Consider the following 129,882-nt stretch of genomic DNA (forward strand, 5'->3'; position numbering starts at 1 on the left):
TCACTGCCTGCCCCACTGCCTGCCCCATTGCCTGCCCCACACAGCACGGGGCTCACTGCCCGCCCCACTGCCTGCCCCACTGCCTGCCCCACTGCCTGCCCCACACAGCACGGGGCTCACTGCCTGCCCCACTGCCTGCCCCATTGCCTGCCCCACACAGCACGGGGCTCACTGCCTGCCCCACTGCCTGCCCCATTGCCTGCCCCACACAGCACGGGGCTCACTGCCTGCCCCACTGCCTGCCCCACACAGCACGGGGCTCACTGCCCGCCCCACTGCCTGCCCCATTGCCTGCCCCACACAGCACGGGGCTCACTGCCTGCCCCACTGCCTGCCCCATTGCCTGCCCCACTGCCTGCCCCACACAGCACGGGGCTCACTGCCCGCCCCACTGCCTGCCCCATTGCCTGCCCCACTGCCCGCCCCACTGCCTGCCCCACTGCCTGCCCCACTGCCTGCCCCACACAGCACGGGGCTCACTGCCCGCCCCACTGCCTGCCCCATTGCCTGCCCCACTGCCTGCCCCACACAGCACGGGGCTCACTGCCCGCCCCACTGCCTGCCCCATTGCCTGCCCCACACAGCACGGGGCTCACTGCCTGCCCCACTGCCTGCCCCACTGCCTGCCCCATTGCCTGCCCCACACAGCACGGGGCTCACTGCCCGCCCCACTGCCTGCCCCATTGCCTGCCCCACACAGCACGGGGCTCACTGCCTGCCCCATTGCCTGCCCCACTGCCTGCCCCACACAGCACGGGGCTCACTGCCCGCCCCACTGCCTGCCCCATTGCCTGCCCCACACAGCACGGGGCTCACTGCCTGCCCCACTGCCTGGCCCGTTGCCTGCCCCACACCGCACGGGGCTCACTGCCCGCCCCACTGCCTGCCCCATTGCCTGCCCCACTGCCTGCCCCACACAGCACGGGGCTCACTGCCCGCCCCACTGCCCGCCCCACACAGCACGGGGCTCACTGCCTGCCCCACTGCCTGCCCCACTGCCCGTCCCACACAGCACGGGGCTCACTGCCTGCCCCATTGCCTGCCCCACTGCCTGCCCCACACAGCATGGGGCTCACTGCCCGCCCCACTGCCTGCCCCATTGCCTGCCCCACACAGCACGGGGCTCACTGCCTGCCCCACACAGCACAGGGCTCACTGCCTGCCCCATTGCCCCACTGCCTGCCCCATTGCCCATCTCATTGCCTGCCCCACTGCCTCATTGCCCACCCCACTGCCTCATTGCCCATCCCATTGCCTGCTCCATTGCCTCACTGCCCATCCTGCTGCCTGCCCCACTGCCTGCCCCATTGCCTGCTCCATTGCCCCACTGGGCACCTGGCTCCACCACAGTCATCCTGAGCCCCCCAGCCCTAGGACATGGAGGGGAAGGAGCAGAGGCCACAAGCAGGACCCCTGTGTCAATGGGGCACATGCAGCAGTATGCACCGCATCAATGGGGCACGCACAGCAGGACCTGCTGCATCAATGGGGCACGCACAGCAGGACCTGCTGCATCAATGGGGCACGCACAGCAGGACCTGCTGCATCAATGGGGCACAATCAGCAGGACCCACTGCATCAATGGGGCACTCGCAGCAGGATGCCGTTTGTCAATGGGGCACAAGCAGCAGGCCTCAATCCATCAATGGGGCACACACAGCAGGACGTGCTCCATCAATGGGGCACACACAGCAGGACGTGCTCCATCAATGGAGCACACACAGCAGGCCCCACTCCATCAATGGGGCACACACACCAGGCCCCACAGCATCCATGGGGCACACACAGCAGGACCTGCTCCATCAATGGGGCACACACAGCAGGACCTGCTCCATCAATGGAGCACACACAGCAGGACCCACTGCGTCAATGGGGCACACACAGCAGGACCTGCTCCATCAATGGGGCACACACAGCAGGACCCACTGCGTCAACGGGGCACACACAGCAGGATGTGCTCCATCCACTGGGCATAGGCAGCTGCCCCACGGCACCCATGGGGCACACACAGCGAAACGTGCTCCATCCACCATCCATGGGCACACAAACAGCAGGGCCCCACGGCACCCATGGGGCACACAGAGCAGGACCTGCTCCATCCATGGGGCACACACAGCAGGCCCCACGGCACCCATGGGGCACACAGAGCAGGACCTGCTCCATCCATGGGGCACACACAGCAGGCCCCACGGCACCCATGGGGCACACAGAGCAGGACCTGCTCCATCCATGGGGCACACACAGCAGGCCCCACGGCACCCATGGGGCACACAGAGCAGGACCTGCTCCATCCATGGGGCACACACAGCAGGCCCCACGGCACCCATGGGGCACCGGGCAGCACCCACCTGCGCAGCCGCCCCTCGATGATCCACTTGTTCTTCCTGTAGCCGGCCATGCTCTCCAGGCTCTTGTCGATCTCACTGCAGGGGGAGACGCCGGTGGGGCCGGGGCCATGGGGCCGGGGCTCAGCTCTGCCCCACTGACACCCACCTGATGATGAGGGCGCTGCCGTTGAGCTCGTCCACCAGGAAGGCCAGGATGGAGGCTTGGGTGGCCGGGGGCAGCGCCTGGAAGGGTTTGGTCCTGAGCCCCCCGCAGAGCTCCTCGCCCGCCCCACGCGCAGTCAGGAAGCAGCGCAGGACCTCGGACACGGTCTCGCGGCTCAGGCTGATCTCGGCCACCTTCTCCCCCAGGATCTTCAGGGACTGGGAGCAGCAAAGGGAGGGCTCAGGCCCCGTCCGAGCACCCCAAGGGATGGGGGGGGAATGGGGCTGGGAATGGGGCGAGGGATCAGGGGTTGGAAATGGGGTCAGGATTAGGGCCGGGATTGGGGTCAGGGCTGGGGCCAAGAAAGGGATTAGGGGCAGGATCGGGGTCAGGAATGGGGCAGGGAATGGGGCACGGATTAGGGCTGGGCTGGAATGCGAGCAGGAAGTGGGGCTGGGGCAGGACTTGTAGCCGGGATCAGGGCCAGGACTAAGGCAGGAAATGGGGACCGGGTTCAGGATGGGGCAGGGAATGGCGCTGGGATGGGACCACATCTGCCCTCACCTGGCAGTAAAGGGGCAGGGATGGGATCAGGGCAGGGGTGGGATGGGGATGGGATGGGATCAGGACCACATCTCCCCTCACCTGGCAGTATGGGGGCAGGGATGGGATGGGATGGGATGGGATGGGATGGGATGGGATGGGATGGGATGAAGGCAGGGATGGGATGGGGATGGGATGGGGCAGGGATGGGATGGGATGGGGGAGGGATGGGATGGGGCAGGGATGGGATGGGGCCCCCATCTCCCCACCTGGCAATAGTGGGGCAGGGATGGGGATGGGATGGGGATGGGCAGGGATGGGGATGGAGCAGAGATGGGGATGGAATGGGGATGGGATGGGGATGGGATGGGGATGGGATGGGGATGGGATGGGGCAGGGATGGGATGGGGATGGGATGGGGCAGGGATGGGGATGGGATGGGGCAGGGATGGGGCAGGGATGGGGCCCCCATCTCCCCACCTGGCAGTAGTGGGGCAGGCCGGGGTCGCCGAGCGCGGCGCGCAGCAGCCTCACGAGCAGGTCCTGCAGCCGCCCCGCGCTGTCGCCCAGCCCCAGCAGCCCCTCCTGCAGCGCGCTCAGGCTCGGCACGTCCCGGCCGGGCTCCAGCCCCAGCACGCGCCCGTAGCTCTGCAGGAACTCCACCACCGCCAGGCACCGCGAGAAGGCAGCGCCCGGCAGCACCAGCCCGGGATGCGCGACAGCGCCGGCAGCGGCTGCGGGACGGACACCGGTGCTTGCGGTCGGCGGCACCGGGGCACGGCGACGGCAGCACCGGTGTCCCGGTGACCCCCCCCCATCGCAGGTACCTGGTGGTCCCCCAGGCACATGTCCTCCGTCGGCTTCTTCATCTCCTCCAGGAGCTGCTGCTGCCGCCGCCGCTGCTCCAGGCGCCGCTGCGCCGCCAGCCCCTTGTCCGCCCTGCGAGCGCCTTTGCCCTTCCTCTCCTTGGCTCGGGCTTTTGTCTTTGCCCTTCTCCGCTTTGCCCTTCTTCTCCTTGGCCTAAAGGAGGAGTTGGGGGGGCGGAGAGGAGGGGATGCGTGGGGACGCACCCACCCCTTCCGTCTCCCTGCCCCACGCATCCCCATGCGCTCACCTTGCACTTCTTCTTGGCCTCCTTCGCTCTGGGGGCTTTGGCTTCTTGCTTCTGCTTGTTCTTCGCCTGGAAGGGACCGAGCCCACGCTCAAGGACCCAACGGGACCCCCAGCACCCCCCCCCCCCCCACCGCGTCCCCTCCTCGCACCTTCCTCCTCATCTTCTTCTTGATCTTGCTCATCTTGAGCTTGTCCTCGTCGCTCAGCACCTCTATGGGGGCAGAGAGGGATGGAGCCCCGGGACCCACGGCCGGGGTCCCCCCCCCAGCCCCACGGGGGCCGTACCTTGGGCCTCCAGCCTCTTGAGCAGCCGCGCATCCGTCTTGCTCAGCAGCTCCAGCATCCGGGCCTTGGGGGGGCGGCCCCGGCCCCGCTTGGCCGCCGGCGCCTCCTTGGCCTTGGGCTTCTCGGCGTTGCGGGGCCGCCCGCGCTTGCCCGTGATGGCCTGGATGCGGGACGGGATCTCCTCGGGGCTCAGCTGCACCCACTGCGGGCCCTGCGCCACGACACGGGGTCACCGCTCTGAGGGGTCAGCGCGTGGGGGGGGACGTGGGGGGGACGTGGGGGACATGGGGGGGGATGTGGGGGGGACGTGGGGGGGACGTGGGGGGATGTGGGGGGGAAGTGGGGGGAACATGGAGTTGACATGCGGGGGACCTGGGGGGGGACCTGGGGGGGACATGGGGGGGGATGTGGGGGGGGACGTGGGGGGGGCGTGGGGGGGGAATATGGGGGGGACGTGGGGGGGACATCGGGGGGGACGTGGGGGGGGATGTGGGGGGGACGTGGGGGGGGTGGGGGGAATATGGGAGGGACGTGGGGGGGACATCGGGGGGGACGTGGGGGGGATGTGGGGGGAACATGGAGGGGACATGGGGGGGGCACGTGGGGGGGACATGTGAGGGGACGGGGGGGGACGTGGGGGACGTGGGGGGGATGGGGGGGGGACGTGGGGGGGGACGTGGGGGGAACATGGAGGGGACATGGGGGGGGACGTGGGGGGACATTGGGGGGACATGGGGGGGGACGTGGGGGGAACATGGAGGGGACATGGGGGGGGACATGGGGGGGACATCGGGGGGGACGTGGGGGGGACATGGAGTTGACATGCGGGGGACCTGGGGGGGGACATGGGGGGGACATGGGGGGGGACGTGGGGGGGATGTGGGGGGGATGCTGGGGGGGATGTGGGGGGAACACGGAGGGGACATGCTGGGGACCTGGGGGGGGACATGGGGGGGACATGGGGGGGATGTGGGGGGGACGTGGGGGAGACGTGGGGGGGATATGGAGGGGACATGCAGGGGACCTGGGGGGGAGACATGGGGGGGGCATGGGGGGGATGTGGGGGGACATCGTGGGGGGACGTCGGGGGGGGACGTGGGGGGAACATGGAGGGGACATGCAGGGAACATGGGGGGGGACGTGGGGGGGACGTGGGGGGGACATGTGAGGGGACGGGGGGGGACATTGGGGGGACATGGGGGGGGACGTGGGGGGGTGGCCCCGGACCCACCTCCGGCGTCTCCCGCTCCTCATAGAAGTCCCCCACGGGCATCCGGGGGCTGAAGCTGAAGTGCTCGCGGCGCACGTCCTGCACCACGTTCCTGCTCAGGTACTGCCGAGGAGGAGGAGGAGGAGGAGGAGGAGGGAGATGAAGGCGGCCATGGGGGGGGGGGTCAGGGGTTGGGGGCTCGGGGCTGTCCCCGTACCTTGATCACCTCGGGGAACTGCTTCATCCTCTTCCCGCAGGGGCCGTAGTACCACGTCTCCCCCTGCCACCGGTGGTTCCCTTCTTGATCCGCACCTCGCGCCTCCACCTGCGCGCAGGCAGCGTCAGCCCCGTGCTATGGGGCAGCCGTGGGGCGAGGCATGGGGCGGGGGGGACACGGGGCGGATGGACACGTACCCGCGCTGCAGCGGGAAGCGCACCTCCTCCGGCGTGGCGATGCGGCGGCGAGGGGCATCCCCTGTGGGGCAGGGGACGGGCGCTGGGCTCGGTGCTGCTGATGGGGGGCTCACAGAGGGGTTCAATGGGGGGGGGGGGGGTCCGGACCTACCTGATGCTGAGGAGCTCAGCGCCGCCGCCCCCGGCGCGGAGGGAGCCTCGGGGCTGCTGTCGGCGGCTTCCTCCTCCTCCTCCTCCTCCTCTTCCTCCTCCTCCTCTTCCTCCTCCTCGGATGGGGCCGGGGACTCCGGGGTCCCCACCGTGGGGTCCAGCTCCAGGGACCCCGACTCCTCCAGCCCCACGTGGCTGCTGCTGTTCAGGTCCACGCTGCTCTCTATGGGGCCAAGGGCGGGGGCGTCACCATAGCATGGGGAGGGGGCGGGCTGGTACCCAGAGCGCATCCCTATGGGCTCCCCATAGCCCCGCTGTGGGGCACGCACCGTGCAGCGCGGGGGAGCCGGGCCCGGCGAGCAGCGGGGGAGCCAGGAGGCTGAAGGGGCCATCGTGATCGTGCAGGTCGGGGGGGTCCCCAAGGGGGGATTTGTCCCCCACGAGCTGCGCAGCATCCATGGCATAGAGATCCCCGGCGCCGGCATCTGCGGGGGAAGCATCAGGGATGGAGGGGGGGGGGGGGGGACACGGGCACAGACCCACATCTGCCCCCCCCCCCGGCCCCAAAGCGGTGACCAGGGACCGGCACCGGAGGGGTTAAAGGGGTTTGGGAGCCCCCGGCCCCGCCTCCGGGAAGCGGAGCCCAAAATGGCCGAGGTGGATGCGGAGCCGCGGAAGTTGGGCGCTGAGCGCCCGCCCCACGGCCCCGTAGCCCCGGCCCTACCTGCGCCCAGCGCCCCGAAGGGCTCCAGGGGGTCCTCGCTGAGGATGGGGGCATCGTCCAGGCGGGGGGCGAGGGGAGACGCGGCCCCAAGCCCCGGCCCCACCGCGCCGGGGGCAGCCCCGTTGTAGCCGCACATCTTGAGCTCTAAAAGGGAACCACGGAGACGTCGCGCACCCCACAGCGACCGGGAGTGGGGGGGGGGGGTTGAACCCGGCCCCACAGCGCCCGCCAGCACCGGGACCTACCCGGCTGCGCCTCCTCCAGCTCCATGCTGCCCACGAGCCCGCCGCCGTTCGCGGCCAGAGCCGCCGGGATGCCCTTGCCCGCCGCATCGCCGCCTCCATCGCCGGTACCCGGCTCCTCCGCGAAGGGCTGAGCGGCCCCATAGAACCCGGCGGCCCCGTTGGGCATCAGCTCGTGGAAGGAGCCGTAGAGCTCCTGCGAGTCGAAGCTGAGCCCCATGGCCCCCGGCGCCGCCGTTGCCCCACGGCTCCGGTGCGGGCGAGCGGAGGTCGGGGCCGTGCCCCGGGAGGAGCAGCGGCGGCGGCGGCGGCGGCGGCGGCGGGGACGAGCGCGGGTCCTTGAGGCCGGCGCAGGGGGAGAAGTCCCAGAGGCAGTCGAAGGAGCGCAGGGGCTGCGCGCCCGCGGGGGGGGAGCTGGGGGTCAGCGGCCCCCCGGCACCGGGCGGCGGCAGCGCGGGGAAGCCGTTGGGGCTCGAGCCCCCGTTGAGGCCTGCGGGGGGAGAGCCCGAGGTGAGGAGCGAGGGGCCGGGGGTTAAGGGGATGCCTGGGAGCGGATGGGGCGAGGGGGGGGGGAAGGCACCAGCGGCCGGCCCTATGGGGACATCGTGGTCCTATGGGGACATCGTGGCCCTATGGGGACATCGTGGTCCTATGGGGATATCGTGGCACCTATGGGGACATTGTGGCCCTATGGGGACATCGTGGTCCTATGGGGACATTGTGGCCCTATGGGGACATCATGGCCCTATGGGGACTCCATGGCACCTATGGGGACATCGTGGTCCTATGGGGACATCATGGCCCTATGGGGACTCCATGGCACCTATGGGGACATCGTGGCACCTATGGGGACATCGTGGTCCTATGGGGACATCGTGGTCCTATGGGGATATCGTGGCACCTATGGGGACATTGTGGCCCTATGGGGACATCGTGGTCCTATGGGGACATTGTGGCCCTATGGGGACATCATGGCCCTATGGGGACTCCATGGCACCTATGGGGACATCGTGGCACCTATGGGGACATCGTGGTCCTATGGGGACATCGTGGTCCTATGGGGACTCCATGGCACCTATGGGGACATTGTGGCCCTATGGGGACATCGTGGTCCTATGGGGACATTGTGGCAGCTATGGGGACATTGTGGTCCTATGGGGACATCATGGTCCTATGGGGACTCCATGGCACCTATGGGGACATTGTGGTCCTATGGGGACATTGTGGCCCTATGGGGACATCGTGGTCCTATGGGGACATTGTGGCCCTATGGGGACATCATGGCACCTATGGGGATATCGTGGTCCTATGGGGACTCCATGGCACCTATGGGGACATCGTGGTCCTATGGGGACATCGTGGCACCTATGGGGACATTGTGGCAGCTATGGGGGACATCGTGGTCCTATGGGGACATCGTGGCCCTATGGGGACTCCATGGCACCTATGGGGACATCGTGGTCCTATGGGGACATTGTGGCCCTATGGGGACATCGTGGTCCTATGGGGACATCGTGGTCCTATGGGGACTCCATGGCACCTATGGGGACATCGTGGTCCTATGGGGACATCGTGGTCCTATGGGGACATCGTGGCACCTATGGGGACATCATGGTCCTATGGGGATATTGTGGTCCTATGGGGACTCCATGGCACCTATGGGGACATCGTGGTCCTATGGGGACATCATGGCCCTATGGGGACTCCATGGCACCTATGGGGACATTGTGGTCCTATGGGGACATCGTCATCCTATGGGGACATCATGGCACCTATGGGGACTCCACAGCACCTATGGGGACTCCACAGCACCTATGGGGACATTGTGGTCCTATGGGGACATCATGGCAGCTATGGGGACATTGTGGTCCTATGGGGACATCAGGGCCCTATGGGGACATCATGGCCCTATGGGGACTCCATGGCACCTATGGGGACATCACGGCCCTATGGGGACTCCATGGCACCTATGGGGACATCATGGCACTTATGGGGACATCATGGTCCTATGGGGACATCATGGCACCTATGGGGACTCCATGGCACCTATGGGGACATCGTGGCCCCTATGGGGACACCACGGGCCCAATGGGGACACCATGGCCCTATGGGGACATCATGGCCCCCATGGGGACACCATGACCCTATGGGGACACCACGGCCCCCATGAGGACACCATGACCCCCATGGGGACACCATAACCCCTATGGGGCCACCACTGCCCTATGGGGACACCATGGCCCTATGGAGCCACCATGGCCCCTATGGGGACACCATGGCCCTATGGAGCCACTATGACCCCCATGGGGACACCATAACCCCTATGGGGACACCACAGCCCTATGGGGCCACCACAGCCCTATGGGGCCACCATGACCCCTATGGGGCCACCATGACCCTATGGGGCCACCATGACCCTATGGGGCCACCACAGCCCTATGGGGCCACTATGACCCCTATGGGGCCACCATGGCCCTACGCCCACACTTACTTTTCCCTTGTGGGGAGAAGCCGAGTGCGGAGCCGGGGGCGAAGGGGCTGTCCCCTGCGGCAGGGCCCGGTTTGGCTCCCGCGGCAGCGGGCGCGGAGCTGAAGCCCAAGGGGGAGTTCGCTTCCATGGCTGCAGAGGGGACGAGAGGCGCTGAGGGGCCCGGTGCAGGATGAGCCCCATGGCCAGGCCCCGGGAGCCGCTGCCCCCCCCCCATAACCCCGGGCTCTGCCCCCCACGGGTGCCAGCGCCGCAGCCGGATCCTCGGTGACCTTCACCGGTGGGGAGCAGCTTTGACCCCCCCCAAGCACCGAGCGATGGGGACAGCACCCACTTGTGCCCCCCCCCTTCCCCAAGTGGGTGCCGGTGGAGGAGATGGGAGCCCCGGTGATTGACCCCTATGGGTGCTACTGGGGTGGCACCGGTGGGTTGGGGGGGGGGAAGGGATGTGATGGATGCAGAGGGGAGAACCGGGATATGGGGGGGGGGGGGGGGGGGGGGGAGCCCCGGCAGCGGCACGTGACCGGGAACGGAGCCGCCAAGGGGGCCCCGGTTCGGAACCGGAGCCGGGGCACGGAGCGGGGTCCCCGCGGAGCCCGGTAACGGCGGCGCCGGGCGCAGGACGAGCCCCGGTTCCAAAGGACGCTCCCGGCCCCTGCAGCCGCAGTCACCGGAGCCACGAACCGGGCGCTTCCTGCGGGGGGGGGGGGGGGCACCGGGAACCCCCCTCCCCTCCCCCCCCATAACCGGGTCCCGTTGGGATGGAGGAGCCCCCTCCCCCCCCCCCCTCCGCAAAGGGGGGGTCCAAGGAGGCGGAACCGGACTGGGGGAGGGGGAGGGGCACAAAGATGGGGGGAGGGGCACGGGGACTCCCTTTACGTGCGGGATGGTGGGGGGGGGGGGGGGAGGTCACCGAGTGCCGGTAACGGAGGTGGGGGGAGGGCACGGGGGTGTTTTACCGGACACCGCAGCGGGGGGGATCCCTCCCCGCACCCCTCCCCCCGCAACCGCTTCCCCTCCCCCCTCCCCCGTTAACAGCCGCGGCCCCGCGTTACCGGTGCCGTTCCCGTTCCCGTTCCCGTCCCGCCCCGGGCCCGGCTCAGGCGGTGCGGGCCGGGACGCGGCTCCGCGGGGCTCGGTCCCTCCGCGAGGACCGGACCGGGCCGGGCCCGGGCGGCGGCGGCGGCGGCGGCGCAGGGCAGGAAGCGGCGGCCCCAGCTCCGCCCCCCCCCCCCCCCCCCCCCCCAACGTCACCGCCGCCGCGATCGCGTCACCGGGAGCGGCGCGCGCGTCACCGGGAAGGGGGAGGGGGGGATGGGATGGGATGGGGGGGGCGGAGCCAAGCGCCCACGTGGGGGAGGGGGGGGGATTCCCCCCGCTCTGACCCCCCCCACCCCCAACCCAACCCCCCCCCAACCCCCAAACGCAGCCGGACCCCCGGAATCCCCGGTGACGTCACGCGGTGCGCAGGGCCCCGGTACCGGTTGTGGAGGGGGGGTCCCGGTGCGGTCCCAAAGGGAACGGGGGGGGGGGAGGGGGGGATACGGGGATATCTCGGCCCCGTGCGCGACACCGGGGGGGGGGGGGGGAGGGGGGGGCCGTGGTGCTGAGTCCGTTCACCGAGACGTGGGTCCCGGTACAGCCCCGGGGGGGGGGGGGGGGGGGGCTCCGTGTCCGGCCCAGGGCGGACCCATGGGGGGGGGGCAGCGCCCCGGTACCTACTTATGGGGTGCGGGGGAGGGGGGCAGCCCCGATGTGCATCGATGGGGGGGGACCCCCGGTACGTACCTATGGAGGGGTGCGGGGGGGGGGAGCCCCGGTGCCCGCCCGGCGCGCTCCCGGTGCCGGTCCCGGTGTCGCGCAGGTGCTCCCGGCCCCGCGTGATGTCAGCGGCCGCCACCGCCCCCTCCGCCGCGGGGACGCGCCGCCATTTAAAGGGACCGCGGCCCCGTTTGGGTTCAGGGTGTTCCCCCCCCCCCCAAACCCCAACCCCGCTTTAACCCGGGGGTGCAGCGCTTGTGGGGACCCCTCCCCATTGCGAACCCCCCCCCCCCCCGGTGCTCCCGGTACCGCGGCCCCCCCCCCCCCCGGGGTGAAGCTGCAGCAGCCGTGCCCATAGGGCTTTGTGCTGTAAAATGGTGGAGCCCCATGGGGGGGGACGCACTGGGACCAGGCCCCCCCATAACAACCGGCTTGGGGGTGCGTTTGTGTGACCCCCATCTCCTGCCCCCTCCCTCCCCCCCCACTTGAGCCCATTGCCCCCCCATAGCTCACACGAGGCCCCCGGGAGTGTTTTCAACTGATGTTTTATTGGAAATGTTAAATATTGGGGAGGGGGAGGCCCCGGTTTTGGGGGGGGGGGGGGGCGGGTCCGGTGTTGTTGGGGGGGGGGGGGGGGCACGTTCAGGCGTGTTCTTCAGCCAACTTCTCCGCCTTGGCCACCGCCTCCTCGATGGGCCCCACCATGTAGAAAGCTTGCTCGGGGAGATGGTCGTATTCACCTGTGGGGAGATGGGGGGTGAAGAGGAGGAGAAAGGGGGGGATGACACCCCCAAAACATCCGTGTGTCCCCATCCCCATCCCGGTTCTCTGTGTACCCGCCAGGATCTGCTTGAAGCCCTTGATGGTCTCCTGCAGCGGCACCAGTTTGCCCATGTGGCCGGTGAAGACCTCGGCCACTTGGAAGGGTTGGGATAAGAAGCGTTGGATCTTGCGGCCCGCGCCACCGTCAGCTTGTCCTCCTCGGAGAGCTCGTCCATGCCCAGGATGGCGATGATGTCCTGCAGGGACTTATAGTCCTGCAAAGAGCAGAAAACAGGGGGGGGGCGAGGGTGAGCGGCTCCACGTGCACCCCCCTAGCTTCCTACGGGGGGCAGCCCTGGATCCCTCACCTGCAGGATCTTCTGCACCCCTCGAGCCACGTCGTAGTGCTCGGGCCCCACGATGTTGGGGTCCATGATGCGGGACGTGGAGTCCAAGGGGTCCACGGCGGGGTAGATGCCCAGCTCGGCGATGGCGCGGGACAGCACCGTCGTGGCGTCCAAGTGGGCGAAGGTGGTGGCAGGGGCAGGGTCGGTCAAGTCATCGGCTGGCACGTAGATGGCCTGGGGATGGAAGGACGATGGGATGGAGGGACGATGGGATGGAGGGGATGATGGGGATAGGAAGGGACGATGGGGATGGAGGGACGATGGGATGGAGAGGATGATGGGGATGGAGGGGATGATGGAGGGACGATGGGGATGGAGGGGATGATGGAGGGACGATGGGGATGGAGGGACGATGGGGATGGAGGGACGATGGGGATGGAGGGACGATGGGGATGGAGGAACGATGGGGATGGAGGGACGATGGGGATGGAGGGACGATGGGATGGAGGGGATGATGGGGATGGAGGGGACGATGGGGATGGAGGAGATGATGGGGATGGAGGGGACAATGGGATGGAGGGACAATGGGATGGAGGGGACGATGGGGAGAAGGGACAAAGGGGATGGAGGGGACGATGGGGATAGGAAGGGACAATGAGGATGGAGGGGACAGTGGGGACAGGATGGGATGATGGGGACAGGAAGGGACAATGGGGATAGGAAGGGACAATTGCGTATAGGAGGTGACCATGAGGACAGGAAGGGACAATGGGGATGGAGGCGATGATGGGGACAGGAAGGGACGACGGGGATAGGAGGGGATGATGAGGATAAGAAGGGACAATGGGGATGCTGGGGACAGGAGGGGACGATGACACAGCATCCTTAGGGTGCACAATGCAGTCGTAGCCTCACCTGCACCGAAGTGATGGATCCCTTGCGCGTGGTGGTGATCCTCTCCTGCATGGTGCCCATATCAGTGGCCAGGGTGGGCTGGTAGCCCACGGCAGAGGGGATCCTGCCCAGCAGAGCTGACACCTTGGAGGGGGGTAGGGGTACAGAGGCTCTGAGGGGCTGCACAAGTGGATGGAGGGGGGGTCACAGCGGGGCTGGTGCTGAGCACCCACCTCAGAGCCAGCCTGGGTGAAGCGGAAGATGTTGTCGATGAAGAGCAGCACGTCCTGGCCCTCCTGGTCCCTGAAGTATTCGGCCACCGTGAGCCCGGTCAGGGCCACCCTGGCGCGGGCACCGGGGGGCTCGTTCATCTGCCCATAGACCAGAGCGACCTGCGGGCGAGGACGGGGGGTGGGCACGGTGCTACCGGTACCCCCCCCCCCTCAGGAGACCCCCTTCTCTATACCTTGGATGTGGCATCTTTGAGGTTGATGACCCCGGACTCGATCATCTCATGGTACAAGTCATTGCCCTCGCGGGTCCTCTCCCCGACGCCGGCGAACACCGAGTAGCCGCCGTGGGCTTTGGCCACGTTGTTGATGAGCTCCATGATCAGCACCGTTTTACCCACGCCGGCACCTCCGAACAAACCTGGCACCGGGGGAATCCTGCTCGATGCCCGGCCCATCCCGGCCGCTCCCCCACCTCCCTGCTCCCCTTTTCCTCCTCAGATCAATCCAAGTGGCTTCAGCCAGCTCAGAAGAACGAAAGTCAAACGGTTCCTCATCAGCGAAGGAATCTCCCGTCCCCGTCCCCCCCCATGCCCATAGGGAGCACGCACCGATCTTGCCCCCCTTGGCGTAGGGCGCCAGCAGATCCACCACCTTGATCCCTGTCACCAGGATCTCCTGCTCCACGCTCATCTCCACGAACTCGGGGGCTTCGGCGTGGATGGCAGCAAACCTGCGGGGAGGAACGGGGCTCAGGAGCTCCAACCGGGCCCCGGGGCTGAGCGCGGAGCCTGCTCACGGCGCAGCGCGGGTCGGGGTCGGCCTCGCTCACTGCTTGGTGGTGATGGGGCCCCGCTCGTCGATGGGCTCCCCGATGACATTCATGATCCGGCCCAAGGTCTCGGGGCCCACGGGGATGCGGATGGGAGCTCCGGAGTCCAGCACCTTCTGGCCCCTCACCAGCCCCTCGGTGCCGTCCATGGCGATGGTGCGCACCGTGTTCTCCCCTGCCAAAGGCCAAGGGCAGCGTCGCAGCAGCGCCCAAGGGCTGGCCCCGGGGAGCCGCCGGTGCCTTCCCCCGGGCACGGAAGCCGCAGACCGCGATCTCCCGACGGGAAACGCGGTCCTGAGGCCTCGCATTGAGATGCACGGCGGAGGCACCGGGAGCGCACGGCCGCGGCCGCAGCGGGCACTCACCGAGGTGCTGAGCCACCTCCAGCACCAGCCGCGTGTCCCGGCCCTGCACCTCCAGGGCGTTCAGGATGGGGGGCAGCCCCTCATCGAACTGCACATCCACCACGGCGCCGATAACGGCCACGATGCGCCCGGTGCTGGAGCCCGCCTTGGCCGCGGGGGCCGCCTGGGCCGCATAGTCCCGGCCTGCAGCGGGGTTGGGGGGGGGGAGACAACGGGGACGAGTCAAGGTCGGGGGCGGTTGGGGTGGGGGGGAAACGGCAGCTCCGGGCACCCGTGTGGGGCCGGGGCAAGGCCCGGAACCCCCGGGACCCCCCTCCCGGTGCTCCCGCTCCATCCCCGCTGCAGGCCCCGGCCCCGGCCCCTCACCCGCGTAGGCCCCAAGGTGACCCCGCGGGCGCGGCCCCGCACTCACGCGGCTCGGCGGCGGGCGCGGCCCCGCGGCTCAGCAGCAACGGAGGAGGCGGCGGCCGGGCCCGGCCTCGCGGCGCAGCAGCGGCCGCACAACGGCGGCGGCGGCGGCCCCCGAGCACCGACCCGCCAGCCCCAACATGGCGCCGCCGACTGAGCCCCGCGCCCCGCCCGCGCCTGCACGGCCCTCGGCGGGGCGGGACCGCGGCGCCACGTCGCGCGCCCCATTGGATACGGCGCCGACGCGCGCTCGCTCTGCGATTGGCCACGCTCTCCGCTCGCCGCGACGCCATTGGGAGGATTAGCCATCCGTCAAGGAGAGAGAGGAGGTGATTGGGAGAGCTTGGAGGGAAGGGGCGGGGACAAGCGCAGAGCGGCGGAAGCGGCGGCGCACGTGTCCGCGGTTGTCCTTGGACCGGGCGCGGTGACCGCGGCACCGGGGCCGCTTCCGTCCCGTCCCCCCCCCAGTCCCATTGCGGCCAATGGAGCCGCCGCTGCCCCCGTCCCGTCCCATCCCGTATCCCCCCCAATGCAGCCACCAGGGCCGTCAGCATCGCCTCCCCCCGGTCCCCCACCGTCCCCGTTCCCGGTGCGGAGCAGGAGGCGAGGCCCGGGAGTCTTCAACAGTTTATTAGAAAGAATGCAGACATTAAAAAAATCCCAGCTGCTCGGAACACAAATTGAGGTTTTTCAGCCCGGTTGGGAGGTGCCCCGGGGGGGCGGCGGAATTCCTGGTACCCGGTGCCCCCGGTGCCTCCCCACCCTTTCTCGCTTCCACAGCCACAGTGCAAATAGGATTTGGTCTAAAGGAACAGCTCAACAAGCAACAATGTACAGGCATCGCCCCGGAGGAGGAGGAGGAGGGTGTAAAGCTTTAGAGCCAAACGGTACCAAGGGACAGGCTCCAGCCACCGGTACCCGGTGACTCGGGATGGAACAACCCCACGGAGGAGAACTGGTGTTGCCTTTTCAATACAAAGTTTAATGGAAGGGCCCCACCGTGAGCCAACAGCCCCAGTTCTTGTTCCCGGTCCAAACATCCAATTTCAGGCCACAGGGACTGGGTAAAAGAAGGCGGGGGGGGGGGGAGAGGGAGAAATGCTCAATTCTATCAACTTGGTGTCAACTCAGGGTTGTCCCATGGGAATTATATCTGCTACGAGGCAAGGAGGCTCTGTAAACTTTATTGCAACTGTTCTGTCTCGATGGCCTACACCTCAACTGGGGGGGGGTTTGTTGGGGGTTGGTTGTTGGAAGGCTGGAAAACTGGTTCATGCATAAAGTTATTGCCTCTCGTGGCTTTCAGGCCGCCCCGTGCCATGGTACACACCTACCACCAGTGAAGCCATTGAAAATGGACTGAAAATGGGTTAAAGGATGCAGGAGCTCCCGTTAGGGCTATCATCAACTCAGGAATTCTTATCTCGGTTATGAAATGTTGTGATGAAGTTCTTTCCCCAAACCCTGAAGACGACGCTTTTTCCTTACTCCAGATCTGGCATTTCTAGAGAGGAAAGAGAAGAGGGAAGAGCGTTAGTGGGGTTGGGGTTGGTTTCAGCCTTGTTTCATCACCCTCAGCATCAGCCATGGGGCAGCTGAAGGCCTCTGGGTCTGGTTCTTCATAAGGAAGAGCCATGAACAGGCACTGGAACCACTCCATGAGAAGCCGCCTCCATGGGCAGGGCTGCTCTGAAAGCCAAAGCCTCCCCAGGCCTGCGCTGAGGAGGCCAAACTGGGATTTCAGGCTGCTGTGGAAAGGCTTCCATTGGATTACAGCCCTCGGCCAGGCCTGGCATTAGCTCAGAGGCAGGGTTCAGTGAGCGACCCCTCATGGAATCACGCTGGGACAGGACTTACTTTCATCATCACTGTCTGGTGAGTCCTGGGAAGAAGAAGAGACAACGTTAACTGGAGCAGAGCGGGCTTGAAGGAGCCTTTTTCCTTCACCACCACCCCTCCCACCAGCAGCAAAGGAGCTGCTGTTCCTGCAGTGAACCCTGTGCTGCTGCACAGCACGAGCTCAGTCTGGCCTCACTGGCACCAGGAGCTATGGATCCATCAGTGTGCTCTGGAGCCAGGCTGAGAGAAGGCTCCTTAAGGGGAGACCTGAGAGCAGCTCCAGTGCCTAAAAAGGGGTACAGGAAACCTGGAGAGGGGCTTTGGAGCTATTGAAGAGCCTGACCTCGGCACAGAGCAAGGGTGTATTTGCTACAGAGCACTTACATCATCTGCCCCATCTACTTCTGGCAAGTCTACGTCGTCATCTCCACCCATGTTGTTCATCATCTGCTCCAGAGAGATAAAAGCACGTTAGAGGGTGAAGCAGCACCGCAAGCGCCACTGGGAGGAGGAGGAAGGCTCTGCCCAGAGGGAATCCCAGGGAAGGAACCCCCAAATTCCAGGGATTCGTGCTCCCCTACCTCGGAAAAGCGATCGAAATTGGACATGTCTTCATCTGAGTCATCTTCCCAGTCTTTCCAGTTGTTGAAGTCCACACTGAGCCAGTTGAGCTGCGCAGCAACACAAGGGTGTTAGTGCAGGACAAGCAAGTACCGAGCTGGTACCGTAGGAAGGTAAAGCAGAAGCGCTGCTCTGAGGTGACCCACGAGCCACTGCATCACTTCCCCATCACCCAAATAGGAAACCCCACTGGAAAGCAGGCAGACAAGAGGAGCTGAACCCACCTTTGCCCTCTCTTTCGTTAACCTGGGCCATGCCTGACCGGACTCTCCTTTTCGTAAACAACACAAGATAGATCTGTCTGTTCTTTTATGCTTTGACTCCTGAAAGGGAGGAAAATCCCTGTTAACATCATCCCCCAAAGCTGCTTTTGTCACTTAGCTTCAGCTATCAACTTCATCCTTGCTCTAAAGGACACCATCTAGAGATGCTTTCGAGGCCGGAAGCGCCGCCAGCATCCCGAAGGAGCCGCTGTTCCCCAGGACGCAGCCCTAGGAAGCCAGGAGGATACTCACATTTGGATCAATATTGTTAAAAAGGTCGATTTCGTTTAAATGTTTGAAGTTATCGCTTCCTCCAAGACAACTGCGGAGAGAAAAGAAGACGTGGTTGGTCCACACCAGCCCCTGCACAGACATCTGCACGTCAGCACACGCATCACCCAGCCTGCTTCTTGTCTCTCTCCCTGCCCTTCTACCCGTTATCACGGTGGGGCACAAGAGCCCCATGGGATGCTCCAGGCTTGGGGAAGCTCCTCACGGGGAAGGACCAGCACGGATGGAGCTGAACAGGAAGCCCCGGGCAGGGCAGCGGAGCTGGAGCAGGGCCTGGAGCTCAAGCGGGATGGGGAAGGGCTGAGGGAAGCCCTGGCCCCGCACCTGAAGGTGAGTTTGGACTTCTCGAAGTTCACGTTCACGTCCTTGCTGTCCTCCACGCAGAACTCGATGAAGACGTAGTCTCGGCGGTCGTACCACTTGGCGGAGGCGGGCTGCCTGTGGAGGGGGGGGGACAGCGAGGTCAGCTCCCAGAGAGACAACGAAGCCAAGGAGAGACCCCCCCAGAGAGCTCCTTGGGGGAGCCCAGACCCACAGCAACGCAAAATGATGCCAAGCTTTAGGATGAGGGGGGCGGCTGCAGCTCCCCGATGCTTTTTGTCACCCAAGGAACAGGCCCCAAACCCCACTGAGGCTCTGGTTCACGTTCCTGGGGGGGTCCTTTGGCTTCTTCCAAGCACCACGAGCAGCGACACCCAGAAACCACCCCAGGGCTCTCGGGCTGGGCTGATGATCAGTGCTCTGAGCGAGCCAGATGGGCGCTCACCACGGTGCTTATTGCAGCTATAGGGCCTGTGGGGAGCTGAAGCACAACCCCAGCCCTGGATGTGACGCTTCCTGCGCTGAGGAGCGGGTGCTGGGTGCTGGTATCGCTCCCCAGGCGTTTCACCACCACCAACCTGGCTCTAGAGGCATTCCCTTCTCCAGCATTCCAAGGTGCTGGGCTTCCCACTGCAGCCTTGAGGGTGCTGCCCACAGGGTGCAAAGGCAGCAGCAACCCTCAGAGCAGCGTTGCAGGACAAGGCATCACTTCCACACGGGGTGAAAGAGAATGATTTCCTCCAGCACAGTTCCCATTCCCAACCTTTTATCCGGGTTTTCCAAGCTCAAATTCTTCCTTTAAGAGGGTGAAAGCTTTCTCTTGGCCGTGACCATTCAGCACCGCTAACACAGGATACCTGGAGCTGCAAACCCAACTCTGGGATGAGATGGATGCCGACATCCCAAGGAGACTCCACACACAGGGAAGCTGCTGGTGGAGCCTTCACGTGCTCCGAGTGCGTCAGGAGATGCTCCTGCATCCCCAGGGCATTTGCTGGTTCCTTAGAGATGCTCCAAAAGGAGCCCAATGCTTCCTCCTTCCTCAGCCAACTTCATCCCAGGAGCCCAAGGCTTTGGCTGGGACCATTCCCACGTCCTCAAGGGGTTTTAGGCCTCTCTGAAGCACATGGGTTCATTTAAACACTGCCTTACCCCATGCACCAACACAGCCCAGGGAACATCTCCTGTGCTCCACGGAAGGGGTTGGAAGGGACCTTAAAACTCATCCAGTCCCAACCCCTGCCACGGGCAGGGGCACCTTCCACTGGAGCAGGGGGCTCCAACCTGGCCTTGAGCACTGCCAGCGATGGAGCATTCAAACCTTCTCCATTCAACCCATTCCAGGGTCCCAGCACCCTCACACTACGGAGCTTCTGCCTTGTATCCAACCTGAACTCCCCCTGTTCCACTCTGAACCCATCACCCCCTGTCCCATCGCTCCAGTCCCTGATGCAGGTCCCTCTCCAGCATCCTTGTACCCCCCTCCAGGCACTGGAAGCTGCTCTGAGCTCCCCACGCAGCTTCTCTGCTCCAGCCCCAGTGCTCTCAGCCTGGCTCCTATGGGAGCTGCTCCAGCCCCTGAGCATCCTCGGGGCCTCCTCTTGCTCCAACAGCTCCATGCCCTCATGTTGGGGCACCAGGGCTGCTCCCTGCAATTCCCATCTCTTCCAGTCACCCATTGAGAAGACAATCCCAGGATTGCAGAAGAGCTTCCAGGAGCTCCGGAGCCACGCTCAGGTGCAGCTTTGCCCATGACACCTCAATGGAACCCACCTCCAGCTTAGCCACAGAGCTCAATTACTGCTTGGGGCCATCCAACCCCCTCCTTGGGTGTCCTGTGCACTCCGGATCCCGGGTTCATTTCCTGGGACGCATCCTGACCATTCCTAGAGCTTGAGGATGCTGCAGGATGAGCTTTTCACCCCCAGCCAACCGGGAACAGACCCGGCTTACGGAATCAGCTTTGCCTTTGCTTCCAATCGGGCTTTTTGAGTTAAACCCCTCTCATTTCACTCTAAACAACGCAAATTGAGCCGAGCTGATGCTTTCTAGAGGGGAAAACAACCGAGTTCCTCCCATTCCAATGCACCGGCCCCATCCTTCGGGGCTCCAAAGCACCACACCCCCCCTCGGTAAGCGCCGCTGCCCCGTTCCCCTCCATCCCTCCCCGCAAAGCCCAGCGCTACCGGACACCGGCCCCATGACCCGGCCCCGCATCCGCTTTAAACCCACCGCGGGAGCTGCGGAGGCCGCGAGCTCCGGTTTCCGGCTGCTCCGCGCGCACAGCCCCGGCACACGCGGGTCTGCGAGCGGCGCCTTCCGCGGGACCCACCGGGCGCTTCGCTTCGCCCCGGTTCAACCGCGACCATCCCCGTCCACACCCCCCGATCCCGCCCCATTCATCCCCACACGGGAACGGACCAGCCCGGGGGGGGGGCGGGGGGTGTGACCCCAAACCCCATCCCGGACCCCCCCCCCCCGGTACCGAACACCCCCCCCCAAGGTCACTACATGAGGCCTGCACCCCGCGGCCGCGCCTGCCGAGGCCTAAGGCCCGGCGGGGCCGCTCCTCCCCGCCCCGTTCTCCCGTTTCCCCCCCCCCCCCGCAGGGTCTCACATGGCTCCGGCGCGGTCCCGGGCGGGCTCCGGTGCGTGCAGGGCGCGGCGGGGGGGGGACAGGGCCGTGGCTCCGGGGCGGCGGCGGCGCTCGGTGGTGGCGGTGGCGGCGGGCTCGGGGCTGCGGCCTCGCTCCCACAATGCCCCGCGCGCTCGGAGCGCTGGTGACGCAGCAAAATCCCCCCCCCCAACCACCTCCCAGGGCCCCTCTGCGCATGCGCGGAGCGGCCCCCCCCCACGCCGCCCTTCTAGCAGCTTCTGGGCGCGCGCACGCGGGGCGGAGGGAGGGGGGACGGAGACGGCGGTTGCTATGGAGACGGGGCAGCGCTACCCCGGGTCCTAGCGCCCGCCCAGCTCCACGCGTCGGGGGTGGAATCGCGTCGCTGCTCCCTAAAAACCCCGTCGTTCCCACCGGGAATCCCGGCGGTTTTCCCAGAGAATCCCGGCGGTTTTCCCAGAGAATCCCGTCGCTTACCCCCCCCCCCCCAAGGAACCCTGCTGCTGCTCCATCGTTTACCCTAATGAAACCTGTCAACAGTGGGGTAACGGGGGCCTCCCAGCAGCACCCATCACCCCTTATTCCCTCCACAGCTTCCATGAGCTATTCCCAAACACAGGTTAATGGAATAGGGCTGGGAAAGCAGCGGGAAGGTGCCACTGTTGCAGATCCAGGCTCTCGGAGCAGTGGCTGGTAGGAGGCAAAGAGCCCCCCCCCCTTCAGGGCTTCCCACCAGCACATCCCTTTGGATCCAGCTGGAAGATGCCAGAATCCATCCCCATCCCGCTGTGAAGGGAAGCCCTGGGGTGCTGAAGGACGTGACACCCTGCACTGGAGTCATCCAGGCTGGAAGCGGGTGTCCTTTGGGACAGGAAGGAAAGGAGGGAAGAGGCTCCTGGGACAGGGTATCGGGCTGCGATCTTCCCGGGAGGAAGGTTCCACCCTGGGCCCTCGGCACCGGGAGCACCGGGTGTTTTCACCAACAATAAGCCACAACTTTTATTCCCGGATAGAAATAGTACAAATTTTAAACGCAGTCGCATTTGAACTCTTCTCTGAAACACCAAAAAAGGCTCCTCCATCCCACAGCTACATCGTCAACTCCTGTGGAGAGAAGGGAATGTGGGGATCCACGCCGCGGCAGCGGGAGACCCCCGTGGTGCCGGTCCCCATCCCAGCAGGAGCCCTCGCCGGGGCTGGCACTCACCATGATGGCATTTACAATGTCGTTACTGTTGTTCTTGAGGGCACGCACGGCCTTTGCTCGGGACACGTTCGCCTGCGACATCACCAGCTCAATGTCTTTCACCTCGACGCCGGTTTCGTCAACCTAAAGGAGCAGGGAATGAGGGAAGGAACCAGGTTGGGAAAGAGCCATGCCACCCAGAGCCTCATCTACATGGCTTGGGAACACCTCCAGGCATGCTTACTCAACCCCTGACAAACAGGATTGGCTTTGGACTTGTGCAAGGTGTTTGTCCCTGTCCCCCATGTCCCTCATCATTAAACACATGGATGTGAGGGATGGGCAACCCAGGGGATAAGGAATAGGCTGGATGGCTGCAGTGGATGCTGGAGAGCGACCCTGGTCAGGAACTGGAGAGAGAGGATAAGGGATGATGGTTTCAGACTGGAACAGGGGAGTTCAGGTTGAATCTAAGGCAGAAGTTCTTTAGTGTGAGGGTGTCGGACACTGGGATGGGTTGAATGGAACAAGTTTGGATGCCCCATCCCTGGCAGTGTTCAAAGCCAGGCTGGATGGGGCTCGGAGCAAGCTGCTCTAGTGGCAGGTGTCCCTGCCCCGTGGCAGGGGTTGGATGAGCTTTAAGCTCCTTTCCAGTCCAAACCATTCCATGATTTTATGAGTGTCCTGATGGTGGCAGCTCCCCCACGCTCCCAGGCCACAAAGAGAGGAGCTGGGAGGGAAGCCAGGGCAATGGGGACCTGCTCCTGCCCCTGCCCCATCCCTTTGCCATGGAAAACACAACAGAAGGAAAGCAAAGCAGGGGAATGCCCAGTGCTGGGCTCTGTCATTCCGAGCTCACCTCTTCCTCCTCACTCTCCTCCTGCACCGTGGGGGTCTGTGTGTTTTCCTGGATGTTTGAAACGGCTTCTCCCTGCACTTTGAACTTCTCAGCAGCTGCCAACTGGGCCTGTTGGGACAGGTCTTCGATCTGGCAGAGGGAAGAAGAAGTGAGACAGAGCAGGACACAGAGATCCGCATTCCCCACACTCCCCAGTGCATCCAGCTCTGCTCATAGGACCCCCAGGATCCATGTGGCAAGGCGGAACCCCCATGAGGGGGCCACCAGCGGGGTCACGTCACCTTTGCTTCGCCAAAGACTATGTAGGTGTCTGAAGCAGGGCTCTTGTACACGTCTGGCTTTGTGATGACAAAGAGGATGTTCTTGGATTTGCGGATGGTGACTCTGGTTACTCCTGTCACCTGGCGAAGGCCCAGCTTGGACATTGCCTGAAGAACCAGGAGAGAAAGGGAAGGGGGCAAAGGAGTGACTGAGACAGAGCAGCCTGAGGAACGTGTCCATAGAGTCATGGAATGGATTGGGTTGGATGGGACCTTGAAGCTCATCCAGTTCCAACCTCTACCACAGGGCAGGGACACCTTCCACTAGAGCAGCTTGCTCCAAGCCCTGGCCAACCTGGTTTGAACACTGCCAGGGACGGAGCATCCAAACCCTTCTCCATTCAACCCATTCCAGGCTCCCCTACAGGGAAGAGCCTCCTTAGATCCAACGTTCTCAGCCTGGCTCCATACGGGAGCTGCTCCAGCCCCTGCTCCTCTGCTCTCCAGAGACCTGTGCCCACGGATTAGGGCCTCACCCAGTGTGGCTTTCCTGCTGCAGAGCAGCATTCCCAGGCTTTTAGCCAGGAGCTTGGGAGGGAATTCACTTCCCAGCCCAACCCTCAGCCCCCAGCCACGAGGAGTTTGCATCCCTCTGCCCGAGGGCCAGACAGGGGACCCAGAGCCAGCACGGGGCGATGCTGTGCCATCCATCCCTGAATCCCTCCTCACCTTCCGTGCTTTCTTTTCACTCCGGCTCTGTTTCGCTTTGCTGACGGGTTCTTCATCTATCTCAGCTGCTGCTGCAAGCTGCAAGGACAGAGAACAGGAGGGATCACGGCAATCCTGGTGGATCCCACCACCACCCCTGCCACCCTCCCTACCTGTGCCTGCTGTGTCGTGGCCTGTGTGGAGTCTTGCTCTTCGAGCTCTGGTACGGATTCATCGCTGTCAGACTCTGTTCCGGACCCTACGGACCAAACTCAAGTCACTTCCTGCACCTCAGCTCAGGGCTGCACCAAGAGCCGGGAGCCACATGCCAAGGTTTCCACTCAGCGCGGTGAATCTGGTGTCAAACCGGTTCAGGCAGCACCTGGAGCTCAGCTACACAGCGCAGGGACGGAAGCCAACTCCTGCTGCCCCGTTCCACAGCTTCCCTACGAGGAGTGACCCTGCAGGAGCATCTCTGGATGCTCGCCTTGGCTCCTGCTCGGGGAGCACAAGCCGTGTCTGAGCACAGAGCTGGGTGTCTCCGGGTGACCACAACGCCCTCTCATGCACCATTACCTCCATTCGGTCCCGTGTCCTCCTCCACAAAGCTCCACACAGGAGCCCTCGGGGATCCCAAGAGCTCGAGCAGGCAAAGGAGCCTCCCCGGAGCCTGGTTTGGCCCCACATCCTCCTGGCTGACGGGCACAAGGCCATGGACCAGGCCCGTGAAGCCAGCTCCGGCTGAGCCATGCCACAAGCCACACCGTGCCCTGAGCACACGCTGTTAGTGCCCCTGGGCCCTGATCCCATGGGATACATCCCCTCCCTGTCCCCCAGCTCTGGCACGGCTCAGACCTGCCCCCCCCCCCCCTTCCCTGGAGAGCCCAACACACCAAGTGCCATGGGGGGGGCGGGTTAGTATCCAGGCAGTGCCACTCCATGCACACAGCAATCCGTGGGGACAAATACCCTTGTCATTCCTGAGGCCGGGCTGCTTGGCCGGAGCAGGAGCCTCGGGGGGGGCCACGGCTGCTCGGGGGCACAGATCCACCAGGATGGGCTGCACCGGCGGCTCGGCAGCGGGAGGCTCGGGGGGGATCAGGGGGGCAGCTCCTCGTCGTCGTTGTCATTGGGGATGGAGGGGGGGGCTTTGGTGCCGGGTTTGGACGGGGACGGGCGCTTGGAGGCCTTGCCGGGGCTCTGCTTCTTCACGGGGGGAGTGGGAGGGGGGGCAGAGCCACCCGTGGCCTTCTGGGGAGCAGCGGCATCAGGAGGTGGCTTCTGGGGGGCACCAGGAACCCCCGGGGCTGGGGGTGCGGATGGGGCTCCTGGAGCTGCACCGGGGCTCTTGGGAACTGCTTTGGCTGCAGGAGCTGATGGAGCTGCCTTGGCTGGGGCTGATGGAGCAGCGCCCGGGCTCACAGGAGCTGCCTTGGCTGCAGGACCTGATGGAGCAGTGCCTGGGCTCACAGGAGCTGCCTTGGCTGCAGAAGGTGATGGAGCTGCCTTGGCTGGGGCTGATGGAGCAGTGCCCGGGCTCACAGGAGCTGCCTTGGCTGCAGAAGGTGATGGAGCTGCCTTGGCTGGGGCTGATGGAGCAGTGCCGGGGCTCACAGGAGCTGCCTTGGCTGCAGGGGGGGCTGCAGGAGCTGATGGAGCGGTGCCCGGGCTCACAGGAGCTGCCTTGGCTGCAGGAGGGGTGGCTGGAGCTGGGGTGGCTGCATCGGGGCTCTTTGGAGGTGCTTTGGCAGCAGCAGGAGCTGCTGTGGCTGGGGCTGATGGAGCAGTGCCTGGGCTCACAGGAGCTGCCTTGGCTGGGGCTGATGGAGCAGTGCCTGGGCTCACAGGAGCTGCCTTGGCTGCAGGAGGTGATGGAGCTGCCTTGGCTGGGGCTGATGGAGCAGTGCCCGGGCTCACAGGAGCTGCCTTGGCTGCAGGGGGGGCAGCAGGAGCTGATGGAGCAGTGCCTGGGCTCACAGGAGCTGCCTTGGCTGCAGGGGGGCAGCAGGAGCTGATGGAGCAGTGCCTGGGCTCACAGGAGCTGCCTTGGCTGCAGGGGGGGCAGCAGGAGCTGGGGTGGCTGCACCGGGACTCTTTGGTGGTGCTTTAGCCACAGGGGGGGCAGCAGGAGCCGCTGCAGCCGCTGGCACTGGAGCAGCAGCAGTGGAGCTGCTCTTGGGAGGCTTTTTGGCTGCAGGGGGGGCAGGAGCTGGGGGAGCTGCAGTGGCAGGGGCAGAGGGAGCAGGGATCGGGCTCACAGGAGCCCCTTTGGCTGCAGGAGGGGCTGAGGGAGCAGGGACTGGGCTCGTGGGACCTGCTTTGGCTGCAGGAGGGGCTGAGGGAGCAGGGCCAGGGCTCACAGGAGCCCCTTTGCCCGCAGGGGGGGCAGCAGGAGCTGCTGTGGCAGGGGCTGAGGGAGCAGGAACCGGGCTCCCAGGGGCTGGTGGAGCTGGGGGCACAGGCGGGGAGGGGGCAGCAGCAGGGCCCACAGGGGCTGCAGTGGCAGCAGCAGGAGCAGCAGGGGCAGGGCTCACAGGAGCTGGTTTGGCTGCAGGAGGGGCAGGAGCTGCAGTGGCAGCAGCAGGAGGGGCAGGGACAGGGCTCACAGGAGCCGGTTTGGCTGCAGGAGGGGCAGGAGCTGCTGTGGCAGCAGCTTGAGGAGCAGGAGGGGCAGAGACAGGGCTCACGGGGGCTGCTTTAGCTGCAGGAGAGGCAGGAGCTGCTGTGGCAGCAGCAGGAGGAGCAGGAAGGGCAGAGACAGGGGTCACAGGAGCCGGTTTGGCTGCAGGAGCTGCAGTGGCAGCAGCAGGAGGAGCAGCAGGGGCAAGGGTCACAGGAGCAGGTTTGGCTGCAGGAGCTGCAGTGGCAGCAGCAGGGGCAGGGACAGGGGTCACAGGAGCAGGTTTGGCTGCAGGAGCTGCAGTGGCAGCAGCAGGAGGAGCAGCAGGGGCAGGGACAGGGCTCATGGGGGCTGCTTTGGCTGCAGGAGGGGCAGGAGCTGCCATCGCTGGTGGGACAGGCGGGGAGGTGGCAGTGCCAGGGCCCACAGGAGCTGCTTTGGCTGCAGGAGGGGCAGCAGCAGGAACAGGGACAGGGCCCTCAGGGGCTGCTTTGGCTGCAGGAGGAGCAGGGACAGGAACAGGGCCCACAGGAGCTGCTTTGGCTGCAGGAGGAGCAGGGACAGGGGCTTGAGGAGCTGCTTTGGCTGCAGGAGGAGCAGGGACAGGGACGGGGCCCTCAGGAGCTGCTTTGGCTGCAGGAGGGGCAGCAGCAGGGACAGGAACAGGGCCCTGAGGAGCTGCTTTGGCTGCAGGAGGAGCAGGGACAGGGACAGGAACAGGGCCCTGAGGAGCTGCTTTGGCTGCAGGAGGAGCAGGGACAGGGACAGGAACAGGGCCCTGAGGAGCTGCTTTGGCTGCAGGAGGAGCAGCAGCAGGAGGAGCAGGGACCGGGCTCCCAGGAGCTGCTTTAGGCGCAGCTGCCACTGTGGGTGTGACAGGGGCCGGGGGCACAGTGGGTGCCACTGGGGACATGGGACTCAGTGAAGCTGCTGGGGGTGGCCCTGGGGGAGATGGGGCAGCTGCCAGAGAGGGCACGGGCAGGGCAGGGCCCAGGGGACAGGTACTGGCAGGAGCAGGAGCCCCAGGGGCCGCGGTGGCAGCAGGACCCCCCGGTGACATCCCTGGGGGTGACAGTGGGGCCCTGGGGGCAGCCAGGAAGGCGGGAGGGGGGGGCGGGCTCTGGGGACAAGCTGCAGCCTTGGGGGGCACAGTGGGAGCAGGCAGGAAAGGGGGGGACACCGGGGGGGGCGGTGACACAAGGGGAAGGGAAGGGGGAGGTGGGAGAGGGGTGGCAGGGGAGGAGAGCGCTGCGGGGGGAGCACCAGGGCTGATGGGGGGGGGCACCGTCACAGCAGCAGCAGGAGCAGGGGCCACTGGAGACACTGGGTTAACTGGGGCAGGCCCTGGAGAGCCTGGGGCTGGAGGGGGGGCAATGGTAACCGGGACCTGCAGAGCTGGGGCAGGGAGCTGCGGGGGGGCAGAGAACACGGGGATGGCCGCAGCTGGGACCACAGGGGGGGAAATGGGGGCCGGGGGGCCCGGGGGGAGCAGCAGAGCAGTGGTGGGACTGGGCAGCTCTGCTGGGAGAGCCTGGGCTGGGGTCAGGGCTGGGGAGGGAGCAGCGAGAGGAACAGCTACAGGAGAGAAAGAGAGTGAACCCATGAGAGAAGGGAGCAGGGGGGACACACGGCCCTGCCCCCCCCCCCCACCCCAGCAGAAGAGCATCACCCAATGCACCAGCACAGACAGGACCTTCATCCCCTCCTAGGAACCAGCACAAGGCCCTGGGCTCCCCCAATCTAACCTTGGCATTTGGGAATGCCGGGCTCTGCCCTTGGCTCTTCCCTCCCAGAGGGGTTGTCCCAAGCTCCACAGAGGCCTGGCCAGACCCCAGGGCTGGGAAGCCCCATCCTGGGCTGCACTGGGATGAGGATCCACTGAGGGTTCGAATCCAACTCTGGCAGAGCCCCCTCCGGCCTTGTGGGACACGGGATGCTGAGTCCTGGCTCCATGCAGTGACCTGCCCCTCCCCGTGCAGGCTGTTAAGGGTTAATGTAACTGCACCCCCTGTCCCTCCCCCAGAACAACAAACTCTGGTTACGGTGCCACACGAGGGGTTAAAGTGGGTCCCCAGTACCTGGCGCTGGGACAGGAGCAGTGCCAGGGGCTGCGGGGTGAGAACAACGCGTTAAGACAAGTGATGGGAGCATCCCAACACCATTCCCAACACCAGCTGGTGATCAAAGGGAAGCGCTCAGGGGAGAGGCTGTCAGAGCAGCCAGTCTGACCAGTGGAACCAGCACCCGTGCTGGCTGGGAGAGTGGAACCTGCCCAGCCCCACGCAGGGCATCACCCAGAGCCCGGAGGCAGCGACCCAACACCCTCAGCTCGCTGCTCCCCGGAGCAGCACCACGTGTGGAGGCCTCAGAGCCTCCTCTGCGGTCTGAGTTGGAAGGGACCTTAAAGATCATCCAGGTCCAACCCCTGCCACGGGCAGGGGCACCTTCCACTGGAGCAGGGGGCTCCAATCTGGCCCTGAGCACTGCCAGCGATGGAGCATCCAAACCTTCTCCATTCAACCCATGCCAGGGTCCCAGCACCTTCACACTACGGAGCTTCTGCCTTGTATCCAACCTGAACTCCCCCTGTTCCACTCTGAACCCATCACCCCCTGTCCCATCGCCCCAGTCCCTGATGCAGGTCCCTCTCCAGCATCCCTCTGAGCTCCCCACGCAGCTTCTCTGCTCCAGCCCCAATGCTCTCAGCCTGGCTCCTATGGGAGCTGCTCCAGCCCCTGCTCATCCTCGTGGCCTCGCTCCAACAGCTCCATGTCCTCATGTCATTACGTCTTAGTCACTTCCCAAGCCTATCCCAGTGGGAGGAGATGGGAACCCACCGGAGCCAACAGGCACCAGGCCACGTCCTGCCCCAGAGAAGGAACGTGCTCCAGGCAGGAGCAACAACCCCTGGCGAGAGCTGCGCTGCTCCCGAGCCCCGCACACACACAGCGGCCCCCTCCGGGCAGCCCCTTCCCCCCCACCGGCTCCCTTTGAGGCTGCTCCCAGCTGGGAATGGGGAGGACGCTGGGAAGCGGCCCCAGCGCAGGAATCCCAGCGATTCCTGGAGGGAGCCCAACGGCTCCGGATGCTCGGCACTGCAGCTGCCACAGCAAGAGCCGTCACTCAGCCCCACATTCCCTCCTGATCCCCACATCCACAGACCCCGCTCGCAGGGAAAGCCACGGAATGAGCCAGGCTGGGGAAGAGCAGGGGCCCTGCTGCCACGCTGCTGCTGAGCTCCCGTTCAGCTCCAGCAGCGCAGCTCCTTTCCCGGGAGCAGCTTCCCCAAGCCTGCAGCATTCCATGGGCTATTCCTGGGATGCACCAAAGCCAGGCAGCCCCAGGGCACGGGGACCCCTCCGATGGAGCCAGGCAGAGCCTGAGCCCTGCTCCCCAACCCCAACCCATCCCCAACCTCAACCGGCTCCAGCGCTTGGAGGCCTCCTGACCCCCCCCCCCCGGCCCATCCCCATCGCTCCAATGACACCCGAGGGAGCTGCGACACGGGGGGGGGGGGGGTGTCCCTCCAATGCAATGACTGCAACAGCCGGGTTTGGGACGGGGGAGAACAACCGAACACAGCAGCAACGAGCAATCCCCCCCCCGGGGGTCAAGCTCCCCCCGTTAACACCGACCGGCTGCGGGGCCCGGTGTGTGTCCGGCCTCACCTGTCTCAGCCTGCGGCTGCGGCAGCTCCTGCTCGGTGGCCGGGACGGTTTCTGTCGCTTCGCCGGGCATTTCTGCGGAGAGGGAGAACGCACCATGGCCGGGGGCCGCCCGCCGCCACCGGCTACCGGACACCCCGCTACAGGCCGCGTTCTACCGGCCCTCCCGGCCCCAGCGGCCTGGCTCCCGCTGCCCTCCCGCCCGCCCTCCCTCCCTCCTTCCAGCCCGCCCGGGGGCGGCCCGTAAGGGGCTATCGGCCCCCGCCGAGGCGCCGGAGCGGCGGATGACGGCGGATGGCGACGGATGGCGGCGGATGGACTCACTGTGCGGGGAGCAGGGTCCAAGATGGCGGCGGAAAGAGAGCGAGCGGCTGGATGCGGGACTTCCGGGAGGATGAGCACATCCGGGGCACGGGGCCCCGCTCCGGCCACCGCGCTCCTGCGTTCCGGGTTCTTTCCGTTCCGCCCCCCCCCTTCCCTCCTTGTGGGGCTGGGACCACCGGTGTGGGGCCGAACCCCCGCTATAGGGCAGGGTATGGGGAGCAGCAGCCCCACAAGCCCAAGACAGAGGCAGGTGCCGGGCGCAGACAGGCGGTGAATGGGGACATTTAATGATGTTTGCGTAGAAAAGGGACAAAACCAGAGAAGGGTCCGTGTGGGGCAGGGGGAGTGGGGCAGGGATCGGGATGTGGCTCCGGGCACCGGAGGGGAGGATGGCAGAGGCCTCAGAAGTCTCCTTGCAGGTCTGTAATGAGGAGAGACAGGGAGGTTTGTAGCCAAGAGCTCCCATTTGGGTCCCATTCAGCTCCCATTGGGGTTCCCATTCGGGTTCCCATTCAGCTCCCATTAGGGCTCTCATTCAGCTCCCCATTCGGGTCCCATTTGGGTTCACATTCAGGTCCCATTGGGGTTCCCATTCAGCTCCCCATTCTGGTCCCATTCAGCTCCCATTGGGGCTCTCATTCAGGTCCCATTCAGCTCCCATTGTGGCTCTCATTCTGCTCTCATTCAGGTCCCATTGGGGCTCCCATTCTGGTCCCGTTCAGGCTCCCATTTGGGTCCCATTCAGGTCCCATTGGGGCTCCCATTCTGCTCCCATTCAGGTCCCACTGGGGCTCCCATTCTGCTCCCATTCAGGTCCCACTGGGGCTCCCATTCTGCTCCCATTCCGGTCCCATTCTGCTCCCATTCAGGTTCCTATTGGGGCTCCCATTCAGGTCCCATTGGGGCTCCCATTTTGCTCCCATTCAGGTCCCATTGGGGCTCTCATTCTGCTCCCATTCAGGTCCCATTCAGCTCCCATCCTGCTCCCATTCAGGTCCCATTCTGCTCCCATCCTGCTCCGGTGCAGCACAGCCCCTCGCTGGCACCCACCGCTCCTCCTCCGCATCTCCCCCCTCCGCGCTCGCTCCATGTCCTCCACGAAGTGCTCGAAGAGCCGCACGTAAGGCGCCAGGCTCGTCCTCTTGTAGTCTGCAGGAGGTGGGGCTGAGCAGGAGCCATGGGGGGAGCCCCCCATTGCCCCCCCAGGTCACACTCACCCCGCGCGCGCCGCTTGGGCTCTGTCTCCGCTCCATCCTCCTGCTCCCCGTCGGCACCGGCCGCATCCAGCTCGTGGCACAGGGAGCTGCGGGCAAGGCCATGATGGGCTGTGAGGTCTTCTCCAACCCGGTTCATTCGGTGATGGGACCTGGGGGGGGGCCCTGGGGGCAGAGCCGGGCCCCACTGCTCATCACGTACCTGATGGTGGGGACGGTGAAGGGGTCGAACTGGTCGAGCTTCTGCAGGTCCAGGGGTACCGAAATGCGACCTGAAGGAGAGAAGTCATGGGGCTGCTGGCCCTATGGGATGCTATCCCTATGGGATGCTATTCCTATGGGATGCAATTCCTATTAGGATGCTATTGCTATGGAATACTATCCCTATGGGATGCTATCCCTATTGGGACGCTCTCCCTATGGGATGCTATCCCCATTGGGATGCTCTCCCTATGGGATGCTATTCCTATTGGGATGCTCTCCCTATGGGATGCTATCCCCATTGGGATGCTCTCCCTATGGGATGCTATTCCTATTGGGACGCTCTCCCTATGGGATGCTATCCCTATTGGGATGCTCTCCTTATGGAATGCTATCCCTATTGGGACGCTCTCCCTATGGGATGCTATCCCCATTGGGATGCTATCCCTATTGGGATGCTATCCCCATTGGGATGCTCTCCTTATGGAATGCTATCCCTATTGGGACGCTCTCCCTATGGGATGCTATCCCCATTGGGATGCTATCCCTATTGGGATGCTATCCCCATTGGGATGCTATCCCTGCACGGTGCCATCCCCACCCCAGACCAACCTGTTTTGGGGTGGACGCTGAAGGGGCTCTTCAGGAGGTGCCCGACCCCTTTGCTGACGTTGATGTCGAGGCGGGGGAAGCAGAACTGCAGCATCACCTCCCAGTCCGCGAAGCACGAGGTGCCCTTCCCGGCCGCTGCCTGCTTCTGTGGGGCACACGTGTGGGGCAGGGCCAGTGGGGTGGGCGCTGGTGCCCGGGCCCTGGTCCCTGGATGGGGTCACACTCACCCGTGTCCGCTCCATGTGGCCCTTGAGCAGCTCCCAGCGCTGCACCGAGTCCCGCTTCTTGGGGAACTCAGCCCGCAGCGCCTCGCGGTGCTGTGGGCAGGGTCAAGGCTGCTCACGGACAATGGGAGACCCACGGCATTGGGGTGGGAGGGAGGGACCTTAAAGCTCATCCAGCTCCACGGGCAGGGACACCTTCCACCGGAGCAGGGTGCTCCAAGCCTGGCCTTGAGCACCGCCAGGGATGGTGACTCCATCATCCCCTGGGTACCCTGTTCCAGGGCCTGAGCATCCTCTGGGGTGACCCCGTTCCCCCCTTCGGACCCTCCATCCAGCACCGAGCGCTGCGGCATGCCCCCCACAGGAAGGATATCCTCCGGGATGAGGGCCAGCACCTTGTCCCAGCTCTCCGGGCTGCCCAGGATATCCTGCCCCACCAGTGCGTAGCTCTCAAAGTACTTCTCCACCACAGCGACCGAGCGCCTGTGGAGCAGGGAAGAGGCTCAGCACCACTCAGCATCATTCAGCACCACTCAGCACCAGGGAAGGGGGTCCCCAGCCGACCTGATGAAGGGGTGGATGGGCTCGGACAGATTCACCTTCTTCACGGTCTCTGCTCCACCCTGGGGGGGACAGCGATGCTCAGCGGGTTGGGGGGCCGTAAGGGGGTGCCCGGCTCCCCATGCACCCACCTTCACCAGGGTCAGGTACTCCACAGTGGCCGCCCGCAGCGCTGGGGACCACTTGCGCACGGCATCATCGCACACCCAGCAGTGGACACCCCTCCGGCCCGAGTACACCCACAGGCGATGCTTCAGCCCCAGGTCCTCTACGGAGGGGACAGCGGGAGCGTGTTGGGATGCGGCATTCCCAACCCAACCCCATCGGACACCACCACATCCACGGGTGCATGAGGGGTCCCCAGGACCCTCACCCACGAGTGCACGGTCGATGATGCGGACGGCGATGGTCATCAGGGTCCAGCACTTGGAGCAGATATCGGCGGAGCTGTGGGCAGAGAGCAATGGGTCAGGCTGCACCCCCTGCCCCTGCAACCCCCCCTTTTATCCCTTTCCAGCTCTCCCGGCTCCTGTGGGGAACCTGCAGCACGTCCGGACGTCGTCGTAGTCCGTCATGTCGATATCAAAGACCAGCTCCTTCTCCTGCGGCTGGAAGGCTCCCAGGTGCACCGTGTTGTGCTGGTTGGGCTGCAGGATGGGACGGGAATGGGCTCAGTGCCACCGGGGCCCGGTCCCCCTTGGGGTGCCCGGATCAAGGACTCACCCGGTGGGAGTAAACGGCGCCGATGTCGATCTTGTAGGGGTTGGTTTTCTGCAGCTCCCGCTCCAGCTCCTGGGGGCTGCCGAAGGACTGGAAGCGCACGTAGACATCGTCCCGCAGCGTGAAGGAGAACTCCCGCAGCTGGAAGTAGTTCTTCACCACTGCAGGGGGGTGGGAGGAGGGTTGCAGGGTACCCCCGGCTGGTACCACAGCCCCCCCCGGGACCTGGTATTGGAGCCTCCAACCCGGTACCACAGCCCCAGCCTGGTCACACAGCCCTGACCCGGTCCCGCAGCCCCTGGGACCGCAATCCCCAGTACCCGGTACCGCATCCCCAGCCCGGTACCACAGCCCCAACCTCGTACTGAAGCTCCCAGGACCCGGTCCCACATCCCCAACCCGGTCCTGCATCCCCGACCTGGTCCTGCATCCCCAGCCTGGTACCGCAGCCCCAGTCCAGTACCAAAGCACCCGGGACCCAGGACCGCAGTCCTGGCCCAGTATCACAGCCCCAGTCTGGTCCCGCAGCCCCGACCCGGTACAGAAACACCTGGGACCCGGGACCGCAGTCCCGACCCGGTCCCGCAGCCCCGACCGGGTACGGGGGACCGCAGTCCCGACCCAGTATCACAGCCCCAGCACGGAACCACAGGCCCGACCTGCTTCTGCATCCCCAACCCGGTTCCGCATCCCCAACCCGGTTCCGCATCCCCAGCCCAATTCCGCAGCCCCGACCCGGTCCCGCAGCCCCCGGGACCGCAGTCCCGACCCAGTATCAGAGCCCCAGCCGGGTCCCGCATCCCCGCCCCGCTCCCGCATCCCCGTCCCTGTACCCCAGCCCCGCTCCGGTCCCTGATCCCCGCCCCGCTCCCGCACCCCGCTCACCGCCGCCGTAGCCGAGCCAGCGGCCGTAGGCTCCGTGCGGGAAGAGGCGCCGGTAGAAGACCGGGAGCAGCTCGGGCAGCGCCGCGGGTTCGAACCGCGCCATGGCGGGCGGGAAGCGGCGGGAAGCGGAGCGCGGGGACCGCCGGGAGGTGTAGTCCGGCCCCGGAGGGGGGGGGGGGGGGCAGCGGCTCGAGTCACGTCGGGGGAAGACCCGGGGGGTCCCGGGATGCTCGGGGGGGGTCCCGGGATGCTCGGGGGGGTCCCGGGGCGGCAGCGCATGGGGGGGGGGGGGTGCGGGAAGCCCCGGGGCTGCCCCGCTCCGCGTTAACGATTACCCCGACGGCCGCACGGAGCGGGGCTGAGCCCGCAAGGCCGGGGCGGGGATGGGCAGGAGCGGGGCGGGGCGGGGCGGGGGAGCGGCCGTTTAAGGAGCCGGTATCGCTGGAGCGGGTCCCGAGGGGTTTTTTTGATCGCTGAGAACGGAGCCCGGTCCCGGTTGCGCTGCGGGTGCCGGTGCGGGGATGTGGGCGTACGTGGTGGCAGCGCTGGCGGCGCTGTTCCTGCTGCGGCGCTGGTACCGGGAGCGCCAGACGGTGCCGGGGCTCCCGGAGAAGTTCGTGTTCATCACGGGCTGCGACAGCGGCTTCGGGAACCTCCTGGCGCGGCAGTTGGATGCGCGGGGGCTGCGGGTGCTCGCTGCGTGCCGGAGCGAGGACGGGGCCGAGCGGCTGCGGGCGGCTACGTCCCCCCGGCTGCAGACCCTGCTCCTGGACGTCACCTCCAGCCCCAGCATCGCTGCTGCCGCCGCATGGGTCAAGGAGCGAGTGGGTGACCGAGGTAGGATGGGGCAGCGCCGCTGAAGGGACCCCTCCTGTATGGGGATACCCATAGGTAGGGCCCGGCTCACCCCGTCCCCTCTCCTCCGCAGGGCTCTGGGGGCTGGTGAACAACGCGGGCGTCGGCGCCCCCAGCGCCCCCAACGAGTGGCTGAGCAAGGACGACTTCCTCAAGGTGATCAACGTCAACCTCATCGGCCTCATCGAGGTGACGCTCAGCGTCCTGCCCCTCGTGCGGCGGGCGCGGGGCCGCGTGGTCAACGTGGCCAGCGTGATGGGCCGCGTCTCCTTCTTCGGTGGGGGGTACTGCATCTCCAAGTTCGGCGTGGAAGCCTTCTCCGACAGCCTCCGGTGAGCATTGCCCCGGTGTCCCCATTCGCCTCTGTGGGCGCTTTGTCTGGTAGGGGCACCCACCTGCCAAACCTCTTCCTGGCGCAGCCAGGGCGAGCTTGCGCCATAGCTACAGGGCTTGGGGCCCATGGGAGGGATCTCTCACCCTTTCCCTGCCTCTGGCAGCCTCTGCTCTGCCGTCAGCCAAGCGCACGCAGAGGCAGCCCCAAGTAAGAGAAAGCAAAAGGACTTGGCAGCGCTTTGACCTCATTCCCGCAGCGTAGGAGGCTGCGGCCGCGCCGGCCGGCACTGCCTGCCCCGGCACTGAGCCCCACGCCGTGGACCTTGCCCCCATCCCGTATCCAGGGGGGATGGCAAAGGCGTTTGCTTTGGCTTCGGTCCATCCAGCCTCGTGCTGGGTCCATCGGGGTGCTCGGGCTCTGCTTAGGATCCCCGGGTGCTGCCATGGGGCTTTGATCCCTTGCAGGCTTGACATGCGTAACTTCGGGGTGAAGGTGAGCATCATCGAGCCCGGGTACTTCCAGACGAACATCACCAACGGGGAGAACGTACAGAAGCATTTTATGGCTGCCTGGGAGAAGCTCCCGGAGGAAACCAAAGCGGATTATGGGGAGGTTTACTTGAAGCACTGTGAGTACCTCACCTAAAGCTTTAAGGGATGCTCAAGAGAGCGCTCCCATCACCCCAGTGCTCGAGGCGCTGAGCCTGAGCGCCCGCCTCCTGCTCCCGCAGTTGTGAAATCCTTCGGGAACATGAAGAACCTGTGCAGCCCCAACCTGTCGCTGGTGACGGACTGCATGGAGCACGCGCTGACCAGCCGCTACCCACGCACCCGCTACACCGCGGGCTGGGACGCCAAACTGCTCTACATCCCCCTCAGCTACGCGCCCAGCGCCCTCTCCGACCGCGTGTTTGCCAAGTACCAGCCCCCGCCTGCCCGCAAAGCCTGAGGCAGGGATGTGGTAAAGGCGAGGAGAGAGCCGGCAGCACCAGCTCCTTCCTGGGCTCCCGATTCAATGCACGTCTGGGAAACAGCTGAATAAAGGCAGCTCCTGCTCCTGGGTTTGGGTTTGCGTTCGGTCTTGGATGGGGACACATGGAGGTTGTGTCCCTGCTCATCCTCCAGCAGCACCAGCGCTCTGGCCGTTATCCCAAGCAGGGTCCAGCCTGTGTCGTCATGGGAAGCCCTTCAAGCCCATCACATCCAACCCTTACCCCAAGGGCGCCGCTAACCCCGCAACCAGCAGCTCCCACTGCTCCCCTGTGCATGCAGCAGGCACGTACCCACGTGCCGGGTGCCTCTGCCCCACATTCCCCACCCCACACATGGCACCCAGTTACATCCTGTTACAAGGTGGGCGCTTGTGCAACACCAACACGGTCACCTGCAGCTTGGACAATGCAGCAAGGGTTGTGTAATCAGAGAGATGGGTGTGAGAAAGCCTTGAGCATGGAGATGGAGTCAAAGGCTCCTCCTCGCCCCACAGGGCATCACCTCCTGGGGTGATGGGTGCTCCCTGGCCAGCTGCAAGGTCATGGAATGGTCTGGGTTGGAAAGGAGCTTAAAGCTCATCCAGGTCCACGGGCAGGGGCACCTTCCCCTGGAGCAGGGTGCTCCGACCTAGTCCTGAGCACTGCCAGCGATGGAGCATCCAAACCTTCTCCATTCAACCCATCCCAGCGCCCCAGCACCCTCGCAGGGAAGAACTTCCTCATCTCCAACCTGAACTCCCCCTGTTCCACTCTGAACCCATCACCCCCTGTCCCATCGCTCCAGTCCCTGATGCAGGTCCCTCTCCAGCATCCCTGTACCCCCCCCTTCAGGCACTGGAAGCTGCTCTGAGCTCCCCACGCAGCTTCTCTGCTCCAGCCCCAGTGTTCTCAGCCTGGCTCCTATGGGAGCTGCTCCAGCCCCTGCTCACCCTCAGGGCCCTCCTGCTGCGCACGGTGCCTCCTGCATCCTCCATACCCATCATTAAGGGCTGCGCAGTGATCAGAGCTGGGGATTAGGTCCCTGAGGCTGGAGCAGGGTCAGCAGCACCCTCACTCCCACACGTGCTGAGCCCATGTGAGACCAGGCCACCCCTTTGGGTGGTGCAGCTGGACAAGACACGGGGCCCTTGTGCAAGCTGCAATACCCAGGCCAGAAAGCTTCCCTGAGCACCCTGCAGGGCTTAGGAAAGCAAACGGACCTCCCCCGCAGTCCCCAATGACATTAAATGCTCTGTATTGAGCCAAAACGCTCCCTGTTGAGCCAGAACGCTTCCCAGTGAGCCAAAACGCTCCCTGTTGGGCCAAAATGCTCCCTACTGAGTTGAAATGCTCTCCATTGAACCAAAACGCTCCCTGTTGGGCCAAAACGCTCCCTATTGAGCTGAAACCCTCTCCATCGAGCCAAAACACTCTCCATTGAGCCAAAACGTTCCCCAATGAGCCAAAACGCTCCCTGTTGGGCCAAAACGCTCCCTATTGAGATGAAACCCTCCCCATTGAGCCAAAACACTCTCCATTGAGCCAAAACATTCCCCAATGAGCTAAAACGCTCCCCATTGAGCTGAAACCCACCCCATTGAGCCAAAACATTCCCCAGTGAGCCAAAACGCTCCCCATTGAGCCAAAACGTTCTCCAATGAGCCAAAACGCACCCTATTGAGCTGTAAACCCTCCCCATCGAGCCAAAACACTCTCCATTGAGCCAAAACGCTCCCCAATGAGCCAAAATGCTCCCTGTCGGGCCAAAATGCTCCCTATTGAGCCGAAACCCTCCCCATCGAGCCAAAACCCTCTCCATTGAGCCGAAACGTTCCCCAATGAGCCAAAACATTCCCCAATGAGCCAAACCGCTCCCCATTGAGTCAGAGCTCTCCGGGTGAGCCCAGGGCTCCCGTCTGCCCCCCGGGGCCGGGTGCCCGCCTGCGGGCTCAGGGGCTCGGCCCCGTCGCCTCGGGCCGCGCCGTTATCAGAGCCCCGGCGCTTCCTTCCGAGCCGCTTGCCCAGCACAAACCTCGCGGGGCCGTTTCCTGCCATTGTTCCACCCCGCCGCGGCTCGGAGCTGGATCCGCCGCTATCGGAGCCCCCCCCCTGCCTCAGCGCCGGGGCACGGCTCGAGCCCCCTCCCTTCCCCTGCCAAAGCAGCCGTCAAGCAGCCATCAATCACTGCTCCGGACTCGGCGCGGGGCCGCTCCTGTGGCCATTGGTATCTATCTGCTGCCGGGGGTTCCGCTTCCAGCCCTTTCCACCCCCCCTCCGCCCCATAAGAACCTCGGGTTCGCCCCAGCACCGTGGGAGCACGAGGGATGCTGATGCCTTAACCCACCCTTGGGACTGCCCGAGCCGCGGGAGGAGCCGGCTCCATCCCAAGGGATGCGTTTCCCCTCCTATCCACAGCGGGACGAGGGCAGGATCGATCCCCTGGGAGCGGAGCGATGATGGAGGGGAGCTGTTGGGGCACCTGCGGCTTCCACATGGACACCATTCCCAGCAGCGAGATCAAACGGGAGCGGGGCGCCGGCGCTGGGAATGGAGTCAAGTGTCACGGGCGCTGAGCTGCCGCAGGATGTGGGACCGCGATGGTCATTTCCTGCTGGGAAGCGGCCAAAAAGCCCACCCCGAGCTCCGCACCCGCGGCTCCACTGCCCCAGAGGCGCCCGAGCAGCGGAGCAGAGAGGAGCCCGGAGCCGCATCCGCATCCAGCAGCATCCGACTGCGCCGGCACCTCTCCCAGGACCTGCCGCAAGGTGAGGAGCAATGGGAACGGGGGGCTCCAGAGCTCAGCTCTGTGGGCTGGGGCTCGGGCGGGTGACGGAGGGTTGATGATGAGTGGGGGATTCCTGCTTCCAAGCTCGGCACGCTCCCGCTTTCCCAGGGGAGCGGTTGGGTTTGTGAGGCTGGATGGGGTCCGCGGCATCTTCGCTGCACGGATGCAGCTTGAAGCAGTTAAAGGATGCTCGGGTCAATTGCGTTTCCCTTCGGCTTATGGGTTGTTCACCTACTTGGAAGACCCAGGGGATCCCAATAGGAGCATCCACACAGCAGGGCTTGGAGGGGAGCTGCTGTCCGGGGTCGTCAGCTCTGCTTCTGCAGTGATTGATGCTGCGGAGCCTCAGGGCTGTTGGGTGCTGCCACCAGGCTTCATCCCTCTGCTCCATCATCCCCATCACAGCTGAGCTTTCCCTTGCCTTGCAGCTACCAGGATGGCCGAGGTGACCACTGCCCCCACTGAGACCCACACGCTCCTCAACGAGTACAGGGACTACCACAACTGGTCCGAGCTGTTCCACCTCCTCAACTACACCTACAGCTTCTGCGAGTTCAGCCTGGACGAGAACGTCAAGCGGGTGATCCTCTTCATCCTCTACCTCATCATCTTCGTGGTGGGCTTGGTGGAGAACCTCCTCGTCATCTGGGTCAACTGGCAGAGCCGCGGCAACAAGAGCTTGGTCAACCTCTACATCCTCAACATGGCCATCGCTGACCTGGGAGTGCTGCTCTCGCTGCCCATCTGGATGCTGGAGGTGATGCTGGATTACACGTGGCTCTGGGGCAGCTTCCTCTGCCGCTTCACGCACTACTTCTACTTCGCCAACATGTACGCCAGCATCTTCTTCCTCACCTGCCTGAGCGTGGACCGCTACGTGTCCCTGACCAGCTCCTCCCTCTTCTGGCGCAAGCACCAGCACCGCGCGCGCCGCATCGTCTGCGCCTGCACTTGGCTCTTGGCGGCAGCGATCCCGGTGCTGGAGGTCACGCACATGCAGCTGGTCAACACCGGGGAGCCCATCTGCATCTTCATGGCCCCCTTCGAGACCTACGACGAGTGGGCGCTGGCCGTCAGCTTGGCCACCACCGCCGTTGGGTTCCTCATCCCCTTCCCCATCATCACCGTTTTCAACGTCCTCACGGCCAGGTTCATCAAGCGCTCCAAGCCGGAGAGCAGGAAGCACTGCCTGCTCATCTACGCCTACATCCTCGTCTTCCTCGTCAGCTGGCTGCCCTTCCACATCATGCTCACGCTGCTCACCCTCGACGGCAACCACATCGTCCTCCACTGCACCTTCGCCCACCTCCTCTACTTCTTCTACGACATCATCGACTGCTTCACGCTGCTCCATTGCGTCGTCAACCCCATCCTCTACAACTTCCTCAGCAAGAGCTTCCGCAGCAAGCTCGTCTCGGCCGTCGTCAAGTACATCCCAAAGGAGCAGGGCAAGCAGAAGGGCGCAGACAACTCCTCCTCCACCACGCAGCACTCCATTGTCATCGCCAAGGACAACAGCCCCCCCAACTAACGGGGATCAGGCCCCGGGGCCGGTGAGGTTGGGTTGCCCTTGGTGATAAGGAGGTTCTTTGCTCTTCAACGCTTCTTGGCTGGTCACCTCCTGTGCTAAGGAGCAGGGCTGGGTACCAAACACGGACTGGGGGATGCAGAGATCTTGCTGCAGCCCCTGACCGTCATGGAATCAGAGTCATAATCGTGCAATCATGGAATCATAGAGTCAAAATCATGGAATCAGACTCGTAATCATAGAACCATAGCATCAACTGGGTTGGGAAGACCTCCAGATCAAGTCCAACCATTCCCCACACACAAAGCCTGGATGCTGCCCCTTTTGCCGTGACGCCAACCCCAGCAGGACAGAAGGAACCCTCTGGAACCCTTTGGAACACCCAGCAGAGGCCTCGAAGCCTGACTGCACAGAGCTGAAGGCGGCGCGGCGCCGAGGGGCTGAGCTTCAAGCAGGGCAGGAAGGACTCGGGATCAGCAGCTTGCCGAGGGCAAGGCCAGCAGTAAAGCAGTGCTGGGTGAAGCTGGGTTTGCCTGGGCACAGCCACAGAGGATGGGGGAGCCCCACTCCGTGCTCCGCATCCAACCTGGGCAGGTTTAAGGCCACCGCTTGCGTTCCGAAGCATCCCACCAGGCTCCGGTGGCGCCGGCTCCGTGCTGCCCGGGGAACGCAGCGTTGCTGAGAGCCGGAACGCGGGGTTTGGCCGTGGAAGAAACCCGGAGCATCCGGAGAAAGTTCATCATTATCCGGGCTCCGCCGTCACGTGCCGCGGGTCAGGCCCCGGGCAGGGAGGGTGAAGGAGCGGGTCCATAAATCTCCCAAAGGCCTTGAGCTGCTCCAGAAACAGCGCCTTTAAAAGAGCCAAGCGTAAGCAAATCCCGGGACAGGATGTGGGGCTGCAGGGCGGGGAGCAGGATATCCCGGGGTATGCGGGAGAAGCCCGCGGCCAGGGGTTAAGGCGGGCGCTCCGTTATCACCGGGAGCAGCTCTGCCCTTGGCAGCGTAAATCAGTGCCTGCCGCAGGGCTCCGCTTGCTGCTGGGCTGAGGGTGGAAGCCGAATGCACCTCAGAGAGAGGTGCTGCGGCTGGGGGTGAGGCCGGCGCCCTCGGATATGGGATCGTGGAATGGTTTGGGGTGGGAAGGAGCTTCAGGTCATCCCGTTGCCAGCCCCTGCTATGGGCAGGGCTGCCTCACGTTGGACCAGGCTGCTCCGAGCCCCATCCCTTGAACACTGCCAGCGATGGAGCGTTCACCACTTCTCCAGCCAATCCATGCCAGCGCCTCAGCACCCTCACAGGGAAGGGCTTCCTCCTTATCTCCAAGCTGAACTTCCCTGTTTCAGTTTAAACCCATCACCCCTTGTCCTGTCGCTCCAGTCCCTGTTCCCATCCCAGTGTCCAGCTCAGGGAAGCCGCTCGCGCTGTTCCTCTTCCTTCCCTTCCTTACCCCCAGTTTCACAGCCTGGCCCTGGGGACCTGCGCTGTCCCAGCTCCTTCATCCCCATCACCTGGGCACAAGGCAAAGCCCCGACACCGGTGAACGGGAAGCAGCTTCGCACAGACACGACCCCCAGCTCTGATCCTGAGCCTTCCCTTCTGCCAATGCCAATCCCAATGGAAGACAAGTAACCGGGACAATATATTCAAGTCTAAACCTGTAAAATCTGGGGTTTCACCTAATAAACTTCCTTCTTTTGATAAGAAAAACCCTCTCCTCATGTACCTGCAGCTTGGCTCCCAGAGCCCAGGGCCAGGCTGGCATCAAATAAACCTTCCTAAAGCCCCACAGAGGGAGCTGGGCTTGGAGCCCAGCAAGTCCTTTAGCTGGGTCCCTCCGTATCCCTTTAAAGCCTCCACCACCCCTTAGGGTAATCCTGCCATGGGCTCCTTTAGGGGACCCCTGCACCAGCAGCCCAGGGCTGCTCCAGGAATCATAGAGCCATGGAACGGTTTGGGTTGGAAGGGAGCTTAAATCTCCCCCAGTTCCAATCCCTGCCGTGGGCAGGGACACCTTCCCCTGGAGCAGCTTGCTCCAAGCCCCATCCAACCTGAATGGAGCATCCAAACCTTCTCCATTCAACCCATCCCAGCGCCCCAGCACCCTCACAGGGAAGAACTTCCTCATCTCCAACCTGAACTCCCCCTGTTCCCCTCTGAACCCATCACCCCCTGTCCCATCGCTCCAGTCCCTGCTGCAGGTCCCTCCCCAGCATCCTTGTCCCCCCCTTCAGGCACTGGAAGCTGCTCTCCTCCAGCCCCTGTGTTCCCAGCCTGGCGCGCTCCGGCTCCCGCTGACACCCACCACTGCCTGCAGGGAAAGGGCTCACCAAGGCACCCAAACCCCCAGCGGTTCCCCCATGGCTTTCAGGAGGCTTCAGCTTCCACCCTGCTGAGGAAGCAGCCACGGGAACGGGGGGCTCTGCTCCCCCTGCCACCCTGGGACCCCCACGGGGCTGCCGCGAAGAAGCCGGGCGCCAGAGGTGACCGTTTTCCATTTTATTATGCTAAATAAAGACCACACTTTGTGCTGAGCGATCGAGGGAGTAGAAAAGAACCCGATGCGGAACCGCTGCGGACGTCTACGGGGGGGGGGGGGGTTTACAAAATATACAAAACTTTACAGCAAATAGATAGGAAACACTTAAATATCGGGAGGTCAGGACCTACGAGTCACTTAACAGAGAGGGGAGACTGCAACTCCGCTCTTATCCTTCGTCTGCGTCAGGAAGAGCCCTGGATCTGTCGGGGAAGGGGAGAATCCAAGGGATTGTGGGGGAGAAACCAGAGGAAAACCCCTCTTGAAGCCTTCTGGAGGTGGGGGGGGATTTGTGCTGGGGTTTCCTGGGTGCTCTCTGCACAGCCAAGCATCGCCCTCTGCGATTCCCTCTTGGAGCCTGAGGATCCCAAAGCACCTCCAGGCGAGGTAGGTAAGTGTCATCCCGCAGGAGCACTGGAGCTCCCAGTCTGGAGCTGGGTCTGGGGACCTGTTGGGGTTTAAACCCAGTCTGCTACTGCTGAACCCAGGACAGGACCCCACTGGGGTCCGCAGCTGGTCCCCACATCCCCTCCGTCGATGGGGCTCACCGACACCTGGGATGCTCCCCATGGGACAGGAAGGAATCCAAGCCGCAAGCGCCAGGGCTCCGAGCGCTCTCCCTGGCCCCAGCACCAAACCCAGCCCCTGCTTCCCCGGCTCTGTGTGCAGAGCCCGGCCTTGCTTCGCCCCACAGTGGTTCAGTGTCAAAGCTTCTATTTGGTTTATGTGCACAAAAGGCTTTTGCTTCACAGCTTTGTCAGCTCCGGGAGACGCCTTCACCCATCCCAAAGCTCATCCCAGCCTCCGGGATGCGCTCAGAGGAGCCCAAGGCTTTCAGGACCTGGCTCCCCCCGAGCCTCGTGGTGTGTGTCCCCCCCCATCCTTCATAGCAACCATCACATCCGTTCCTGTCTGCACCAGGACAAGGAAAGACCCCTCAAGAGGGGCTTCCATTGGCTCCTACCCCTTCCTAGCGCACCCCATGGCCTCCAAACGCCTTCAGACCCGCCCCGTCTTCACACCACAGAGCTGAAGGTGCCTCCTCAGCCCATGGAGACGTCACAGCCCGCAGCACAGCACCACGAGACCGGCCTTTGGCAACCGAAGCTCTGGGTTTGGCAACAGCTTCAGTGCCTGCCCTCCGGACACAGGCTCCGGGGGCAGGATGAATCCATCCCTAACCCAGCACCCTCCAACTCTCTCTTGAACGCCTCCCATGGGATGCGCCCTGCGTCCCACTACTTGTATTGCTCCAGAGCTGGTTTCACAGGCAGGGATGTGGCTAAAGGGGAGTTTGCTTTCCATGGGGAAGGCTGCAACAGCAGGAAAACAACCCGGGCGAACTGGTCCAGGACAGGGAAGGATGGGAAGAATGGGATGGATGGGAAGGATGGGATGGATGGGATGGATGGGAAGGATGGGAAGGATGGGATGGATGGGAAGGATGGGATGGATGGGAAGGATGGGAAGGATGGGATGGATGGGATGGATGGGAAGGATGGAGGCTGCCGCTGCCCAAGGACAAGCATCATCCCTCGCTCACTACGTGCGGGTAGGAGCAGCCTCCACCACGCTCCCCGGAGGTAGGTCGGGACCACAAGTGTCACCACCCTCATTTTACAGATGAGGAAACTGAGGCAAAGAGGTGAAGGGGCTCGGCCAAGGCCACAGCTGGGCTGGGGGGGGGGGACACAATTCCAAGCTCTAACCACGCATCCAGCCCTTGTGCCTTCCAAGGGGAAAAGGGGGGGGATGAGCTTCCAGGGCCTGCGATCAGCAGCTCTGTTTGGAACAGCGTCTGCAGGAGCACGGGAGCCAGGTTTGCTCTGGCTGGGGCTTGAGAGCCCGGAGTGCTTCCTGTGTGTGAGGTAGAATGAGGGAGCGAAGGGCAGGCAGAGCCTGGCTTCCCTCCACCGGGATCACGCAGGGAAAGAGGCAGCTCCAGCCCTTCCCGGTGGATGGAGCCAGCTCGGGGGTCCTGCTGCGCTTGGAGCTGCTCCGCTGCCCGGAGGCACCGGGACCACGGGGCACGGCCGGGACCCACGGCAGCGGAGAGACAAATCCTCAAGGGTACCTGCCTGCGGGTTAAGGCAACAGCTTCATCACAGCCTCGTCCGACGGGATCCGTGCTGCCGCTGCCCGGAGCTGCCAGCGCCGGGACGCGCGGGGCTGAGGGGGCACCGGCGCCTTCTGCGGGGTGGTGGAAGTCAGAGGGGACCAAGTTCAGGGTGGAGACAAGGAGGAAGCGCTTCCCTCTGGGACACTGGGGATGGGATGCGCAGAGCAGAGGAGCTGCGGCTGCCCCATGGCTGGCAGGGCTCAAGGGCAGGTTGGAGCAAGCTGCTCCAGTGGAAGCGGTCCCTGCCCGCGGCAGGGGATGGAGCTGGAGGAGCTTTGAGGTCCCTTCCAACCCAAAGCATTCCATGGTTCTTTGACGTCGCACCTGGATCCCACAGCCCCAGCCTGCTCCCTCCCCTGCAGCGCTCCCTCTGCTGCTGCTGCCGCCTCCTTCCTTCCACCCAGGGCTTCAGAGGGGGGCAGTCCCCCCTCCAGGGACGGGGTGCTCACCACGGTCACCATCCCGGGGGGCTTCCCACCAGGAACCCCTCCTCTTGGCGCGCGCCCGCTCGCTCCGGACCCCCGTGATGCTGCGACGTGGACGCTGCTCCTCTCCTCTCCTCGCCGCAGCAGCAGAACCCCAGGGATGCCCAGCACGAGTCTATTTCCGCTTCTTTCTTCGCCTCCTCTCGGAGCCCAGCACCATCCTGCTCGGGCTCTGTCCCTCTCTCGCTTGAGGTCAAGGTGTGAAAAGTCTTAGCAGCATCGGTTTGTGGACGAGCTCGAGGGGAGGGTGAAGCCTAGCCGAGAGGGCTACGAGGTTTCCGAAGGAAAGCATCTAGAGTCCCAAACCTAGTGAGTAAACGCTAAAAACACAGGACTCGAGGGCCTCTACGGGACCAGAGGTAAGTAACCACGAGGGACTGCTCGGCCCGGGCCCGCGGCTCCCGGGCTGCTCACTCGGACAACGCCAGCACTCGCTACAAAGGCCCAAAACCAAGAGAACAAAGAAAAAGAGCGAAAGAAAAAGGAGGCTCCTGAGCACGGAACAAACTCAGCGCCAGTCTCTCCCAGCCGCTTCGCTGGCCCGGCCCTGCCTCGCGCCATCAGCTCTCGGCGTTCTTCTCGGCCTCTTTGGAATGGATGATGTACATGAAAGTCTGCTCGATGGTGAAGTCCGGGGGGAGGCTGCCCTTGTGCACCCCTATGTGCTTGCTCATGAGGTTGAGCGTGGAGCTGTAGTGCCCGCACACCGTGCAGCGGTACATGAGGGCCCCCGAGTGCGTCCGCAGGTGGCACTTGATGGTGGAGCGCCCGCGGAAGAACTTGTGGCACACTTTGCACTGGTAGGGCTTCTCGCCGGTGTGGATGCGCCGGTGGTAGTTGAACTCGCTGGTGTGGGCAAACCTCTTCCCGCACACCTTGCAGCTGTACTTGCTGTTGCCCGGCTGGCTGCGCAGCACCAGCTCTTCGCTCAGGAACTCCTCCGGCACCTTCCTCTTCGGCAGGCTCTGGTGCTGGAGGCGCTCGCCGAAGCCCGGGCGCAGGTCCGGGCTGCTCCCGCACTTGTGCTGGCTGACGTGGTAGCGATAGGCGGCTTCCAGCTTGAAGCTCTGCCCGCAGAAGTGGCAGCGGAACAGAGCCTCCTCCGCGCCCTGGTGCACGACCAAGTGCTTCTCCAGGAGGTGCCGGTCCACGAAGCTGCTGGCGCAGACAGAGCACGAGAAGACCAAGATGCCCAAGTGGGCCAGGCCGTGCCACAGGAGGCTGCAGAGGCTGAGGTGCCTCTGGTCGCACACGCCGCACGTTTGGCTCCTCAAGTTCACGTGCTCCAGGATGTGGTTGCGGACGGAGTGGAAATCCTTGGCCAAAGGCTTCCCGCACGCAGCGCACGAGAGCTCCGAGCCCGCGGCGGCCCCGAACACGGGGCCCTTCACGGGGAGCGGGTCGCTGGGGTGGACGACGACGTTGTTGTCGAAGACCCCCTCCCGTCGGTGCAGGGTCAGCTGCCACTGCGTGAAGAACTTGGTCTCGCACATGTCGCAGGAGAAGAGGAAGATGCCGATGTGGGACAGGACGTGCGTGACCCTGGAGTTGCGGTCCTTGAAGTGGGTCTCGCAGACCTTGCAGTTGCCCGTGAGGAGGTCGACGTGGTCTCGGGCGTGCTGGCGGATGAGCTGGATGTTGGGCTCCAGGACCTTCTTGCACACCTGGCAGGGCATGGCCTTGCTGTCCCTGCTGTCGCTCTCGAAGGCCAGCTCCTCCTCGCTGTCGTCGCTCAGCTCAATGATCTCCGACGGGGCCAGCTCTTCGCTGGCATCCTCGAAATGCAGCTCGTCCTCGGCCAAGTCCTCCAGCTGCAGCTCATCCATCTGCCCAAAGCCCTGCTCCTTGGAGTGGTCGCTGTTGCTGGGACACGAGTTGCTCCCCGTGGACACGTCCAGGGAAGGATCAGCAGTGAAGAAGCTGTCCTTGCTGTAGTCCCCGTTGCTCTGGATCTTATACTGCTGGCAGGAGCTGGCGGTCCTCTGCACCACCATGCTCCCGGGCTGGGGCACCATGCTCGTGGCAAGAGCAAACTGCCCTTGCTCCGGTTCCTGTCCCACCCTGGGAGGCTGCTGCGGGTGCATTAGGGGAAGAGTCTGGCTTCTTTCACTCGCCGTTGTCCTCTCATCCTCTTTGTAGCCGCCGGCCGCTTCCCCGTGCAAGACGTAATTCCTTTCCGGGCCGAAATGCTCCCCACTGCTCCGGATGTCAGCCAAGGAATGGCTCTGCTCCGAGGAGGTGCTGCTCAGGGGCCCCGACCGCCCTGCGCTCACGGACAGCGAGGGCTGCTTCGTGATGGCTGAGCTCTCCAGGTCGGGGAAGGTGGAGTGACAAGCCTTGAGCAGGTCCTCCATGCCCAGCCTCTCTGCCACCTCGTAGATGACGCCCACATTGATGAGGTCCGTGAAGAGCTCGGAGGTGTACACGAAGCTGAGGATCTTCTCGAAGTTGGCCGGGGTGATGAAGTCCACCACGTAGGTCCTGGTGGCATCCAGCCCCGTGTTCAGGAAGAGGTTCTGGAAGTAACCTGCAGCGCAAGCCAGGACGGCTTTATGGGCAGCGAAGGAGCGGGTGCCCACCAGGATGGTAACGTCGCACATGGTCTCGGAGAGCCTGCACTTGTTGAGTTCCTTCAGCAGGTTGTTGGGGTGATTGGTGCTGTGCAGCTTGATCCTCATGCCCATCTTAGCTGCTTAAGAGCCCTTCTCCTGGCTCAGCTTCTTCTTCACGCATTCAGCAGCTGCGTGAGCAGGAGGTGCTCGGCACCCAGAGACTGGCAGGGCAAGGGGCTCTGGAGAAAGGGAGACACAGAATGGGAACTAAAGAACATCACCGCCGTCAGGCCTCGGATCTCCCACCTTCCCCAGGAGCAACGGAAGCAGCAGTGGAGCCGCTTAGAGGGAGATAGACCAAAACCCATCGTGGGACCTCAAAAGCCAGCTCTGGGAGCGAAGGGACAAAGCAAACCGCCACCGGCTGTGCCAGCAACAGCCTCAGGTTCCCACCTGTACCTGGGCATGGACAGAGGACCCCAGCCCCAGGTGGTGCCTGTTCCATGCATTCCCCCCCTGCCCGAGCCAGGGTAACACATCCAGGCTCTGCTCGCTGGCTGGCTTCACCCCCAGCCCCTTCATCCCTTTGCTCCGCATCACTCCCGGACCCCCGCAGCAGGCTTCCAGGTGGGAATCCCCCCCTCCACACCAGCTCCCCTGCGTGGCCCCTCTCTCGGTGCAGCACCCCCCGGCTGCCTGCCCCACGGCACCGGCAATCCCCACCCGAGCTCCTCCTTCCAGCTTTGTCCCCAGCGCACACAGCGGGCCCCAGGCCCTGCATCCCCAACCCCGCACCTTTCCCTCCCTGCGACCCCAGAAGTGGGGCTTTGGGGTCTGGGCTTTATCCTGCGCTCAGGAAGAGGCAAAGAGGAGCCGAGGCCGGGCCGGGCCCCCCCCCCCCCCCGGAGCACGAGGGATGGAGGCAAAGGAGGACGAGGATGGCCGAGGAAGGCTCCGCAGAGGAAACGCTGCACTTGGGCAGCGTGGGGGCATCCCCGGGTCGGGATGGAGACGGGAACAGGGTGGGGGGGGAAGCCGGGAGCGGGCAGAGAAGCTCCGCTGCCCGCGGGGGGGTCCGGATAACGCGGCGAGAACGGGAGCGACGCGGAGGGAACCGGGGACCGCGGGAGGGGGGGAACGGGGGACCCCGGGGATGCGGTGCCCCACGAGGATGGGGAGGGGGGGGGCAGCAGAAGGGCCCCGAGGGGGGGGTAACGGGAGGCCCGAGGTGGGGGGGGCGTCGCGGCGGGGGCCGGCGGGGTCCTTACCCGGCCGCTGCCCCGCACCATCCCGGCTCGGCTCACACAAAGGCGCCGACCCGCCCCGGGCCGCCGCCGGAGCCGCTTCCGTCCGCCCTGCGTGCGGCGGGGACACAGCTCCCCTGTGCGGCTCGGAGGACGCTGCGCGGGGCGGGCACCGCTCCGGTTACCGGGGGTCGCGGACGGCTCCCGCCGCCCCATCCCCGTGGGTTCGTTCATCACCATCCCCCCCCCCCCCCGCCCCTGCCCCACCACCACCCCCGTGGGTCCCAGCGCGGCGCAGCCAAGACACAGAGACCGCCCCGCACGGGCACGGGTGTTTGTTCGAGGGCTCCGGACACCGGGGGTGCTCGCTCGTACACGGGTGCGTGGCCCGACGGCTCCGTGAGCGGCGGCGCGACCGGTGCCGGTGCCCGCACCGGGACACAGCGCAGGGCCCCGTCCAGGCTCCCCCCCCCCGCCATCCCCGGCTCTGCCCGCGGTCACGCCGGGGAGCACCGTGGGCACCGGCCGCCGCTGTCCCCCCCCCGCGCCGGCCGCCCGGGCTCCGCCGCCCGCTTGCCCATGAGCCCCACGAAGAAGTCGTGCATGTCCCCTGCGGAGAGAGCCGCCATCAGCGCCGCGGGGCCCGGCTGCGGCGCCGCCACCGGCACCGGCACCGGCCGGGACTTACGCTTCTGCAGAGCCGCGGCCGCGGGGGGACCTGCAAGAGACCGAGGCGGGTGAGAGAGGCCGGGAAGGACCGGAGGGACCGACCCCCGACCTCCCTCCCCTCCGGCGCTCACCGGCGTCCTCCTCCCGCAGCAGCTGCAGCAGGGCGGCATAGACGGGCCCGGTGCTCCCGCGGGCTCTCCGGGGCACCGGATCCGGGTCGGGCATCCCCTGCGGGAAGCGAAGCGGGTGAGCGGGGGGGAAATGGGTTAAAGCGGAGTGCGGGAAACCGGGGCTCCCCCTGGCGCTTTTTCCCCCCGACGGCGCTACCTGTGCGGGGCCCGGCGGGGCGGCGGCGGGGGGGCGGCGGGCGAGGGCAAGCGGCAGCGCCAGGACGAGCAGCGCCGTCAGCACCGGGCGGGTCCTCATCGTCCGGGGGGGCCCTGGGGGGGGCGGTCAGCGGCGGAGCGGAGGGGCCCGGGGTCCCCCCCGAGCCAGAGCCCCCTCTGCGGGGCGGCCCGGGGCGAGTCCGGGACCGGGATAAGCGCTGGGAAACGGGGGGGGGAATCGCGCCCTCGGGAGGGGCTGCCCCGGGGGGGCCTCTCAGGGGTGTGGAGCACGTTATGGGGGTGCATCACGGAGGGACACGGGGGGGTCCCGTGCCCGTGGTGCCCCCTTCGTGCACTCCCACAGCAGCCGGACCGTGCAAACACCAGCTCAGGCTCAGTCCTGCACATCCACCTGGAGGAGTGCACACACGCGTGTCCCCTGGCACACATTGGCACACATTGGCACACACATTGGCACACACTGGCACACACACTGGGATACACTGGCACACACTGGTACACACATTGGCACACATTGGCACACACATTGGGATACACTGACACACATTGGCACACACACTGGCACACACACTGACACACATTGGCACACACACTGGGATACACTGGCACACACTGGTACACACATTGGCACACATTGGCACACACATTGGGATACACTGACACACATTGGCACACACACTGACACACATTGGCACACACATTGGCACACACATTGGCACACATTGGCACACACATTGGGATACACTGACACACATTGGCACACACACTGGCACACACACTGGCACACACACTGACACACATTGGCCACACATTGGCACACATTGGCACACACATTGGGATACACTGACACACATTAGCACACACATTGGCACACACACTGGCACACACACTGGCACACACACTGACACACATTGGCACACACATTGGCACATACATTAGCACACACATTAGCACACACATTAGCACACACACTGGTATACACTGACACACATTGGCACACACGTTGGCACACACACTGGCACACGCATCCTTGCCAACCCAGCCCTCCCCAAGCCTAATTCAAGCAGCATCTTCACCCCCTATCTCCTCCCCGGTGCCTTCACCACCACCCTCCTCCTCCCAGCGGGGTGAGGATGGGGCGCTGCAGCCCCCCAGGACCCCCGGGTGCCGCAGGGCACAGACCTGCTGAGCCCTCGGGTGCGGAGCCGGGGGCTGAGCAACCCTCGGTGCTTGCTGCTGCCGGGAGGTGAAGAACCGGGGTGCGGGCTGCGGTGCGGGGCTAAATAGGGGGCTCTGCCCATGGCACGTCACGGGTGGGCGAGAGGAGAGCTGCCAATGGGGGCCGGGAGGGGGGTGGCACCCCCCAGCCTGCAGCTCCTCGCCCACACGGTGTCACCGGCAGCACCCGGTACCGGAGCGGAGTCACGCTGTGACACGGCAGGGGCCAGCACCGGGCCCACGCAGCCCCCGGCCCCTCCTTGTGCCGCAGGCACGGGGGGAACGCGCTCACCCGAGCACCGTGTGGCTGCCGGCACGTGTGGGGATGCTCATGGAGGGGACGCACACGGTGGGGACGCGGTGCCCGGGGCTTCGCAGCCACACACAGAGCCCCCAGACCCCTCGGTCCTCCGCTTGGGGTCGATTCAGCCTCCTGGGAGCCCCAGCTTGGTTGGGCATCCTGACCCCCACCCTCCACATCCCGGTCCTGTATCGTGAGCCCTCCATCCCTGCCCTGCCTTCATCATCCCTATTGCTTTCATCAGCCCCTGCCCTGCCTTCATCAGCCCTATTGCCTTCATCAGCCCCTGCCCTGCCTTCATCAGCCCTATTGCCTTCATCAGCCCCTGCCCTGCCTTCATCAGCCCTATTGCCTTCATCAGCCCCTGCCCTGCCTTCATCAGCCCTATTGCCTTCATCAGCCCCTGCCCTGCCTTCATCATCCCTATTGCCTTCATCAGCCCCTGCCCTGCCTTCATCAGCCCTATTGCCTTCATCAGCCCCTGCCCTGCCTTCATCAGCCCTATTGCCTTCATCAGCCCCTGCCCTGCCTTCATCAGCCCTATTGCCTTCATCAGCCCCTGCCCTGCCTTCATCATCCCTATTGCCTTCATCAGCCCCTGCCCTGCCTTCATCAGCCCTATTGCAGAGAGCTGGGGGGAAGCGGAGGGAAGGGGAACCCAGGCCAGCAAAGTGAAGCTGCCACCATCAGCCCCAGCAACAGGCAGCCCCGGTGGCCCGGCAGCGGTGGCTCACGAGGCAGCGCAGCCCGGGGCAGGGCAGCATCTGCAGTGCTGGGGACGTTAATTAAACGGGAGCCTGGCCAGAGCCGGCCTAATTAATGAATAACACCTCCCCGAGCGGTGCCAGGCGCCGTGCAGCCGCCAGCAGCTGCCGTGCCCCCGGGGTCCTTTATGGCTTTCACCCCTCTCCGTGCACAAGCAGGAGGGGCCCTGCGCCGGGACGTGATGCAGGGAAGAGGAGGGGGAAGCCCTCAGAGCCAGGGCACATCCCTGCCGTCAAGTCGTCCCCCCCCCCCACCGCACCCCACACACAAGCACATGCCCCTCCGCGTGCTGCCCGAGTGCCCTGGCACGCGTTGTCACACATGTGTGGTCCCCCCCATCCCCATCCCCATCCCCATGCACGACGCAGCACAGCGATGCTCCAGGGCCCACCGGGGAGCTGGTGCTGATGCTGATGTGATGGGGAGGTGGCAGCTCCCAAAGGTAACGCGGGTGACGTGTGGGGACGGGGAACAAAACCCTCCCTGAGAGCACGATGAGAGCAGGAGAGAAAAGGCAGCGAGAGGAGGGGGGTGGCTGCGGTGTGGGGACCCCGCTCCGGGTGGGCTGCAGGACACGGGGTGCAGCAGCGGCTCCCAAAGGCAGCAGTGGGGAGCCCCCTGCATGGAGTCAAGGGGGGCTCCCGCAGCAGGGCTGGGGATGCTGAGCATGGGGATGGAGATGGGGACGGGGAGGCGAGGACCTCACGTGCCAACCACCCGCGGCCACCCCGAAATTGCCTCTGCGGCAGAGCGAGCTGCTTCCACTTAATGGGAAAAGTGGCTGCAATTTGGGGCCTTTCCAATCACTGCCGAGCCGGGAGCCGGCCGCAATCAGGCAGCGGGGGGGGCTCCATCCTCTGCTCTGAACAACACCCCCCCATCTACACCTACACCACCGTGGGTGTCCCTGCTGCGCCTGTAACGGGAGGGGACCGGACACTGCGACACCGACACCACAGCATCCCTTTAATGGGGGTGCAGCATCTCCTGGGTGCAGGAGGACACACAGGGGATGGGGGGGGTCCTGGCAGGGGGTGAGCGGGGGGTCCCCATCAGTGGACCAGCACCTCCATCCTGTGGCTGCCCCGCTTCTTGCAGACGGGGCCGTTGGTGCCTGCCTTGGCCGACTCCACCACGGTGATGGCCACGTCGCCCTTCTGGGAGCGGGTGGAGAACCTGGGGGGGGCAGGTCATAAAGGGATGGGGGGATCATGAAGGGATGGGGGGATCATAAAGGGATGGGGGGATCATAAAGAGATGGGGGATCATAAGGGATGGGGAGATCATAAAGGAATGGGGGATCATAAAGGGATGGGGGATCATAAAGAGATGGGGGGATCATAAAGAGATGGGGGATCATAAAGGGATAGGGGATCATAAAGGGATGGGAGATCATAAAGGAATGGGGGATCATAAAGGAATGGGGGGATCATAAAGGGATGGGGGGATCATAAAGAGATGGGGGATCATAAAGGAATGGGGGATCATAAAGGGATGGGGGGATCATAAAGAGATGGGGGATCATAAAGGAATGGGGGATCATAAAGGGATGGGGGGATCATGAAGGGATGGGGGGATCATGAAGGGATGGGGGGATCATAAAGAGATGGGAGATCATAAAGGGATGGGGGGATCATAAAGAGATGGGGGATCATAAAGGAACGGGGTATCATAAAGGGATGGGGGATTATAAAGAAATGGAGGGGAATAATAAAGGAATAGGGGGGGCATAAAGGGATGGGGAAGATGCTGGGGGGGGGGAACGGGATGAAGGGGGGACACTCCCAGCCCCCACCCCAACCCCTGCCCAATCAGCTGCCTTCATTACAACCACCGCTCACGGGCTGCAGCCATTCAGGACCGTCCTGCTGATGCCCCAGCGTGGCCACCGCCCTGCCACACCCCCTTTAGCCCCGCCCCTTAATTCCCCCCCCCCTTTATCCCCTCCCTGGCCATACTGGTCCGTGATGTGCAGGACCAGGGCCTGGGCACTGGTGTCCATGAGGGTCTGGTGCAGGCGGGTGACGAGCTCGATGAGGTGGTCACTGACAAGCAAGAAGTCGCCTTTGGCTGCCCCTGTGCAGGTCTGGGGAGGAGGAAAGGGGGGGTTCAGTTGTGCCAGGGACCCCCCCATGGGATGCCCCATTCCCTGGGTACCTCTTTGAGGTGCAGCACCAAGAAGCCGTCGGAGAAGCGGGTGACGGAGACGCTGCGGATGTCCCCCAGGCTCAGCACGGTCTTGGGCTGGGCGGCCTTGGGCTCAGCCAGGATGAGGTGCTCGGTGGTGAGCAGCAGCAGGCGCGGCACCGCCTGTGGGTACCGGGGTGGTGGTGGTGGTGATGGAAGGGGGGGGGGGGTCAGCGTGGCCCCGTGCGTCCTCCTGGTGCCATAGGGCTGGGGCTTCACCTTGCCGTTGGCTCTGTTCACCTTCCTCACGGTGTCGGCCATCACCCAGCTTGTCCTTGGCCACGGCGTGGAGCTTCTGGTACTTGGGGTTCTGTGTCAGGTCCAGGTATTTGCCGTGGAAGGGCTGCTGCAGGCTGGGGGGGGACGGGTACAGGCAGTGAGCACGGTGCTGCCCCATCACCCCCTCCCTGCCAGCCCCCCCCCCCCCCCCCCATCCCAGCACCTTTTGGGGTACAGCATCTTCTTGTCCTTGAAGAGCTCGCTGGCGCAGAGCTTGGTCTGCAGCAGGGCCTTGCGCTGCGGAGGCAGCTTCTCCCGGTACTTCTTGCACTGCCGAGGCAGGGGGTGAAGGACGATGGCAACGACACGAGGGCCCAAAGGGAGCCCCCTCCGTGTCCCCGTCTCCCACCTTCCAGCGGTAGAAGATGCTCCTCAGCTCCTGGTTGGCAGCGGCCAGGAAACTTGTATGGCGCCGGGGGCCAGGTCCGGTCCATCACTGCCAGCGGGGGCAGGTTCCTGCTGAGCTCCATCAGGAACTTCTGGACCTGGGGGGGGGGGGGGGAAGAAAGGGATTGGGAGGGTCCCTGGTGCAGCCCCATGGTAGGAGCAGGGGGGTTCCATGCCCCCAGGGCCCCACTCACCAGCTGCCGATAGATGAAGTTGGCCAAGCGGGTGCTGGCCTCAGCACGGAAATACCTCCTGTACGCCCTGCGGACCTGCAGAGCCACCCGTCAGTGATGGGGACATGGGGCATCACCACGGCAACCCCTACGGGATGCGGGTATCCCTCCCCTCCGTCCCCAGTGGAGAGAACAAGGGGGTGCAGACAGACAGGCAGGCAGGCAGGCAGGCAGGAGGGATGCAGCGGGCGCGTTACCTGGTACCCCCTCCAGTAAGCGGCGATGGTGGCGGCGGCTGCGTGGCGATGCTGCTGCCGCTTCAGCTCCCGCAGGAGCCGGCGAGACTGTGGGGGGAGAGCCCGGGGGGCCCGGGGAGCGGGGGGCACCAACACAGATAGGGAGCAAGAGAGAAGGAGGGAGAAGGATGGAAGACAGGGAGAGGAGATGAGTCCGGTCCCACCACGGGCTGCATGGTGGTTCCCAGCCCGCTGCCTGCACTGGGAGACCTGGTGGCCCTGGGGTGCTCATCCCTCACCTTCCAGCCCCGCACGTAAGCCTGGATCACCAGCGCCGACCTCTTCATCTGCTTGTACTTGTTCTTTTGCTGCCGTGGGAGAGGTGGGGTGAGCCCAAGGGGGGGTCAAGGACCAGTCCACCCCCCCCCCCCCCCCTTGCTCCATCCTCACCGCATGGCCCCGGAACCAGGCGGAGAGGATGATCTGGCTCTTGCGCATCAGTTGGTACCGGGTCCGGCAGCGCCAGCCCCGGATCATCTTCTGGATGAGGGTGGCGAGCTGGACCACGCGCTCCTGGCGCCGCCGCTCCAGGTCAAAGAGCTGGGGACGACCAGGGCACTGAGCAGGGCCCCCCAGCGTGGCAATGGGACCCACGGGGCTGGCACCCACCCGTGCCCCCAGACTCACGGTGCGTGGGGAGCGGATGAAGATCTTGGTGTGGCCAAACGCCAGCTCCTCGGGGGGGAACGCCAGCTCCTGCAGCAGAGCCTCAGCCCCTGCCCTGCAGCGGAGGGACACGAAGGCTGCTCAGCATCAGGGATGATGGGGTCACCGTCCGCTGCCTCATCCATCCCCGTTACCTGTCAGTACCGGCCCAGCGGGGCCAGGTCCGGGAGCCGAGCATCTTGTAGCGCTCCAGGAAGGAGCCGTAGAGCTGCCGGAAGGCGTAGCCCGCGCGCCGCACCAGCACGTTCTCCATCAGCCCCAGGTACCGGACCTGCGCCAGCACCAGCTCCGGCGTGAAGAGCATGGCTGCTTTGGTCTCGTTGGGTTTGATGCACCTGAGGAGGGCAGTGATGGGAGGAGGCTGTTCCTGAGGGTGCCGGAGCCTTGGTTCTCTCCCCATGGGGCTGGTACCTGATGTAGTTGGGGTTCTTGGAGTAGAGATTCTTCATGAGCATCGCCACCGAGGCCTTGAACTGGGAGCCTGCGGTGGGGGGCAGCTTAAGGGAGGCTTTCTGGGGGTCCCCCTCGGGGAAGAGGGAGCGCAGCAGCGGGTGCCGGGCAGCCCACATGGCCTGCGAGAGGTCGCGGAAGAGGAGGTCGTTGTTCTTCTCTATGAAGCCCGTCACGTTGTAGGTGACCTACAGGAGGGAGCGGGCTCAGCGCTCAGCAGTGACGGATCCGTGTCTCTGCGCCCCTTCCCAGCTCACCCCACGGACCTTGCCGGCGTAGTGATGGATGCGGAAGCACTGCGGCGGCAGGCTGGTGTCCATGATGCGCCGGGCGTTCTGGGTCTCCTTGCTCTCGTAGTGCTTGTGGGTGGCGAAGAGGAGGTTCAGCTTGGTGAGGAAGGTGTCCTCGTTGACCACGCCGGGCCGCAGGCACTCCTCATCCAGCATGGCCAGGATCCCACTCTTGCTCTGCACCAGGATGGATGGTGTCACCCAAAACAATGTGATGGGGGGGAGCCAGCACCCTGACCCAGGACCCCAGCACTGGGTGCCGCTCACGTTCTCAATCAGGTTGCAGATGATGCTGTTGTCAAAGAACTCCACCGGGGTCCACTGGATACCCTGGGAGCAGACAGCGACGCGCATGGACCCCCGGAGCCTGCCCCACGGATACCCCCCCAGCTGATGTGGGGCAGGAACCGGATGTCCGGCCACGGGGACAGGGATCCCGAATCCCTCCCTGCCTTCCTGCTATTGAATGTGCTCCCGGCAGGGAGCGGGGCGAGGGAGCGACGTGCTCCGGAGACGGCTCCGGCACTTCCCCATCGCTGGGGGGCCGAGGCTCTATGGGGCCATCCTCTGGCACCCATAGACAGAGGGGCCGCATCCTGCCCGGCCAGCGCCCGCTGGGGGTACCTCTCGGACGTATTCCTCCTGCTCCTCCTTCAGGGTCAGCAGGATGAAGATCTGCTGCAGCTTCTCATTGCAGTAGTTGATGATGAACTGCTCAAAGCCATTATCCTATGGAAGAGGGGTCCTGCTCGGTCATGCCCATACCCACGGCGCTGCAGAATGGGGCCGGGGGGACCCTGCCCTCACCTGGAAGATCTCAAAGCCGTAGATATCCAGGACGCCCATCACCTTCCTCTGCTTGCCTGGCTTCACCTGGGGACACAGCGGGGTGCTGAGGGGGTCCAGGGCCCCATCCGGGATGGGGGAGCCGGTGCCTGTCCCCCCGGGCACTCACCTGGATGCTGGTGTTGATGCGGGTCACCAGCCAGTCGAAGAGGCGGCTGTAGATGTTCTTGGCCAGCGCATCCCGGCCGTAGTACCCCTATGGAGAGGGCGAAGCGGGGGTTCCTGTGGCCGCTCCTGGGGTCGCTGGGTGCTGCAATGGGGGGCACTCACCTGGGGCACGCTGAGCGTGGTGAGCACCGTCTCATCCCGCGCCTTCACCGTGCGGGAGCACAGCGCCTGCTCCAGCGTGCCGGGGTCCAGCCCGATGAGCTCGCCGATCTCCTGCAGCTCTGTGTGTGTGCGGGATGCAGCGGTGACAGGGCTGCGGAGCAGGGGGACGAGAGCGGGTCCCCGCAGCGGTCCCATCGGCACCCCTACCCTGCGGCTCAGCGATGCTGCACGCCTCCATCCCGCTGGCCTGGTAGCTGCCGCTCAGCTCCACGTTACCCAGCTTGAGGACCACGGCTGTCACCTGCAGCAGCTCCGTCACCTCGGTGGGCGAGAAGCCGATGACGCTCATGGCATCCTGGGGACAGACACGGGCAGCTCAGCAGGATGGGGTGGATGTTTTGGGGGGGGGGGGGTCCCAGCTTCCTGGTCCCAGTGGTACCTGCACGGCGCGGAAGTTGGCTGCATCATCCACACCGGGCAGGCTGCAGCTCTCCCCCCTCAGGTAGGGGTAGTGCTGGCAGTCCTGGCGGAGCCTCAGCTGCTCTGGAGCGGGGACAAGGAGGCGGCTCAGCCACAGCCTGCCATGGAATCCCCCTTGGACCCTGTGCTACGGGGCTGGGACCTACGGAGCAGCTGCGCCGAGCCCCCGGCCAGGAGCTGGTAGAAGATGTGGAAGTTCCTCTCGCCCTTGACGTGCCGCACGATGCGGGATTTCTCCAGCAGGTCTGTGGGCAGGGGCAGTGCTCATGGGCTGTGCGATGCGTGGGGACCCCCCCCAAGGATGGGCGGTCGCTACTCACAGTTACTGATGACCCCTCCCAGGGGTTCCCCCTTGAAGTCGAACTCCACATCCATGTATTTGCCCTGAGGGATGGGGCTGGGGTCAGGGTAGGGGGATCCCCTCCCCACATCCACATCCCCATCCCCTGCTGTGCCTCCAGCCCCACCAGGACACAGCTCCAGCATCCCGGGCACTCACAAAGCGGGACGAGTTGTCGTTACGGATGGTCTTGGCGTTCCCAAAGGCTGCAGGGTGGGGACACCTGGGGTTACAGCGTGGTCCAGGGGGGCTGGGATGGATGCAGGGTGTGGGATGCAGGATGCTTACCCTCCAGCACGGGGTTGGACTGCAGGAGCTGCTCCTTCACCTTGTCCACCTCCTCCCCTTTGCTGCACACCGCTGCCACGTAGGACATCACCAGCTTGCTGGCCTCTGCGAGTGAGGGGCCGTGGGTAGCGGGGCCGTGCCCACCCATCCCGCAGCACCCCTATGAGCACCCAGCGGCACCCCTGCCCCTACCCGTCTTGCCAGCCCCGCTCTCCCCAGTGATGAGGATGCACTGGTCCCTGTCGCGGTCCCGCAGCGAGCGATAGGCATCATCGGCAATGGCATAGCTGCGGGTGAGGAGGGTTAGAAGGGGCTCGGAGCAGGGAACACCAAAAGCCCCCGGTTGTATGGCTGTGAGCCCGCTCCCTCGGACCCCAAAGCCTCGGGCAGGGTCTATGGAGACCGAGGGGCTCCCCCGCGCTCACATGTGGGGCTTCACAGCGAAGAAGTTGCAGTTGTGGTACTCCTGCACCTTCTCGGGGGTGTAGATGGGCAGGGGCTGGTAGGGGTTCACCGAGATCACCACGTTCCCGATGTACGTCTGCAGGGAAGCAGGATGCTGCGTGCGGCTGCGGGGGGGGGACCCAGACCCCGGCGCCGGGCTCTGCTCCCCCCAACCCCGCCCGCCCCGCAGCCCCATCCCGCAGCCCCATCCCGGTGCCCACGTAGATGTCTCCTCGTCGGAAGCGCTCCCGCAGGGTGCGGAGCAGCGAATCCTCGCTGAGCGGGTCCAGCAGCACCAGGTCCCCGATCGCTGCCGCGTCCAGCAGCGGCTCCGTGGCTTCCATGGCAGGGCGGCTCCGGGGATGCTGCGGAGAGGGGCGGGCGCTGCAGCCACAGACACGCAGCCCCGTCCCCAAAACACCACCACCCCCCCGGTCCTCAGCAGCCCCTGGTGCCCCCCACAACCTCGTCCCGCGGAGGGCACCGCAGCGCTCAGGACCCCGGGATGGGGATGGGGAGCCGGGGGGAAGCAGAGCCCCGGGCAGGAAACGCGGACACCTGGAGCCTATTCTTGGGGCAGGGACAAATCCAGCCCCTGCTTCCTCCCTCCTTCCTGGCAGGGGGAAGCCGGGGCGGGAAGGGCCAGGCTCAGGGCCAGGGGAGCCCAGGACCCACCCGGAGAGCCCTGCAGCACCTAAAGGCACCCACGAGATCCTGCTCCCTCCCCACCCAGCCCTCACCTGGCTCTTTCGGAGCAGTCCCAGTCCCTGGGGTGACCTTCACCCCCCGTTTACAGCCCGGCTGCAGGCTGTAAACCCAACCCCGTAACCCCGGTGCCCGGGGAAAGTTCACGAGCGCGGAGGTGGGGAAGGATGGAGACGGCTCCATCCGGACAAGGCGGCCCCCACCGCTCCCTACGGCCTCCCCCGGCGCTGCTGCGAGCAGGACCCCAAAGTGAACACCCATGGGGGGGGGGAGAACCAGAGCAAGAGCCCCCCCCCCCAGCTCCAGGGCTCACCCCCACCTCCCCATAGCGCAGGATCCCCAACACCCCACGGCGCGGAGGTGCCCTGGGTTGGGTGCTGTGGGGACGGGGTGCCCCGGGGGGGTTTGGGTGCTCCGGGCTGGGTGGGAGCGGAGGGGTCCAGCACTCACCTCCCGGTTGCAGAGCAGCAGCTTGCGGAGTGGCTCCGGGCCAGCCCAGCGCCCGGTGCGGCCCCCGGAGGGGCGGGGGAGCGCAGGGGCCCTCCCTCAGGGCACGGTGCCCGTTTGCAAGCAGGGAAACTGAGGCCCAAGGAGCCGGGACGCTGCCCTCGGAGCGGCTGCGGCCCCGCGCTCCCCTCCCTGCCCCGGTGGCAATGGAACAAGCAGGGAAAACCCCTGGCAGCTCAGAGCAAACAAAGGGAGCTTCCTCCCCAGGGCTGCGGGAAGCAGGGAGAGTCCTGCCCGAGGGAACACAGCAGCCAGGGGCACGGTGTTCGCCCCTAGGGCACCGTCAGCATCCTTGGCCCGAGGGATGAGCAAAGGAGGCTCCGAAGCTACAAAATACATCTTTATTACAAATATAACCAGTCATCAGTCACGCAGAGGGATGCAGCAAGAGAGGGGGCTCACACCAGCAGGGGAAGGGAAGGAAAAGCAAGGCAAGGCCAGGGGAGCAGCAGCCATAGGGGCAGGGTTATTGCTTAGCAAGGGTCCTCACGGGGCTGCTGTGATTGCATAGATGGGGTGTCCCCTCCAACTCTGCCAGAGCCAGGAGGGAGCGCAGCAATGGGGATGGCCCCACGTAACACTGGGGAAAAGCTTCAATGGCACAGCGAGGTGCCAGCACCCCGCTGCAGCAAGGTGGGCAGGGGAGGAAGCACATCCACACTCCTCCTCAGCCCACGCAGCACGAGGCGAGGGGATGAAGGAGGCTGCTCCCGGCCTCTGCCAGGACACAGCAGCAGCGGGGAGCAGGGCACCGCGAAGGCTCCGGGGCTCCTCCCGAGCGCCGGAGCTGAGCCACGTCTCCATCGGGGGCTTTTTGGTATCCACAGGGAGTTTAAGACAAGGCAGAGGCAGATCCCAGCCAGAGCCCGCCGGTGTCTTTGGTAAGAGGAGGAGCAGGGCGCTCCCGGCAGCAGCCTGGCTGCGGGCACGGGCTGAGCACGCAGGGCCCGGTCCGAAGGTCCCCTCATGCACCTCAACCCTCCCAGGCACCCTCCCACGAGACAGCGCTTTCGCTCCGTCCCCACCCCATAGCCAGGGAGGCTCCCAGCAGAGCCCGGAGGCGCTGGCGTGGGAAGAGGGGCTCCAACGGGGCAGCAGCGGCAGTTCTGCCCCTCACCTCCGTGCAGGGCAGCCAACCTCAATGAGCATCCAGGTGGTTGGAGGGCAGGGAGTTACAGGTGTGATTCCTGGCAAGGGAGGCATCATCATCATCATCGTCTTCATCTTCATCCTCCTCCTCCTCATCGAAGAGCTGGTCCTCAAGGAAGATGCCACCGAGGCCGTACTCGCGCTCGTGGACAGAGACCTCGTCGCGGGTGACGTGACAGGCACCGCCCACAAAGTCAGCAAACCTGGTGAGGAGCCCCAGAGAAACACGTGATGCACACGCACCCTACATGCGTGTTGCACGTGTGTGGTGTACACAAGTGTTGCGCATGCGTGTGGCACGTGTGTTGCACGTACCTGTTGCACACGAGTGTTGTACATGTGTTGCACGTGTGTGGTGTACACACGTGTTGCGCACGTGTGTGGCACGTGTGTTGCACGGACATGTTGCACACGAGTGTTGTACATGTGTTGCACGTGTGTGGTGTACACACGTGTTGCGCACACGTGTGGCACGTGTGTTGCACGTACATGTGGCACACAAGTGTTGTACATGTGTTGCACGTGTGTGGTGTACACACGTGTTGCGCACACGTGTGGCACATGTGTTGCACGTACATGTGGCACACGAGTGTTGTACATGTGTTGCACGTGTGTGGTGTACACACGTGTTGCGCACGCGTGTGGCACGTGTGTTGCACGTACATGTTGCACACAAGTGTTGTACATGTGTTGCACGTGTGTGGCGTACACATGTGTTGCGCACGCGTGTGGCACGTGTGTTGCACGTACATGTTGCACACGAGTGTTGTACATGTGTTGCACGTGTGTGGTGTACACACGTGTTGCGCACGCGTGTGGCACGTGTGTTGCACGTACATGTTGCACACAAGTGTTGTACATGTGTTGCACGTGTGTGGTGTACACACGTGTTGCACACGCGTTGCACGTACATGTTGCACACAAGTGTTGCACACACGTGTTGTACATGTGTTGTACTCACGTGTTGTATATACATGTTGCATACATGCTATACATGTGTTGTACATGTGTTGCACATACGTGTTGTACACACGTGTTGTACATACGTGTTGTACTCATGTGTTGTATATACATGTTGCACACGTGTTGAATATACATGTTGTACACGTGTTTTACATGTATTGCACACACGTGTTGTACATACGTGTTATATATACACGTACATACATGTTGCACACATGTTGCACATACTTGTTGTACAAATACGTTGTACACCTGTTGTACATGTGATGCACATACGTGTTGTACTCACGTGTTGTTCATACATGTTGCACACGTATTGCACATAGATGTTGTACACGTGTTGTACATGTGTTGTACATACGTGTTGCACATTACATGTTGTACACACCTGTTGCACACAGGTGTTGCACATACATGTTGCACGTGTTGCACATACGTGTTGTACATACACATTGTACACCTGTTGTACATGCATGTTGCACATACATGTTGTACTCACGTGTTGCATATATGTGTTGTACATACACGTTGCACAGATGCGTTGCACACGTGTTGCACACACGTTGCACAGAGGTGTTGCACATACATGCTGCACACAGGTGTTGCACATACGTGTTGTACACACGTGACCAGTGCCATCCTGTGAGGCTCTGGCACACCAGGGCGAAGCATTCTGGCACCAGGACCTATTCCTAACCCCAACCCCAACCCCACCCCTAACCCCAACCCCATCCCCAACCCTAAACCCAACCCTAACCCTATCCCTAACCCCATCCCCATCCCCAACCCTAACCCCAACCCCAACCCTAACCCTATCCCTAACCCTAACCCCATCCCTAACCCCAACCCCAACCCTAACCCTAACCCCAACCCTAACCCCAACCCCAACCCTAACCCCAACCCTAACCCCATCCCTAACCCCAACCCCAACCCTAACTCTAACCCCAACCCTAACCCTAACCCCAACCCTAACCCTAACCCTAACCCTCCCCGTGGCACTCCCCCTGCTCCCAACCCACCGCAGAGCATCCCTGCCTCCATCTCCCCCTCTCTAAAGCCAGGATGGGAGCCCAGAGCGAGCCTGGGCTCTCAGCAGCACGCAGAGCCCCGGGCTGGCCACCCCCGTGCCGGGGCTCGTTACCTCTTGGGCGCCTGGATGCGGGACACCGCTGTCCAGGCAGAGAAATCCGGGCTCCTGCAGTAGCTCCGAAGCTCCTCGAGGGCCCTGCGGGTCTCCACCTCGCCCTGGAGCCGGAATTCCTCCTCCGTGAGCAGGCGTGGGGGGCTCGGCCCGAGCCAGGCTCCCTGCAGCCTCCTGCCAACACAGCAGCGGTCACTGCCCGCGCAGCGGGATCAGAGCCCCTGGGCCCCTCTGCCTCCTGCTCCAAGGCACCGACGCCAGGGCAAAGAGGGCACAACCCCCCCGACAGCCACCCCATAGGCTCCGTCCAGCAGCAAGAGCAGGGAACGCAGCCCTCACCTGTAGGCAGCGAAAGCCCAGTGCAATGGGTATTCCAGGTTCTTGGTGCAGAAGGCAAGGACCACCAGGGCCAAGGCGATGGGGTGGATCTGGATGCCTGAGTACATCAGTAAGAGGCCCAGGAGCTGCAGGGCCCAGGAGAGGAGGTTGATGCTGCGCTCATTCTCCAATGGGCCGTAGCGGTAGCAGATGCCGAAGCTCACGAAGCCCATGAGGAGCAGGTAACCTGCGGGGGAGCAGAGGCTGAAGGAGCCCCAGAGGAGCAGGGGCTGCAGCACCGAGCTGGCAGGAAACCAGCATCTTCTCATAGACTCATAGAATGGGACGGATGGGACCTTAAAGCTCATCCAGTTCCAACCCCCTGCCACGGGCAGGGGCACCTTCCACTGGAGCAGGGGGCTCCAACCTGGCCTTGAGCACTGCCAGGGATGGAGCATCCAAACCTTCTCCATTCAACCCATTCCAGTGCCCCAGCACCCTCACACTACGGAGCTTCTGCCTTGTGTCCAATCTGAACTCCCCCTGTTCCACTCTGAACCCATCACCCCCTGTCCCATCGCTCCAGTCCCTGATGCAGGTCCCTCTCCAGCATCCTTGTACCCCCCTCCAGGCACTGGAAGCTGCTCTGAGCTCCCCACGCAGCTTCTCTGCTCCAGCCCCAATGTTCTCAGCCTGGCTCCTATGGGAGCTGCTCCAGCCCCTGAGCATCCTCGTGGCCTCCGACAGCTCCATGTCCTTATGTTGAGGTCACCAGCACTGCTCACAGTGCTGCAGGGGGCTCTCACAGAGCACAGCAGAGGGGCAGGATCCTCTCCACGACCCACTGCTCAGGATGCAGCCCAGGCTATGGCTGGCAACCAGCCTGCTGCAGCTCCAGGGAGCCCAAAGGGCTCACACTCACCCAGCAGGTACTGCCAGTAGGTCCTGCAGATCTCCCGTAGGTTCTTGAAGATCAGCTGAAGCAGGTACAGGGAGAAGGACCAGCCCCCCACCAGCAGCAAGTAAACATGGTTCTTCTAGAGGAAGAGATGGGAGATTCAAGCTGCATACAACTTGTTCTTGTATAGCTGCATACAACTTGTTCTTGTATAGCTGCATACAACTTGTTCTTGTACAGCTGCATACAACTTGTTCTTGTATAGCTGCATACAACTTGTTCTTGTATAGCTGCATACAACTTGTTCTTGTACAGCTGCATACAACTTGTTCTTGTATAGCTGCATACAACTTGTTCTTGTACACAGGCTGTTCTTGCACAGTGTTCTTCAGACACCCACCTTGGGCAGGACCTTGGAGACCATGTAGATGAGGATGAGCAATGAAGCCAGCAAGCCAAAGCTGATCCCGGCTGAGTAGAAGAAGAGTTGGCTCCTGCAGGGATGACACGAGGTGTTTCACAGCTCAGGGGTGCACTGGTACCCAGCGCTCCTCGTGCCCAGGGCACTCACCTGCTCAGCACGTCCCCACAGAAGAACAGCAACAGGCCCAGGAAGAACACCAGGAACAGCTTCGGGTCGAAGCCTGGAAAGGGAATGAATCCGGATGGAGAACAGCCCAGCACGGAGTCCCTTGGGTGCAGTCCCAAGCACAGGGAAGCGGCAGCACCCCAGGCACCCCCTGACCAGAGCCCTACGTTTACACCCCATGGACGGACACAGGCTTCTCTCTGCAGCCCATTCTCCTCCCCAAGGCAGGACCAGCCCTCAGCACACGAGCCCCATGCCCTCAATGCCCCCTCCAGAGGCCGTACGTCGGAAGAGGACGACGCAGTACACGGTGCCGTCCTCCAGCAGCTCCACCTTGAGGCAGGTTTTCTTGCTGTAGAGGTCCACGTCGATGCTGGTGTCGTTCAGCTTCTCCTTTAGGAAGGACGAAAGGAAACTCCACACGCTCGACTCGCCCAGCTCCTCCTCGCTGCCCACTTGGGTGACCCGGATCATGCGGCTGCTGTTCACCCGGATCTGCACGGGGGAAAGGGCAGCGCACGGAGGGATGGCTCCCATGGGGACCCAAAGGACCTTCCTCCTCCTCCTCCTCCTCTCACCTGCATCCTGGTCCAGATCTCGTGCCACCGCGGCTTGTGCGTGTTGGTGTAGCAGAAGTGATGCGGGGACGACTCATGGTACACGCGGCCCTCCAGGAGCGAGATCACCGGCGGCGCCCCGGCATCTGCAAGGAGGGACGGAGCGGGCAGCGCATCCCCCGGTGTCAGCCCCGCTCCGGAGGTGGCGAACGAGAGGGCCCGTGCCCCGCTCCCGTTCCGGGCCGCAGCGCCCCCCGGTCCCCGCGTACCTGCGGTCCCCACCAGCAGCAGCAGCAGCAGCACCGGCACCAACGCGCCCCACGGCAGCCGCCGCCGTCCCGGAGCCGGTTTCATCCCTCCCGCCGCGGCCGCGCCGCCACCTTCCGCCGCTCCGCCTGGCAACGGCCACCGAGGGGCCAACGGCGGCCAATGAGAGAGGGCGCTGGCGTTGCGTCATGGCAGAGTGAAGGCTCAACTGGCCTATCGGAAGGCTGCTTGGTTTAGGAGCCTATCAGGAGCCAGGCACGCCCACCGCTGTGACCAACCAGACGGAGCGGTTCAAGCCCAGCCCATAGCAACCGCTAATCCCGCCTTAGAAACGGCTTAACAGACACACCCCTCAGCCAATCAGAGACAAGCACACCTGACTGACAACCCCGTTCTCCTATCAGAACGCGGTGTTTTTGTGCAGGGGGTCACGCGTGGGCGGGAGTTGGGGCGCGGAGCTCCGCCCCTCAGCCCCCGCACCGGGCAGCGTGCGGGGCCGGACCGGGTCCGGGGGCTCCGTGCCCCCGTTCACGGCCCACGGAGGGGAGGGGGCGAAGCGCGGGGCTCCCGCAGCCTCGAGCGGGTCCGGGCCCCGTGGGCAGCGGGCGCCCGTAGGCGGGGAGCGGGCTCGGGCGGGCTCCCCCCCCCCCCGGCCCGTGGGCGGCGGAGCCGGGAAGCGGCGGGGCCGTAGGCGGAGGATGTGCGTCAGCCGGGGGCAGAGCCGGGCCTGGGAGCGGCCCCGCCGAGCCGGACCCCCGGTTGCGGGGAGGGGGGAGCCGGTGTTGGGGTGTGGGGATGGGGCAGGACCCCAAGACCCCCAATCACGGCGGGGCACTGAGACCCGGCTGCCCCCCCCCCCCCCCCCCAGCCCCGGGTAGGGGCGGCTGGAGCCGTGCCCGGGCACGGTGTAAATAGCGCCGTGATCCCCCTCCGCAAGCCCGGAGGGGTGATGGGGGGGACGGACGGAGGGACGAGGCTTTACCGTGTCCCCCCCCGTCCAACCCCAGGAGTCACCTCCGTGGGGTGTTCACCCTGAAGCCTACCGAGGGCAGCCGGGGGGGGGGGGGGGGGGGCTGAGGCACGAAGGGGCCGCGCTCCCGGGGCATCACCGGGATAACGGCGCCGCGGTGCTGCAGGAGCCACCGATGCTGCGAGCGCAGCGGTCTTGTTCCCCCCCCCCCCCCCCTCACTCCAAGCACCGGGACCCCGTACGTGTCCCCTCCGCCTCGGTGATGGGAGGGGGGGGGCTCCTTCCCCGCCCGGTTCCCCGGTGCCACCGTGCGGGGCGCCGCTCCCCGGTCCCGTCCCCCCCCCCCCCCCCCCCTCGGGGCGGGAGGCGCAGCGGCTCCGGGAGCGGGGAGCCGGCGGGGGGGGGGGGGGGGGTCCCGGTTCCCCCGCCCGCTGCTGCCTCCCCCCGCCGCGGCCGCCCGCGCTGTGCTCGACGGGGGCGGCAGCCGCGGGATCCGCCCCCGGGGCCTCCCACGCCGCGGCGCTGCCGGGGCCGCTGCTATTTCACGGTACCGCCCGTGTGGGCGGCGCGCAGAAGCGGCGCGGAGCGAAGGAGCGAGCGCGCCCGGCCCGGCCGCGGGACCCCCCCCCCCCCGAGTCCCGGTACCCCCCGGCCCCGTCGGCCCCGGAGCTCCGGCTGCTTCCCCCCCCCCCCCCCCCCCCCCCCCCAGCGGCCGCTCACGGGGCGGGCGCAGCGGCGGGGAGGCGGCTCCAAGGCGGCGGTGAGCGACCGACGGGAGGGGAGGGGGGGGGGGGGAGCGACGGGAGGGGCCGGGGCACCGGTAGCGAGGGGCACGGAGCAGAACGGGAGCCGGGGAAGGGCGGCCCCTGCGGGAGCGGGACTCGCGCTGCGCCGTCGGGGATGGGGAGGGATGGGGCAGGCTCGGGAGCGTGTCCGACGCCACGGGGCGGGGGGGGGGGGGGGCTCTGGGAGGTGCGGGGCTGCTGCTGAAGGGATGGGGGGGCCCATTGGTGTCTTTGCTGTGTCTGAAGGAGCTGTGGACTCTGGGTCCCACGCAGCCTGGGTGCCCCGTGGGGTCTGGGGACCCTGGAGCACCGCCATCACCTCCTTGGTGGGGAGGGGGCTTCTCCTCCGTGCCCGTCGTGACCCGTGGGTCCCGCAGGCGCGATCGCCATGGCCCTGCCCCGCACGCTGGGGGAGCTGCAGCTGTACCGGGTGCTGCAACGCGCCAACCTGCTGGGCTACTACGAGACCTTCATCCAGCAAGGGGGGGACGACGTGCAGCAGCTCTGCGAGGCGGGCGAGGAGGAGTTCCTGGAGATCATGGCGCTGGTGGGCATGGCCACCAAACCCCTGCACGTCCGCCGCCTCCAGAAGGCCCTGCGTGAGTGGGCCTCCAACCCGGGGCTCTTCAGCCAGCCCGTCTCGGCCGTGCCCGTCAGCAGCATCCCCCTCTTCAAGCTGTCGGAGGCGGGCGGGCGCAAGGCGCTCAGCAATGGTCACGCCAGCCCCGGTGAGGCTGTGGGCAAAGGGGGCAGCAGCAGCGGGACCCCCCCAGCCCGGAGCCCCACAGAACCGGGGGAGAAGCTGTCACCATCAGCGGTGCCGCCGTGGCCGGGGAGGAGCACCCCTGAGTCGGAGGGCGGCGGGGACGAGGAACCGGGGGGTCCCCCTTCTCCCCGGGTGGGAGCAGCGGTGAGCAGGCGATGGGTAGCGAGGTGCTGGAGCCGGAGCTGGTGCGGACGGTGGCAGAGAGCGTGGAGCGGCTGCTGCAGAACTACCCCCGCGGCGGTGAGGCCGAGCTGCGGGCGCTCATGAAGCTCAACAAGAAGCTGGCCAAGGCCGTGGGTCACATCTTCCAGCTGGAGGACGGCGACCGGCACAAGGAGGAGGAGATCCGGCGGCACAGCGCGATCTACGGCCGCGGCGAGGCCCGGCGCCGCGAGGGCAAGCAGCTCACCCTGCACGAGGTGCGTGGCGCCCAGGTCCCGTTGTTGCTTGGGGCGGGAGATGGGGTCCGCTGGGTCAGACGCTGCCTCTGCCGTGGGGTGCTGGGGGGGTTCCCCCCCATCTCACGCACCCTCTGCGCCCCGCAGCTCATCATCAACGAGGCGGCCGCGCAGTTCTGCCTGCGGGACAACTCGCTGCTGCTGCGGCGCGTCGAGCTCTTCTCCCTCTCGCGCCAGGTAGCGCGGGAGAGCACCTACCTGTCCTCGCTCAAGGTGTCCAGGTGAGCCCGGACCTGGCAAACCCCCCATCACAAACCGGGGGGGGGGGGGCTTGGCTTTCACCCCCATCTGCGCCCTATAGCTCAGCGCTTCCCAATGGGGACAGGACCCGAGTTCCCCTTTCCCTCGTGTGGGTTGTTTTCTGCCTGGCCTCGGGCCCGCGGGAGGTGGGGTATGGCTGGAATGCCGGGGGGGGGGGGTGTGGGGTGTGTGGTGGTGGCGATGGGGATGATGCTGCTGGGGGTGCCCCCCTTCCCTCACCCCTCCCTTCCCGCTGTGCGCTGTGGCCGCGCTGCCCTTTCCCTTCGCTCGCCCCTTGTGCCACCCCCGGCTCCATCTGTGCCAAAGCCCCGATGCCGCGGCACCGCCCCGCCCGGCCCACGCTCCCCGCGGCGCCTGGCGCTGCCCGCAGGGCCCCCTGCGCGGTCACCCCACGCCTGACGCAGCCCCTTCGTGTGTGTGTGTCCCCCCTTCCCCTTCCCCTTCCCCGCGCAGGGCACACGCCGAGGACAGCGCAGCCACCGCGGCCAAGCGGCTCAAGCAGGAGGTGGGTGCGCACCCGCACTGATGCTGCCGCAGGGGGATGCGGGGTGCTGGTTGTGGGGCTTGGTGCTCGTGCGCAGCGCGGAGCTCCCCTTGCTCTCGGTGGGATGGGGCCCGTCCCCGCTGCCCTGCGCTCACTGCGCGCTCCCGGCAGGCGGGAGAGCAGAGCCGCCCCGAGCTGCTGCCGCTGCCGGTGGGGCCGGAGCCGCCGGGGGCCGTGTTCCGAGCCGGGCTGGAGGAGGACGCCGCCAGCCTCTCCGGGGAGAGCCTCGACGGCCACTTGCAGGGTGAGCTCAGGACCCATCCATGGGCAGCACCCGAACCCCCCCCCCTTCCCCCAGCCCCATCGGGTAACCCCAGATCTCGCCCTTCTCTCCGCAGTGGCGGGGGCCTGTCCCCGGCTGACGCCGCCGCCCGGTGCCGGCCCCGACGTGGCCCTGGGGCTGCCCCCGCACGGGCTCTGGAGCCGCCACATCCTGCAGCAGACGCTGATGGACGAGGGGCTGCGCTTGGCCCGCTTGGTCTCCCACGAGCGTGTGGGGCGGCTCAGCCCCTGCCTGCCCGGGAAGCCCCCGGCACCCGGTGAGCCCCCGTGGGGCAGCGTGGGGGGGGGGGGGGGGGGGGGGGCAGCCGCATTGTTCCCTATGGAAGCATCTCCCTGATGCCACCCCCCCCCCCAATCCCCGATTCTCCCCACAGAGTTCGAGGACGGGCTGGCAGAACGGGGTCCTCCGGCCCCCCCTGAGCCCCCCCGCGGCACCATCAAGGTGGAGCAGGAGAGCAGCCGGCAGTGAGGCCCCTGCAGCCCCCCCCCCACCATTAACGAAGCAATAACGTGCTGGGGGACGGGTACCGGCGGTGCTCCGGGTGCGGGGGGAGCCGGTGAGGGCCTGGCCACAGCCCCCCCCCCCCCCCCCCCCCCCAAGGACCCCATCCTCTCCCGCACCGATGCTCTGGTTACCTCAGCCGCGGCGGGATGCGCGCCCCCCCCCTCCTCACCCCACAGCAGCAATACCCTGGTCCCACCAGGCTCTGAGCCCCCCCCCCGGGGCTGGGGGGAGCCCTCGATGGACTCGAAGCTGCTGTACAGCCCCCCCTCGGCTCACCCCTTGTGCTGACCGTCCCGTGTGTGTGTCCCCCCCCGCCGCCCCAAGGCCCCTTTGGGTGGGCAACCCGTGCCCCCCCATCACCGCACCGGAGCCACGTGCAGCACCGTGTGCTCCCACATCAGCGCCACCCCCCCCCCCGCAGCACCCCCGCACCACCCGCCCCCCCCCTGCAGCACGCACCGCGTTGTGACCCCCCCCCTTCCCACTCCTCCCTCCCCACACACCCGTTGTGACCCCCCCCCCGCAGCACCGCATCACCCACGTGCAGTGTTTCACCTCTAAATCCCCCCCCGCACCCCCCCATTTACCTTCATGTACGGGGGTCACGCGTGTTGCGGGGGTCACGCGTGTGCACCCCCTCCCAGCACCATGTGGGTGGCATTTGATGGGCACGGGGATGGTGCTGCCCCCCCCCCCCCTTCCCCAGCCCCTTGGGGTCTCTCCTGTCCCCATAAGCGGTGCCCAGCCCCGGGGTCCCCATGTCCCTGTGTGTGCCCCCCCCCATAGGACTGTGGTGTCTTTCTCGAGCGTTCGCGGCGCCTCCTCCTTTGTAACGTGTACAGGAGATTATTTATTTTGTTATTTGGGAATAAAACTTTATTTTATGGCTTATGCCCTGCCCCCCCCCGCACCCCACTGCAACCCCATTCCCACCTTGGGGGGGGGGGGTGGGGGGCACCTCACAAACCCCAAAGCAAGCGCTATCTCTGGGCTCAGTGAGGGGGACCCAATGCATGTCCCCTGGGGGGTCCCTCGGTACAGGGTGGCAGCTCCAGACCCCAAAGTGCAGCAGATTCACCCGAGTGTTACCCAAAATCCGCCCCCCCTCCCCCAAAGCTGTATCAACCCGGTGATGCCTTGGAGGGGGGGGGGGGCACAGTCCAATGTCCCCTCCCCAGCATCCCCCTCACGTGTGCCCCGGGCGGATGCTGTCATCCCACCGGGAGTCCCCCAGGCCCCAGCCGGAGGCATTGGGGTACCCGCTGTGCTGGGGGGGGGGCGGGAAGGGGGGCCCCTCCGCTGCCATCTCCTGCAGGAACTGGTCCAGGTCGGAGCAGGGCGGCTGGTCCATGCTGGGCAGCCTGGGCAAGGGAGGCACAGGGTGATGCAGGGCATCCCCCCCCTCGGGCACCCCAGTGGTGTGTCCCCATCCCGTCCCTGTCCCGTCCCCCCCCGCCATGTGCTTACCACCTCTGGGTGCTCTGCAGTGAGTCCATCAGCGTCAATGGGGCCAGCTCGAGCATCTCCTCATCCCGGGGCTCCGGCGAGGGCCCCCCCGACAGCATCTGTGAGGCCTCCCCAGTCATGTACTGGTTGGGCATGAAGGGCCTGGGGGGGTGTGTGTGATGTAAGCCATGGGGTACCCCCCTTGGTGCTTCCCCAGAGGGGAAGTGCTTGGCTGGGTCAGCAGCAGGGTACTGGGAGCACTGCTCAGCCAGGAAAGGTCCCTCGGGGTGGGAGAAGGGGGGGGTTAAGCTGGGTACCCCCCCTGTACCCACGCTCTAGGTCTTACAATGGGTTCCTGAAGGTAAGGTCCTCGCAGCGAGGCAGCGGTGGGTCCATGGGCAGGGATGGAGAAAGCATCGGGGATGTGCTGTGGGGAGGAGGAGCACATGGGGCAACACTTCCCTCCATGGGGGCCATGGCGGGGGGGGGGGCTCAACCTGCCCCCAGTGCCTTCAACCAGCACCGCTCCTACCTGGGGAAGGAGGACCCGAGGTTGTTGGTGACCATCACGTTGATGCTGCTCTCAGCCGTGGGGTAGCCCGTGGGGATGGGTGGGGGGCAGAAGGGAGCGGGGGGGCTGCAATGTAGACACATGGCGGTGTTAGCACCCCCCCCTGCACCCCGCTGCGGCTGCCTCTGCCCCAGGCACTCACCACATGGGGCTGGGGACCGGCTGCAGGCCCTCGGGCTGCAGCATGGGCAGGTTGAACATCAGAGCCGGGGGGGGCCCGGGGAGGGTCCCTGCAGCGCTCTGGGGATGCTGGTCCCTGCAAGCGCATCGTTGCCATGGGCACAGGGCTGGTGTGGTCCAGCCTCTGGGCACGGGCAAGTCAATGCTCACAGATGTGCTCCAGTGCAGCCCATGGGGGGGGGGGGGGGGAGATTTGGGATCCCTATGGGAGGCTCAAGATCCCTATGGGGGATCTTGCACCAACACCCACCTTTCTCTTTCCACCGTCATCTTGATGGCGGTGGAGACATAACCCCGGCCGTCCTTGCCTGTCTGCTCTTCTGCTCCGGGAGGAGAAGCATCCATCACCCACCACCGCAGCCATGCCAGCCCTCCCTGCCCCTTGGCCCAAACCCCTCTGAGCTCCCCATAGCGCTGCCCATCTCAGCTCCCCTCCTGCTCACTGTTGTAGTGGCTCCCGAACGCCTGGTCCTTGGGGGTGTTGGGGTAGAGGTTGCGGAGCTGCCCCAGGTCCCGGATGCGGTCGCCAAGGGAGCGGATGGACAGGTCCTTGGCAGAGAAGGGTTGGATGTTCTCCACCTGGCTGGAGCCTGAAGGGAGACAGCACCAGGCTCCATCGTGAGCCCGCGACACCCGCTGTCCCAGGCACCGAGAGCAGCCCCCGTGCCCCCCACAGCGCACCGTCCTTGCCCCGGATAACGTAGGCAATGGTGACACCCCCGATCTCGGAGTCGCTGAAGCGCAGCAGGAAGGTCCCGTCGGGCTCGGTGCTCAGGAGCTTGCAGACGTACTGCTTGCTGATGAAGCCAATGATGAGCCTGCAGGGATGCGCAGATGGGAGCGGGGAGCCCCAGGGCTGGCCCTGGAGCTGCTCTGGAATCCCCCTTGGCCCCGGGTACCCACCTATCGGACCAGTAACTCTTGAGGCACCTCTTGGTGAGGTCCAGGACTCCATCAAACCACTGCCAGAAGGTGAATCCCCGCCCGGGCAGGATCTCCTGGGGTAGAAGGGAGGGTGTGAGGATGCCCAGGGCCACGCTGGTCCCTGCTCACCCAGACCAGCGCTCCCAGTGACCTTGTTGAACTGGGCCCAGGACACGCTGCGGCTCTGGAAGTCCTCGAGGCTGGCACTGTAGTCATTAAAGATCTTCTGTGCCAGGAAGAAGTAGTGCTCCTTGAGGAGCCCTTTGGTGGTCTGCACCTCGGCCATGAACTTCAGGTTCAGCGTGTCGCACATCTTGTCCCAGGGCACCCGCTCGGCCACCACGAAGGGCACCCGGTCCTGCGGCAGAGCAGGATGGGGTCAGGATGCGTCCGTCCCAAGCCCAGCATCCCGGCACCTCCTCGTCCCGCGGCACTCACGATCTCGGAGAAGGCGTTATCCCACAGGACCGTGGCTTTGGCGTTGTTGTCCTGGTTCCCATGGACAATGACCACGATGGGCAGAGACAGGACCTGGGGGCAGAGACAACGCCCCCCCCCCCCATCAGTCCTGAGGCCACCCTGAGCGAGGTGGGGCTGCCCGGGATGGAGCAGGGTGGCCCACAGGGGACATGGCATTGTCCAGCCCTATCCCATGGGAATGGCGCCGGTACCTGGAGGTGGATGGAGAGGTTGCTGGCGGTCAGGGCCACGGAGGTGCTGAACAGGACCGCGCACTTCTCCTCCGTCACCGACTCGGACCCCTTGCGCTCACAGCGCTTGATCTTCTTCAGCAGCTGGGTGGGGGGAGAGCTAAGCATTGCCCCTGGGCCTTGGGGACCCCCATCCCACCCCATCCCATCCCATCCCACCCCATCCCATCCCATCCCATCCCATCCCATCCCAAAGCTCCTATCCCATCCCATCCTATCCCAAAGCTCCCATCTCATCCCATTCAATCCCATCCCATCCCAAAGCTCCCATCTCATCCCATTCAATCCCATCCCATCCCAAAGCTCCCATCTCATCCCATTCAATCCCATCCCATCCCACCCATCCCACCCCATCCCCATCCCAAAGCTCCCACACCATCCCAAAGCTCCCATCTCATCCCATCCCATTCCAAAGCTCCCATCCCACCCAATCTCATCCCATCTCATCCCATCCCATTCCAAAGCTCCCATCCCATCCCATCCCATCCCATCCCTTCCCATCCCATCCCATCCCATCTCATCCTAACTCATCCCATCCCACCCCATCCCATCCCATCCCATCCCACCCCATCTCATCCTATCTCATCCCATCCCATCCCAAAGCTCCCATCCCACCCCATCCCATCCCATCCCACTCCATCCCATTCCATCCCATCCCATCCCACCCCATCCCATCCCATCTCATCCCACCCCATCCCATCCCATCCCATCCCATCCCACCCCATCCCATCCCATCCCATCCCACCCCATCCCATCCCATCCCATCCCACCCCATCCCATCCCATCCCACTCCATCCCATCCCATCCCATCCCAAAGCTCTCATCCCACCCCACCCCATCCCTCGCTGATGGCCCTCACCACGTTCTTGAAGTTGGCGCAGCAGGTCCCGCTGGTGGGGTTGGTCTCCAGGGCCACCACGTTGTGCATGATCTCCCCGGTGCTCTCGCTGGGGCAGAGGAAGGGGTCAGGGGCTATGGTTGACCCCTGCAGCCCCCTCGCCCTGTGCTGAGCCCCCGGCCCCCTCACCTGAGGGTGCTGCTGTAGGCGCTGAGCGCCAGCTCCCGCGCCTGCTTCTCCGTCACCATTTCAGCCCGCACCATGTAGGGCTTGGCCGATGCCTTCAGCAGCCGCGGGCCCAGCAGGAACCGGACGCTGGCTTGGAACTTGGTTTGGGTCTTCAGGACCTGTGGGGGCTGCTTCTCCACCAGGAAGGAGCTGGGGACACAGGTACCGATGGGGCTCAGCACAGCACCCCCCGCTGCAGACCCCCCTGCACCCCAATGCCACCGTTACCTCTTGACCAGGCTGGATAAGACCTCGTTGAGCCGCTCCCGGAGCCTGGGTACCAGCTCAGCCCCCAGCTCCGCGCTCGCTCCCATCACTTGTTGATGCAGCTGGAAGTGAACCTCGACCAGGTTCTCGCACCTGAACCAAGGGGAAAGGGGGAGCCCTCAGCCACGGCCCTGCTCCGGGTCCCCCATCCCTGCCCTTTGCCACTCGCCTCTTCTGCAGCGGAGCCAGGTTCTCCTCAAACTGAGCCCCATTCCCTGCCAACTGCTGCTGCCTCTTCCAGATCTGGATCCTCTTCAGTACCTGCTGCTTGGCCACCTCCAGCTCCTTCACAGCCTCCAGGATGAGGGTGGGCAGCTCCTGTGGGGCATCAACCCACGGCCCTGTGCCATCTCCTGCAGGGCACCAAACCCAGAGATGCTCCTCTTCCCCCTGGTACCCAGACCCCACTCACGCTCTCCGGGGCTTTTGCTTCCGTCTTTAGCTGTGGGTCCTGCAAAGAGGCTGTGGAGAAGGATGGGGCAGCCCCGTTAGTGTGGGGAGATGGTGTCTGAGTACTGCAGGACACGCTGCCCCGTGGGCCCCCTCCTGATGCACCCCCTCACCTGTGGGACCATCCCGCAGCGCCTGGATCCGGCGCACGCGATGCTGCAGCCGCTGCAGCCCCACGTTGAACTTGAGCTCCTCCTGCCGCCGGTGGAAGCTGAGCGGGAGGTGATGGTCCTGGGGCAGAGCAGAGCCTGGTGAGCAGCGCCCAGAGCCCACCCCACGCCCTGGGGTGCCGCGGGAGGGGAGCAGGGACCACGCACCCTCTTGAGCACAGCGGCTTTCTCCCCATCCAGGATGGCTCTCAGGACGGACACCAGGCGCAGCGGGTCCCGCCGGTACATGTTCTGCATGGATGCAGAGCCTCAGTGGGGCAGGATACGATCCCTGCATCCCCAGCATCCTCCCACCCCGTCCATGCGTTCTGGTGCTAAGTCAGGTTATGGGGTTTCGTGACCCGCTCCATGGGAATGCTGGTAATTCCCACCCTGAGCTGTGCATCGGAACATAAACGAACCCATTTGAAATGGGAACCGGAGCAGGCAAACAGCCCAACCAAAGCAAATCCTCTGCTGCTGCCAAGTATCCCAAGCCTGACACCCAGGGAAGAGCCTCCCTGCTGGCCTGGCCCGGGTGGATCCATGCCTTCCATAGGACGCAAGCAGAGGAATTTCCCTGCTGGCTCCGCTCCCTGTGTCCCACATCATCTCCTCCGGCCTGCACACGCTTCCCACATCAGCTGCTTCCCAAACCAGGAACGTCGGATGCTTCCCATGCAACCAAGCCGGACCCTCTGCTCCTGCCCCATGGCTGGACACAGCACCGGGGGACAGAAGGGCCGGGTTTGGTCTCCCACCAGCCAGCTCCAGGGCTTTGCCTCCCTTGGATGCGGCAGGGAGCTCGGGAGAGATAAGGGTTTGCTGTTATGGGATGGGGAGGAGGGAACGCGGGAGGGTGGCTCTCGTTTCAGCGCCCTCAGCTGAAACAGCTGCGTGTTTTCCTATGGCAGCCTCAAAAACCTTGGGAAAGCCACCCCGCTCCCTGCAAGTCCTGACTAAAGCTGAGCCCTTCCCAAAGGCTGGATATTAGAAGTGTCTGTTACCCAAAAAGCAGAGCTTGCAGCCAGAATGAGCAGCACTCAGCCCTTATGCTAAGAGCTTCGCTGGCAGCAGAGAGCAGAGGGGTTAAATCTGCAATCAGAAGGTGGAAGAGAGACAGAAAGTGGCTCAAACAGAGCTCGGCACGGAGGGAAAGCCCAGGAAAAGAAACCCAGCGCACGCCCCTGCCCATGCCCATGCCCATGCAGCAGGAGGAGCCGCGGCACGGCGCAAGGCTTGGCACGCAGCACATGGTGGGGAGGAAGGAGGCATCGAGTGCTCAAGCAGAACATGGGGAACATCTGGTGAGGAGGGGGCTGGCAGCGCCCCAAAGCCCCCCATGGCTGAGTCCACGCAAGCTCATTGCTTATGGATGGCGCTGGCCTTCCACGCGGGGGGCACCGACCCCTTCAAGCAGCGCCTGAACCAAATCCGAAGCAGAATAGAACCAAACGGAGCCCGGTGTGACACAGCCCCCAGGAGCCCCGCGCCCAGCGCCACGCACCTCGATGCCGTTGACTTGCTGGAGGATCTGGCACTGCTGCCCATCGCTGCTGGCAGCGCTGCGGAGCTTCTCCAGCATGGCCGAGAGCATCCCGCTGGCCACGCTGGTGCAGAAGGCATCCGAGCCATTGATGAACTCCCTGGAGAGGGAAGCGGGGCTTGGTGGACGGGCAGGAATCCTCCATCCCCTGTGCGACCCTGAGCCACACACTTGCACCATGGAGGAGGGGGACAGGCGCCTGCCTGCTGCCACCCAGTGCTGGCTGTGCGTATGGGGGCCATTTGGTGCATGAACGAGGGCAAGACGGTTCCCTGGAGAGGATGTGACCTCCCAAAACCTCTCTCAAATGGGCATCTGCCTCCACCATAGAATCCTGGACTGATTTGGGTTGGAAAGGACCTTAAGATCATCCGCTTCCATTCCCCTGCCATGGGCAAAGATGCCTCACAGTAAACCAGGTCGCTCAAGACTCTGTCCAACCTGGCTTTGAACGCTGCCAGGGATGGAGCATTCACAGCATCCTTGGGCACCCTGTGCCAGCACCTCAGCACCCTCACAGTAAAGAACTTCTTTCTTATACCGAACCTAAACTTCCCCTGTTTCAGATTAAACCCATCACCCCCTTGTCCTATTGCTACAGTCCCTGATGAAGAGACAGCGCCTCCGGGGCCTCACCAGGGCTGGTTCTCCAGCCAGTCAGCCAGGACGCAGCGCAGGCTATGGGGAAACTCCGTGAAGAGGCCACTGAATTCCTCCGGTGGCATATGGGAGATGATGCTCCAGAGGGACATCTTGGGGGCTGTGGAGAAACAGGAGAGGGGCCATAGGGCAGCACCCAGAGCCCCCAGCCCAGCGCCTCCGAGAGCTGCTGCTTGTCCCTGCACCATCTGAACCTGCTGCTTGTCCCCGCACCATCTGAACCTGCTGCTTGTCCCCGCACCATCTGAACCTGCTGCTTGTCCCCGCACCATCTGAACCTGCTGCTTGTCCCCGCACCATCTGAACCTGCTGCTTGTCCCAGCACCATCTGAACCTGCTGCTTGTCCCCGCACCATCTGAACCTGCTGCTTGTCCCCGCACCATCTGAACCTGCTGCTTGTCCCCGCACCATCTCAACCTGCTGCTTGTCCCCGCACCATCTCAACCTGCTGCTTGTCCCCGCACCATCTGAACCTGCTGCTTGTCCCCGCACCATCTGAACCTGCTGCTTGTCCCCGCACCATCTGAACCTGCTGCTTGTCCCTGCACCATCTGAACCTGCTGCTCCGTGGGGTCAGGGCTGCTGCAGAGGAGGAGGAGCAGGAAGAAGGAGCTGATCCAGGATCAGCCTCTTGGGCAATCCTGGCCCGGCGGGCAGCCAGCTTGTGCCTCAGTTTCCTGCATCTCTGGGGAATCCCTGCGCCTTCAGCCGTGGGCAATGTTCAGGGACAATGGGGAGGGATGGGTGAGCGCTGCCGGTCTCGGCGCAGGAGAGATGGGAGAACCAGTGCGGGAGCCGGAAGAGCGTCAGACTGCTCCGCTGCTCCCCAGAACCACCCCGAACCATTCCCCAGCCTCTCCCCCCCCCCATGAACAGCGGGGCCATGGAAAGCACGAAGAGGCCTGGAAGGAGGCGCTGGATGGGGAACTCCGCAGGGAATTCCAGCGCCCGGGGGCGGGCGGCGCCGCGGCTCCTCCAGCCCCCGGCATCGCGGCTCCGAGAATCCCTCCCTGTGCCCAGCAGCCTGCCCGCTCCGTGCCGCTTCCAAAGGGCTCCATCCCCGTCCTCCCACGGCCCCGCTCCTAGGAGGAAAGGCAGGGGGGGGGACGCACCTCGCTGCCGCTTCCCCGGGGGCAGAGGCCGGATCCTGCGGCTCGGACACGTCCGGGATGGCTCCGGGACCCCGAGGGTTGGCTTCCCGTGCCCCGGCCGCAAACAGGAGCCGCCTCACGTCACGGCGGCGGAGGTGGAGCTGCCGGGGAGGCTCTGAGGAGCCGGGCGAGGGGAAGGAAGCGGCCGTCACTGGGGCAGCGTCGCCCCGAGCGCGCAACAACCGCGCCGCGGCTGCGGCAAGGGACAGCCCGGGGCTGCCCTCGTTCCGGCCGTGCCGTCGGGGAGCTCGCGGCTGCCGGGATGCAGGGAAGCAAGAGGGGAAAAGCGGCCTCTGGTGCAGGGATGCAATCCCCATCCTCCCCTCTTATCTGAACACAGATTCAAACCTGTATTTCTGCTTGGGAGAAAGCTGCTGGCTGGGAAGCGGTAACCTGGAACCTAAAGCTGGGCATGCCTGAATATGCTCAGAGGCTGCAGGAGGTGCTGTGCTCCTCCTCCCCGGTTCCCAGCTCCCTTCCAACCCAGGGGACAACGGCTCGAAGGAGCTCCAAGGGTGGGGACAGGCCCGTCCCCTCCTGGCATCCATCACAGCAGCTCCTTCGGCTGTTCTCTTCCTCTCCTCATTTCCATGTTTTCCTCCTCTGCTCTTTCTGCAGAAGAGCGTTTCCCTGCCAAGACCCAGCACCGCCACAGGATCAGGCCACGCAGCGTTTGCTGCATCAGCACCTCCACAGCGCCTTGGACAAGGAAACAGGGGGAGTGACTGGGGACAGAGCTCCAGACCCTTGCCCCAGGACAACCACGCACCTGCCCCAACCGCTGCAGATGCACCCCAACCTCCCACAGGGCTCATGCACCCAAGGTGGCACTCGAGAGCCCAGGCTCCCATGGCAGCGAGTGACCAGGCCTGATGGAGCAGCAGGGACATGAGATGTGGCCGGGGAAGTCACTTTCGGGCCCCCAATGGGACACGTGGGAGCTGCCTCCCGGGGAAAACCCGCGGCAGGATACGGCCCTGGGGTGTGCCCCATGCCCGCTCCCCCTGCCCAAACCACCCCGGCGCAGCCGCTTTCGCTTCCTCCTCTACCCCAGGGGCCACTTTGCCTCCTCGGCAGCTCTGGTGGAGGAACCGGGGTGCAGGAGGGGGGGGGGGGAATCAGGGACCCCCAGTGCTCTGAGCAGGGGCTTTCTGCTTACAGGAAAACCAAGTCCCCATCCTAGAGGCCAGAGCTGCCATCGCCCTCACTGCTGTTACTCATTAAGCACAGGCACCTCCTGGCAGCAGAATGCAGCCCCTACCCTTAGGGACCGGGAGGGACCCCACTCCTGGCCAGCTCCCCCCTGCCCTTGGCCACGTCCCAGCCCAGCGCCGGGAGCTGGCAGCCTGTGGGTACGCGCATCCCTCTGCCCCCTCCTCATCCTCCCGGGCACGGAGCAGAGATTTCCCCGGGGCTTTTTCCGGGTGAGCTGCTCCGAGGTTTTGCCGCTCCTGACACTCAGGACACCTGAGCTCTGCTCCACCTTTGCCTCCATAGGGATGCAGCCTGAGAGACCTCACTGCCCCTCACCAGGCCTCGGCTTCCCCACGGTGCTTGGCGGGAGGGGGGGCACCACGGTCCTGGCCCGTGGGACCCCGGTGATGGCGCTGCAGGGAGGACGCTGTGGACCCCGCCGGGGCTGCCTCAACCGGACGCTCCCTGCCACTGGAAGCTCTTCTTAGGGGGGCCAAAGGGAGCCTCGACGCCGGCCCAAGCCCAGCTCAACCCAGCCCTGGCTCCTGCAGACCCGGATCCCGTTCCCCATCGCACCCCAAAACGCCGCGGTGACACCGGGCAGTGCCTCCGCTCCCCCTCCAGCGGCCGCAGCCCCGCAGGCAGCCCCCGGTGCCGTGACGGGCTCCCCCCCCCCCCCGCAACGGGCGCTCCACGGAGGCCTCGGCCCCGCCGCCGGTCCCGCTCCCGGTCCCGGCCCCGCGCCCCCGTCTCGCCCGCGGCGCCGTTACCTGGCGGGAGCCGCCGGTCGTGGGGGGCGGCCGGGCCGGGCCGCGCTCCCCTCACTCCATGGCGGCGGCGGGCGCGGCCGGGCCGGGTCCCGCGGCTGCCCCGCTCCGGCGGAAAGCGCCGAGCACCAGGAAGAGGGAGGAGACGCGCGGGCGGCGGGAGCGTGCGAGGGGGGGCACCGGCAATGGAACGGCCCCGACACCGGCACCCGCGGCCACTGCAGAGACCTGCCCGAGCCCCGCGCCCGCCCGGTGCCACCGCCGCCTCCCCCGCCCCGCATCTGCCCCGTTTCTGGTACCCACGCAACCCCGCTCCCGCATCCGGTCCCTGTGCCCCCTCCTGTGCCGGCCCGAGGATGGGAACGGGGTCCCTGCACGGGGATACCCACGTTGGGACCGGACGGGCCCATTGCCCACCGCGGGGTGCTCGTGGGGCTGCTCCGACACCCCTCGCCGGAGCGGAGGGGGCAGCACCGCGTAGGGCCACGGCGGGGCCGCCAGAGAGCGCTGCCGCACCGCCGGTGCCACCGGGGCGGGAGCTGCCGGTGCCGGGGCAGGGCCGCCGCCGGACCCCCAAGGTCCGAAGCCCTGGGGTCGCTTCCCCGCGTTGTCCCCATCGCTCTTCACGCCGCGGCGCTGGTGCCCCCTCGGTGCTCGTGGCCGTTACGGGCACCAGACGTGGAGCCGTATCCACTGCCCCCCCTTCGCACCGAGTGCTGACCCCCACCATCCAGTCCCGGGTGTCCTGGGGGGGGGGGGGGGGGGGGGTGGCGGTCGGGGTCCCCCTCCCCACATCCCGGCTCGGGGCAGCATCCTGCGGGGAAGGGGGGGCTCTGGCCGGGGGCCACTCGAGGGAGGAATCCGGTCGTCTCCACTCGGCGGGGCTTGCGCAACCTCCGGGGGGCCCCGTGCGGGGACGGGACCGAGCAGCCCTTCGGCTCCCCCCCCTCCTCCGCCGCCGCCCCCGGGACATCCCCCCCCCCCCCCCCAGCCCTTTTGCAGGGGAGGCTTCCCAGAACATCTGGATCTTCCTCCCAAACATCTGGTGCAGCCGCTTCTGCCAGCGCTGCTGCCTCACCGGGGTGGGGTGGGGCGGGCGAGTGACGTCATTGTTTTAACAAGTGACATCACTCGGGGGGGGGGGGGGCTGGTACAGATTGCAACACCCCCCCCCCCTTCAGCATCCGGCCTCAGCCCCGTGCAGGCGGGATGCTGTGACAGATGAATGATGTCACGGCTCCGGCTCTGACGTCACGGCTCCGGCTCTGACATCATACCCGTGGTGATGAGGGGGTCTCTGGGGTGACAAAACGGAGCCGGCCCACGGGGACCCACCGAGGGGAAGGGATGTGTGTGGGGGGGCTCGCACGGACGACCCCGTGCACAGGGTCCCCCGGGGCTGCCCGGTGGGCGCGGGGGAAGCGGGGCCGAGGCTCCCCCGTCGCGGGCACCGCTTGTTCTCCGTCCTGTGCTTGCTCCGCAGCGGCGCCTCCGCCCCGAACTCTCCGGGCCCGGGCACCACGCGTGGGTACCGCAGCGGCAGCTCCCGCCCGCACCGCACCGCGCTTGTACCGAGCCCGCACCGGGCCGTGCTCCTGCCCGCACCGGGGGGGGGGGGGACACGGACGGACGGGGGGTGACGACGACGACGACGACGACACAGTCCCGGTCCCCGTTACGCATGCGCACCGCCGCGTAGGACCCCCCTCACTCTTCCCCCCCCCGCCTCCCGCCCCTGTTTCCCCTCCGCGCTCCCCAACGGGAGCGCGCACGGCGGTGGCGGCGCGCGCACGGTGACGTCAGGCGGGAGCGGCGGCGGCGCGCGCTCTCCATCCATCCATCCATCCATCCATCCCTCCCCTCCGCACCCCCCCCTTTCCCTTTCCCTCCCCTCGCCCCCCCCCCTCCTCCTCCTCCTCCTCCGCCGCCGCCGCCGCCGCCGCCCAGCCCGGAGGGTCCGGAGGGTGCCGAGGTTCCCCCCGCCCCGTCCCATCCCATCCCGGCCCGCCCCGTCCCGTCCCGTCCCTCCCCCGCCCGCCCCCGCCCCGCGCCCCCTCCCTCCGCGGATGTCGGTGCGCGGGCCCGGGACGCGCCGCCCCGCGGGCAGCACGGCGTGAGGAGCCGCCGAGCCGCCGCCGAGCCGCCGGCAATGGGGCCGCTGCTGCCCCTCGCCGGGTGCCTGCTGGCCCTGCTGGCCGCGCCCGCCGCCCGCGCCCTCGAAGGTGAGTGCGGGCCCGGGCCCCGCGCCGGGGAGCGGGGCTCCTGGTGGTTGGAGACGGGGGGGGGGGGACGCGCACACACACGGACGCGGACCCGGAGCGCCGCAGCTGCGCGGCCCCGCGGCCGCTGTCGGGGGCGCGGGGCCGGGAGCCGGCGGGGCCGCGGCGCTCGGGTCGGGGGGCGCCGCCGTGACAAAGCAGAGCGGGCGCTGCACGGCCCCCGCTGAGGGCACCGGGCGGGGGGGGGCACCGGGACGGGCCGCCCTTCCCCGCGCCCCCCCAGGCCCCCTCCGGCCGCTCCCACCCGTTCCGGGGGGTTCCACCCGCCCGACGCCCCCTTTTCGTGGGGAACCCAAAGTTTCCCCCCCCCTCCGTCCACGCAGGAAAGTTGGAACTCGGCGTCCCCTTAACGCGGGGGTCCCCTTAACGCGGGGCTCCCCCCCAGCTCCCCGGGGCAGCCTGGCCTCGCCCCACGCTCCTTGCATAACTGGGGCCGCTTCTGCCGCAGCCGGGGCTGCGGGGCTCGGCCGTGGCCAGCGCGGTGGCACTGGGATAAATGTTTACCCAGCGCTGGGGCTGTCCCCCCCGTCCGTCGGCCCGGGCCGGCCCCCCGCCAGCCGCTTTCTTTCCAGGCTGCGCACGTCTCGCGTTCCCGGCGCTTATTGATCTATTCAGTAAATACTTGGAGGAGCTCGTCAGCTCCGTGGCCGAGGGTTCGGAGCGGATGAGGGGCCGCTCTTGGCAGCCGGAGCGCGTTTGGGAGCTGGCAGCCGAACGCGCCGGGAACCGGCCATGGAGAAGTTCCTGCGACGCCTCAAGCCACGGGGCTGGAGCCCGCTTTTCCCTTCCAAAGCAGAGGGATGGGGGCTCTGAGCTGGCACTTTCCGCTTATGGCTTCCCTCAGGGTGGCCCTGGCAGGGGACTGGAGCAGTTGGTTGGTGTGAGGGTTATTTTGGGGGGGGGGGGACGGGTTTTCTGCGCCCTTTCTTCGCCCACCTTGGAGTGAAGCTGCTGGTGTTTGGTACGGTGGCAGCGTTTGACCTGTGCCCAGGTCAGCGGGATGGAGGAAGAGGAGGAGGAGGCTTGGGTGAATGCCACATCCCTTCCCCACATTACTGTCTGGGGCTGCGGGAGGCTGGAGCCTGCGGTTTCCATCCCTCCTCGCCCCACTGGAGGTCCGGGTGCTTCACTGGTGCCCCTTGCAGGGAGCAGAGGTTGATTGACCCCATGGGGATGGGGATGGTGAAGCGCTGAGCTGCTGCTGCCCTGCTCCCAGCCCTCTCCCCAGGATCCCCATGGCCATAGGCCTCATCCTCACTGGATGGTGGCTGGGAGCTGCCGGCAGATTCCCAAGTCCATGGGGGCGGGAGGGACGGGCATCGCTCGTTGCATAAGCTGCGTTGCCTTTGGAAACAGGCTGCGGAAGGATGATGTGCGGGAAGGAAGTTCCTCTGGCCCCTTCTCCACCCCAGGAGCTGGAGTGGGGTGAAACCCAATGCAGAGCCACCCCTCCCTCCCAGCGCCAGGGGGGTGGCATTGGGGGCGAGGTGCTGTTCGCTCCGTGGGGCAGCCCAGCAGGGTGAGGGCTCCTTGGAGAGCTGGGGATGGAGCTGCAGGAGGCTGCAGATGGGCTCTTGAAGCTGGCAGGGGTACAGAGGGTGGCACCTTGGCTCCAGTGGTCCTGGCTGGGCTCTGATCTCCTGCTTCAGGCCAGGGGCAAGCTGGGAGCTGTGATGGAGCCGGTGCTGCCCCGATGCTGCTGGCAGTGGGGTGCAGAGTCCCCATCCTTGCCTAGAGACAAACACTGCCCCTGTTTGCTGCTCTGGACCTGTTCAGTTGATCCTGGCTTTGGCTACAGGAGGCAAAGTCCAGCCTGGGGGATAGGGGAGAATCTGTTCCAGTGGGACAAAGGGCACGGCTCCTGTCTACCAGAGCTATGGTGCTGCTTTCCAGTGGCACGGAGCTGCCCCACGCAGCCATGGGGCCGCGGGTGAGGGCAGGCAGGGCTTGCCCCACTCCTGGCTTGGCAGTACCTGTGGTCAAGGGCTGCGGTGCTTCGGTGCAGCACTTCCAGTGCAATGGTGGGGACAGGAGGGTCCCCACTGGCCCCTTGTGGAGCATCCTGGGGCTCGCAGGAGCCTGCCCCTGCATGGGAGATGCTGTGCTGTGGATGCTGCTCCTGCCCCGTGGTGTGTGCTGATGGATGGGGCAGTGCTGGAGCATCCTTGGCAGCGGTGCCGGTTTTGGGGTGAAACCGAGGCGTTGCTTTCTGCCTTCCTGCTGCTTCCAAAGCCGTGGTGGGTGGTGTGGAGGTGGGAGCAGCTGTGGCACACGGCCCCCTTGTCTTGTGGTGTCTCCTCATGTCCTCTCCATGCGGTTCCATGTGCTCCTCAGGAGCGGGGGCTGCTGAAGCCCTCCAGCTCGTGATGCTGCTTCTCTGGTGTTGAGGAGCCACAGGGCTGATGTGGAGCAAAACCCACCCTGGTCCTCCCTGATCCTGGCTCCCAGGAGCCTCTTCCAAAGGATCTGATTCCGGTTCCTCCTCACCATGAGCCTGTGTGAGATGCCCGGTGCCGGTTACCTGCCTGCTGGACCGGCTCCGTTCTGCTGCACGCAGCGTTCCCATCTCCTTGCAGGAGAGGAAAAGCAGGAACAAGTGAAGGGAAAAGCTGTGTAACCCAACTGCGAGGTGGGGACCCCAGGAACAGCCTCGTGTCAGCTTCGAGGTGGGAGGGAAAACCCCATCCTCTCTCTGTCATGGGCAGGTTGAGCTCAGCCCCTCTTCTTCCCCATCTGGGATGCTGTGGGGGGCACCCGGCTGCAGCAGAGTCCTGGTTACCTCCTGGTGTTTGCTGTGGGCGTTATCCTCCACTGGGGCGGGTGGCTGAGGATGGGGCAGGGTGAGGAGCCCTTTGCCCTCACCAGGAGCATCACTGCCATTCCTAGAGGGATGCAGGGCTCCGTGCCGGCTTTCTGCTGCGTGCTCCCGCTGTTCCCTGCCCCAGACGCCTTCCCACAGGGATGGCTGCCCACAGTGGGGGAGTTTTGCTGCCCTGTACAGGAGGCAGGGGCAGCTGAGCCCAAAATCGCCGTGGTTTTGGCTCTGCCTTTGGGATGCTGTGCTCCCTATGGGGGGGGGGCCATTCAGCAGGGGCCTGGGTGCTGCTCAGCCCCTCCAAGCGGTGCAGGGAGCACGTGCCTCTGCAAGAGCCCTTTGGCCTGGGAGGGAGCGCATGGAGGGGGGGTTCTGAGGCCGCAGGACAGCGTGGGGTGTGCGGTCAGGGCTGAGCCACAGGCTGGGCCGGGCTGTGCCGCGCTCCTGCTGACTCAGCACCATCAGCGCGCGGGTGGGATTGGGGCCGGAGGTTCCTCTTCCAGGCCCTGCCACGGTTTCAGTTCCCAGATGCACAGCGAGCTCCTTCCTCGTGCCAGCCCCACACATCGACCCCTTGCTCCGTGCACCCTGGCACGGCCCCAGCTGACCCACGGCCGCCTCTCCCGGTCAGTGCGGCGGCTCCATCCTCAAGGCTTGTCGAGGGGATGCCTTTCCCTCCCCGTTGCGAGCCAGACTCAAGCTATTTACAGACCAGGATTTGCTGTTGACGTCCCCGTCCTTTCCATTCGACGTCCCTTGGCCGGCAGCAAACGCTCTCCGTGTTTTCTCGTTTGGCTCCAGCTCCTTGTTTGCTTCACTCTCTGCTTCTTATTTTAAGGAGGAAAAGTACTGGGTGGGCCGCGAGGACTGGTTTGCTGGTTGTTATTCTGTTGTGTGAGGTTGCTTTCCCCAACGCGCTCCAGCCATTTCTGAGGCTAAATATAGACTCCCCATGTCCTTTCTTAGCCAGGGGAACGGAGCAGGCTGGAGCTGCAGTCATGCAGATGCTCTGCAGGATCCCAGACGGTCCCAGCACTGCGGGGAGCAAAAGGGCTTGTGGGGTTGGCAACTGGGATGTTGGATAATGACCCTGCAGGCAGCTCCTCCGGTGGGACCCTGCTCACGGTGCCACCGAAGGGGAGGGATGGGAAGAGCAGCCTCGGCTCACCTGCGGTGTCCAAAGCGTGTGGCCTGAGGCATCGGTGGGAACTGCCGATGCTTTGGGGGGGGGTCTGATTGAGTTGGAAGTTGCATCTTCAATGGAACTCTTGCAAGATGCTCTTTCTCCAAAGGACACCGTGGCGCTGACCCTCGCGTCCTGGTGAGCTGCTGATGGGAAGGTGACCACGAGCGTGGTTTGCTTGGTAACTAATGGGGGCGAGGGGGGTCCACTGCTGCTTTAGGCTTGGCGCTGGTGTCCATCCCTTGGCCACCGTAGCCGAGGAGGAGGATTTGAGCCTGGCGCCGGCGCCGCTGCTCCCCTGCCGTGGCCTTGCTGGGGGTGCCTGGGTTTTGTGTTTGCTGCCGGGCAAATGGGTTGGGGGAATCTGCTTTGGAACGCATCAGCCTCCTCCATTTACTTCGTACGGTGCAGCTCTTTGTTCTGCAGCCGGCCCTGCATTCACGCAGCGGCTCTTTGTAGCTGATGGAGAGCCGAGCGTCTCCCTGCGCCGGTGCCCTGCGATGCTGCATGGGGTTCTGTGGGGGCTGAGTCCCTGCCGGGGTCCCCCTTGCTCTGCCTCTTGGTGCTGCAGCGGCACAAAGCGCCGGCATCCTGGGGATGCGCCCTTCTGTTGGTGCTGTGCTTGGAATTTGAATGGCGGGGCCTAAAGGGATCATCGAATCATAGCGTGAACCAGGTTGGAAAAGACCTTTGAGATCAGCGTTAATGCAGATGCTCGAGCCGTGACCGTCCCCTGCCCCTCTGTGCTTTACAGGCACCACACTGGCTTGCTAATAGTGGGGGTCCAGCGTGTGCCTTGTGTTCCCCATCCCCAGCTGCCAACATTGATGCTCTTCATCCATCCCTGTCCGGTTTGTGGCTGGGAAAGCAGCTCCAGCTGATGATGCGCAACACAGGAGGGGCTGCAGCATCCCCAGGTGCGGTGCTTGAGGTGGTCCCATCCTCCCTGGGGTGCTGGACCCCATCCCTGTGTGCAGCCCAGTGTGGGGAGAGGAGCTGGGAGAAGGCTGGGAAGGGTTTGGTCCCAGTGCGTGTCCCGGTGCCTTTGTATTGTTTGGAAAAGGAAGCACTTGGGTTTAATACTTCCCGCTCCGGCGGCCGGGGCGGATGCTGTGGGGCACGGGGGCAATCACTGCGGGGTCACTTGGCCTTTGCCTTTGCCACTTGGTGCTTCCCACCTCACTTCCGATGACGGAAACGTTCTCCCCCTGCCCTAAAAGTCAGCTGAAACAGCCACACCGTGGCACCCATCCCCTGTCCCCTGCCTGCTCCTGGCAGGGCCCTTGGCCCCGAGCCGGGGCAGCATCCCTGGGTCGGTGCCTCGCTTCCTGCCGCAGCCCCCGGCCCTTCCAGATGGGTTCACTCAGCGTCTCCTCTTGCGGCCTGGAGCGTGTTTTCCCTGCGGAAGAGTGGATTTGGAGCCCAGCGTTGTGCTTACTCACCAGCTTGCTCTTCTCCTCCGCAGCCGCTCCAATGCCATCGTCCCTCAAAACCCACCCAGGCCATATGTATCTCTATAACTATATATCATTATATATCTATATGTATCTGTATGTAAAATCTTAAAGCTTCTTCTTCTGCACCTTGCAGAAGGTCAAACCAGCCAAACCAGGATCCTTGACCCACAGGAACCACCTTAGAGCATCCAGGCTGCTGCAGGCGAGCGCTTCATCACTGATGGAGACGCCGAGGGGTAGGGTAGCATCTGGGATGCAGCATCTGCACAGACACATCCATACGGGTTCCTCTGTAAGCATCTGTACCCCTTAGATGGGACATTTTGCCATGCCATGGCAGGGATGGTCAGGTTTGCTTCTGGGGACCAGGATGGGAGCTGGTGGTGGCCAGAAGCCCTGTGTGGACCGCAGCACTGTTTTGTCATGGGGAGACCTTTGAAGCAGCAGGAGATGGTGGTGGCTCCGTGTCCTCCCCAGCACTGGGGGATGCTCCCCACGGAGGTGGCTGGAGATGGAGCTGCATCTCCACATCCTCATCACCCCTCTGAAGCTGCGTTCACACGTGCAGGTGGACCAGAATCCAGAGCATCTCTCTGCGCTGCTTGGGAATAAGAGTCCCTTTATGCCGGAATAATTAGTGTACTCAGAGCATGCTAATTATTCTGGGATGAAAGTGACTTTTATTCCGGCAGAGTGTCCTCTCAAAGGGCCCTTTCTGCCCGCTCCCGGGGCCACAATAGCTGCTCTGCTCCGTTTCCCCATCTCAGACAAAGTCCTTATTTGCGAGGCCAGCGAAATTGAGTTGACTGATGAATTAAGGCCAATGGGTTTGGCCTGGCTCCAGCCCTTTGAAAGCCTTGGCGAGCTGCTGCCCGGCCCGGGCAGGGGGAAGCACCAGCACCCTCCTGCCCCCAGCAAAGCCCCAGAGGCTGCGTGGAGCCCTGGGCTGCTCTGCTGAGCTCCAGCAGCAGCGTTCTGCCCCTTGATTTCAGCTGCCCAGATGAAATGCCTATTAATCTATAATGTGCAATTGCTTTATTGCACCATGCAGGCAGGTCTCTGCAGGAAGCGTTATCAGCTTTAGCCACAAGCCATAAATAACTGCCTCCAGTGCAGAACACTCTCGTCTGTTTGGGTTCCCAACTGCCCAGGGTAGAAACATCCCACTCAGCATCCCTACAATAAACCAAGGGAATAAAGCAGGTAGAGGGGAACCCGTGTCCCCCCCCCCCCCTCCGGTTTGGATCAGCCCTGATGGGGTGACTGAGTGGGGATGGAACCGGAGCATCCCCTTGGCTTGGGTGGCTGCTGGCCAGGGCGGCTGCAGCCCATCCAAAGCCCCTTTCTCTTGGCTGCAAACGCCTTTTTCTTCCCTTTTCTTTTATCCCCTCCTTTTTCATTTAAATTGCAGATAAGCTGCAAAAAAAAAAAAGAGAAAGGAAGCAAACGGGCACGGATCTGCCTCCAAACACCCTCCAGTGCGTGGCTGGAGCCGGCCCCTTCTGCCCTCCCTCCCCTCCCTCCCTCCCTCCCCAGCACGTTGTGTGTTACCAAGCTCTGTTACTGGATTCGTTTCATCTGGTTCCATCTCCTGCCATTTTCCAGCTCATTCTTCCATGGACCCCTCTGTGGGGCTGGAGCAGGAGGGGGATGAGGGGGATTCTGAATTTGGTTTAAGATGCAAATGATTTCTCTCTTCCCCCCCCTCCCTTGTTTTTAATGCATCTCATCTGGGGATCAGGAGGGAAGGGGATGGGGGGGGAATTCCTCCTCCCATCGCATCCACATTTCCTGATCCATGCTCCCATTTCCATCGTCTTCCCCCCTGGATCTGTTTGGAGTCAGGTGCTGGCGGGGCTGTGGGATGAAAGCAGCCCTTGGGAGCCACAATGTGATGTTATTCCCCTTCCTCCTGGATGCTCCTGGGGCAGCCTCCATCTTCCATCTGCCCTTAGGGGCAATGTTCTCCCATCCATCGTCCTTCATCTCCCCCCCCCCCCCCCTTCCCTCTTTTGTCTGAGTTTGGGAAGCAGCAATGGCAGATCCTGCAGTCAGGAGAAATCACGGAATGGTTTGGGATGAAGGGACCTTAAAGCCCATCCAGTTCCCATCCCCTGCCACAGGCAGGGACACCATCCACTAGGGCAGCTTTGCTCCAAGCCCCATCCAACCTGAGCGCTGCCAGGGATGGGGCAGCTTCTCCATTCAACCCATTCCAGTGTCCCAGCATCCTCACAGGGAAGAACTTGTGCCTAGCATCATCAGCAAAGGAGCCGCGTTCTCCAGCCGGAGCCTTGCCGAGGGTCAGCGCTGTGCTGCCGCTGGAATGCTGCTCTTCCTCCCCAAATTGGCTCCTTTTTGTGTTTATGAAGGTTGATCCCGCAGGATTTCGATGCAGTAGGAGAAGAACTGAAAGGAAAAGGGGGGGGGGGGGAATGCATTTGAAAGTCAATATTTACTTAGCAATTGGACGGGCCCCTCCGCGCATACCTGCGGCTTCTCTGTCGGGAATGGCCGGGAGCGCACAGCAGCGTCATTGGTGGAAGCGGCGCTGGGATGGAGCCGTGGATCTGGTTTGAATCTGCCCGTTGGAAGGGGCCGGGTGGAGGAATTGCAAAAATGCATCTGCACTGTTCGGAGATCCTGGCTGGAAGCGCAGAACGGAGCGAGGCAACCTTCCGCTCGCCTTTCCCATTGGAAAAATGGGCCTTGGGCTTTGGGGTTGATTGGTTGGAGTGTTTCTGTTACCCTGTCTTGAAGCCAGAGCTGGAATCCTGCAGGGATTTGGGCTTTTAGCATCGGCCTCATGGCTTCTGCACCAAGCCCCTGGAGCAGGGAAGAGCCGAGGGCTGCGAGTGCCTCCTGCTTTATCCTTTCCTGGAGAAACTCCGGGAAATCGGGAGTGAAAAGCATGGAAAAGGAGCCAATGGTGGGGTTTATCCCTGCCATTCAAGGCCCAAGGATGGGTGATGCGGGGGAGAAGGATGAAAGGGTGACTCTGAGCTTCGTGTTTGGTTCATTGGGTGCTACAGCACCGACCAAGTGATGTCTTGAGGGCTGAGTCCATAGGGAGGGACAGTGAAGAGGGTGTGATGTTCAGCTGGCTGGTGGGGTCATTTCCCTGGAGAAAGGCCAGAAATCAGCCCAAAGCTGCCCACATGGGAGCAGATGAGATCAGACCATAGCGGTGCTGGGAGCTGCGTGCTGCTTGGTGATGCTGCGGGTACCAGTCCGGATCCATCGCACCGGGTGGGATGTGGGATGGTGGCTCCCGGCTCTGGGTGCAGGGCGCAGGAGGTGTGTGCTTTGGATGGGGTGTGGGAGCATGGAAAGGAGCGGGAAGCAGGGAACGGAGACCTGGGAGGAATGTGGAGTGGATTTATTTTGCTCCCTCTCGTGCTTTCGTCCTTCCCCCCCCACCATTGCTCCAGAACATCTGGTTTGCAAATCACCCTCATTCCAGCCCCTATTTATGGCCAGGCTGTTTCCTTTGCTGGCCACCTCCTCCTGCAGAGGGGAGGAGGAGCTGGGCTGAAGAGGAACGGCCGGGGAAGGAGCTGCTTCGTGCTCGGGGCCTTTGCTTCCAGTTCATCGAGGTTTCCGTGCCGTCCCGAAGGGAGCTTCGAGGTGGAGACCCCGCTCAGCAGCTGCTGAAATGGGGTTGTTCCGCTCTTGCTTTGGGCACGGTGCAATGGGTTCTGTTGTGTTGAGCACCCTTTTTTCCCCATCCCTCCGCCCGTGGCTGGCGGGATGCTCGGTCCCCATCCTGCGGGATGAAGAAGGAAGGATCCCCTTTCTTGGACCCAAATAGCCATTTTTTAAGGATGGTTTTCCCCCTTCTTCCCCCTTTGAATGACTTTTAAGCAGGGATCTCTGCTCTGGCTGCCATCGAGGGACGTGTGATGGCTCCTGCAGCTGCCGCGGCCCCGCTCTGAGCTGGCCATTGTGCGCTGCATGAAGGCACCTTTATTCTCCGCTCCGTGCTCCGCTGCCGCTGCTGCTGGTGCCCGGCTTTGGGAAGCAGATTTGGCTCCGTGTGAGGGATGCATTAAGGAGGCACCTTCTCCGATTGCCCACCTGGCCCCCAGGCCATCCCCACGCTTACCCTGGGGCCATTTAACGCGCTTGGGTACATGCTGTGCAAGGACGGAAAGCGCGCTGGGTTGCCGAGGAGCCAAGGGGATGCGATCTCCATCCTTCCCCGTGCACGCAGCCATGGCAGCAATGGGAAACCCAAGGCCTTGGCTGAGGCCCTTGTGGTGTTTGGGAATGGTGGAGGGGGTTTGAGCTGGGTTTGGGTTCGGCGGCGTTGCGGTGTCAGCCCGTCAGGAGCAGGGTATTGCCCTCCGGGGTGGTTTTCCCTAAGGAAAGCTGTGATGTGCGGCCTCACAGAGCTGCAGTGCTTGGAGAAGGTCCCACACTGCTCCTGTTGGGGGGGAGCAGCTGCCAGCACAGGAGAACCTGCTCTGCTCTGCTCTGCTCTGCTCCAAGGGCATCCATGGGGATGGGGCTGCTGCGCAAGGTGTAGGTGCTGGTACATAGGGGTTACCATGACCCGGCTTCGGTGTGTGCTTGAGCCCAGAACCCCCCCGAGCACCCTGGGGAGACCTTAGGGCAGCTCTCAGGGCCTAAAGGGGCTACAAGAAACCTGGAGAGGGGCTTTGGACAAGGGATGTAGGACAGGGCAAGGGGGAATGGCTTTAACCTGCCAGAGGGACCAATCTTCCCTGCTTGTGAGCATCTCTGCTCCAGGACTGGTGTCTCCAGTGCAAGACAAGATCCTGGTTGTGGTTTCACCTCCCCAGCAGGCTGGGGACCACTTGCCCTCTTCCTATGGGTCTGCCCTCTCCCTTTGGGGGGCAGGAGGTGCTGAGAGGCTGGGGACTGAGCTCATTGCGGGGCAGACGATGGATGCCGCTGGTTCCTGCCTGCGGTCGGTGGTGCGCTTGCGGCTGCCGTGGGTCACTCTGGGGCTGCTGCAGACCTGGGAGGATGAAGGGGGGGCAGGAAACCCACAGCGGGGCTGGTTCTTTGCTGTGGTTTCCTTAAGGAGCCTCGCGTTTGGTGCGCTTGTGGCTGGGAGATGGAGGCGGGAGATGAGCTCCTCCGGGAAGAGGAGGCGGCGGAGCCGAGCTGGTCCCCAGGCTCCTGCTGTGGGAGGATGGGGACAGGTTTGGTCTCCAAGTCATCCTAAAGAAGAGTTGTGGGGGGGGTGTTGGAGGCATCTGCTCCTAAGCGGGGCTGTTTCATCCATTTTGATAGGGCCAGTCTCCATCTTGCTGGCGCTGAGCTCCCTGTCGTGGTGTGGAGCCTTCCCCGCAAAGCAGCAGCTCCGGCGCTGCGGATGCTCGGGAGACAGAAGGGAAGCGAGGGCTGTGGGAGGTGGTACCCTTCAATCAAACCCAGGGACACCAAACAAAGCCCTCGGGCAGGGCTGAGCAAGAGTCGGTGTTGTTCCACGGGGTGGAGGGGGGAGAGCATCCTCCCACCCTTTAGGAGCTGGGATTTGTTGTGGGGACCGGGCTTTACCCATCCTCAGCAGCATCCCTATTGCAGACAGGACAGAAGCTGCCCAGACCTGGCTGCAGCATTTCCTTCCCGTGGCAGGAGCTGGAGAGGGATCGTGGCACCTTCTCTGCCTGTCGGGAAGCTGAGGGTCGTGGAATGCTGCAGAGAGGCCCATGCAGAGCCCCTCTTTCCGTATGGATCCTCGGCGCAGGGAGTTTAGCAGGAGACAGGGATGGCACAAGATAACTGCTTAGGGAATTGTGTGTGTTTGCCTTTGCTTTACACAAACCTCCATGGTTGCTTTCTGTTGGCTTTCCAAGGATTCCTGCCTTTCCTGCCCTCGTTGCGGCTCCCTTGAGGTACCACTTCTGTCAATGGGATGCGGGCACTGGGACTCTTCCCAGCCCTGCTCCCATCCGCAGGGATCAGGCCTGTTTTGCTCCCTGTGCTTTAGGTTTTCCTGCTGGTTTCTGCTCTGGCTTTGGTGTATTCCTGCATGTGGCAGGACCACGGTGCCGGGGTCACCATCCCTCCCTTGGCAGCACCATTCCAGCCACAGTGCTCACGTGTCCATGCGTGTTAAGGATGGATGAAACCCCCATCCCGCTGCTGGTGCCCTTTGCATCCTTTAAAAATGGGACTTTTTAATTTGCTCTCATTTAGGTTTTCTGATGCTTTCCCCCTTTTTTTTCCCTGCCTAGCATAGAAAACAGCCCTCCCTTGGCTCCCGGGAGCTAATTCATCCCAGTTAAATGAGCTTTAAAATCGGGTAGCGCATCGTGGACCCCCGGTTCCTGTTTTCTCGCAGTGTAATTAATGCTCCGCTTTCAATTCTCTCCTTTCCTTAGGGGCAAGCTTGATGGAGCTGATGCCAGGCTCCAGCTTTTGCTGAGCCGTTAGGAAGGACTCAACCCAAAAGCCATCTTTAGCCTTTAATTTCGATGTTCGTGGGGTTTTTTCTTTTCTAAACAACTTGTCCTTGGGAAGGAACTGATCTTCTCTCTTCTCGTTCTTTCTTTCCTCATCCAGCACCGAAGACATGTAGCCCTAAACAGTTTGCATGCAAAGATCAGATAACGTGCATATCTAAGGGCTGGCGCTGTGACGGGGAAAAGGATTGTCCGGATGGCTCGGATGAATCACCCGATATATGTATGTATGCCTTTCCTTTCCTCATCGTGTTCCTTTGGGTTTGCTTCACCCATCCCCTCGTTGCACGCTTCTTCCAGGCGGCATCAACCGCTCTACCTCCGCTCCTGCTTCTCCCCTTGCTGGGGGTGGGTACCACTCATCCATCTCTCTGTCCTCCCTTTATCTTTGTGGGGCTGTGATCCGTCATCACAGGACAGCCTCCTGGGAGTGGGGTAGCGCTGGGTTATTGGGGGTGGATCCATCCCAACTGACGGACATGAGGAAGGTGGAGGACGGGGCAGCGGCTGCATCCCTTCCTCAAGCCTCCGGTGATGGAGGAGAAGGAGGGAAATCTATTGGAGTCCTGGGCAAAGCCACACTGCGGTCCCTGGATGTGTTTGGATGAGGATGCTCTGTTGGCTTTACCATTGGATGCTCTGCTGCAGCGGCCCCAGGGATGCTCCCACCTCCGACGGGGCGGTCGGGTCTCCCTGGAAGCAAATGGGGAACAGGGCTGGGTTGGATGGGGTGCAAGAGATGTTTGGGGGGGGGACGAGTTCTGCATGGGGGCTCTGCTCTGGCTGGAGCAAGGCCGTGGAGGAGGGAAGGAGTGCTGCCCTTGTTGCCTTGTTTTACTGCATCAGGGTTTGTGCCTCTCGTCCTCCCCGACTCCTGCTTCCCGCTGTACTTGCCATTAAGGTCTCCTCTAAAGCAGTTTCTGGTTCAGCACTGAGGTTATTTATTTCTTGAGGCAAAATGATGCAACCGTCCCCTCCGTGGGAGGGATGAGGGGGCTGGGATGGGCTGTTTGGCTCCAGTCAATCTGCAGCCCTGGAAAATTACTGCGAGAGGACTCAGAGGCCTTCCTTGGCTGGAAGAAACCCGTCCTGATTGACGCATGGCGTGCCTGTGCAGCCATCCATACGGACAGGTGAATGGGGAACGGAGCCCTCGGATGCTTTTCCCTCTTCCCCTTCTTCCTGTTTCTTCTTTCCCTTTCCCCCTTCTTTCTCCCTCTTCCTCTGTGAAGGCAGAGCCCCCTTTGTGGATGGGGCAGGCAGAGCAAGGCCTTGACCTGCCCTCAGTTCCTACTGGGGAGCACCAAGAGGGAGCCCCAAGGATGCTGTGCCCCGCGGGGCTGTCCCCATTGGCACCCCGGCAATGGTGCTCATGAAGCCGGGTGCCTTTCCCATGGCCGGGCTGTGAATGGAGGCTGCTGCCTGCCTGCTCCTGCCCTGACCTGTCAGCACAGGCAGGGCACGGAGCCCGCTATCTCCGGCCTTGCCAGGCGAGCTGTTCTCACGCCACCTTGGCACCGGGGCTCCCAGCAGGCTCTCATCCCCCTTATCTCTTTGGCAGGGAGAGAATGACTTTGATTGCTTGCGTTTAATCTGCTTCCGAAGCTCTCGCCCCGCTGCTTGGCGCAGCCCTTTGCGCCCTGGCAGCGCTGTTGCCATCGCAGTGATGTGCTCGTGTCAGAGGCTCCCGAAACACCGTCTCTTACGTGCGAGGTTTTCCTCCCTGGGGAACCCTTTGAAGGGTTTGCTGGCCTTGCTCGCGTGTTCACTGAGCATAGGAAGAGCTCCCTTCCCCAGCTGGTGCTTGTGGCTCACACCCGGTTCTTGCCCGGTCGATGGGAGCTTTCCTAGAGGGAAAACTACCTTGGACAAGAGGCTCCATCCTGCTGAAGATCAAAGATGCGGGGCTCTCAGAAATGGCCTTGGGCCGGGTTGGCACCATTGGCTTGGATGTTGGTGAGGAGTCAGCATCCCCCCGTTCATCCTGAGGTTAAGAGCATCTCCCATCCCTGGTCCCACCGCCCCAAGCCTGCAGCTCTCAATGGCTGCTTGGGTTCGGATGCATCTCCAGTGAGCCCATCGTCTGCCAAGCCTTTGCTTGCTTCCTCCTGTGACCCCAGTGGGACCGTCCCGTTCCCCACCACGCTCCCCTACATCGGTGTCTCTTTGGGCTGTTGCCAGATCAACTGCAGGCTGCATTTACAGGAGGAGGAATTGCTGCTTGTTCCCCCCTTTTTTCCTTCCCAGTGGTTTGGAGCGGTTGAAAATCCCCATCTAATCCAGCTCCTTGGGGTGTACCACAAGCTTGTCACATGTAATAAATTGGCTCATTTATTAGCGAGCCAACACAGTCAAAAGCAAACAAAGTGGCTTGCAGATTAATCTGGCCCTGCTTGTGATAAGTGGTTTGATCCAGGCCCTTTGCAGGGGAATAATGGACACGGCGGCTCAGTTCTGACTGATGGACTGTGCTCTTTAGTTCAGTGCCTTCGTTCTTTGGGCCCATTTATTGACAGCTCTTTAATTAACCCTGAATTTGCAATTTTTCCATGGAAAACAGAAGCTCTGAAGCAATAAAACCCACTCCTGGGAATCACCTATTGGGTGCCCTGCATTGGGGCTGGGAAGGAAGGAACCCGCATCCGCAGGGGTTGCAATGGAGAGCCCAGCTCTGGATCCGTTATCCTGGTGGAACCCATCGGCCCGCCTGGCTAACTGGGAACATCCTGGGGTGTGTTTGAGTGTGTTTGGGTGCTCACAGCAGCCTTTCCCCCTGGCTGCATTAAGGGTAAGGCACTTCAGGGTATCTCAGCAGTGGCAGCCCGAGCCCCCATTGGCAGGGCAGGGATCCTGCTGGGTAAGGATGCGCTGGCACACGGAGCGCTGGGCCGGACCCTGCGAGCTGGGTGTGATGGAAGGAGAGAGTTTAAGCTCTCCAAGGAGAGTTTAAGCTTATTTAGGGCAAACTCCACCGGCGGAGCCGTGGGTGAAGGTGATGCTGCTCTCCAGAGCTGCCTTAAAACGGACAAAGCACTCGGTATGTGAGGTGCCCTTCTCAGTGCTCCCCCTGCCAAGGACGGGGTGCCCCGTGGGGAGCTTAGAGAGCTATTTCTGCACTGCTGATGGGAGGGCAAGGCATAGAGAGCCACTGTGTCCCTGCTAAATGGGGCTTCAGGACTGAGCAGAAGCGTGCTGGGGGCTCCAGTGGGAGCTGTGTGCTCAAGCCTTGGGTTTGGGGTTCAGGGGGATGGAGAGAGCCTATGGAGGGGAGCCGGGCTTTGCAGGGCAGTCTGGTCCACGTCTTGTGCCGGTGATGCTGAGCCGGGGGCTCTCCATCAGCGCATCACCCTCAGCCTGAGAGCAGCGTTGGTGGAGCTCGTTCAGGATGTGCATGGGTTTGTGGTGTATTCTGTTGTTTGTCTCAATGCCGTGCTGCTTTTCAGAGCAGCTTAACACGAAAAGCCTTGCTCCCTTTGTGGTTTTTCCTAGCTAATAATGGAGATTAAGTCTGCCCACAGCCCTGGTGCTCAGCGGCCCCCCGCAAGCTGAGCTTAGCAATGAGTGTGTTGGCACCTGAGGCAGTGCCTATGGTGAGAGCTGGGGCTTAGGGCCCCCCAGGAGTGATGGGGGCTCAGAGCCAAGAGGCTGGGCTAAGGAGTCTGCTGAGCTCTGGGGTCACCTTCCTCCTGGGACCCCATCCCAGCTCCTTCCCAAGGGTGGGAATGCGTTCCCCAGAGGGGGGGTCCGGGGATGCTCTGGCTCTCCATCCCCTTTGCGCAATGCTGGGAAGCTGATGGAAAGGGAAAGTTCACTCCGGAGAGCAGCTTCCTGCCTGCTTTGAAAGGGAAATCCAATGCCTCTTAATGAGCTTCCTCCAGGGAGAGCTCGGGATGCAGGGACTTGAGCTTTTTCTGGTGGCCTTATCTGGAAGGAGCCTTGCTTGGTGGGTGCTGCTTGTGCGCTGGGGTGCAGGGATCCAAAGCAAGGAGGGTTGAACAGGGGGCTAGGGAGAGGAATCAGGGGATGCTCACACACCCCCTCCCTCACGGCTGCTGGGGTCTCCCTTTGGTGACCGTCCTGCCCCTTTGCTGCCTTCCAGGTCCTCAGAGCAAGGTGTCTCGGTGCCAGCCCAATGAGCACAACTGCCTGGGCACGGAGCTCTGCATCCACATGAGCAAGCTGTGCAACGGGCTCCACGACTGCTTCGACGGCTCCGATGAGGGGCCGCACTGTCGGGGTAGGTGTCTGCGGATGGGGATGATGGGCAGAGAGGGGCTGCCCCATGGAACACTGCCCTCACCTCTCCTTTCCCCATGGAACACTGCCCTCGCCTCTCCTTTCCCCATGGAACACTGCCCTCGTCCCTCCTTTCCCCATGGAATACTGCCCTCGTCCCTCCTTTCCCCATGGAATACTGCCCTCACCTCTCCTTTCCCCATGGAACACTGCCCTCGCCTCTCCTTTCCCCATGGAATACTGCCCTCACCCCTCCTTTCCCCATGGAACACTGCCCTCGTCCCTCCTTTCCCCATGGAATACTGCCCTCGTCCCTCCTTTCCCCATGGAATACTGCCCTCGTCCCTCCTTTCCCCATGGAACACTGCCCTTGCTCCTCCTTTCCCTATGGTCATGAGATCCCCAGTGGTACCCAGTTTGGAGCTGTATGGGGTGAGCCCCACACGGGCTGTGTTGAACGGCTTCACGCTGGTGCCACCGTGCTCTGTGCTCCCCTTGATCCCTCACTGCAGGGCTCAGGGCTGGCTGGTAGCAGATCCCAGATTAGCCAGAGCCATGTGCAAGTGGAATGCCCATCATTCCTGAGCCTGCAGGCCATTAAATAGCTCCATTGTCTCCTGGCTTTAGAAGCTCGCAGGGCTGGGGTTCTGCTTCAGATACCAGAGACCCCTCTGGTGCTGTTTCCTGGTTTCCAGGAGCTTTGTCCCCGCTCCTGGCCTGTCCCCACTTGCTAATCCTGCTGGAAAACCCTCCCTGAATCCCTGCTCCGCTCAGGAGCACGTGTCCCGAGCTGACCCCTGGAGCTGGGGCTCTGGGCAAGCCGCTTTCCCCCCTTCCCCTGCCTGGGGCTGGGGGCTCCTGCCCTGCCTGGCCTGAACCAGGTAAGGGACACCCTGCCCTAAGGGCTCCCTCCATCCCAGCTTGGGATGGAGCCTGGGGCGGCTGCAGCAGCTGTGCCCATGCTCGCAATTAACCTTTCACTCATCATTCTCATTACTTACATGGGGTGGGACCCACCACGGGACCGTTGCTGCCCACACGTTTGGGCACGCTGGGGACATCAGCGCTCACTGGTGCTTCTGTGGGATGCTGTGGTCCCCCCCCCTTACCCATTGGGGTAGAGCCGGTGCCACCCCAGGGAGGCATTTCCTTCCTCCTGCCTCCACCCCATGCCTGAGGGGATGAGCTGTCACCCCGCATCGTGCTCGGGCTGCTGGAGCATCCTGCCCTGCATCCCGCTCCCTTCCCTGCGGGGATGCAGATGTCAGGGTGCCCCCTTGCACAGGGGTGCAAATGGCATCGGAGCCTCAAACCTGCCCGTGGACCCCTTCGCTGCAGACCTGCTACTTCTGGAGGGGGGGTGTTGGGATGCTTGAGCTGAGAGATAAGGGTCTGAAATGAAGAGCTGGGCCTGCCAGAGCTGATAAACCTCATAAACAGCCCAGCTGGCCCCTGCCTGCCTGCTTAAGTGGTTCCACATGTGAGGGGCAGGGCTTTCCCAGCACCTCCCAGCCATCCCTGGCTGTGAAGGGGCAGCAGCTTTGGTTTGAGAGGCTGGTGGCTGTTTCCCTTCTGCTGGCGGGTTTGTGGAAGAGAAAGGATCAATCATGGGAGGGTTTGGGTTGGAAAGGACCTCAGGGTCGTGTGGGTCCAACCTAGAGGACCACACTAGACCATGATGCCCAAGGCTCTGCCCAACCTGGCCTTGAACACTGCCAGGGATGGAGCATTTACCACTTCTTTGGGCTACCTGTGGCACCCTCACAGGGAAGAACTTCTTTATGTCTTCCCCTGTTGCAGTTTAAACCCATCACCTCTCGTCCTATTGCTGCAGTCCCTGCTGAAGAGATGGTTTGGGCTGCTCAGACCCTGCTCTAATGCTGTACCCAGTACATCCCTCTGCTGAGGGGCTCGGTCCTTCCCTCCCCGCTGGGCAAGCAGGGGACAGCAGGGAGGCCGCCTCCATCCCTTCTGTCACCTCGGTGACATCCTCCCTTGCTCCCTTCCCTGTCTCCTCAGAGCAATTGGCCAACTGCACGGCGCTGGCGTGCCAGCACCACTGCGTGCCCACGCTGGGCGGCCCAGCCTGCTACTGCAACAACTCCTTCCAGCTGGCCGAGGACAGGAGGAGCTGCAAAGGTTGGTACAGGGCGGCGCTGCCATCGCCCCACCGCGGTGCCGGGCGGCCAAAGGGACCTGGGGCAGCCGCTGCCGGCAGCGATGGGGCTCTGCTTCCCGGCTGTTTGCGTGGGTGCAGGTCCTGAAAGCCTGCGTGGGGAATATTGAGAGAGAGGAAGGGAAAGGCTTTGCCTCTTTCGGCCCCGTTGCTGGGCTCTGTGTGTGCTCCCGGTGGCCGCACCTCAGAGAGGATGCTGGATAAGAGGGTCAGTGAGGAGCGGTGGGATCAGTGTGATGGCTGGAAGTGAGAGACTGCAGCGGCTCCGTCTCTTCCATTCATGGGAGCAGAGGTGAAAGGGGCCTTTATCAGCTCCTGCAATGCACCTCTGGGGGCAAGGCGCTCTTTCAGGGAGCAGAAGAAAGAGCAGCGGTTTCCAGGGCTTTGGAAGCTGAAGGTTAGAGGCTCCAGGCTGGGAATATCAGTGCAGATGTGGAGGGGAGGGAGACGGATAATTAGGCCTTGAAAAGGCGCAGCTATGGGGCAGGATTGACCTGCTGCTGATGCAGGCGATGTGAGGTGACCTTAGCCAGCTATTCCCTTGTGTTGGTCCCTTCAGCTTGGGCATCATAGCATCCCCTGCAGCTTTCCTTGGAGAAAAGGAGGAGCTTTTGTTCCTTCTTGCAGAGAGATCTTTGCTGGCCCAAATATCCCCCAAAATATCCCCCAAAATAAGGTTTTGCCTTATTTTCCAGACTTTGACGAATGCACTGTCTACGGGACCTGCAGCCAGACATGCACCAACGTGGAGGGCTCCTACACGTGCAGCTGTGTCGAGGGATACCTCCTGCAGCCTGATAACAGGTCCTGCAAAGCCAAGAATGGTGAGAGCCATGGCAGGAGGGGCAGATTGATGTGCACACCACAGCCTCCTGCCCTGGGGGTGCCCCTGCCTTTGCTTCTTCACTTGTGCTGCCCCCTCCTCGGGTTGCTCATCCCGCTCTTGCTCTGCCTGGAGCGGATCCATCGCTGCGGCCGCAGGCTCCGGGTGCTCTGCCATGACCACCCTTGTCCCCTCTTTTCCCTGCCAGAGCCTGTGGACCGCCCACCCGTGCTGCTCATCGCCAACTCCCAGAACATCCTGGCCACCTACTTGAGCGGAGCCCCTGTGCCCAACATCACCCCCACCAGCGCCAAGCAGACCACGGCCATGGACTTCAACTACGTGGAGGACACGGTGTGCTGGGTTCACGTGGGGGACAGCGCCTCCCAGACCATCCTCAAGTGCGCCAAGATCCCCAACCTGAAGGGCTTCGTGGAGGAGCGCTCCATCAACATCTCCCTGAGCCTACACCGTGAGTGCCTGCTCCCTTTAGCACCCCGACCCCATCAGGAGCATCCCCAAGCAAGAGGTGGATTTTGGTGGGAGGCCTCAGCACAACCGTGGCTTTGGGCTTTCCTTCTCCTTCGTCTTTGCCGTTTCAAGCAAGTTTTGTGGGTGCTTTGGGTGAGGGGAAGCAGGGTCCAAGCAGGACCAAAGCCCAAGCAGACCTTGGCTCCTGTCGTGAGTCAACGGCGTGATTGGAGCATGGTGGTTTCCTGCTGCTTGTGTCTCCCTGGCCGTAACGACTGTGGTTACAGCTCTGTCTCCTGCCTGGGCTTGCTGGTCCCGGTTCAGAGCTGGAACGGGAAGGAGATTCCTGGCACTCAGCCCTGTGCCCGCTCTCCCCTATGAGGGGTCCTAAGGGCTTCCCGGTGCCTTCCTTGTGTGCTCCTGCAGGTTGGTGGGGTTTGCACTGCGTCTCCATCAGGTTGTGCAGCCTTTGCCTTCCCTGGCATCATTTCCCCGTTGTCTTTTACCTCCTGAAGCTGGAGGATGCAAGAGGGATCCCCTTATTCCGCAGGGACATGGGGGTTGTTGGGGAGATGAGCACATCATCATCCCCAGCAGCTCACCATCCTCCCCAGCAGCTCACCATCATCCCCAGCAGCTCACCATCCTCCCCAGCAGCTCACCATCATCCCCAGCAGCTCACCATCATCCCCAGCAGCTCACCATCATCCCCAGCAGCTCACCACCACCACCACCACCAGCTAACCTGGCTGTGGTGAGCACAGACCAAGTGATGGCTGCAAATGAGTGAAGGTGGATGACGGAGCCGAGAGCGATGCCGAGGGCTGGAGCACGGGGCATGGGGCATGAGCGGGGATGTGGGGCTCAGGGCTGAGGCTCGGCCGGCTGCTCCGGGCTGTGTGCAGCAGGGCTCATTCCAGCTCCGCTGTGTATTTTTAGGGCTGTGTGTATTTTTAGGGAGAGGCTCGTGCAGGCGATAGCCTGAAATTAGGCAGGACGGGGCTCGGCTCTGATCTCTCTGCTCACACCCTCACCAGGGCTTAAGGAGGTCTCTGCTTTTACGTGCTCCGACTGGCTCCTCTCGTGGAGCAGCTCCCAGTGCCTAAAGGGGCCCCAAGAAAGCTGGAGAGGGGCTTTGGATAAAGGGATGCAGGGACAGGCCAAGGGGAATGGCTTTGACCTGCCAGAGGGGAGACTGAGATGAGCTGCTCCAGTGGAAGGGGTCCCTGCCCGTGGCAGGGGTTGGAACTGGATGAGCTTTAAGGTCCCTTCCAACCCAACCCATTCCATCATTCCCAACCCAATCCATGATTCCCAACCCAATCCATCATTCCCACCCCAATCCATCATTCCCAACCCATTCCGTCATTCCCAGCACCAAACCATTCCACGATTCCATGATCGTGGTGGCAGGAACGCTGTACCCAAGGCAACCCGGGCTCGTTGTTTCCCCAGCACAGACTCGGGCCACAGGACCCATAGGGGAGGCAGCGCCGAGCAGCACAAGGGCTGGGAAGCGGGTTGGGGTTTTGTGTGTTGTTTTGCTTTGGGATTCTTTGGAAGGCCGGCTCCAAACAAGCGAGGACATTGTCCGGGCCCACACGTGGAAGCTGGAATCTGGTTGAGCAAAGCCAAGGGATCAGCCCGTCCCGTGGGGTCAGGGATTAGCTGGGGGAGCAGGCACAAGGGAGGGAGCAGCTCCACAACTTCACCTATACAAGTGCTTGGATGTGCTTCCGATGGTCCCGAGCCATTCCCAGCCCCAGGAAACGGGATCTGGAAGGGTCGGGGTAGGGATGTGTGGGGTGCACGGTGAACCAGGGCGATGCCTGGAGCGCTTCTTTCTGTCCTTGAATGGATGTGCCAGGATCCTCCCCGCTCCGAAACAGCGCTGGGTTTTCACAGGGAGCAGAGAAAGGGGGAGCGGAAAGGGAGGAAGGATGAGACAAGGTCCCCTTGTTGGCATCCAGCGCTGGCAGGAAGGACGAGCCCTCCCCTGCACCGCTCCTGCAGCACTGCACGCGTGCTCCTGCCCCATCCTCCTCATGGGGCTGAGCCTGGATCCTTCTAAGCCTGATGGGGAACGGCTGAGGGACAAGAGGAAACGGCCTCAAGCTGCACCAGGGCAGGTTTAGATGGAGCTGAGGAGCAATTCCTTCCCCAGAGGGTGCTCAGGCGTTGGAACAGGCTGCCCAGGGCAGGGCTGCAGTCACCGTCCCTGCAAGTGTTCCCAACCCATGCAGACGAGGCAGTGGTGGCCTTGGGATGGTTGGACTGGATGAGCTTAAAGGTCTTTTTCCAGCCTGGTTGATTCCATGTTTCAGCTGGGTGGGAAGATGCCACCTCCGAGGTGGGGATGGGGACAGGCTGGAGCAGCAGCACCGAGCTCTGAGTGTGTCATCCCCATCACTTCCATGCCAGAGAGGAGCCCAGAGCTCTCTCCACCGGCTGATGATGGAGGGGAATAATTCAATTCCAGCACGAGGTGCTTTTTGTGAGAGAAAAGGATGGGGGAGTTCAGCAGCCTCTCTGGAAAAAGACCTGGAGGGAGGGAAGCAGCCAGCTCAGATCAGCTGAGGAAATCACTGCCTGTGAAGAATGCCCATGGGCAGCGTGAGCTGGGAGCCAGGGGCCGGGCACCATGAAGCAGTGCTTAGTGCTCAACACTGTGGGTAGAGGAAAGGGTTTAGCAGTGCAGGGAGCAGGGGGAAAGCAAAGCCTTGGAGCGCAGTGGGCCTTGCCAAGGCCTGTTAATAGCGTTCATTTAACACATCTCCCACAGCACAAGTGACACTAATCCCTGCGCGGGGACAGGCAGGCAGGGAAGCAGGGGCTGCTGTCAGAGCTGGGCTGACATCGCACCAGCCCAGCCCTACCCCTGACAGCTGGGGGCTGCTGATTTCCAGCCCTTCAGCATCACTCTTCCCCCATCTGATGCCAGCCGGAGCCCCATTAGCAGCAGGCACCAGGGGAGCCTGGCTCCTGCTGTTAGCAGATAATGCCATAAAGAAGCACATAAAGAGGGAAGCCACTAATTGGATTCACAGGTTTCTCTCCAGTGTCTTGACAGGGAGAAGCGAGCAAGTGGCGTTATCTCCTTGTCACAACCCCCCAGGGGGAAACTCAGTTCAGGACAGGGTGGTTTGGAAGGGACCTTAAAGCTCATCGCAGCTCATAGGCAGGGGTACCAGCCACTGGAGCAGCTTGCTCCAACCTGGCCGTGAGCACTGCCGGGGATGGAGCATCCAAACCTCCGTTCAACCCATCCCAGCACCCTCACAGGGAGCAGCTTCTGCCTCAGATCCCGTCTCCATCTCCCCTCTGGAGCCCTCCTTAAGAGGACACCGTTCACTGGCAGCAGCTTGACCCTGCGCCAGCCTCCCCTTGGCCTCCGTGGCATTTGAGCATGGTGTTAAAGCACAGGATCCTCTGCTTTCCGGAAGAGCCAGAGGAGTTCTCTGCTTTCTACCGCGGAAAAACCCCGGCGACCCTGCGGCAGAGAAGCAAACCTGACTTTCCCAATGGGTTTCTCAGCGCTCCCCTTCCCCTCTTCTTTCTTTCCCCCCTTTCTGCGTGCTCAGCACCAGCAGCTTCCCGATGCTGAAGGTGCTGCTGCTCCTTTGCCCCATGTCCTGGTTGAACCCAGGCTTCCCGGTGCCGGAGCACCGTATCCCGCAGGACCAGAGCCGGGGCTCGCAGGCAGGAATGCCGTCTGCTCGGCAGGACGCTGCTGGGAAAGGGCTTTGATTTATTCCTTCTTGCTTTAAGGTTTGGTGGTTGCTTTTCCTCCTCTAAAGCAAGCCCCCGGGAAGGGGGTTGGGATGTCAGGACATCTGATCCCGGGTGCATTATAAACCCTAAACGATGGCAATCTGGCCGTTATTAAAATACCTTCCTGGGCAGCATCTATCTAAACAAGCCTGTCTAGGAGGTTGTTTTCCTTGACTCCATCCCAGCCCTGTTACTCCTAATGACCTGTCCCGTTGCCAGGAAGCAGAAGAGCCTGTAGGGTTTGGGACAAATTGATTTCAAGGGGATGTTGCTCTGCAGAGGGATCCAAGTACATTTCTTCCCCCACTTTGCATGGAAAGCTATTCTTCTTCCTCGCTGCCTCCTCCTAGCCAAGAAAGAGGCTCCGATGTGAACTCGCTTGGCAAGAAAGCGGGATGCTTGGTAACTTCATCTGCTGACTCCTTCCTTTTTTGCCTTTTTTAACTGTTCAGGGCCGAAGCGAATGGCCTGAGGAGCTGGGATCCTCTCAGGCACAGGGATAGGGCTGCTTTTAGGTGGACACTGTGTGGACATCTGCCTGCCTCATGCTGGCTTCACCGTGATGCTGAGCCATTGCTGGGGTCAGAGACTGGCCCCATTCTTGCTTTCTTCCCCCCCCCCCCAAGTCTTTCCAATGGCAGTTCCCTGTGTTCCCGTTGAGCCTGTGTCTGTCTCCTCTCACCCAGAAGGAAGCCAAGTGCCCTGTCCCTCCCTCGGCCTCTGCTGAGTATTCTTGCCAGTGGAATGGTCTCATTAAGGCAGAGTAATTAGCGGCCCCTTGGCTGCCCTCCATGCAGCTCCAGCTCTGTCCCTGCTCTTCCCACCTCCGGTGCAGCAGCCGGGCTCGTGCAGGGATACTTGTGGGGCTGAGCCCGGCGCTGGGGATGCGCCAGCGGCCCCTGAGCGTTCCCTTTGGGATGTGCTGCCATGACAAGGCGGAGGTCCGTGGGGAAGGGTGATGCTCTGGTACCTTCCATTCCGTGTCAGCCGATGGGGCTGGTTTTACCTCCTGGGGAGGTTTGGCTGGGCCAGAGGCCACAGGGATCCTTCCGAGCATCGAGTCAGACATCCTGGCCATGGGCCACCGGGTTCCTCCTCAGCTGAACAAGACGGGGTTTAAACGGGCTTGGTTTGTAGCCTGCTTGTCTAAGGCAACAAGGCTGACGTGATGGCGGCGGCTGCCCTGGCCCCTGGCCCTCCTTTCCCTATGGAAGCCGGTGGCTCCTTGCACAAGAAGGTGTCTGTTGCCGCTCCCTCGAGGGATGCGGGGTGCCCGTCCATCGCTGCGGGGCTGGAGTTTGTCTTCGGGCCTGTCCCGTTAACATACTTCTAATTAAGGCAAATTGTCCCCAGGAGCAGTGTTTATCCATGGAGCACGTTGCCGTCACAGAGACGGTCTTGTTCTCCGGAGGGGGGAGAAGGGCTGTCTGCGGAGGGAAGAGGCAGAAATTCCTCTGGATTATGGTATTATGTAAATGCAGCGCCCGGATCATTCCGTGTAAAAAGGAAAGTAGGAAACCAACGTATTTGCAGAGCCCTGGGGACCGCATTCCTGACGAGCCTCCGCTCCTCTTCTGGAGGCGGTTTGGAAGCGGAACATGCGGCAGCTTTTCCAGGCTGCTTTTCCGCAGGAGCCGCTCGCGTGGTGCTGGGGGCCACGTCGGACCCCCCCCTTGCCCCTTGGGCTCGGGCTCACGTGGCTTTGGCAGGAGCAGGAGGATGCCAATGTGGTACCCAGTGGTGCATCTTCTGCTTGGGACTGGGTGGTTGTCCCTGTGCAGGTCAGTGCAGCCCAGTGGTTCAGGCGCTTTTTCACTGCTGGGTCTTACCCACTATAGGTGAAAAACCCCTGGGGGTTGTTCGTAGTGGATGCATTTGGACATAAATGTTCTTTACTTAAAAGCAACGTGAAGCGGCGTCAGCAGAGCTCAGTGTTTCATAGAGTCATGGAATGGTCTGTGTTGGAAGGGACCTTAAAGCTCCTCCAGCTCCAACCCCTGCCCCAGGCAGGGACCCCTTCCACTGGAGCAGCTTGCTCCAAGCCCCATCCAACCTGGCCTTGAGCACTGCCAGGGATGGGGCAGCCACAGCTTCTATCATGTGCTTGGGCCAGGGGGAAAACGCACCTCAGCAGGATGGGGACCTTCAGCAGCACCAAACGCTTATTTCCAAGCTCTTTGCACCTTCCCCACTACAGGGGGTTTCACTTCCACACTTTGCTGCGCAAGAGCCCTGCTTTGCTGCCGAGCTGCACGCATCCCCGTGGCAGCTGTTTCAGAACTGTGTTGAAATCCCTGGTTTTGAGTCCGGGAGAAGATTGCGCGTTTCCTTCCTCCTCGTGTCAGGCCACAATTGATGTATTTGCAGACTGCACAACAACTGATTCATGCCGGAGCTGAGTTATGTGCTGGCTCAGCAAAGCTCCTTCCCCAAAGAAACCCACAGCCTTGCGGGCTTCACTGCTCCTGGGGTGAAGCCGATGCTCTTTGGCCTCGGGTAAAGGGAGGGAGAACCTCTGTGGAGGTGATGGTCCACTTGGAGCAAGGAGCTCTTTTGAGCAGAGTAAGATGCTCACAGCCCCCCTTCAAGCACAGGGTGAAATTGGGGCTGGGAAAGGGGGAAATGTTGTTGCTGGGGAGAGTTGATGGAGCCAAGAACTCCTTGAATGGAGGAGGCTGGATGCTTCTGTGCCTCTTGGGGCTGTTCCTCTCCCTAAGGGTGTGCTGGTAGCGCTCTGACAGGTCTCAACCCGGTGCAAGAGGAGGCTGGGCTGGAAGGGGCACCCAGGAGCCTTCTCCATCCACCCGGCTCCCGCTCCTTGCGCTGGTGGCCACGAGAAGGAAGATCCAAGCCCTGGGATGATTTCGTGGCAGGGACCTCAGCAAAAAGCTTGGTCAGGGACCAGCGGCTCCGTGGTGAGCGTGGAAGCAGGAAACATCTGCACGGGTGGGATTTGGGCTTCGCCGCCGTCGCCAGCCCGCCCTGGTTGAGCAATGCTCTGCCTGAGGATGACCTCTGCAGGGCTCCTTCCCCCCTCGGTGCTCCCCTTTCTGCCCCCTCCCCACGAGGAGGGTCAAAGCTCGCCTCAACCGGCCTTGTCCTGCCCGGCGCGGCAGAGATTGGCCTTGGAAGTTGCCATTCCCTGGGCTCTGCCCCCCAGAGCCCGCTCACAACCACGGGCCAAGAAATAGGGCTTGGGAAATGAGCCCTGCCGGTGTTGCAACGCCTGCACCGCCCAGCCCCGGTTGAGCAAGGACGAAGACTCCGGGATGGGAGTTGATGGGGAGGAAGCATTCCCCAGCCCCACTCTGCTGCTGAGAGCTGCCCCCATCCCGACCTGGCTTCTTCCTTCATAGGATCCCTCTTGTCCCTGCTGGTGTCCCTTGTCTTGCTGGTTATGGGTGGCTGTGGCACCCACTGGGTGGGGGGGATGCCACGTCTCCCAAAGCCAAGGGGGGTGAGTGAGGGGAGAGCTCGCTGCGGGCTAAACACGAGGGGTTGAAAATAGGTGTTTGCTAAGTTAGCTTCTCTCGAGGGTTCAAGAGGGAATCCAGGTTTAGCTGCAAGAAGGAGCTGAAAAGAATGATGATGATAATAATAATGCTAATACTAATAATGACAACCGTAATGTAACCCCCTGGTTCCTGCAAAGCAGAGGGGAGGATGGCGAGCAGGGAGCGAAGGAGCAAGCTGCAAAACAAAAGCCTTTGAGGAGGGAAATGCTTTCCAGCTGCAAAAATACAGCCTGGGAGAAGAGCAAGTGCTTGCGTCACCCCCAGCGCCCCGGCCCTGCGGCTCGGGACCCTCTGATGGCAAGAGGCAACGGCGCAGAGCGGTGTGAGGGGAGCCACGGGCCCCAGGAAGTGAGATTCTGGAGACTTCGAGCTTGTTTTGGCCGCTTTCCCTCTTGTTTAGAGCCGTGTTGGTGAACTTCTGCCCTCTTGGATGGGGCTCTGCCTCTGGGGGATGCTGCCCGTGAGGTGGCAGCAGCCCCGTGATGCTTTGGGGAGGAGAACCAAGGTGCTACCGATGGGGCAGCGCTGGCGGGGGGGGGGGATCTGCATCCCTGTGCATGGTGGGGGGCGAGGGCCTCTGCTTCGTCCCGCCGGGCGCTCCCGGTCCGGCCCCGCTTGGATCCCTTCCCTGGTCCTGTGACTCTGAGTCAGCGCCGCGGGCGCCGGCCAAGACCTGCGTTCGGGGGAGTTCTTGCACATCCCTGTGCCGGAGCAGCGCTGCGCACGCGGCCGGGGGTGAACCGGGGCTGCATCTCTGCCTGCGTCTCTGCCCCTCCATCGCCAGCCGGGTCCCTGCTTGGGCCAGGAGCCCCAGCTTTGTGCTGGCCCCATCGCCAGCGCTGGCTCATTGGGCGGCATCGAGCAAGCCCCGTGCTGCCTTTCAGCTCTGCTGATGCGATGCGAAGGCCTTGGCTCTGGCTGTTTCCACTTGTTTTTATGGGATGCATCACGCTGGGTGGTGGCTGCGGGCGCCGTGGCCTCACCCTTCCGCAAGGGAGGGCAGTTGGGCACCAGGCAGTCATCACCGCTGGCGTTGCATCCCCATCCCCTGCCACCAAGAGCTTAGGAAGCTGATGTGGATAACTCGGGGTTCAGGTATGTGTTAGGGCACCCCCAAACCCAGGCTGCGCATCAGTTGGGTCTCGTCAAAACCCAGTGGTGCTGCAGCAAAGGAAGGGCTTGATATGACCCCGCAAGCAGGGGAGGGCTTGGCCATTGCAAAACATCCTGGCTTGATTCATGTTTTCCCTCCCGAGCTGCTGCTCTGGTTGATGATAGCAGCGCCTGGCCCCGCTCCTCGGGGGCTGTCTGGGTCCCAATGTGTTTGGGGTGGCCGGGCTATGGGGCTCCCAGCCCTGCTCTGCCTTCCCTATGGCGTGAAGCCGGTGCTGGCGCTGCAGGGTCTCATGGGGCACCTGCACCAGGACAGACCTCCATGGCATCTCCCTTCTGTGCTGCTCAGCCTCCTCCAGTGCCCCCCTTGAGTGCCCCTTGCTCCAGATGGCATTCCCATGGGATGCTTTCATTCCCCCGAGGGAGGAGAGGGCAAGTCCCTTGTGCATCCCCATCACAGCTCCTTCGTGGCCCACACGACCTTGCTCCTTCACTGTGTTTGTGGGTCCTGGTGGGCTTGGAGGCCACGCATGGGGCTGCTGTCTCCCTCCCTACCTAACCTCTGCTCTCCTCCCATGGCCTAGACGTGGAGCAGATGGCCATTGACTGGCTCACGGGCAACTTCTACTTCGTGGATGACATCGACGACAGGATCTTTGTCTGCAACAAGAACGGGGTCACCTGCGTCACGCTGCTGGACCTGGAGCTCTACAACCCCAAGGGAATAGCACTGGACCCAGCGATGGGGTAAGGGATGTGCTTGAGGCTGGGAGGGCTCAGTGTTGCTGCCTGGACGGGCACCATCAGCGTGGGGAGGTGGAGCAGGTCAGGGGGGTCCAGCTGCTGCATCCATGGGTAGCAGGGATGCTGATGGAGAAGCGGCTCCCAGCTTATGAGGGAATGGACCAGGTCAGGCTGCTGCATCCATGGGTAGCAGGGATGCTGATGGAGAAGCATCTCTCAGCTTAAGAGGGGATGGACCAGGTCAGGCTGCTGCATCCATGGGTAGCAGGGATGCTGATGGAGAAGCATCTCTCAGCTTAAGAGGGGATGGACCAGGTCAGGCTGCTGCATCCATGGGTAGCAGGGATGCTGATGGAGAAGCATCTCCCAGCTTATGAGGGAAAGGACCAGGTCAAGCTGCTGCTTCCATCCTGTGGCTGCATGGTCACGCTTTGCTTTGAGGAACCGAAACAGTCGGATCCTTGCACGGGTTGAGCTGCTCCCCTTGTGCTGTGGTCAGATGACAGCTCCCCTTTGCGGAATCCCACGTGGGGAAGCTGGGATGCTGAGTCACGGGAGCAGCGATGGGGACATCTCCCCCTCTCCTGCTGCTTTCCAGACGGGTGCTTTTATCCTTGCCTGGGTGAAGAGAGATGATGTTATCGAGCAGGGAACCCAAAGTGGGTTTTATAAATGCATATCATATAGCAGCCTGGAGGGAGACCCTGGCCTTGTGTAAGGAAGGTGCCCGTGTCCCCAGGCCATGGACGTGGGGCATCCTCCCTCTCTGAACGCGACAGCCAGGCTCTGAGCTCCTGTATTTGCCCTTCTCACACAGCAAAGTGTTCTTCACCGACTACGGGCAGATCCCCAAGGTGGAGCGCTGCGACATGGACGGGCAGAACCGCACCAAGCTGGTGGACAGCAAGATCGTCTTCCCGCACGGCATCACCTTGGACCTGGTGAACCGGCTGGTGTACTGGGCTGATGCTTACCTCGACTATATTGAGGTGGTGGACTACGAGGGCAAGAACAGACATACCATCATCCAGGGCATCCTGGTGAGTGGGGCCAGGGGGAGGTTGGGGTCTGGCAATGGAGGGTGCGTGGGGGCATGCCCAGCAGATATTTAGGTTAGATATAAGGAAGAAGTTCTTTATTGTGAGGGTGGTGAGGTGCTGGAATGGGTTGAACAGGGAAGTGGTGAATGCTCCATCCCTGGCAGCGCTCAGGGCCAGGGTGGATGGCTTTGGGGGACATGGTCTAGGGTGAGGTTCCAACCCCATGCAGGGGGGTTGGAACTGGATGACCTTAAGGTCCTTTTTAACCCAAACCATTCCATGATTCTATGCCTGAGCTCGGCCTGAGGAGGCAGGGGCGTGGGCCATAGGGCAGGATGAGGGGCTTTGCGCCTGCCTCCTCCATCGTTCCCTGTGGATGCCTCCCAGATCGAGCACCTCTATGGGCTGACCGTCTTCGAGAACTACCTCTATGCCACCAACTCCGACAACGCCAACGCCCAGCAGAAAACCAGCGTCATCCGCGTCAACCGCTTCAACAGCACCGAGTACCAGGTGGTGACGCGGGTGGACAAGGGGGGAGCGCTGCACATCTACCACCAACGGCGCCAGCCCACAGGTAGGACCCCAGCCTGGCTGACAGCAGCTTCTTGGGTGCCAAGGGCTGGCTGGGTGGGGATGGGGACGGGCTGCGCCTCCTGCATCCTTCACCTTGGGCACGTCCTTGCCCCTCTCTGGTGGTGTTCAGCTTTGGTGATGCCTTGGTGATGCTCAGCCCCTGGCTGGGAGCTCAAGGGGGGAAAGAGCCCCCCCAATCCATTGACCGTTTCCACATCCCAGCGGTTGCAGAGCGGGGTCCCCTGCCCATGGGTGCTCGCCGGGGCTGGGCAGGACACCTCTGTGATGCTCTGTGTTGCAGTGAGGAGCCATGCCTGCGAGCCCGACCAGTTTGGCAAGCCGGGAGGCTGCTCCGACATCTGCCTCCTTGGGAACAGCCACAAGAGCCGGACGTGCCGGTGCCGCTCCGGGTTCAGCCTGGGCAGCGATGGGAAGTCCTGCAAAAGTGAGTCCTGGAGGGCAGGCAGAGCTGCGCAGTTCCTTCCCTCCGAACATCCCTTTCCTTCCTGGCCTAAGCTGTGGGGCTGCCTGCTGGGCTCTGTGGTCCCTGCAGGCCCACGCCGGGCCGGTGGTGATGGCTTTCCCCATCGCCCTGCAGAGCCCGAGCACGAGCTCTTCCTGGTGTATGGGAAGGGGCGTCCGGGCATCATCCGCGGGATGGACATGGGGGCCAAGGTGCCCGACGAGCACATGATCCCCATCGAGAACCTCATGAACCCCCGTGCGCTGGACTTCCATGCTGAGACGGGCTTCATCTACTTCGCTGACACCACCAGCTACCTCATCGGGCGGCAGAAGATCGACGGCACGGAGCGAGAGACCATCCTGAAGGATGGTGCGTGGCTCAGGGTCCCTCTCCCCATCAGGTCGGATGGGAGGGATCCACACAGTCCTTGGGGGTCAGTGCGGTCCTGCTCCATCCCCGTGCTGCCGCAGCTGAGTACATTTGTGTTGCCTTGGGGCAAACCAGCCAAAGATGCTCCCAAACTGGGCTTTATCCAGCCCAATTCCCTGTGGCTGGGGAGCTGCCTGCACTGGAGCTGGGGGGGGGGGGGGGTCTGTCAGCCCTGCTGCTTTGGGTTGAGATCCGGTGGTGCCGAATACGAGTTAATCATAGGGGGCTGTTGGTTCCGCTTCTCCCCCGGTGATGGGCGCCTGTTCCTGCTGCTCCCCAAAGGCATCCACAACGTGGAAGGGATCGCTGTGGACTGGATGGGGAACAACCTGTACTGGACGGATGATGGCCCCAAGAAGACCATCAGTGTGGCTCGGCTGGAGAAGGCTGCCCAGACCCGGAAGACACTGATTGAGGGGAAGATGACCCATCCCCGTGCCATCGTGGTGGACCCCCTGAACGGGTGCGGGTGCCTGGGAGGGCCGTTGGGCTGTTGCATTGGGCTGGGACCCGTCTATGGGCACAGGACCCCTCCACTCTGACCAGCGTTGGGGTGGGCTTTGGGTCTGCGTCTCTAACAGCTTCGTGTCTCTGGTAGGTGGATGTACTGGACGGACTGGGAGGAGGATCCTAAGGACAGCAAGAGGGGCAAGATCGAGAGAGCCTGGATGGATGGTTCCAACCGCAACGTCTTCATCACCTCCAAGACCGTCCTGTGGCCCAATGGGCTGAGCCTGGACATCCCAGCCAAGATCCTTTACTGGGTGGATGCTTTCTACGACCGCATCGAGATGGTCTATCTCAACGGCACCGAGCGGAAGGCAAGTGGAGGCTCTCAGGGTGATGATGACCCCAATGCATCCACTGCATCCGTGCTCCCCTGCTGCTTGCATCCTCCTATCCCCTTCCAATGTCCCTTGCCCTGTCCCCCAACGCGGGGTCCCAGCTAACGACGAGCCCCTCCATCTCCTGCGCCTACAGATCGTGTACGAGGGACCGGAGCTGAATCACGCCTTCGGGCTGTGCCACTACAGCAACTTCCTCTTCTGGACCGAGTACCGCAGCGGCAGCATCTACCGCCTGGACCAGGCCTCCAAGGTGGTGAGCCTGCTGCGGAACGAGCGCCCGCCCATCTTCGAGATCCGGATGTACGACGCGCAGCAGCAGCAAGGTGCTGGGGCCACACGGAGCCAGGGAATGCGTTGGGTTGGAAAGGACCTAAAGCTCAGGCAGTTCCAGCCCCTGCAGAGCGGGGACACCTCACACTTCCTCCAAGCCCCATCCAACCCGGCCTTGAGCCCTGCCAGGGATGGGGCATTTATCACTTCTTTGGGCACCTCCTCACCATCTGCCTGGTGCTGTGGGGACGTGCCCCACATGAGGAGATGGGGGTGGAGGCTGGGGGCTGCCCCACCTAAGCAGCCCCCCACCCCTTTTTGCTTCCTTTTGTCCATATCCCCATGGTCCATCACCATGCCTCATCCCCTGCCCCTCCATCCTTTTCTCTCCTTCCTTCCCTTCCCTTCCTGGCTAGTTCAGCCTGAGGGGGCCCGGCTGCCTTGCGTGAGGAGCTGAGTTCTAAGTCGTGCAGCCTGTGGAAGGAGTCCTGGGGTTAGGGCCAGGGTTAGGAGCCCTGCTAGGACTGGAGCTCCCTTCTCAGCCCTGCTTTGCCTCCGCAGTGGGCTCCAACAAGTGCCGCGTCAACAACGGGGGCTGCAGCAGCTTGTGCCTGGCCACGCCGCGGGGCCGGCAGTGTGCCTGTGCCGAGGACCAGGTCCTGGGGCCGGACACTGTGACCTGCCAGGGTAGGATGCGAGCGGGCAGAGGGCCGTGGTGGCATCTCCGTGCAGGATGCTGCCAGCGAAGGGGAGGGTTGGGCTCTGGGCAGGGCCGTGCTTAAAGGAGAGGGGTGAAGCTGTGCGGGTGCCTGCTCCAGCGTGTGCATGGGCACCGGTGCTTCTCGGGGCTGCCAGCGTGGGGACACGGCACTGTCCTCGCTGCTGCTCTGCACTGGGTTAACGTCATCCCTTCCCTTTGCTTTTCCCTTGCCAGCCAACCCGTCCTACGTCCCCCCTCCGCAGTGCCAGCCCGGGGAGTTCGCCTGCAAGAACAACCGCTGCATCCAGGAGCGCTGGAAGTGTGATGGGGACAACGACTGCTTGGACAACAGCGATGAGGCCCCGGAGCTCTGCCGTGTGTAGCTGCCTCCTGCATGGGGGGGGGGGGGGGTCGTGGTTTGTGTGCTCCTGAGGCAGCGGGGTTGGGGTTAAGATGTGGGGCTGGGCAGCCAGGACCTCTAAACGGGAGCAGGCTCAAGCAGTTGAGGGGGGAAACACTGATGAGGGTCCCTGCATCCCTGCCTTTTTCTGCCTCAGTTCTTCTCGCCAGCAGATGTGGAGGGGAATGGGGGGGGATGCAGGGCAGGTCCTGAGCTTGTGTCCCCCCTTTAGACCAGCACACGTGCCCCTCCGACCGCTTCAAATGCAAGAACAACCGCTGCATCCCCAACCGCTGGCTCTGCGATGGGGACAACGACTGCGGGAACAACGAGGACGAGTCCAACTCCACGTGCTCGGGTGAGGAGCCTGCCTCATCCTTAGGGAGCAGCAGGAGAGCCCACGTTGATGTGCTGGTCCACAGCCTTCGTCGAACACAGCGTGTTCTCTGCATGCTGCCCACTTTGCAGCCAGTTTTGCCTCGCGGGGGGGGGTTTGTTCCCACCTTTCCCCTTGCAACGCTCCTGAAGCTCTGCCTCTCTTCCCTGGACCAGCTCGGACCTGCTCCCCCAACCAGTTCTCCTGTGCCAGTGGTCGCTGCATCCCCATCTCCTGGACGTGTGACCTGGACGATGACTGCGGGGACCGCTCCGATGAGTCCGCCTCGTGCGGTGAGCATCCTTTGGGGATGTGAGGGCTGGGATGCAGGGGGTCACACACACCCCCCCACACACACACACACCCCACACACTGATGGTGCTTCTGCCTCCTCCGCAGCCTACCCGACCTGCTTCCCCTTGACTCAGTTCACCTGCAACAACGGGCGCTGCATCAACATCAACTGGCGGTGCGATAACGGTGAGGAACCGCGGCCCCACTGCGGCCGAGGGCACGGCGAGACCAGACGCAGGGGTGCCAGGCCTGGTCCTGCAGGGGCCATTTGAGCAGCAGAGCCCCTGCCCTGGAGGCAGGAGGCATTAACTGAAGCTGGATCCGCATCCCGCATCCACGCTCGTTTTCCTTGGGTGCCGCAGGCGCAGCCTGGCAGGGATCATGGCAGCAGATCCTGGTGTTCTTTGTGAAGCGGCCAAAGCTCTGCCCCAGTGTTTGGGATGAGCCTGTGCTGCTCAGCCAGAGCCTGTGGCCCCAGGGAAGGCAGGAGAGGTCTCCCAGTGAGCTCCCATCTGGCCTCACATCTGCTTCCAAGGCCACGCTGGGAAGGGAGGGTTTGCCCCGAGGCTGCTTTCCCTCCCCACAGGTTTATTCCAGCAGCTCTGCGTCCTTAGGTTTGATTGATGGCTCCAGAGCAGGCGAGAGCCGTTCAGAGCTGCTGGTGCCAGGGGTCAGCAGGGAGCTGCATGGGCAGCCCCAGCTCCGAGCCACCCCAGGGACCCCCCAGTGCTGGCAGCCATAGGAACCAATGCATGGAGCATCCCACCGGGCACCTGCGTCTGCTCTCGCCTCCCCGCGCCGCTCGGGTGCCTGTGCAGCCCCTCTGTGTGTGTCCCTCTTCCATGTCAGTGTTCACGTCCCGGTGTCAGCGCTGGTTTTGGGGCCAGCCCTCTGTGCGTGTGCTGTTGGTGTTTCGTTTGTCATCGTGCCCACTCTCCTGTCTTGGTTGGTTCTGTGTTTCAGAAAAAGATTGTGGGGATGGCTCTGACGAAAAGAACTGTCCAAAGCCTACCGGTTAGTGCATAGATCAACATGCACCAGAACCCCCCCAACCTGGCCCCAAGCAACCCCTAAACCTGCCCCCCCTCCATGGGCTGCTGCTCCAGACGCTGGTGGTGCCCCTGTGCTGGGTGCCAGGGAGCAAAGCTGCGGGAGCTGGGGATGGTGAAGCTACGACAGCATCACCAGTGCCATCATCCCCGTGCCCATCACAAGCTCCCCCGTGCAGGGGAGGGAGAGGCATCGGGAAGCAAAGCTCTTCCCCAAACCCATGCAAGGCATCTGCCATGGAGCAGAGCCCCAGTAAGTCAGGCCAGCCCCTTGCCTTGTGCAGGGCAGAGCCAGGGGCCGCATTGCCATTGTCCAGCACTATCAGACTACAGCTCCCTCTGCCCATCAGAGGGTGCCGGGGGTTCCTCCAGGCAAGAGAAGCCCCCCCAATTGGCCATTCCAGCCCAACTTCCCAATGGATGCGCTCCATAGAGGAGAGCACCATCACCCAGCTCCGCTCCCCCGTGGAGCAGAGCCGTCCCGGTGCTGCTGGTGCCCCCCAGGTACATGGCTGATCTATGCAGTTTCTGTGTCTCATTTTCTATGTGCTTTGCTGGTGCTGTGGTGGGAGGCGGGGGGCCGGGACCTCTCTGATGGGGGTCCAGCACCGAGGGGCTGCCCATCACCCCACGTCCTGTCTGTCGGTGTGGTCCATCCCCATCCCTGCTGTTCCCCCCCTTCCCCTGGCTGCCTCCTGGGGCAGGGGAGGGGGGGTCTCAGCCTTCCTCCCTCCTGCTGTGCCTCCACCAACCCTCCCTCCCGGGCACCGTCTGAGCCCGTTCCTGCTCCCTTTCCCCTCTCCAGACAATGACTGCGGGGATAACAGCGACGAGGCCGGCTGCAGCCACTCCTGCTCCAGCAACCAGTTCAAGTGCAACAGCGGGCGCTGCATCCCCGTGCACTGGACCTGCGACGGGGACAACGATTGCGGGGACTACAGCGACGAGACTCACGCCAACTGCACCAACCAGGGTGAGCCCCACGGGGAGGGACCAGGGCCAGCATCAGCTCTGCCATCATCCTGCCTCAGCGCTTCCAGGGAGGGAGTTGTGCAGCATCCTCTGCCCACCCACATACCCCACTCCTGCATCTCTGGGTGCCCCCAACCCTTTCAATGCCTGACCCCCCCCCCCCCCCCTCCAGTTTCCAGTTCCTGGGGGGCAAAAGCAGTGAGCGGGTGTATGTGTCCCCCCCATAGCCACGCGCCCGCCCGGGGGCTGCCACACTGATGAGTTCCAGTGCCGGCTGGACGGGCTCTGCATCCCCATGCGCTGGCGTTGCGACGGCGACACGGACTGCATGGACTCCAGTGATGAGAAGAACTGCGAGGGGGTCACCCACGCCTGCGACCCCAATGTCAAGTTTGGCTGCAAGGACTCAGGTGAGGGCACACGGGGGGGGAATCACTGCCCATTTAAGCTGGGTTCGGTGGGGACAGGGGCAGTAGTGGAAGGGCACCAGCTCAGGGTGCTTTGTCTTCATTGGGGACAGCAGTGATGGGACAAGGGGTGATGGGGTTAAACTGAAACAGGGGAAGTTCAGGTTGGAGATAAGGGAGAAGCTCTTCACTGTGAGGGTGGCGATGCACTGGTGCACAGTTTGCCCAGAGAAGTGGTAAATGCCCCATCCCTGGCAGTGTTCAAGGCCAGGTTGGATGGGGCTTGGAGCACCCCGCTCTAGTGTGAGGTGTCCCTGCCCATGGCAGGGGGTTGGAACTGGGTGAGCTTTAAGCTCCTTTCTAACCCAAACCATTCTGTGATGCTAAACAACATCACCCCTGCCTCTGTGCCCCCTGGCAGCCCGCTGCATCAGCAAGGCCTGGGTCTGCGACGGCGACAGCGACTGCGAGGACAACTCGGACGAGGAGAACTGCGAGTCGCTGGTGTGCAAACCCCCCTCGCACACCTGCGCCAACAGCACCTCCATCTGCCTGCCCCCCGAGAAGCTCTGCGACGGCTCCGACGACTGCGGGGACGGCTCCGATGAGGGCGAGCTCTGCGGTGAGTGGGTGCAGAGCCGGACGCTGCGGCCCCGGGGCTCCCCGGCAGGGACCTGACCAGCGCATCCTCTCCCCATAGACCAGTGCTCCCTCAACAACGGCGGCTGCAGCCACAACTGCACCGTGGCCCCGGGCGAGGGCATCGTCTGCTCCTGTCCCCTGGGGATGGAGCTGGGCTCGGACAACAAGACCTGTCAGATCCAGAGCTACTGCGCCAAGCACCTCAAGTGCAGCCAGAAGTGCGAGCAGGACAAGTACAACGTCAAGTGCTCCTGCTACGAGGGCTGGATGCTGGAGCCTGATGGAGAGAGCTGCCGCAGCCTGGGTGCGTGCAGGGGGGGATGCAAGGGACGGGGGTGTCCTCCCCTTACTCTTGGAGGCAGCAGCATCAGGTCCCGGGGGAGAGCAGAGCCCTCGCTGTCCTTGCCTGGCACGAGCGTCCCGTTACTGTGCAGGGCAGTAGATGGAGCTGGGGCCAGGAGGCAGGGTCCATGACTCTTCCCTGCTCCCCCCAGACCCCTTCAAGCCGTTCATCATCTTCTCGAACCGCCACGAGATCCGCAGGATTGACCTGCACCGCGGTGACTACAGCGTCCTGGTCCCCGGGCTGCGCAACACCATCGCCCTGGACTTCCACCTCAACCAGAGCTCGCTGTACTGGACCGACGTGGTGGAGGACAAGATCTACAGGGGAAAGCTGCTCGAGAATGGGGGTGCGTAGCTGGGGGGGCATGGAGGAAGCTGGTGGGGACCAGGCAGGGATGCAGGTTGGGATCTGGCGCTGCCCGTGACTCCTTGGCACCCTGCACTGGTGCAGCTACTGGAGTCCACGGCCCCTGTAGCGATCCTGTTGTGCTCCCTGAAGCTGCTCATTATGTAGGAGTTAATTAGAATTCCCAGCACTTCCCTCATGGTAATTGCAGCCCAGCAGCTGCGAGCACAAAGCCAGGCCCCCTCCCCAGCAGCGCTGCAGAGCAATGGGGGGAGATGCCCACACTGGGGCAGCGAGAGCCCAGCCAGGACCATGGACGTGGGGCTGAGCCCTTTGGGGTTCAGGCCCCATTTGGGGATGAAGCAGACCCCTATGGAGCTGTTCAGGAGCGGGGTGTGACAGCGGTGGGGGAAGAGGCACCCCCCTGATCCTGCGCGGTGCTGTGCCCCACAGCTCTGACCAGCTTCGAGGTGGTCATACAGTACGGGCTGGCCACCCCCGAGGGGCTGGCTGTGGACTGGATCGCTGGCAACATCTACTGGGTGGAGAGCAACCTGGACCAGATCGAGGTGGCCAAGCTGGACGGCACCATGCGCACCACGCTGCTGGCTGGGGACATCGAGCATCCCCGCGCCATCGCCCTGGACCCTCGCTACGGGTAAGGCAGGAGCAGCCGTCGGTCCCCAGGGCCAGCATCCTTGTGGTGTGAGGCCGGGCTGGGGCGCGCATCCCAGAGCTCATCCCCGCGCTGACGGTCCCTGCTGGCTGTTCCCTGCAGGATCCTGTTCTGGACAGACTGGGATGCCAGCCTGCCCCGCATTGAGGCTGCCTCCATGAGCGGCGCGGGCCGGCGCACCATCCACAAGGAGACGGGCTCTGGAGGGTGGCCCAATGGGCTCACTGTGGACTACCTGGAGAAGCGCATCCTCTGGATTGACGCCAGGTAGGACCGGGACACTGCCCCGCAGCTCCCGTCCCCGCTGGGACCCAGCCCTCGCAGCTCCTTCCCCGTCGCTCCTGTGTTGTGCTGCCATTTGACTGCTGGGCTGGGAGCTGAAGGCTTTGCTCTGTGGGGTCTGTTTGTGTCTGCAGCACGTCCCAGCCTTTGCTTTGGGTTTTGTCCTCTGCGGGGGCTCTCATCGCGGGTGTAAATCGTCCTCCTCCTCCGCATTAAAGAGAGCAGAGGAGGCGGCTGCTTCAACCCGTTGGGGTTACAGACCTGTGCTTGGCTCTGCTGTGCACAGGTCAGACGCCATCTACTCCGCCCTATACGATGGGACGGGGCACATCGAGGTGCTGCGGGGACACGAGTACCTGTCGCATCCCTTCGCTGTCACCCTGTACGGAGGGGAGGTCTACTGGACCGACTGGCGCACCAACACGCTGGCCAAGGCCAACAAGTGGACGGGGCACAACGTGACGGTGGTGCAGAGGACCAACACGCAGCCTTTCGACCTGCAGGTCTATCACCCCTCCCGGCAGCCCCTGGGTGAGCCCTGGCAGGGGGCACAGGCAATGGGATGGGCTGTGGGGAGAGCGGGGAGAGCAAAAGGGGTGTTCCGGGGTGATGATGCTGGGCGGTCCCAGCTCCTCAATGGGGCAGGCTGAGGTCTGGGGGCGCCTGCAGCTCTTTAGGGCCCCATGGAATAGGGACATCGCTGAGTCTTTACCCCTTTCGCAGCTCCCAATCCCTGTGAAGCCAATGGGGGCAAAGGGCCGTGTTCCCACCTCTGCCTCATCAACTACAACCGCACCTTGTCCTGTGCCTGTCCCCACCTCATGAAGCTGGACAAGGACAACGTGACCTGCTATGGTAAGGGTCTGTCCAGGCCACCATAGGGTGAGGAGGGGGTCTGGGTGCTTTGGAGCTCCCCTGCAGACCACGTCCCACAACCACCCCTCTTGTCCTCGTCCCCAGAGTTCAAGAAGTTCCTGCTGTACGCGCGGCAGATGGAGATCCGCGGCGTGGACATCGACAACCCCTATTACAACTACATCATCTCCTTCACGGTGCCCGACATCGACAACGTCACCGTGGTGGACTACGATGCTCTGGAGCAGCGCATCTACTGGTCTGATGTCCGCACGCAGACCATCAAGAGAGCCTTCATCAACGGCACTGGTGTGGAGACCGTCGTCTCTGCGGGTGGGTGCGGACGAGCATGGCCCCATCAGAGCAGGGCAGAGGCTTTGGCTCTATGAGATCGGCCCTTCCTCTTCATCCGAGCAGCATCCCAGCCCCATCCTCACTGCTAACCAGTCTCCTTTCTCCGTTCCCTTTCAGACCTGCCCAATGCCCACGGCCTCTCCGTGGACTGGGTTTCCAGAAACCTCTTCTGGACCAGCTATGATGCCAACAAGAAGCAGATCAACGTGGCTCGGCTGGATGGCTCCTTCAAGAACGCAGTGATCCAGGGGCTGGACAAGCCTCATTGCCTGGTGGTTCACCCCCTCCAGGGGTAAGTGGTGCTGCAGATTTGGGGGGGGGGTGGTGTCAGGGCAGGGCTGTGGGAGCAGGAGGAGGTGTATGTGCAGGCACACGTGTGCACACGCGTGTGGGGGTGCAGGGAGCAGGATGCTCTCCCGATGTGTCAGCGCGTGTAGGAGGTGTGTGAGAGGAGCCGGGGGCTGTGCGGGGTTGTCAGCAGCAGAAGCTGTGTTCCTGTGCACGCCAGCCTGGCTGCACCGATCCTGCACCAATGGGGATGCTGCAGTGAGGGGGGAGAGGGATGGAGGGCTGCGGGGGGGGCACTGTGCTCAATGTCCCCTCGCTGGAACAGGAAGATTTACTGGACAGACGGGGACAACATCAGCGTGGCCAACATGGACGGCAGCAACCGCACTCTGCTCTTCACCAACCAGAAAGGGCCTGTTGGTACGAACCCCCCTCTGCACCCCAAGTACCACCCCATCGTACCCTTCCTGGCCCTAAAAGCCTTGAGCTCCATCGGGGTTGGCAGCCGGTTTGTGCTGGGTCAGCCTGACGCCGTGCCCCTGTTCTCTGCGTCACCCCATCTGCTCTCCCATCATCCTGCCTCCCACGTGGGGATGGATGGTCCCCGTGTGCTGGACATTGATGGTCCTCTGCTTCCTAGGACTGGCCATTGACTACCCAGAGAGCAAGCTGTACTGGATCAGCTCTGGCAACGGCACCATCAATAGATGCAACCTGGACGGCAGCAACCTGGAGGTGATCGAGTCCATCAAGAGCCAGCTGAGCAAGGCGACTGCCCTGGCCATCATGGGTGAGAGCTGCCAGGGTGATGGGTGCCGTTCATGAAGCCCTTTCCTGGCCCTGCCCAAGCACAGGCCGCTCGTAGCCACCTCATCAGCAGCGCAGGGGATGCTTCTCCACCAAAGGCCCCTTTCTCCAGGCTGTAAATCCATGTGGATCCACTGCTCTTTGCTCCTGGGGTGGGAGGGGATGGGGGAAAGCTGCTGCATGTTCCCGTCTTCTCCCAGGTGACAAGCTCTGGTGGGCTGACCAGGCCTCCGAGAGGATGGGTACCTGCAACAAGAAGGACGGGACGGAGGTGAGGGTGCTGCGCAACAGCACCACGCTGGTGATGCACATGAAGGTGTACGACGAGAGCATCCAGCAAGGTGAGCACCGGGCTGTGCAGTGGCCGGGCTGCCAGGAGGGGCCAGAGCTGGACCACGGTGACCTGGTGGTTGTCTGAGCCCATCCTCAACCCCTTCTCTCCCCACGGCAGCTGGAACCAATCCCTGCAGCCAAAACAACGGGGACTGCTCCCAGCTCTGCCTCCCCACTTCCGAGACCTCCCGCTCCTGCATGTGCACTGCGGGCTACAGCCTGAAGAGCGGGCAGCAGTCCTGTGAAGGTGAGCACAGACACCCCCCCATGCCCGCTGCATGCCGCAGCTCTGCTGTGCCGCATGGTGCTGTGCAGCCATGGAATCATAGAGCCGTGGAATGGTTTGGGTTGGAAAGGATCATCCAGCTCCAACCGAGAGGACCACCCTCGACCAGGTCACCCAAGGCTCTGTCCAACCTGGCCTTGAGCACTGCCAGGGATGGAGCATTCACAGCTTCCCTGGGCAGCCCATTCCAGTGTCCCAGCACCCTCACAGTAAAGAACTTCCTTATATCCAAGCTAAACTTCCCTGTTTGGGTCTCTGGGAATGGGGCTGGGAGAAGGCGTTTGCTCTGCAGATCCCCATTCCCTGCCGGCTTCGCCATCATCTCCCTTGGGAGGGAAGAGCCTGGTCGCTGCCAGGGCCTCTCAAAGGCTGTTTGTGTGCAGAATGTTCTTGGTGTTTTGGAGGGTGCTGGCAGAGCTGCTGCACCATCTGGGTCAGGCCAGGGACTGAATAACAAGCGCTGCCCTGACCCAGATGCGGCGCAGAGCCTTTGCCAGCAGCGCTCTGCACAGAGGCTTGGCTCGTGCCTCCCTTGGGTCCTGCGGGGGTCAGAACCCCTTGAACAGGGGGGGCCTTGCAGCATCCAGGGGGTGCAGGACACGGCCCCATTGCAGAGCTGGGCAGGGAAGGGCTTTGAGGCTGTTCATTGTGTTCCTGCCCCAGCCATCCGCAACCTCATCCCAGACTCTGTTCCCTGCCCTCTTTCCATAGGGTTTGCCATCCCTCCCCCTGCCCAGCGTGGCAGTCAAAGCCACTCTTTTCCTCCTTATGCTCATCCTCATCAGTCCCCATCGTGCAGGGCCATCCCTCCCTCCTTGAGAAACCACAGTGCTGCCCGTGTGAGCATCACCCCCTGCCATCTGTGTCACAGGTGTTGGCTCCTTCCTCCTGTATTCGGTCCATGAGGGGATCCGAGGCATTCCCCTGGACCCCAATGACAAGTCGGATGCTCTCGTGCCTGTGTCAGGAACCTCCTTGGCCGTGGGGATCGACTTCCATGCAGGTGACACAGGGGCTGGGAGCGGGACAGTGGGGCTGGAGAGGCTGGGGAGTATGAGGGGACCATCCCCAGATCTTCCTCTGTCCTACAGCATCCCCTCAGCAGCTTCGGGTGAGGGAGGGATTCAGGTCCTCACACTGGGGCTTTGGGGTCTGTGCTGCATTTGGAGTGACCCAGAGGTGGTCACTGACACCCACTCTCCTGCCTGGCAGAGAACGACACCATTTACTGGGTGGACATGGGTCTGAGCACCATTAGCAGGGCCAAGCGGGACCAGACGTGGCGGGAGGACGTGGTCACCAACGGCATTGGCCGCGTGGAGGGCATCGCTGTGGACTGGATCGCCGGTGAGATGGGGCTCTGGAGCGGGGCGGAATGGATGGGAGCAGGGCTCAGGGTGGCGTTCACCATCCCCTCTCTGCAGGAAACATCTACTGGACCGACCAGGGCTTCGATGTGATCGAGGTGGCCAGGCTGAACGGGTCCTTCCGCTACGTGGTCATCTCACAGGGGCTGGACAAGCCGCGGGCCATCACGGTCCATCCAGAGAAGGGGTGAGATGCTGCAGCTCCAGCTTTGGCTGTTCACAGGGAGAGGGGAGCTGTTTGGATGCAGGGAAGGATGGAGGACGTGGGAGGTCTGTGCCTGCTTTCTGGGCTGCATCCAGCTGAATGCAGCGCTCCTTTCCCTGCAAGCACGTGGGATCCTGGCAGAGCAGCAGGGA

At 63.6% G+C, this 129,882-nt stretch overlaps 14 protein-coding genes and 1 non-coding gene across 16 annotated transcripts in view; 4 read left to right on the forward strand and 11 right to left on the reverse strand.

Moving 5' to 3' along the window:
- Window positions 1-9,789, reverse strand: part of BAZ2A (bromodomain adjacent to zinc finger domain 2A) — a gene marked incomplete at its 3' end in the record, with an annotated part of 12,231 nt that extends 2,442 nt beyond the window's left edge. The window contains 19 exon segments of the mRNA XM_061479549.1: window positions 2,349-2,423; window positions 2,494-2,708; window positions 3,514-3,746; window positions 3,749-3,767; window positions 3,861-4,013; window positions 4,015-4,053; window positions 4,148-4,213; window positions 4,296-4,357; window positions 4,432-4,642; window positions 5,663-5,764; window positions 5,859-5,941; window positions 5,944-5,966; window positions 6,056-6,116; window positions 6,207-6,428; window positions 6,535-6,690; window positions 6,930-7,073; window positions 7,175-7,397; window positions 7,399-7,661; window positions 9,663-9,789. Coding sequence (XP_061335533.1) covers window positions 2,349-2,423; window positions 2,494-2,708; window positions 3,514-3,746; window positions 3,749-3,767; window positions 3,861-4,013; window positions 4,015-4,053; window positions 4,148-4,213; window positions 4,296-4,357; window positions 4,432-4,642; window positions 5,663-5,764; window positions 5,859-5,941; window positions 5,944-5,966; window positions 6,056-6,116; window positions 6,207-6,428; window positions 6,535-6,690; window positions 6,930-7,073; window positions 7,175-7,397; window positions 7,399-7,661; window positions 9,663-9,789 — 2,477 coding nt within the window.
- Window positions 9,790-12,042: 2,253 nt separating this feature from the next.
- On the reverse strand, window positions 12,043-15,400 carry ATP5F1B (ATP synthase F1 subunit beta). The gene is given in 12 exon segments (XM_061479557.1): window positions 12,043-12,160; window positions 12,257-12,376; window positions 12,379-12,457; window positions 12,551-12,763; window positions 13,445-13,567; window positions 13,657-13,815; window positions 13,890-14,074; window positions 14,265-14,386; window positions 14,486-14,660; window positions 14,851-15,033; window positions 15,263-15,307; window positions 15,310-15,400. Coding segments are annotated over 12 exon segments (1,593 nt in total). The 3' UTR covers window positions 12,043-12,062.
- On the reverse strand, window positions 14,146-14,219 carry LOC133283080 (small nucleolar RNA SNORD59). Its single transcript, XR_009747751.1, has one exon. It is a non-coding gene; the product is annotated as a small nucleolar RNA SNORD59 (small nucleolar RNA).
- A 468-nt stretch (window positions 15,401-15,868) lies between the features above and the next one.
- Window positions 15,869-21,340, reverse strand: PTGES3 (prostaglandin E synthase 3). The gene is made up of 8 exons (XM_061479544.1): window positions 21,211-21,340; window positions 18,597-18,710; window positions 18,234-18,303; window positions 17,943-18,041; window positions 17,679-17,768; window positions 17,482-17,544; window positions 17,116-17,140; window positions 15,869-16,762 (listed from the first exon to the last, which is right to left on the reverse strand). Coding segments are annotated over exons 1-8 (483 nt in total). The 5' UTR covers window positions 21,213-21,340; the 3' UTR covers window positions 15,869-16,742.
- Window positions 21,341-22,180: 840 nt separating this feature from the next.
- On the reverse strand, window positions 22,181-30,926 carry NACA (nascent polypeptide associated complex subunit alpha). The gene is made up of 8 exons (XM_061479543.1): window positions 30,830-30,926; window positions 30,509-30,580; window positions 24,394-24,479; window positions 24,242-24,319; window positions 23,534-23,680; window positions 23,253-23,381; window positions 22,415-22,537; window positions 22,181-22,311 (listed from the first exon to the last, which is right to left on the reverse strand). Exons 2-8 carry the CDS (start codon window positions 30,576-30,578, stop codon window positions 22,297-22,299), a joined length of 648 nt encoding a protein of 215 aa, XP_061335527.1. The 5' UTR covers window positions 30,579-30,580; window positions 30,830-30,926; the 3' UTR covers window positions 22,181-22,296.
- Window positions 30,927-31,197: 271 nt separating this feature from the next.
- Window positions 31,198-35,403, reverse strand: PRIM1 (DNA primase subunit 1). The gene is made up of 13 exons (XM_061479541.1): window positions 35,247-35,403; window positions 34,365-34,522; window positions 34,182-34,288; window positions 34,015-34,088; window positions 33,773-33,909; window positions 33,645-33,703; window positions 33,449-33,563; window positions 33,084-33,170; window positions 32,857-33,001; window positions 32,246-32,315; window positions 32,047-32,132; window positions 31,880-31,978; window positions 31,198-31,250 (listed from the first exon to the last, which is right to left on the reverse strand). Exons 1-13 carry the CDS (start codon window positions 35,347-35,349, stop codon window positions 31,231-31,233), a joined length of 1,260 nt encoding a protein of 419 aa, XP_061335525.1. The 5' UTR covers window positions 35,350-35,403; the 3' UTR covers window positions 31,198-31,230.
- A 348-nt stretch (window positions 35,404-35,751) lies between these two features.
- LOC133283078 (retinol dehydrogenase 16-like) lies at window positions 35,752-37,496 on the forward strand. Its single transcript, XM_061479559.1, has 4 exons — window positions 35,752-36,083; window positions 36,175-36,433; window positions 36,900-37,063; window positions 37,166-37,496. The coding sequence occupies exons 1-4, from the start codon at window positions 35,768-35,770 to the stop codon at window positions 37,381-37,383; spliced, it is 957 nt and encodes a 318-aa protein (XP_061335543.1). The 5' UTR covers window positions 35,752-35,767; the 3' UTR covers window positions 37,384-37,496.
- A 2,389-nt stretch (window positions 37,497-39,885) lies between these two features.
- On the forward strand, window positions 39,886-41,730 carry GPR182 (G protein-coupled receptor 182). The gene is made up of 2 exons (XM_061479560.1): window positions 39,886-40,170; window positions 40,619-41,730. Exons 1-2 carry the CDS (start codon window positions 39,990-39,992, stop codon window positions 41,719-41,721), a joined length of 1,284 nt encoding a protein of 427 aa, XP_061335544.1. The 5' UTR covers window positions 39,886-39,989; the 3' UTR covers window positions 41,722-41,730.
- Window positions 41,731-47,395: 5,665 nt separating this feature from the next.
- On the reverse strand, window positions 47,396-50,766 carry ZBTB39 (zinc finger and BTB domain containing 39). The gene is made up of 2 exons (XM_061479551.1): window positions 50,679-50,766; window positions 47,396-49,649 (listed from the first exon to the last, which is right to left on the reverse strand). Exon 2 carries the CDS (start codon window positions 49,540-49,542, stop codon window positions 47,419-47,421), a length of 2,124 nt encoding a protein of 707 aa, XP_061335535.1. The 5' UTR covers window positions 49,543-49,649; window positions 50,679-50,766; the 3' UTR covers window positions 47,396-47,418.
- A 385-nt stretch (window positions 50,767-51,151) lies between these two features.
- Window positions 51,152-51,755, reverse strand: TAC3 (tachykinin precursor 3). Its single transcript, XM_061479554.1, has 3 exons — window positions 51,651-51,755; window positions 51,455-51,551; window positions 51,152-51,372 (listed from the first exon to the last, which is right to left on the reverse strand). Exons 1-3 carry the CDS (start codon window positions 51,747-51,749, stop codon window positions 51,152-51,154), a joined length of 417 nt encoding a protein of 138 aa, XP_061335538.1. The 5' UTR covers window positions 51,750-51,755.
- Window positions 51,756-54,905: 3,150 nt separating this feature from the next.
- Window positions 54,906-62,635, reverse strand: MYO1A (myosin IA). Its single transcript, XM_061479556.1, is given in 31 exon segments — window positions 54,906-55,130; window positions 55,913-56,040; window positions 56,112-56,264; window positions 56,361-56,405; window positions 56,407-56,494; window positions 56,584-56,690; window positions 56,770-56,823; window positions 56,825-56,905; window positions 57,002-57,076; window positions 57,238-57,324; window positions 57,516-57,584; window positions 57,667-57,816; window positions 57,904-57,997; window positions 58,077-58,277; window positions 58,354-58,580; window positions 58,659-58,859; window positions 58,950-59,012; window positions 59,307-59,411; window positions 59,490-59,555; window positions 59,638-59,724; window positions 59,799-59,917; window positions 60,006-60,153; window positions 60,238-60,341; window positions 60,425-60,523; window positions 60,599-60,662; window positions 60,778-60,824; window positions 60,907-61,011; window positions 61,099-61,193; window positions 61,332-61,447; window positions 61,572-61,715; window positions 62,506-62,635. Coding segments are annotated over 30 exon segments (3,225 nt in total). The 5' UTR covers window positions 61,695-61,715; window positions 62,506-62,635; the 3' UTR covers window positions 54,906-55,006.
- A 250-nt stretch (window positions 62,636-62,885) lies between these two features.
- NEMP1 (nuclear envelope integral membrane protein 1) lies at window positions 62,886-69,550 on the reverse strand. Its single transcript, XM_061479555.1, has 10 exons — window positions 69,488-69,550; window positions 68,925-69,171; window positions 68,199-68,572; window positions 67,905-68,115; window positions 67,603-67,675; window positions 67,432-67,525; window positions 67,056-67,170; window positions 66,155-66,380; window positions 65,816-65,989; window positions 62,886-63,914 (listed from the first exon to the last, which is right to left on the reverse strand). Exons 1-10 carry the CDS (start codon window positions 69,548-69,550, stop codon window positions 63,701-63,703), a joined length of 1,791 nt encoding a protein of 596 aa, XP_061335539.1. The 3' UTR covers window positions 62,886-63,700.
- Window positions 69,551-70,102: 552 nt separating this feature from the next.
- NAB2 (NGFI-A binding protein 2) lies at window positions 70,103-73,330 on the forward strand. Its single transcript, XM_061479550.1, is given in 8 exon segments — window positions 70,103-70,174; window positions 70,577-71,086; window positions 71,089-71,384; window positions 71,511-71,644; window positions 72,138-72,189; window positions 72,340-72,472; window positions 72,567-72,767; window positions 72,885-73,330. Coding segments are annotated over 7 exon segments (1,410 nt in total). The 5' UTR covers window positions 70,103-70,174; window positions 70,577-70,587; the 3' UTR covers window positions 72,980-73,330.
- Window positions 73,331-74,106: 776 nt separating this feature from the next.
- STAT6 (signal transducer and activator of transcription 6) lies at window positions 74,107-81,101 on the reverse strand. 2 transcript variants are annotated; one of them, XM_061479519.1, is made up of 21 exons: window positions 80,961-81,101; window positions 80,286-80,424; window positions 78,947-79,030; window positions 78,743-78,860; window positions 78,592-78,641; window positions 78,349-78,497; window positions 78,141-78,272; window positions 77,874-78,062; window positions 77,706-77,793; window positions 76,808-76,930; window positions 76,575-76,667; window positions 76,288-76,494; window positions 76,116-76,210; window positions 75,894-76,030; window positions 75,656-75,802; window positions 75,463-75,532; window positions 75,175-75,288; window positions 74,994-75,098; window positions 74,808-74,888; window positions 74,483-74,623; window positions 74,107-74,376 (listed from the first exon to the last, which is right to left on the reverse strand). In XM_061479519.1, exons 1-21 carry the CDS (start codon window positions 81,074-81,076, stop codon window positions 74,202-74,204), a joined length of 2,553 nt encoding a protein of 850 aa, XP_061335503.1. In that variant the 5' UTR covers window positions 81,077-81,101; the 3' UTR covers window positions 74,107-74,201. The 2 variants fall into 2 exon arrangements, with proteins under 2 accessions (XP_061335503.1, XP_061335504.1); XM_061479520.1 differs by lacking the exon at window positions 74,107-74,376 and having other exon boundaries at window positions 74,508-74,623; window positions 74,790-74,888; window positions 78,583-78,641.
- A 4,920-nt stretch (window positions 81,102-86,021) lies between these two features.
- The window catches only part of LRP1 (LDL receptor related protein 1), a 64,855-nt gene continuing 20,994 nt past the window's right edge, over window positions 86,022-129,882 (forward strand). The window contains exons 1-37 of the mRNA XM_061479539.1: window positions 86,022-86,319; window positions 98,369-98,491; window positions 102,368-102,505; window positions 104,524-104,643; window positions 105,376-105,504; window positions 105,712-105,975; window positions 114,958-115,120; window positions 115,935-116,157; window positions 116,545-116,734; window positions 117,035-117,178; window positions 117,332-117,568; window positions 117,911-118,091; window positions 118,227-118,449; window positions 118,610-118,799; window positions 119,308-119,433; window positions 119,681-119,821; window positions 120,079-120,204; window positions 120,399-120,515; window positions 120,622-120,702; window positions 122,371-122,538; window positions 122,765-122,947; window positions 123,366-123,566; window positions 123,645-123,890; window positions 124,081-124,278; window positions 124,731-124,935; window positions 125,056-125,220; window positions 125,522-125,766; window positions 125,959-126,090; window positions 126,196-126,423; window positions 126,562-126,736; window positions 127,058-127,152; window positions 127,373-127,522; window positions 127,740-127,880; window positions 127,991-128,119; window positions 129,030-129,161; window positions 129,371-129,505; window positions 129,583-129,712. Coding sequence (XP_061335523.1) covers window positions 86,247-86,319; window positions 98,369-98,491; window positions 102,368-102,505; window positions 104,524-104,643; window positions 105,376-105,504; window positions 105,712-105,975; window positions 114,958-115,120; window positions 115,935-116,157; window positions 116,545-116,734; window positions 117,035-117,178; window positions 117,332-117,568; window positions 117,911-118,091; window positions 118,227-118,449; window positions 118,610-118,799; window positions 119,308-119,433; window positions 119,681-119,821; window positions 120,079-120,204; window positions 120,399-120,515; window positions 120,622-120,702; window positions 122,371-122,538; window positions 122,765-122,947; window positions 123,366-123,566; window positions 123,645-123,890; window positions 124,081-124,278; window positions 124,731-124,935; window positions 125,056-125,220; window positions 125,522-125,766; window positions 125,959-126,090; window positions 126,196-126,423; window positions 126,562-126,736; window positions 127,058-127,152; window positions 127,373-127,522; window positions 127,740-127,880; window positions 127,991-128,119; window positions 129,030-129,161; window positions 129,371-129,505; window positions 129,583-129,712 — 6,047 coding nt within the window. The 5' untranslated portion in view covers window positions 86,022-86,246. The remainder of the gene's footprint in view (window positions 86,320-98,368; window positions 98,492-102,367; window positions 102,506-104,523; window positions 104,644-105,375; window positions 105,505-105,711; window positions 105,976-114,957; window positions 115,121-115,934; window positions 116,158-116,544; window positions 116,735-117,034; window positions 117,179-117,331; window positions 117,569-117,910; window positions 118,092-118,226; window positions 118,450-118,609; window positions 118,800-119,307; window positions 119,434-119,680; window positions 119,822-120,078; window positions 120,205-120,398; window positions 120,516-120,621; window positions 120,703-122,370; window positions 122,539-122,764; window positions 122,948-123,365; window positions 123,567-123,644; window positions 123,891-124,080; window positions 124,279-124,730; window positions 124,936-125,055; window positions 125,221-125,521; window positions 125,767-125,958; window positions 126,091-126,195; window positions 126,424-126,561; window positions 126,737-127,057; window positions 127,153-127,372; window positions 127,523-127,739; window positions 127,881-127,990; window positions 128,120-129,029; window positions 129,162-129,370; window positions 129,506-129,582; window positions 129,713-129,882) is intronic.

The sequence above is a fragment of the Pezoporus flaviventris genome, unplaced genomic scaffold (assembly GCF_033815535.1).
Source record: "Pezoporus flaviventris isolate CSIRO_AGI_PZ_B2104156 unplaced genomic scaffold, CSIRO_AGI_Pfla_v1 ptg000152l, whole genome shotgun sequence".
Lineage (NCBI taxonomy): Eukaryota > Metazoa > Chordata > Aves > Psittaciformes > Psittacidae > Pezoporus > Pezoporus flaviventris.

What these genes read in the sequence shown, in the direction of transcription:
- PTGES3 (XM_061479544.1), bottom strand. An exon ending in ATTTCGATCGCTTTTCCGAG is followed by an intron (nt 17,545 to 17,678) that starts GTAGGGGAGCAC and finishes TCTCTGGAGCAG; the next exon opens with ATGATGAACAACATGGGTGG. An exon ending in AAGTAGATGGGGCAGATGAT is followed by an intron (nt 17,141 to 17,481) that starts GTAAGTGCTCTG and finishes TCTTCTTCCCAG; the next exon opens with GACTCACCAGACAGTGATGA.
- NACA (XM_061479543.1), bottom strand. Translation starts at nt 30,578, where the DNA reads ATGCCCGGCGAAGCGACAGAAACCGTCCCGGCCACCGAGCAGGAGCTG. An exon ending in GCAGCCGCAGGCTGAGACAG is followed by an intron (nt 24,480 to 30,508) that starts GTGAGGCCGGAC and finishes TTTGGTCCGTAG; the next exon opens with GGTCCGGAACAGAGTCTGAC. An exon ending in GTGAAAAGAAAGCACGGAAG is followed by an intron (nt 23,681 to 24,241) that starts GTGAGGAGGGAT and finishes CTGGTTCTTCAG; the next exon opens with GCAATGTCCAAGCTGGGCCT.
- PRIM1 (XM_061479541.1), bottom strand. Translation starts at nt 35,349, where the DNA reads ATGGCGCGGTTCGAACCCGCGGCGCTGCCCGAGCTGCTCCCGGTCTTC. An exon ending in GACGTCCGGACGTGCTGCAG is followed by an intron (nt 34,089 to 34,181) that starts GTTCCCCACAGG and finishes CTCTGCCCACAG; the next exon opens with CTCCGCCGATATCTGCTCCA. An exon ending in TTCACCGTCCCCACCATCAG is followed by an intron (nt 32,133 to 32,245) that starts GTACGTGATGAG and finishes CCTTGCCCGCAG; the next exon opens with CTCCCTGTGCCACGAGCTGG.
- LOC133283078 (XM_061479559.1), top strand. Translation starts at nt 35,768, where the DNA reads ATGTGGGCGTACGTGGTGGCAGCGCTGGCGGCGCTGTTCCTGCTGCGG. An exon ending in GGAGCGAGTGGGTGACCGAG is followed by an intron (nt 36,084 to 36,174) that starts GTAGGATGGGGC and finishes TCTCCTCCGCAG; the next exon opens with GGCTCTGGGGGCTGGTGAAC. An exon ending in GGAGGTTTACTTGAAGCACT is followed by an intron (nt 37,064 to 37,165) that starts GTGAGTACCTCA and finishes CTGCTCCCGCAG; the next exon opens with TTGTGAAATCCTTCGGGAAC.
- GPR182 (XM_061479560.1), top strand. Translation starts at nt 39,990, where the DNA reads ATGTGGGACCGCGATGGTCATTTCCTGCTGGGAAGCGGCCAAAAAGCC. An exon ending in CTCCCAGGACCTGCCGCAAG is followed by an intron (nt 40,171 to 40,618) that starts GTGAGGAGCAAT and finishes CTTGCCTTGCAG; the next exon opens with CTACCAGGATGGCCGAGGTG.
- ZBTB39 (XM_061479551.1), bottom strand. Translation starts at nt 49,542, where the DNA reads ATGGGCATGAGGATCAAGCTGCACAGCACCAATCACCCCAACAACCTG.
- TAC3 (XM_061479554.1), bottom strand. Translation starts at nt 51,749, where the DNA reads ATGAGGACCCGCCCGGTGCTGACGGCGCTGCTCGTCCTGGCGCTGCCG. An exon ending in CCCCGCCGGGCCCCGCACAG is followed by an intron (nt 51,552 to 51,650) that starts GTAGCGCCGTCG and finishes CGCTTCCCGCAG; the next exon opens with GGGATGCCCGACCCGGATCC. An exon ending in GCTGCGGGAGGAGGACGCCG is followed by an intron (nt 51,373 to 51,454) that starts GTGAGCGCCGGA and finishes GGTCTCTTGCAG; the next exon opens with GTCCCCCCGCGGCCGCGGCT.
- NEMP1 (XM_061479555.1), bottom strand. Translation starts at nt 69,550, where the DNA reads ATGCCCCGGGAGCGCGGCCCCTTCGTGCCTCAGCCCCCCCCCCCCCCC. An exon ending in AGATCTGGACCAGGATGCAG is followed by an intron (nt 68,116 to 68,198) that starts GTGAGAGGAGGA and finishes TCCCCCGTGCAG; the next exon opens with ATCCGGGTGAACAGCAGCCG. An exon ending in CTGCGTCGTCCTCTTCCGAC is followed by an intron (nt 67,676 to 67,904) that starts GTACGGCCTCTG and finishes TTCCCTTTCCAG; the next exon opens with GCTTCGACCCGAAGCTGTTC.
- STAT6 (XM_061479519.1), bottom strand. Translation starts at nt 81,076, where the DNA reads ATGTCCCTCTGGAGCATCATCTCCCATATGCCACCGGAGGAATTCAGT. An exon ending in CTGGCTCCGCTGCAGAAGAG is followed by an intron (nt 78,273 to 78,348) that starts GCGAGTGGCAAA and finishes CCCTTGGTTCAG; the next exon opens with GTGCGAGAACCTGGTCGAGG. An exon ending in GCCTACAGCAGCACCCTCAG is followed by an intron (nt 77,794 to 77,873) that starts GTGAGGGGGCCG and finishes CCTCTGCCCCAG; the next exon opens with CGAGAGCACCGGGGAGATCA.